General features: G+C 43.0%; 1 protein-coding gene, 5 long non-coding RNA genes and 1 pseudogene across 15 annotated transcripts; 2 read left to right on the forward strand and 5 right to left on the reverse strand.

Annotated features, from left to right (window-relative positions):
* Positions 1-13084: 13084 nt before the first annotated feature.
* Positions 13085-16725, forward strand: LOC110525007. 2 transcript variants are annotated; one of them, XR_002473690.2, is made up of 5 exons: positions 13085-14707; positions 14819-14889; positions 15123-15274; positions 16210-16291; positions 16384-16725. It is a non-coding gene; the product is annotated as an uncharacterized LOC110525007 (long non-coding RNA). The 2 variants fall into 2 exon arrangements; XR_002473691.2 differs by having other exon boundaries at positions 15141-15274.
* An 11409-nt stretch (positions 16726-28134) lies between these two features.
* Positions 28135-79425, forward strand: LOC110525313 (ras GTPase-activating protein 1). Of its 9 annotated transcripts, none has more exons than XM_036979445.1 (29): positions 28137-28530; positions 28768-29374; positions 51794-51946; positions 53760-53895; positions 55634-55704; positions 57163-57280; positions 57574-57605; positions 58804-58856; positions 59086-59236; positions 59507-59585; positions 59711-59834; positions 62536-62692; positions 63014-63101; positions 63197-63277; positions 63653-63810; positions 64008-64084; positions 64231-64403; positions 65120-65279; positions 65474-65616; positions 66297-66412; positions 66622-66726; positions 67116-67199; positions 67386-67453; positions 69001-69089; positions 69408-69485; positions 69611-69745; positions 72741-72820; positions 74721-74760; positions 79249-79425. In XM_036979445.1, exons 2-29 carry the CDS (start codon positions 28845-28847, stop codon positions 79408-79410), a joined length of 3441 nt encoding a protein of 1146 aa, XP_036835340.1. In that variant the 5' UTR covers positions 28137-28530; positions 28768-28844; the 3' UTR covers positions 79411-79425. The 9 variants fall into 9 exon arrangements, with proteins under 9 accessions (XP_036835341.1, XP_036835340.1, XP_036835344.1 ...); XM_036979449.1 differs by having other exon boundaries at positions 28852-29374; XM_036979450.1 differs by having other exon boundaries at positions 28894-29374.
* A 591-nt stretch (positions 79426-80016) lies between these two features.
* On the reverse strand, positions 80017-82819 carry LOC118964844 (annotated as a pseudogene).
* A 243-nt stretch (positions 82820-83062) lies between these two features.
* Positions 83063-85164, reverse strand: LOC118964845. Its single transcript, XR_005052025.1, has 3 exons — positions 84482-85164; positions 84306-84397; positions 83063-84210 (listed from the first exon to the last, which is right to left on the reverse strand). It is a non-coding gene; the product is annotated as an uncharacterized LOC118964845 (long non-coding RNA).
* Positions 85165-94253: 9089 nt separating this feature from the next.
* LOC118965068 lies at positions 94254-96355 on the reverse strand. Its single transcript, XR_005052403.1, has 3 exons — positions 95673-96355; positions 95497-95588; positions 94254-95401 (listed from the first exon to the last, which is right to left on the reverse strand). It is a non-coding gene; the product is annotated as an uncharacterized LOC118965068 (long non-coding RNA).
* A 9089-nt stretch (positions 96356-105444) lies between these two features.
* On the reverse strand, positions 105445-107546 carry LOC110525008. The gene is made up of 3 exons (XR_002473692.2): positions 106864-107546; positions 106688-106779; positions 105445-106592 (listed from the first exon to the last, which is right to left on the reverse strand). It is a non-coding gene; the product is annotated as an uncharacterized LOC110525008 (long non-coding RNA).
* Positions 107547-116635: 9089 nt separating this feature from the next.
* On the reverse strand, positions 116636-118737 carry LOC118965069. The gene is made up of 3 exons (XR_005052404.1): positions 118055-118737; positions 117879-117970; positions 116636-117783 (listed from the first exon to the last, which is right to left on the reverse strand). It is a non-coding gene; the product is annotated as an uncharacterized LOC118965069 (long non-coding RNA).
* Between the last annotated feature and the right edge of the window lie 25442 nt (positions 118738-144179).

The raw sequence follows: 144179 nt of genomic DNA on the forward strand, positions 1-144179 counted from the left end.
GGGGGTGAGACAGCAGGGAGTGAGACAGCAGGGGGTGAGACAGCAGGGGGCTAGACAGCAGGGGGCGAGACAGCATGGGACGAGACAGCAAGGGGCTAGACAGCAGGGGACGAGACAGCAGGGGACGAGACAGCATGGGACGAGACAGCAGCAGGCGAGACGGCAGGAGGCTAGACTGCAGTGGGCTAGACGGTAGGGGGCTAGACGGCTGGGGGCTAGACAGCAGGGGGCGAGACGGCAGGGGGCGAGACAGCAGGGGGATAGACAGCAGGGGGCTAGACGGCAGGGGGCTAGACAGCACTGGGAGAAAGCAGGGGGATAGACAGCAGGGGAATAGACAGACTGGGAGACAGCAGCTAGCTAGAACTGGGAGACAGCAGGGGGCTAGATATCAGGGGGGAGAAATCAGGGGGCTAGAAAACAGGGGGCTAGACAGCAGGGGGCTAGCACTGGGCTAGACAGCAGGAAACGAGACAGCAGGGGGCTAGACAGCAGGGGATGAGACAGCAGGGGACGAGACAGCAGGGGACGAGACAGCAGGGGACGAGATAGCAGGGGACGAGACAGCAGGGGACGAGACAGCAGGGGACGAGACAGCAGGGGACGAGACAGCAGGGGGAAAGACAGCAGGGCGATAGACAGCAAGGGGATAGACAGCAGGGGGCTAGACAGCAGGGGATGAGACAGCAGGGGACGAGACAGCAGGGGACGAGACAGCAGGGGACGAGACAGCAGGGGATTAGACAGCAGGGAGAAAGACAGCAGGGGGATAGACAGCAGGGGGACAAGACTGCAGGGGGTGAGACAGCAGGGGGAAAGACAGCAGGGCAATAGACAGCAAGGGGATAGACAGCAGGGGGCGAGACAGCAGGGGGTGAGACAGCAGGGGACAAGACAGCAGGGGACGAGACAGCAGGAGGATAGACAGCAGGGGGATAGACAGCAGGGGGATAGACAGCAGGGGTCGAGACAGCAGGGGACGAGACAGCAGGGGACGAGGCAGCAGGGGACGAGACAGCAGGGGACGAGACAGCAGGGGACGAGACAGCAGGGGGAAAGACATCAGGGCAATAGACAGCAAGGGGATAGACAGCAGGGGGCTAGACAGCAGGGGATGAGACAGCAGGGGACGAGACAGCAGGAGACGAGACAGCAGGGGACGACACAGCAGGGGGTGAGACAGCAGGGGGTGAGACAGCAGGGGGTGAGACAGCGGGTGGCTAGACAGCGGGTGGCTAGACAGCGGGGGGCGAGACGGCGGGGGGCGAGACGGCAGGGGGCGCGACGGCAGGGGGCTAGAGCGCAGGGGGCTAGAGCGCAGGGGGCTAGACAGCAGGGGGCTAGACAACAGGAAATGAGACAGCAGGGGGTTAGACACAGGGAACGAGACAGCAGTGGACTAGACTGCACGAGGCGAGACAGCAGGGGACGAGACAGCAAGGGGCGAGACAGCAGGGGACAAGACAGCAGGGGACTAGACAACAGGGGACGAGACAGCAGGGGGCGAGACAGCAGGGTGCGAGGCAGCAGGGGGCTAGACAACAGGGTACGATACAGCAGGGTGCGAGACAGCAGGGGGATAGACAACAGGGGGCGAGACAGCAGGGGGCTAGACAGCAGGGGCGAGACAGCAGGGGGCTAGAGAGCAGAGGGCGAGAAAGCAGGGGGCGAGACAGCAGGGGCGAGACGGCAGTGTGCAAGACGGTAGGGGGCGAGTCGACAGTGGTCTAGACGGCAGAGGGCAAGATAGCAGTGGGTGAGGGGGATACAGAAGGGGGCTAGAAATCAGGGGGCTATACAGCAGGGGGATGAACTCAGGGGGCTAGAAAACAGGGGGCTAGATAGCAGGGGGCTAGCACTGGGCTAGACAGCAGGGGGCTAGACAGCAGGGGACGAGACAGCAGGGGGCGAGACAGCAGGGGACTAGACTCCAGGCGACGAGACAGCAGGGGACGAGACAGCAGGGGGCTAGACAGCAGGGGAAGAGACAGCAGGGGACGAGACAGCAGGGGACGAGACAGCAGTGGGTGAGACGGCAGGGGCGAGACAGCAGGGGACGAGACAGCAGAGGACGAGATAGCAGGGGAAGAGACAGCAGGGGAAGAGACAGCAGGGGACGAGACAGCAGGGGGAGAGACAGCAGGGGGCTAGACAGCAGGGGGATAGACAGCAGGGGACTAGACTCCAGGCGACGAGACAGCAGGGGGCTAGACAGCAGGGGAAGAGACAGCAGGGGACGAGACAGCAGGGGACGAGACAGCAGTGGGTGAGACGGCAGGGGCGAGACAGCAGGGGACGAGACAGCAGAGGACGAGATAGCAGGGGAAGAGACAGCAGGGGACGAGACAGCAGGGGGAGAGACAGCAGGGGGCTAGACAGCAGGGGGATAGACAGCAGGGGGGACGACATAGCAGGGGGTGAGACAACAGGGGGTGAGACGGCAGGGGGTGAGACAGTGGGTGGCTAGACAGCAGGGGGCTAGCAGTGGGCTAGACAGCAGGGGGCTAGCAGTGGGCTAGACAGCAGGGGGCTAGCACTGGGCTAGACAGCAGGGGGCTAGACAGCAGGGGGCTAGACACCAGGGGGCGAGACAGCAGGGGACGAGACAGCAGGGGGCGAGACAGCAGGGGACTAGACTCCAGGCGACGAGACAGCAGGGGACGAGACAGCAGGGGGCTAGACAGCAGGGGACTAGACAGCAGGGGGCTAGACAGCAGGGGAAGAGACAGCAGGGGGCTAGACAGCAGGGGCGAGACAGCAGGGGGCTAGAGAGCAGGGGGCGAGACAGCAGGGGCGAGACGGCAGTGTGCAAGACGGTAGGGGGCGAGTCGACAGGGGTCTAGACGGCAGAGGGCAAGATAGCAGTGGGTGAGGGGGATACGGAAGGGGGCTAGAAATCAGGGGGCTATACAGCAGGGGGATGAACTCAGGGGGCTAGAAAACAGGGGGCTAGAGAGCAGGGGGCTAGCACCGGGCTAGACAGCAGGGGGCTAGACAGCAGGGGACGAGACAGCAGGGGACGAGACAGCAGTGGGTGAGACGGCAGGGGCGAGACAGCAGGGGACGAGACAGCAGAGGACGAGATAGCAGGGGAAGAGACAGCAGGGGACGAGACAGCAGGGGGCTAGACAGCAGGGGGATAGACAGCAGGGGGATAGACAGCAGGGGGGACGACATAGCAGGGGGTGAGACAACAGGGGGTGAGACGGCAGGGGGTGAGACAGTGGGTGGCTAGACAGCAGGGGGCTAGCAGTGGGCTAGACAGCAGGGGGCTAGCACTGGGCTAGACAGCAGGGGGCTAGACAGCAGGGGGCTAGACACCAGGGGGCGAGACAGCAGGGGATGAGACAGCAGGGGGCGAGACAGCAGGGGACTAGACTCCAGGCGACGAGACAGCAGGGGACGAGACAGCAGGGGGCTAGACAGCAGGGGACTAGACAGCAGGGGACTAGACAGCAGGGGAAGAGACAGCAGGGGACGAGACAGCAGGGGACGAGACAGCAGGGGACGAGACAGCAGTGGGTGAGACGGCAGGGGCGAGACAGCAGGGGACGAGACAGCAGAGGACGAGATAGCAGGGGAAGAGACAGCAGGGGACGAGACAGCAGGGGGATAGACAGCAGGGGGCTAGACAGCAGGGGGATAGACAGCAGGGTGGACGACATAGCAGGGGTGAGACAACAGGGGGTGAGACGGCAGGGGGTGAGACAGTGGGTGGCTAGACAGCAGGGGGCTAGCAGTGGGCTAGACAGCAGGGAGCTAGCACTGGGCTAGACAGCGGGGGGCTAGACAGCAGGGGGCTAGACACCAGGGGGCGAGACTGCAGGGGACGAGACAGCAGAGGGCGAGACAGCAGGGGACTAGACTCCAGGCGACGAGACAGCAGGGGACGAGACAGCAGGGGGCTAGACAGCAGGGGACTAGACAGCAGGGGGCTAGACAGCAGGGGAAGAGACAGCAGGGGACGAGACAGCAGGGGGAGAGACAGCAGGGGGCTAGACAGCAGGGGGCTAGACAGCAGGGGGCTAGACAGCAGGAAACGAGACAGCAGGGGGCTAGACAGCAGTGGACTAGACAGCAGGGGTTGAGACAGCAGGGGACGAGACAGCAGGGGACGAGACAGCAGCAGGCGAGACGGCAGGAGGCTAGACTGCAGTGGGCTAGACGGTAGGGGGCTAGACGGCTGGGGGCTAGACAGCAGGGGGCGAGACGGCAGGGGGCGAGACAGCAGGGGGATAGACAGCAGGGGGCTAGACGGCAGGGGGCTAGACAGCACTGGGAGAAAGCAGGGGGATAGACAGCAGGGGAATAGACAGACTGGGAGACAGCAGCTAGCTAGAACTGGGAGACAGCAGGGGGCTAGATATCAGGGGGGAGAAATCAGGGGGCTAGAAAACAGGGGGCTAGACAGCAGGGGGCTAGCACTGGGCTAGACAGCAGGAAACGAGACAGCAGGGGGCTAGACAGCAGGGGATGAGACAGCAGGGGACGAGACAGCAGGGGACGAGACAGCAGGGGACGAGATAGCAGGGGACGAGACAGCAGGGGACGAGACAGCAGGGGACGAGACAGCAGGGGACGAGACAGCAGGGGGAAAGACAGCAGGGCGATAGACAGCAAGGGGATAGACAGCAGGGGGCTAGACAGCAGGGGATGAGACAGCAGGGGACGAGACAGCAGGGGACGAGACAGCAGGGGATTAGACAGCAGGGAGAAAGACAGCAGGGGGATAGACAGCAGGGGGACAAGACTGCAGGGGGTGAGACAGCAGGGGGAAAGACAGCAGGGCAATAGACAGCAAGGGGATAGACAGCAGGGGGCGAGACAGCAGGGGGTGAGACAGCAGGGGACAAGACAGCAGGGGACGAGACAGCAGGAGGATAGACAGCAGGGGGATAGACAGCAGGGGGATAGACAGCAGGGGTCAAGACAGCAGGGGACGAGACAGCAGGGGACGAGGCAGCAGGGGACGAGACAGCAGGGGACGAGACAGCAGGGGACGAGACAGCAGGGGGAAAGACATCAGGGCAATAGACAGCAAGGGGATAGACAGCAGGGGGCTAGACAGCAGGGGATGAGACAGCAGGGGACGAGACAGCAGGAGACGAGACAGCAGGGGACGACACAGCAGGGGGTGAGACAGCAGGGGGTGAGACAGCAGGGGGTGAGACAGCGGGTGGCTAGACAGCGGGTGGCTAGACAGCGGGGGGCGAGACGGCGGGGGGCGAGACGGCAGGGGGCGCGACGGCAGGGGGCTAGAGCGCAGGGGGCTAGAGCGCAGGGGGCTAGACAGCAGGGGGCTAGACAACAGGAAATGAGACAGCAGGGGGTTAGACACAGGGAACGAGACAGCAGTGGACTAGACTGCACGGGGCGAGACAGCAGGGGACGAGACAGCAAGGGGCGAGACAGCAGGGGACAAGACAGCAGGGGACTAGACAACAGGGGACGAGACAGCAGGGGGCGAGACAGCAGGGTGCGAGGCAGCAGGGGGCTAGACAACAGGGTACGATACAGCAGGGTGCGAGACAGCAGGGGGATAGACAACAGGGGGCGAGACAGCAGGGGGCTAGACAGCAGGGGCGAGACAGCAGGGGGCTAGAGAGCAGAGGGCGAGAAAGCAGGGGGCGAGACAGCAGGGGCGAGACGGCAGTGTGCAAGACGGTAGGGGGCGAGTCGACAGTGGTCTAGACGGCAGAGGGCAAGATAGCAGTGGGTGAGGGGGATACAGAAGGGGGCTAGAAATCAGGGGGCTATACAGCAGGGGGATGAACTCAGGGGGCTAGAAAACAGGGGGCTAGATAGCAGGGGGCTAGCACTGGGCTAGACAGCAGGGGGCTAGACAGCAGGGGACGAGACAGCAGGGGGCGAGACAGCAGGGGACTAGACTCCAGGCGACGAGACAGCAGGGGACGAGACAGCAGGGGGCTAGACAGCAGGGGAAGAGACAGCAGGGGACGAGACAGCAGGGGACGAGACAGCAGTGGGTGAGACGGCAGGGGCGAGACAGCAGGGGACGAGACAGCAGAGGACGAGATAGCAGGGGAAGAGACAGCAGGGGACGAGACAGCAGGGGGAGAGACAGCAGGGGGCTAGACAGCAGGGGGATAGACAGCAGGGGGGACGACATAGCAGGGGGTGAGACAACAGGGGGTGAGACGGCAGGGGGTGAGACAGTGGGTGGCTAGACAGCAGGGGGCTAGCAGTGGGCTAGACAGCAGGGGGCTAGCAGTGGGCTAGACAGCAGGGGGCTAGCACTGGGCTAGACAGCAGGGGGCTAGACAGCAGGGGGCTAGACACCAGGGGGCGAGACAGCAGGGGACGAGACAGCAGGGGGCGAGACAGCAGGGGACTAGACTCCAGGCGACGAGACAGCAGGGGACGAGACAGCAGGGGGCTAGACAGCAGGGGACTAGACAGCAGGGGGCTAGACAGCAGGGGAAGAGACAGCAGGGGGCTAGACAGCAGGGGCGAGACAGCAGGGGGCTAGAGAGCAGGGGGCGAGACAGCAGGGGGCGAGACAGCAGGGGCGAGACGGCAGTGTGCAAGACGGTAGGGGGCGAGTCGACAGGGGTCTAGACGGCAGAGGGCAAGATAGCAGTGGGTGAGGGGGATACGGAAGGGGGCTAGAAATCAGGGGGCTATACAGCAGGGGGATGAACTCAGGGGGCTAGAAAACAGGGGGCTAGAGAGCAGGGGGCTAGCACCGGGCTAGACAGCAGGGGGCTAGACAGCAGGGGACGAGACAGCAGGGGACGAGACAGCAGTGGGTGAGACGGCAGGGGCGAGACAGCAGGGGACGAGACAGCAGAGGACGAGATAGCAGGGGAAGAGACAGCAGGGGACGAGACAGCAGGGGGCTAGACAGCAGGGGGATAGACAGCAGGGGGATAGACAGCAGGGGGGACGACATAGCAGGGGGTGAGACAACAGGGGGTGAGACGGCAGGGGGTGAGACAGTGGGTGGCTAGACAGCAGGGGGCTAGCAGTGGGCTAGACAGCAGGGGGCTAGCACTGGGCTAGACAGCAGGGGGCTAGACAGCAGGGGGCTAGACACCAGGGGGCGAGACAGCAGGGGATGAGACAGCAGGGGGCGAGACAGCAGGGGACTAGACTCCAGGCGACGAGACAGCAGGGGACGAGACAGCAGGGGGCTAGACAGCAGGGGACTAGACAGCAGGGGACTAGACAGCAGGGGAAGAGACAGCAGGGGACGAGACAGCAGGGGACGAGACAGCAGGGGACGAGACAGCAGTGGGTGAGACGGCAGGGGCGAGACAGCAGGGGACGAGACAGCAGAGGACGAGATAGCAGGGGAAGAGACAGCAGGGGACGAGACAGCAGGGGGATAGACAGCAGGGGGCTAGACAGCAGGGGGATAGACAGCAGGGTGGACGACATAGCAGGGGTGAGACAACAGGGGGTGAGACGGCAGGGGGTGAGACAGTGGGTGGCTAGACAGCAGGGGGCTAGCAGTGGGCTAGACAGCAGGGAGCTAGCACTGGGCTAGACAGCGGGGGGCTAGACAGCAGGGGGCTAGACACCAGGGGGCGAGACTGCAGGGGACGAGACAGCAGAGGGCGAGACAGCAGGGGACTAGACTCCAGGCGACGAGACAGCAGGGGACGAGACAGCAGGGGGCTAGACAGCAGGGGACTAGACAGCAGGGGGCTAGACAGCAGGGGAAGAGACAGCAGGGGACGAGACAGCAGGGGGAGAGACAGCAGGGGGCTAGACAGCAGGGGGCTAGACAGCAGGAAACGAGACAGCAGGGGGCTAGACAGCAGTGGACTAGACAGCAGGGGTTGAGACAGCAGGGGACGAGACAGCAGGGGACGAGACAGCAGGGGGCTAGACAGCAGGGGGCTAGACAGCAGGGGGCGAGACAGCATGGGATGAGACAGCAGGGGACGAGACAGCAGGGGGCTAGACTCCAGGGGATGAGACAGCAGGGGGCGAGACAGCAGGGGGATAGGACAGCAGGGGATGAGACGGCAGGGGGCTAGACAGCAGGGGGTGAGACGGCAGGGGCTAGACAGCAGGGGACGAGACAGCAGGGGGCTAGACAGCAGAGGGCGAGACAGCAGGGGGCTCGACAATAGGGGGTGAGACAGCAGGGGGCTAGACAGCAGGGGCAAGACGGCAGGGGGCAAGACGGTAGGGGGCGAGTCGGCAGGGTTCTAGACGGCAGAGGGCATGATAGCAGTGGGTGAGACAGCAGGTGGTGAGACAGCAGGTGGTGAGACAGCAGGGGGCAAGACAGCTGAGGGCTAGACAGCAGGGGGATAGCACTGGGCTAGACAGCAGGGGGCTATACAGCAGGGGGCTAGACAGCAGGGGACTAGACAGCAGGGGGCTAGACAGCAGGGGACGAGACAATAGGGGGTGAGACAGCAGGGGGCGAGACAGCAGGGGACGAGACAGCAGGGGTGAGATAGCAAGGGGCGAGACAGCGGGGGGCTAGACAGTAGGGGCGAGACGGCAGGGGGCAAGACGGTAGGGGGCGAGTCGGCAGGGGTCTAGACGGCAGAGGGCAAGATAGCAGTGGGTGAGACAGCAGGTGGTGAGACAGCAGGTGGTGAGAAAGCAGGGGGCAAGACAGCTGAGGGCTACACAGCACTAGGATACAGAAGGGGGATAGACAGCAGTTGGCTAGAGATTCAGGGGGCAATACAGCAGGTGGGAGAACTCAGGGGGCTAGAAAACAGGGGGCTAGACAGCAGGGGGCTAGCACTGGGCTAGACAGCAGGGGGATAGCACTGGGCTAGACAGCAGGGGACGAGACAGCAGGGGGAGAGACAGCAGGGGGCTAGACAGCAGGGGGCTAGACAGCAGGGGGCTAGACAGCAGGAAACGAGACAGCAGGGGGCTAGACAGCAGTGGACTAGACAGCAGGGGTTGAGACAGCAGGGGACGAGACAGCAGGGGACGAGACAGCAGGGGGCTAGACAGCAGGGGGCTAGACAGCAGGGGGCGAGACAGCATGGGATGAGACAGCAGGGGACGAGACAGCAGGGGGCTAGACTCCAGGGGATGAGACAGCAGGGGGCGAGACAGCAGGGGGATAGGACAGCAGGGGATGAGACGGCAGGGGGCTAGACAGCAGGGGGTGAGACGGCAGGGGCTAGACAGCAGGGGACGAGACAGCAGGGGGCTAGACAGCAGAGGGCGAGACAGCAGGGGGCTCGACAATAGGGGGTGAGACAGCAGGGGGCTAGACAGCAGGGGCGAGACGGCAGGGGGCAAGACGGTAGGGGGCGAGTCGGCAGGGTTCTAGACGGCAGAGGGCAAGATAGCAGTGGGTGAGACAGCAGGTGGTGAGACAGCAGGTGGTGAGACAGCAGGGGGCAAGACAGCTGAGGGCTAGACAGCAGGGGGATAGCACTGGGCTAGACAGCAGGGGGCTATACAGCAGGGGGCTAGACAGCAGGGGACTAGACAGCAGGGGGCTAGACAGCAGGGGACGAGACAATAGGGGGTGAGACAGCAGGGGGCGAGACAGCAGGGGACGAGACAGCAGGGGTGAGATAGCAAGGGGCGAGACAGCGGGGGGCTAGACAGTAGGGGCGAGACGGCAGGGGGCAAGACGGTAGGGGGCGAGTCGGCAGGGGTCTAGACGGCAGAGGGCAAGATAGCAGTGGGTGAGACAGCAGGTGGTGAGACAGCAGGTGGTGAGAAAGCAGGGGGCAAGACAGCTGAGGGCTACACAGCACTAGGATACAGAAGGGGGATAGACAGCAGTTGGCTAGAGATTCAGGGGGCAATACAGCAGGTGGGAGAACTCAGGGGGCTAGAAAACAGGGGGCTAGACAGCAGGGGCTAGCACTGGGCTAGACAGCAGGGGGATAGACAGCAGGGGGCTAGACAATAGGGGGCGAGACAGCAGGGGACGAGACAGCAGGGGGCGAGACAGCAGGGGGCGAGACAGCAGGGGGCTAGACAGCAGGGGGCTAGACAGCAGGGGACGAGACAGCAGGGGGCTAGACAGCAGGGGACTAGACAATAGGGGGCGAGACAGCAGGGGGCGAGACAGCAGGGGACGAGACAGCAGGGGGCGAGATAGCAAGGGGCGAGACAGCGGGGGGCTAGACAGCAGGAGGCTAGACGGCAGGGGGCTAGACGGCAGGGGGCGAGACAGCGGGGGCTAGACAGCAGGGGGCTAGAGAGCAGGGGACGAGACAGCAGGGGGCTAGACAGCAGGGGCTAGACAGCAGGGGGCGAGACAGCAGAGGACGAGACAGCAGGGGACGAGACAGCAGGGGGCTAGACAGCAGAGGGATAGGACAGCAGGGGACGAGACAGCAGGGGACGAGACAGCAGTGGACTAGACTCCAGGGGACGAGACAGCAGGGGGCGAGACAGCAGGCAGCGAGACAGCAGGGGGCGAGACAGCAGGGGGCTAGACAGCAGGGGGCTAGACTCCAGGGGACGAGACAGCAGGGGGCGAGACAGCGGGGTGCAAGACAGCAGAGGGCTAGACAGCAGGGGGCTAGACGGTAGGGGGCGAGACGGCAGGGGGCGAGACGGCAGGGGGCTAGACAGCAGGGGGCTAGACAGCAGGGGACGAGACAGCAGGGGACGAGACAGCAGGGGGATAGGACAGCAGGGGATGAGACCGCAGGGGGCTAGACAGCAGGGGGCGAGACAGCAGGGGGCTAGACAGCAGGGGGAGAGACAGCAGGGGACGAGACAGCAGCAGGCTAGACAGCAGGGGGCTAGACAGCAGGGGATGAGACAGCAGAGGGCTAGACTGCAGGGGGCAAGATAGCAGGGGGCTAGACAGCAGGGGGCGAGACGGCAGGGAGCTAGACGGCAGGGGGCGAGACGTCAGGGGGCTAGACGGCAGGGGTCGAGACGGCAAGGGTGCGAGACAGCAGGGGTCTAGACGGCAGGGGCGACACGGCAGGGGGCGAGACAGCAGAGGGAGAGAATAGTGGGTGAGACAGCAGGGGGTGAGACAGCAGGAGGCGAAACAGCAGAGGGCTAGATTGCACTGGGATACAGAAGGGGGATAGACAGCAGGGGGCTAGACAGCACTGGGAGAAAGCAGGGCGATAGACAGCAGGGGGCTAGAAATCAGGGGGCTAGAAAACAGGGGGCTAGACAGCAGGGGGCTAGCACTGGGAGACAGCGGGGGGCTAGACAGCAGGAGGCTAGATAGCAGGTGGCTAGAACTGGGAGACAGCAGGGGTATAGACAGAAAGGGGCTAGACAGCACTGGCTAGACTATAATGGAATACAAATCAGGAGACTAGACAGTGGGGGGCTAGCACTGGGAGACAGCAGGAGGCTCGACAGAAGGCCACCACGCACTGGAAACATACAGTTAAAGTCGGAAGTTTACATACACCTTAGCCAAATACATTTAAACTCAGTTTTTCACAATTACTGACATTTACTCCAAGTAAAAATTCCCTGTTTTAGGTCAGTTAGGATCACCACTTTACTTTAAGAATGTGAAATGTCAGAATAATAGTAGAGAGAATTATTTATTTCAGCTTTTATTTATTTCATCACATTCCCAGTAGGTCAGAAGTTTACATACACTCAATTAGTACTTGGTAGCATTGCCTTTAAATTGTTTAACTTGAGTCAAACATTTCAGGTAGCCTTCCACAAGCATCCCACAATACATTTGGGGAATTTTGGCCCATTCCTCCTGACAGAGCTTGTGTAACTGAGTCAGGTTTGTAGGCCTCCTTGCTCGCACACGCTTTTCATTTCTGCCCACAAATGTTCTATAGGATTGACATCAGGTCTTTGTGATGGCCACTCCAATACATTGACTTTGTTGTCTTTAAGCCATTTTACCACAATTTTGGAAGTATGCTTGGAGTCATTGTCCATTTGGAAGACCCATTTGCGAACAAGCTTTAATTTCCTGAATGATGTCTTGAGATGTTGCTTTAATATAGCCACATAATTTTCCATCCTCTTGATGCCGTCTATTTTGTAAAGTGCACCAGTCCCTCCTACAGCAAAGCACCCCCCAACATGATGCTGCCACCCCCGTGCATCAGGGTTGGGATGGTGTTCTTCGGCTTGCAAGCGCCCCCCTTTTTCCTCCAAACATAACGATGGTCATCATGGCCAAACAGTTCTATTTTTGTTTCATCAGACCAAAAGACATTTCTCCAAAAAGTGTCACCCAGTACTTACTCTCTCTCGCTCTGAGGGGGAATGAGAGATGAGAGAACGAGGGATACAGAGAAATTGAGTCAAAGAGAGAGAGAACCTTTAGCAATGAACCTTTAGCAATGAAAAGAGAGAAGTGGTGACACCAAGACATGCTTAATGCTGTATGTGTGTCAGTAGCTCTCAGACAGAGCAGCAACATTGTGGTGGTGGGAAGAAAGGTCATGGTAGACAGAAGCCCAGAGGGCACAACAGGAAGTGGTGAGAGGAGCGCCACAGGAGGCCACCGCCCACTTCTGAAGCCTGTCACTCCGGATAAAAGTTGAAGATTAAAGAACAGCTTACCTACCCAAATCCTATTCTTAACCATTCGGGAGAAAGACACAAAACTGCCCTAAGATCAATGTCTTGAGGCAGCTTCCTCCAACTTAGCATGTGGCCGTCGCACAGTGTATGCCACTAGGCCAATCACATCCCGCCGAGCGGGTGAGAAAGGTATTCGATGTCACCTCACACCTGGCCTGCACTTCCTGTCAAAATTAATCACACTTGGCCTTTTAGCTCCTCCATGCTTCTACAGATCTACGGCACTCTAAAGTTAAATTGATAAAACAGCCTAGTGTCTGAGAAAGTATGGTGGACTAGCCTAGTTGCTGCTGAGGGGTTATTTGAAACAAAACATTGTCTAGATGATGGCAGTAAACATAATCACGTCAGACATTGAGGACTGAAAATGTGGTGTCTGAACCTCAACAGCATAGTTTGTCAAATACATTTTTTAGATAGAGCATGTTTTTGATGCCTAATGTTCAAGCCTATGTAATTAAGTGCATGGCCATAACCTAAACGACATGGTACTCAGACATTTAGCTAATGTGTATTGACATGGTCATTAGAAGGATGACTAGAGGGGGAGTTTGCAGTACTATCAGATCAAAGCACGGGTTAAATGAGATGACACACAGATGCTCAGGCAGCAGCTTCCCGGTTCCCATGACTACATTACATTTATGCTTTGTTAGTCAAATCGGGAAACATCCACTCAGGCATGGTCAAAGAGAATGGGGAAGCTCAAATTGTCAAAAACAATGAAAGAGAAACTCACTAAGATGGCAGCTTTTTTTTAAGGAAAGACGAGGAACACAATATCAATGCAAATTCAAAAAAGAATCCTCAAGCTCAACAGATATTTGTAGTCTACTATTTGTAACACCTGATGACAACAGCCATAAAGCATGATAGCAATGTCACTGATTTTTGTAAAGACCATCATCCCTCATATCACATGAACCATAACCAGCTGGCACATAACATTCTGAGAGCCATATGTTTCTGAGAGCTGGGTGAGAGTGAGTTTGTCCTATGATTATTTTGCATTCAGATGTTAAGAAACGTTCTTCTGTGGGAATGTCAGTACTTCTGCAAAACTTTTTCTACTGGTTTCCTCGTGATTCAATAGATAGTCATGCTCTCAAAATGTTCAGAGAACATTCTTCTGTGGGAATTTCAGAACACTTGAGTAACATTCAGAGAACATTCTAAGAATATTATTTAAAAACATAAATTCCATTCTCAGAAGACAAGAAAACAATAGTAACGTTCAAAGAACGTTCTAAAAAATAATAGGACAGATACATTCCATTCTCAGCTTCAACAAAACTCTCTCTATCCTCTATCTAGGTAAAAATACCATATACCATGCAGATATCACCCTGCCATTTCCAGGTTGCTAAAATTCTAATAGTTTATGTGACAAAACAAGCAGTGATTGTGTAGAGGATCATTGTACCATCTAAACCGCTGTGAAATAGATTTTCCATAACCAAAAATATTGTATTTTTAGCTGTTTGAAGCTGGAGTTCAAAACTGAAAGTAAAAGACTAAAAAACTAAATTTAAGCATGAAATTGCTTACATAGAACAGATCTACCACTTCTAAGACTGGCTTTCAATGACAATGACAGATCACACATTTTTAATACACATTTCTATGCGAATTTGGTCAGGTCGCCCAAAAAGTGATTGTAGCTTTAAGTGTGTTCAGGTGTGATCACACTTAAATTGGCCACATCTGATATTAATGAGTGCTTGTTTCCTTTGAAATGGGGTCTGTTTGAATAGACTAATGAACAGTTTTCTATGGGTATGCTAGCTCCAGCCTGGTGTTGCAGTGGAATAGTTCCATCGATAGACAACAGAAGATCAGAGCCCTGTTTCAGAAAGCAGGTTTAAACCTGAACTCTGGGTTGACTAACTCTGAGCTGTCAAACTCAAGAGTTTTCAGTTTCAGAACAGGTGATAACAATTAGTTCAATCAACTCTGAGTTAAGTTAACCCTGAGTAAAGTACACACATGAGGAGATAAAAAGCCCTGGTCAATAGAACGCAGATAACATGATTCATCATGGAAACAGGAGAGAAAAGGGCTCAAACCTCCTACTTCTCCCCAGTGGAGTTATATATTAATGAATGTGTATGTGGAATATGAGTATATATTTAAGAAAAAACAATACAGTAGCAGCAGAAAAAGAATGTGAGCTGGCGTGGCAGAAAATTCCTGACCGAGTCAATGTGTGAGTGTTCATTGAATTGTTTTTATTTTTTATCTCGAGTGTTCCACTTATTCATCATTTATTGTGTGTGTGTGTGTGTGTGTGTGTGTGTGTGTGTTAACATTTATGCAGGTGCAACCCAACAGGCACAAAATGTACATGGCAGCAACTGAATATGAAATATAAAAATTTCCTTCAAACAGGTAAGGTGTAATTTCATTACAAGCAATTGATGTTTAGCCTACCCTACCAAATTAAACAGCATTCAGAGATTACATTCAACATTTTGATATATTTAAGTAGTTTGACATTTTCTAAGCAAAAAAAGTAAAATTTTCAGCCATCTCAACACCAAGTATTTAATATTGTCTAGTTAAAAGTAACACCTAAAATGCCTTTATACATACAAGTCTCCAAATATGTGCTTACTGGACAGATTTGACCTCCATTATAGCCAATACAAAAAAGGCTGAGGGACAGAAAACCGGTGGGGGCCCTCAATCAAAACAGTGGGTGACCTATTGCTGAAGGCGTCTCTGGAGGAAGCTCATCTGACCCAACCACCCCCCAGAAAGGCCTACATAAAAGGTTAGTTATTCAAATTAACGGTATATGTACATTCATCCTTTTGCCAGTGTTACCTCAGTGACGCTCCCACCCATCTTAGACAACTTGACACACTGAGTTTCTTGTATCGGTACAATTCTTTGTAATTGACTGCTGTTACTTTTTCAGATTCTTAGTTGTCCTTCAGATCATAATCCATTTTAAGGTGACTCAGCGTTATATATTTGGAAAGTTGATGTGGCCTGCACACTGTTGTAAACTAAATTCAAATTAGGTGGGGCACTTCTGGGTAAAGTTATTATTTAACTGTCTAATCTTCTACCAGTTACTGATGGTGTAATGTCTGGTGGAGCCTTCTGCCATAACTGACCTCCATGCAGTTTTAAGTACTCTTAATACTCCCCAGATTTTTCATAATGGGTTAGAGTACTGTCGTGGAAATGTCCTGTATTTACCAAATCATGAGAGCATATTTAAGTCAATATTTAATTATATGAGCTCCATCACAACCCTGTGACTCTCAGATCAATTCAGTGTCTATAAATGAATTCTGAGTCCCTTACACATTGCAACTGAGATCCTTTATAACAGACACATAGCCAGACAGCATTGGCCATAATTTATCGTTCAGCTTTGTCTCCTAAACTATGTTCTTTCCTCAAACTCAGAACCATAAAACAAATCCTCATATCAACAGGCATATATCAAATCCACCCCTCCTTGACAAGATCACAGACACATTGACTGGCACACAGACATTGTGGAGCCAAGAGATACACGCTTGACCTCTCCCCTCTCTGCGGCCCAAGTAACTTAGTCCTGACAGAACAGATGACGGCAAACCCGGCCACAGTATTATACAAAAATAAAAATTCTGATGAAGTAACTTACAAACATATGATAACTATAAAACATCTTGCCTATGTTACCAACTAATTCTGATTATTCCCCAACAGTACAACCCCAAAATGGTTCATTTTCATTACAGGAGGATGACGAAGACACCTTGTCAGCTGCAACAAAGAGGGGGAAAATACAGTGAGGCCTATTGAGGTTTACACCTTAAATAACAGTTAACTGTTGATAGTGTTCTACCATAATTTAACTTGCACCTTATTTTTCTTTAACAGAGCAATTCTGTAAATTACAATGAGGAAGAGGGTCCATCCACCTCCAAAATTCAACAAGATGTTGTTCAGCATTAGCCCATGACTTACAATGAACCCAAGTAGACCTGGCACTGAAACGTACTGTCATTTTTTTGTGTTCCTATAGCTCTTGTGTGAAACCACTGTGCAAGGTGTACTTAGAGAAACAAATTGAAAAATGAAATCTAGAAATTGACCAAGGCTGGAGATGTAAAATATAAAAATAGAAATACAACTGCTAGAACATCAGTTTTGTTTGAGCAACATAAAAAATATTAACTACTGTACTGCATTTGTACTTGTAGAAAATAAAGACTTCATAAAAAGGAATACTGTCTTTATTTGACACTGGGGAGGTGATGGGTCAATCAGAAATGATGGCAGCATATTGTGCCTCTGACTGCTCTTCCATCTCGTGCGTCAGCGGGGTGGTCAGGATCATTCACTGATTGAGTAGGACATTGTTCTCTAATGTTGTGGAGAATCACACATGTCACACACCCTTTTTTAAATGTATTTTATTTCACCTTTATTTAACCAGGTAGGCTAGTTGAGAACAAGTTCTCATTTACAATTGCGACCTGGCCAAGATAAAGCAAAGCAGTTTGACACATACAACAGAGTTACACATGGAATAAAACAAACATACAGTAGAAAAAAATGAGTCTATATACTATGTGAGCAAATGAGGTGAGAAGGGAGGTAAAGGCCATGGTGGCGAAGTAAATACAATATAGTAAGTAAAAAAAAAAACACGAATGGTAGATTTGCAGTGGAAGAATGTGCAAAGTAAAGAGAAATAATGGGGTGCAAAGGAGCTAAATAAATACAGTAGGGGAGAGGTAGTAGTTTGGGCTATGTACAGGTGCTGTGAGCTGCTCTGACAGCTGGTGCTTAAAGCTAGTGAGGGGGATAAATGTTTCCAGTTCGTTCCAGTCATTGGCAGCAGAGAACTGGAAGGTGAGGCGGCCAAAGTAAGAATTGGTTTTGGGGGTGACCAGAGATACCTGCTGGAGCGCGTGCTACTATGGTGACCAGCGAGGTGAGATAAGGGGGGACTTTACCTAGCAGGGTCTTGTAGATGACCTGGAGCCAGTGGGTATGGCGACGAGTATGAAGCGAGGGCCAGCCAACGAGAGCGTACAGGTCGCAGTGGTGGGTAGTATATGGGGCTTTGGTGACAAAACGAATGACACTGATAGACTGCATCCAATTTATTGAGTAGGGTATTTAACTTTGGATTGGAGATGTTTGAGAGTCTGGAAGGAGCGTTTAGTCTAACCAGACACCTAGGTATTTGTAGTTGTCCACATATTCTAAGACAAAACTGTCCAGAGTAGTGATGTTGGACGGGCGGGCAGGTGCAGGCAGCGATCGGTTGAAGAGCATGCATTTAGTTTTACTTGTATTTAAGAGCAATTGGAGGCCACGCAAGGAGAGTTGTATGGCATTGAAGCTCGTCTGGAGGGTTGTTAACAGAGTCCAAAGAAGGGCCAGAAGTATACAGAATGGTGTCGTCTGCGTAGAGGTGGATCAGAGACTCACCAGCAAGAGCAACATCATTGATGTATACAGAGACGAGAGTCGGTCCAAGAATTGAATCCTGTGGCACCCCCAGAGACTGCCAGAGGCCCGGACAACAGGCCCTACGATTTGACACCCTGAACTCTATCAGAGAAATAGTTGGTGAACCAGGCGAGGCAATCATTTGAGAAACCAAGGCTATAGAGTCTGCTGATGAGAATGTGGTGATTGACAGTTGAAAGCAATGGCCAGGTCAATGAATATGGTCGGTAATCTGTTTGTTGACTTGGCTTTCGAAGACCTTAGAAAGGAAGGGTAGGATAGATATAGGTCTGTAGCAGTTTGGGTCAAGAGTGTCCCCCCCCCCCCTTTGAAGAGGGGGATGACCGCAGCTGCTTTCCAATCTTTGGGTATCTCAGACTACACGAAAGAGAGGTTGAACAGGCTAGTGGGGTGACCCTGAGCCTACGAAGGAACTGGAACTGGGCCTTGAGCATCCCAATGGTCATCTCTACCCTGGCTCGTGTCCTGCAGTGAGCCAAGTTATAACGTTGCTGCGGGATGGGCTCAGGATCAGGGTAAGGGGTCAGCAAAAAGGGCTGGCAGGGGTAACCTCTGTCACTGAGCAGGTAACCATCAAACTCTCCTATGATCATACAAGTTTACATTTTCAGTTGCAATAGGCAGAAACAAAATATTGATTATAATAGGATACAGATGTATAACTCACCATGGGCAAATCTAGCGGTCAGTGTACACTCACAAAAATGTGCGAGTCTGTCACGACTTCTGCCGAAGTCGTTGCCTCTCCTTGTTCGGGCGGTGCTCGGCGTTCGACGTCACCGGTCTTCTAGCCATCATTGATCCATTTTTCATTTTCCATTGGTTTTGTCTTGTCTTCCCACACACCTGTTTTCAATCCCATTCATTACCTGTTGTGTTTTTCACCCTCTGTTTCCCCTCATGTCTTTGTCAGAGATTATTTTATTGTCAGTGTTGTTTATTTGTTGTGTTGGTGTGTGACGGGTCCTCGTACCCATGTTTTTTCAGGTCTGTACTTTTTAGTGTTATGGAGCATGTTCTGTGGACATTTATTAAAAGACTCCATTTACACTCCATTTTGACTCTCCTGCGCCTGACTTCCCTGCCACCTATACACACGGCGCTGACAGTCATACACAGACCCAGGCCACTTTGCTTCCACATTGCTGATGAGATAGGCTGCATCACATATGATCTTCACAATGCAGAACACTAATTAGTTGTTGTAGCTGTATTGTGAAGTATATTTCATTTGGAATACTTAAGGCTACTATTGAGGCCTACCTGCACATTAATGATGTGGAAAGACTTCCTATTCACATAATCTCCTTAATTTACTGAAGGAGCTGTGGTAGGAATATGAGTACCATCTATGCAGCCAATCACACAGGGAAACCCTAAAATATATCAAGTTAACTGATTAGTGCTTCAAGTCCCAAAGCTTCATACTAAATAAATTATTGCTTAGACTGATACCTAGAACTCTTTGAGTCTTGTGGGTCTGTGACTTGGGAACACCACAAATGTGTACAGTAAACGCTTCAGTGCAAGAGTCACATTACTCTGCGGAGTATTTGTGCTTCAATATCAACTGGCTCTTCAAGAAAAGGACACGCCATGTCTGACACCTTCTTCAGTCTGTAGGCTTCAGCTAAAGAGGAGGAGAAACTCTGGGTTAGTTGAAGACAACCTGCTTGCTGGCAGGTTAACTTCACAGAGTACGTTGCCACAGTAACACTGACTCGGAGTTCATCTGAATTTGCTTTCTGAAACCGAAACCCCAGAGTTTCCTTCAACTGTGAGTCGACTGAGTTTTCACGAAACCCGTTTTCTGAAACAGGGCCCATAGCTTTTCATCTCACTGACGCTGTGTCACAAAAAAATACGTGTTTGCATACTAATGCCTAAGCAAATAAATTTCCATGTGTCCTATCTGTGCTTCGAGTTCAAAACAGTTATTAAAGCAGTGCATTTAAAAGTCTTATTGAAACATTCAGTGAAAGTTTTAAGGAAGTTACTCAAAAACCTCCAAATAACCTTGAAATTTATGTTAAAACATTCACAAACTCAGATGCCTCCTGTGCCTCGACCTGCTGTTTCGGCCAGTTGTTTCTAAACTTTTTTTTTTCATGTTTGTGTTAACACCTGCTACCAACTACCCAGCAAGGTTGCAATGGAGCCCGCTTCACCTGGAATAGCTAAGAAACACTTCCAGCGCTGTAAAAGATGGATGTATCCCTTCCTTGTCATCTGTCCCTATCCGAATGGCCTGTGCTACCTGGAACTTGTCTGCCAACGAAGTTGTCTCCATCTGCTTCTTCTCCTCCAGCTTGTAGTGTAGTAGATGGAGATCAGCAAGAGGATTGTTCCAATCAGCGCAGGTCCCATGTCACAAGTTGTGGAAACTGAAGGCAGCAGCATGCTGCTCAGCGGATTCAGAGCAGATTGACATAAGGAATAGCTTCGCTGCACTGGTGCCTGATCTACTGTACCTGAGCCTTCATCACTAGGACTGCCTGTGCCTGCGACGGTTGTGCTGACTCCAACTACGCTGACTCCAGCAATGGCGTCATCATTGAGTTCGGCTCCTTTCCCTCTCTGGATCTGACAGGGCATTGCCTGCTGTGCGAGGTCTGGACCTATCACTGGGAGCACAGGGTGTATGCTATCCTACTTCTCGTGGGCCCGTGAAGGATTGAACTAATTGTGTGATGGGTAGGAATGGGTGGATTTCTCCATCCCCTTCTCTGGCCATTGTATTGGGCAGTTCAATGGTGAGAAATGTCTCAGTTCCTGAATAAAAAGTTGAAATATTTTTTTTTTAAAGAACTGATTGGGTCTCTGCTTGACACCAACAAACACCCCATAATATCTGTCCCTGTGCCCTCCCGAAATCTTGGCATTGAACGTTTCAGCAGACTTTTAGTCCTCCATAACTGGCTAGGAGACTTGTGCAGGTCTGCAAAATGAAAAGTCATGTGACTAAACTGAATAAAAAGAAGAAACTTTACTATGAAACAAAGATAAATTATATAAAGAATGATAGTAAAAAGCTTTGCAGAACCTTAAATGAAATGTTGGGTAAAAGGCAAACTCGGCTCCATCATTCATTGAATCATCACAAAACCCACTGATATTGACAATTACTTTTAATTATCGAACTATAACTGATCAAACTATGAAAGACAAGCATTGCAATTTTTTCTTCTGTAAAGTGAATGTGGAAGAAGTGAAAACTTGGATGGAAAATTACTGAGGGTAATAGTGGACGATATTGCCACTACTATTTGCCATATCTTCAATCTAAGCCTACTAGAAAGTGTGCCCTCAGGACTGGAGGGAAGCTAAAGTAATTATGCTACACAATAACAGTAAATACCCCCTTTACTGGCTCAAGTAGCAGACCAATCGGCCTGTTACCAACCCTTAGTAAACTTTTTTTTTAAGTTGTTTGACCAGATACAATGCTATTTTACTGTAAACAAATTGACAACCAGACTTTCAGCATGCTTATAGGGAAGGACATTCAACAAGCATGGCACTTGTTGACTGATGTTTGGCTGAGAAACTGATGATGAAAAGATTGTGGGGGCTGTTTTGTTAGACTTCAGTGCGGCTTTTGACATTATCGATCATAGTCTGCTGTTGGAAAAATGTATGTGTTATGGCTTTACAACCCCTGCTATATTGTGGAAAAAGAGTTACCTGTCTAACAGAACACAGAGGGCATTCTTTAATGGAAGCCTCTTCAGCATAATCCATGTAGTATCAGGAATTCCCCAGGGGAGCTGTCTAGGTACCTTACTTTTTTCAGTCTTTACTAATGACATTCCACTGGCCTTTGAGTAAAGCCTGTGTGTCTGTGTATGCGGATGACTCAACACTATACACATCAGCTACTACAGTGAGTGAAATCACGGCTAGGCTGGCCCTTAAATGCACACGGAGAGCTAATGTTAATAACATGCGTGTACATCTCTCATGGCTCAAAGTGGAGGAGACAATGACTACCCCCAGCGGTTCGCGCAATGCCGTCGGGAGTACGTCAAATAAAAATGTGATTCACTTTTTTATAATACATATAAAACGTTTAAAAAAAAATAATAATAATTCTTCAGATTTTCAAACAGTCCATCTATATTTTCCATCGGGGCTATACATTTGGGTGAGGTTTTATTCTCGCCTGAGTAGCCTCGTTTCACTGCCAAAAATGAAATTAAACCATCTAGTGTTCAGCGAAATAACAACACAATGTCAAATACAGGTAGCCTAGTCAAATAATGAACATCCGATCACATTAACCGTTACTCTCTCGTGGGAATTCAGATTGCTCGAAAACTACCTGCAGTACTACACATGCACCTGTCGACGACACAAGTTGTTCTGCTTCCACGAACACATGCAAAGCTAGCATCAGTAATTCTACATTTGTTGTTAGCCCAGCTAGCATGGACACTGACAGTTGTGAATCTGGTGCAGCCGAAGAGCTACTGCCTGCCCCCTTACCCGGGAAAGCACCGAACAACAGACAGGGACGTTGGACCATCGAAGCGGCGCAAATATGATGAGAACTACATTGATTTGGGGTTCACTTATATTGGGAGTAGTGCCTTTCCTCAGCCACAGTGTGTTATATGTGCAAAAGTACTATCTTGTGCAGACATTTAGAAACAAAACATGCACATTTTAAAAATAAGCCACGGGAGTTTTTGGAGGGAGAATAAAGACGACCTTCGAGTAGTAAGACATGTATAAAAGCAACAGACACCATTAATAAGATGGGCTAGCAGTGTCTTATATGGTGTGCTACCGAGTGGCTAGGACAGGCAAGTCCCATACTATTGTGGAGGACTTCATTCTTCCTGCTGCCGCGGATATGGCTGGGACAATGCTGGGGAAAAAGCAAAAAGAAACAATACAAACAATGCCTTCATCAAACTGTTTCACGTCGCATCAGTGACATGGCAGGAGATGTTTTGAAACAATTACTGCTTCGCATACAAGTCAGTGAATTCTATGCATTACAGCTGGATGAGTCAACAGATCTGGCACAGCTCCTGGTGTATGTCCACTATGTTTATGGGGTCAAGTAAGGAAGACATCCTCTTCTGCAAACCAGGACAAAAGGAAAGGATATTTTTTTAAGTACTGGACAGCTTTGTGACATCAAATGGACTTTGGTGGTCAAGATGTGTTGGTATCTGTACTGATGGCGCAAAAGCCATGGCAGGAAGACGTAGTGGAGTGGTAACGCGCATGCAAGCAGTTGCTCCCGACGCCACTTGGGTACACATGTCTGACATGATGACGAGTTTCTCACATGACTGGCCTATCTGGGTGATGTTTTTTCTCGCCTGAATGATCTGAATCTAGGATTACAGGGACTCTCAGCAACTTTTAGGGATAGGTGTCCCGCTAGCAGTGAAACTGGAGGGAGCGCAATAAATAATCTTAAAATTATGGATATTAAAAATGTAGGTACATATAAGTGTCTTATATCGGTTGAAAGCTTAAGTTATTGTTAATCTAACTGCACTTTCCGATTTACAGTAACTATTACAGCAAAAACATGCCATGCGATTGTTTGAGGACGGCGCCCCACATCAAAATATTTTTCCACTGGCACAAGTTTCATAAATTCACAAATAGCGATTAAATGTTCACTTACTTTTTGAAAATGTTCCTCTGATTTGTCATCCAAAGGGTCCCAGCTAAAACATGAAGTGTATTTTTGTTAGATAAAATCTTTCTTTATATCCCAAAAAGTCTGTTTAGTTGGCGCCATCGAGTAGAGGAATCCACTCGTTCAACATGCAGAGAAAGGAATCCAAAAATCTAACCCTAAACTTTGTTTCCACAAATCAAAATAAGTTTATATTTACTCCACAGATACCCTAAAATGTAATCAAACTATAATATTTCTTAGAGAACGAGGTATGTTCAATAGGAAACCGATTTTAGCAGGTGTGTCCTGTCTTCATGGCGCGCGCAAACACAAATTTCCAAGACTGTGTCCCTGTATTAAAACTGATATTTCTTATTTGTTTTTGAGGTTACAAGCCTGAAACCTTGAACATAGACTGCTGACAACCTGTGGAAGCCATAGGAATTGCATCCAGGGAGCTAATTTTCAATATGACCTTACACTTGACATTCTAAGAAGATGGTCTCTCAACAAAGAAAATCAGGTAGATTTTTTTCTATGGATTTTCTCCTACCATATCTATTTTGTTATATTCTCCTGTGTTATCTGAACATTTATACAAACCTCAAATTGTTTTCTTTCCAGTGGTACCAATTATATATATATCCTGGCTTCAGGGGCTGAGCAACAGGCAATTTACCTTGGGCACGTCATTCAGGCGGAAATTGAGAAAAAATAAGATTTATTCAATGTGCGGGACAAAATTTAGGCTATGATTAAGAAGTTGGAGCTCTTCTCTGTCTGCATTAACAAGGACAACACACAGGTCTATCCATCATTACATTATTTTTTTTTGTGTGCAAATGAACTCAAGCTTACGGACAATGTCAAAGGTGATATAGCAAAGCACCTGAGTGAGTTGGGTGCGCAATTACGCAGGTACTTTCCTGAAACGGATGACACAAACAACTGGATTCGTTATCCCTTTCATGCCCTGCCTCCAGTCCACTTACCGATATCTGAACAAGAGAGCCTCATCGAAATTGCAACAAGCAGTTCAGTAAAATGTAATTTAATCAGAAGCCACTGCCAGATTTCTGGATTGGGCTGCGCTCAGAGTATCCTGCCTTGGCACGCCGCACTGTTAAGACAGGGATGCCCTTTGCAACCACGTACCTATGTAAGAGTGGATTCTCGGCACTCAAATTGGTCCATGCTTTTGTCACTTCTAGGTTGGACTACAGCAATGCTCTACTTTCCGGCTACCTGGATAAAGCACTAAATAAACTTCAGTTAGTGCTAAATACGGCTGCTAGAATCCTGACTAGAACCAAAAAAAATTATCATATTACTCCAGTGCTAGCCTCTCTACACTGGCTTCCTGTCAAAGCAAGGGCTGATTTCAAGGTTTTACTGCTAAACTACAAAGCATTACATGGGCTTGCTCCTACCTATCTCTCTGATTTGGTCCTGCCGTACATACCTACACGTACGCTACGGTCACAAGACGCAGGCCTCCTAATTGTCCCTAGAATTTCTAAGCAAACAGCTGGAGGCAGGGCTTTCTCCTATAGAGCTCCATTTTTATGGAACGGTCTGCCTACCCATGTCAGAGAAGCAAACTCGGTCTCAACCTTTAAGTCTTTACTGAAGACTCATCTCTTCAGTGGGTCATATGATTGAGTGTAGTCTGGCCCAGGAGTGGGAAGGTGAACGGAAAGGCTCTGGAGCAACGAACCGCCCTTGCTGTCTCTGCCTGGCCGGTTCCCCTCTTTCCACTGGGATTCTCTGCCTCTAACCCTATTACAGGGGCTGAGTCACTGGCTTACTGGGGCTCTCTCATGCCGTCCCTGGAGGGGTGCGTCACCTGAGTGGGTTGATTCACTGATGTGGTCATCCTGTCTGGGTTGGCGCCCCCCCCCCCCCAACCCCCTTGGGTTGTGCCGTGGCGGAGGTCTTTGTGGGCTATACTCAGCCTTGTCTCAGGATGGTAAGTTGGTGGTTGAAGATTTCCCTCTAGTGGTGTGGGGGCTGTGCTTTGGCAAAGTGGGTGGGGTTATATCCTTCCTGTTTGGCCCCGTCCGGGGGTGTCCTCGGATGGGGCCACAGTGTCTCCTGACCCCTCCTGTCTCAGCCTCCAGTATTTATGCTGCAGTAGTTTGTGTCGGGGGGCTAGGGTCAGTTTGTTATATCTGGAGTACTTCTCCTGTCCTATTCGGTGTCCTGTGTGAATCTAAGTGTGCGTTCTCTAATTCTCTCCTTCTCTCTTTCTTTCTCTCTCTCGGAGGACCTGAGCCCTAGGACCACCTGACAAGATGACTCCTTGCTGTCCCCAGTCCACCTGGCCGTGCTGCTGCTCCATTCAACTGTTCTGCCTTATTATTATTGGACCATGCTGGTAATTTATGAACATTTGAACATCTTGGCCATGTTCTGTTATAATCTCCACCCGGCACAGCCGGAAGAGGACTGGCCACCCCACATAGCCTGGTTCCTCTCTAGGTTTCTTCCTAGGTTTTGGCCTTTCTAGAGAGTTTTTCCTAGCCACCGTGCTTCTACACCTGCATTGCTTGCTGTTTGGGGTTTTAGGCTGGGTTTCTGTACAGCACTTTGAGATATCAGCTGATGTACGAAGGGCTATATAAATAAATTTTATTTGAAATAAATTTGATTTGAATAGCATGAAAACTAAATACAGGCACAGACTGTGTGTGGAAAATGATTTAAGACTGAGACTCTCTCCAATAAACCCAACATTGCAGAGTTATGTGTATCCTTTCAAGCACACCCTTCTCATTTACCTGAGGTGAGTTTTTCAAAATTTTCGATTAACAAATAAAGTTTTATATGAAAGATGGCCAAATAAATAGCAAAATTATTGATTATTATTTGTGCCCTGGTCCTATAAGAGCTTGTTGTCACCTCCCACAAGCCAGGTTGTGACAAAAACTCACACTCATTATTATGTTCAATAAATGTAGTGTGTGTGTGGCAGGCTTACAATGATGGCAAAAAACAACATTTGAGAGTGCGCTGAACCTGGTGCTAGAAGGGGTACCCAGCTGGAGGTTGAATGTTTGAAGGGGTACGGGACTATACAAAGTTTGGGAACAACAAGATATGCTACCAAAGGTCTCTTCACAATCCTCAAGTCCAGACTATGGGAGGCGCACAGTACTACATAGAGCCATGGCTACAAGGAACTCTATTCCACATCAGGTAACTGATGCAAGCAGTAGAATCAGATGTAAAAAAAACTGAAAAAAATACAACTTATGGAACAGCGGGGACTGTGAAGACACACACACACACACACACACACACATATATGATAAGACACACTCTACACACATGTACACATGGATGTTGTATTGTAAATATGTGATAGTGGAGTGGTGGCCTGAGGGAACAAACTACATGTATTGGGTAAAGGGTTATAAAATGTCATGTGTTGTAATATTTTTAATTGTGTATATAACTTCCTTAATGTTGCTGGACCCCAGGAGGAGTATCTGCTCCCTTGGCAGCAGCTAATGGGGATCGTTAATAAATACAAAAATACAAATACAACATTTAGAGAATGTTCTGAGAATGCTATTTAATTATCTTCAAATAATATGTTAAAACATTATCAGAACGTTAATAAAACTTCCCAGGAAAGAAACCATAGTAAAACGTTCTCAGAAACTCCCTGTAACCTAAAAATGAAAGTTCCCATAAGAGGCTACATTTTTACTTTCGTTCTCAGAACGTTTAAAAAAACATTCTGTTTTATCGATCAGGAAACGTATGGCTTCGTTCCCAGAACCAATGAGAATCCATAAACGTATGTTCCCACAACTTCCAATGAACCAAATGTGCTAGCTTTGTTGTGTTTCAAATCAGAAGGTAATAATAATAATAATAATAAATATAAATATATGAATAATTTCTAGATTTTGAGATATTAATCATTTATAGATTTGGGGGGATACTTCTGACAAAATGTGTCTTATTGAAAAGACTAGGCTTCCCCTCCTCTCCCCTGTAACTATTTCCCAGGTCGATGCTGTAAATGAGAATGTGTTCTCAGTCCATTTACCTGGTGAAATAAGGGTTAAATAAATACAAAAATACCAGTAGGCCTACATTTCATTTATAAACTGGGTGGTTCGTGTCCTGAATGCTGGTTGACTGACAGCCGTGGTATATCAGAGGTATGACAAAACACTTATTTTTACTGCTCTAATTACATTGGTAAACAGTTTATAATAGCGATAAGGCGAAGAACAGCCCTTAGCCGTGGCATATTGGCCATATACCACACCCACTCGGGCTTTATTGCTTAATTATTGCCTATGTTGGTTTGTTTGATATAAGCGTGTGGAAAATAATTTCCTCCTGAAAACAATAAACTATTCTATTCTAGATTAAAACGGAATATAATAGAGTAGAATTGAGTAGAACTACCTCTTTCAGATTTCTTGACCACCGATAGGATACAATGCCAGATATCATGGGTGAAGCTCGTGTCGTGGTTTTACTCGGTACTCGCTTGGCTGGGCCTGCGCGTGAGCTAGCACGCGCCAAGCGAGAAAAGGGAGAGAGAAAGAGAGAGAGGGAGGGAGCGAGCGAACATCGGCGGCAGCAAGCCATCAGCCCCGTAATCGAGAAAGAAAAGAAAAGAGAAGTTACGCAAGAAAGAATTGCTGTAATTTTCTCACCTGCTGGGCTACATTGGGTAAATTAAGTCCACCAGAGGCTCAGGTGACAGAGGAGACCGTTTGCGAACTCCGTAGGAACAAAACAACAAAAGCAAAAATACGGGATTTAACACAGGCAGTGACAATAAAACAACACTCCCTGACAAGTGGGCTGCCGAAGGAGCAGGCAGGACAAGGAAAAAAGGAAATAAATACGACATCTGCTTCTGCCTTAAGGTATTTAAACGTTATTTTCAAAACATCAATTCTCACTGAACTTTAAATTCATGAAACAATGAAGACTTAGCCAGAACTCCTCAAGTGTCTCTGCAGTAGCTAACGTTAGTAGCTAGTGAGTGAGCGGTGTTCGCTAGCTACAGTAGCGTTTTGCTAGCGACTAACGTTAGCTAAGCTAGCTGACTAAACGTGTTGTTTTCCAATAAACTTTGGTGGTGTTTTTAATAACCCGAACAGTGAAGGAGTGCTTCAAGACTAGAGGGGGAGGGCAGGTTCCCTTCTTGACATATTCCCCTCTACACATTTTCCTTAAAATGATAGCTGCGGAGGTCAGTAGTGAGGACACGGGCTCTGTCTCGACAGGGGTGGCAGGCGGCGGAGGCCCCGAGACGGCCCATTTTCCGTTTTATCCCAATCAGACCAGAGTGCGGGTCACTGATTTTGGCCAGCGATCAGCACCAAACTCCCGCTACCAGTCGAACACCTCCCCGGACGCCCTCCCTGATATGAGTATGATTTACCCCGTATCTGGAGGAGATATTACCGGACCAGTCTTGTCCGCTACAGGGAATGGTGGTGGTGGACACGCAATTTGTCAAGGAACAAGCTCAGGGACCATTGGCGGTGTGTGCTACTCCCCCACCTCAGAGGGGCCCGGCAGCCGGATATCACCCACCTCGGCGGGTCCAGACGGGCCCAGTGTCTTCCCCCCACTACCACCACCACCTCTGCTGCCCACAGGCTACGGGGGACTCGGCACTGTGGATGAAAGCGAGATGCAGGATGGACCAGAATACGAGGAAGAGGAGGTGGTCTTCCCGCTCTCAGCGCCGCCCACTAACCAGTAAGGACTTTTCATATTCACTCAAATTGTTATATTGTTCATTGACACCTAGCTAACAATCTAAGAGAGGGTTTTATTGAACCGTCCTGGGTATATTTCCTTCCGGATGCATCCACCACCAGTGCTCTAGTATCTATTCAAATTGACTACTGCAGTTTTATAACATGCCCCAAATGACAGGTAGGCAGTCACATTGAATGAGGGGGTTCAGGCTGTTGATCATCAATCTAGCCATGTAGTGAATAATGCATGAACCTGTCCTGAAAACAATTTCCATATCTCATAATGTAGAGAAATATTTGCATACCTACAGGTTAGATTATTCTCCCAACTCAGCCAGTTTGTTTGTATACAATTATGAATGCAATATATAGTACCAGTCAAAAGTTTGGACACCTACTCATTCAAGGGGTTTTTCTTTAACAAAAAAAACTTTTCTACATTTTAGAATAATAGTGAAGACACCAAAACTATGAAATTACATGCATGGAATCCGGTAGTAACCAAAAAAGTGTTAAACAAATCAAACTATATTTGGGATTCTTCAAAGTAGCGAGCCATGACAGCTTTGCACACGCTTGGCATTCTCTCAACCAGCTTCACCTGGAATGCATTTCAATAAGCAGGTGTGCCTTGTTAATTTGTGGAATTTCTTTCCTTAATGCGTTCGAGTCAGTTGTGTTGTGACAAGCTACGGTAGGGTTGGTATACAGAAGATGGCTCAAATAAGCAAAGAGAAACAACAGTCCATCATTAATGTAAGACATGGAGGTCAGTCAATCTGGAACATTTCAAGAACTTTGACATTTTTTTCAAATGCAGTCGCAAAAACCATCAAGTGCTATGATGAAACTGGCTCTCATGAGGACTGCCACAGGAAAGGAAGACCCAGAGTTACCTTTGCTGCAGAGGATAAGTTCATTAGATACCAGCCTCAGAAATTGCAGCCCAAATAAATGCTTTAGAGTTCAAGCAACAGACATATCTCAACATCAACTGTTCAGAGGAGACTGTGTGACTCAGGCCTTCATGGTCAAATTGCTGCAGAGATACCTCTACTAAAGGACACTCATAAGAAGATGCATACTTGGGCCAATAAACAAGAGTAGTGGACATTAGACAGGGGAAATCTGTCCTTTGGTCGGATGAGTCCAAATTTATCTTTGGGAAACGCAGAGTAGATGAACGGATGATCTCCGCATGTTTGGTTCCCAATGCGAAGCATGGAGGAGGAGGTGTGATGGTGTGGGGGTGCTTTTCTGGTGACAGTCAGTGATTTATTTAGAATTCAAGGCACACTTAACCAGTATGGCTACCACAGCATTCTGCAGTGATACGCCATCCCATCTGGTTTGGGCTTAGTGGGACTATCATTTGTTTTTCAACAGGACAATGACCCAACACACCTCCAGGCTGTGTAAGAGCTATTTGACCAAGGAGAGTGATTGAATGCTGCATCAGATGACCTGGCCTCCACAATCACCCAACCTCAACCCAATTGAGATGGTTTGAGATGAGTTGGACTGTAGAGTGAAGGAAAATGTGGGAACTCCTTCAAGACTGTTGGAAAAGCATTCCAGGTGTAGCCGGTTGAGAGAATGCTAAGAGTGTGCAAAGCTGTCATCAAGGCAAGGGTGGCTACTTTGAATAATCTCAAATAGAAAATATAGTTTGGTTTGTTTAACACTTAAAACAAATATATTACTACATGATTCCATATGTGTTATTTCATAGTTTGATGTCTTCACTTTTCTACAATGTAGAAAATAGTACAAATAAAGAAAAACCCTTGAGTAGGTGTGTCTAAACTTTTGACTGATACTGTAATTCCCAGAATCATTGTAATGCGGCAGGTGTAGCAGATTTGAAATCTATCCAGCACTTGTCAATAAATGTTTTTATATTCATTGTTCTGGCCACAAATTGGGGTTCTCTTTTTTAACCACACAATCATGTGGTCATAACCATATTCAATGGAAATGTTTTCTAATGGAATAATAATTCTTCTCACATCCCGCTCCTGAGTAAGGGTAGCCAATGTCTGCTGCTGCAGGCTTTTGTGTCAAGTGTTGCTGCAGTAGGACTATCCATTGTGGGGGATTAAACATATTGGGTTTCCCTACACAATCATATTAGCCTATATATCTTTGTAGAGTGTGTGTGGCACTCGCTTTTGTCAGTCTCATTAGTGAAGTGCTGAGCTTTATCATTTCTGGCCTCACGCTGTGAGAAATGGAAATAACTGGGTCTGGAGTGTGAAATCACCTCTTATTTTAAAAGGTACATATCTCCCTGTCAGATTGGCCACCTTTTTAGCTGACAAAATAAATGTTTAGCTCAATGAGTCAGTGGATTCTCCTCCTGTTTCCTTCACATCCCTTTCTGCTGGGGCACCAGGCAAGTAGCAAAGATGTAATGAAGGGGACTGATTTTAATTCCCCCCCCCCCCCACCCCCCCGTTTTCCACAATGGCTAGGTTTCCATCCAATTGGTGACAGATTTTCATGCACTTATTCTAAAATCTGCATAAAGAAAACATGCACTTTCCCACCAGTGGTGTGTTTCCACCAAACTGACTTGTTGCGGATATAAAGCATTGCGCGATGATTTAGTGCATAGAAGGTACTTTTGTTGCGTAAGTTATGTCCTGAATAAAAATCAAAAGTTCAATGTATTTCCATTGCATTTTCAACACTATCTATTTTAGTTTTGTCACAAACTGTTGTGTTAAATAGCATATATGCACTCTGGTCTTGGCACATATGTTCTAGCCAACAGCTCTCAAATAGTACCGGTAGGCTAGCCTACATCGGGAATTATTATGATAATTTTGATTTGTCAAATGGCAGCTGATCATCGTGTCACCAAAATAATTTCCTCTATTGGAAAGGAGCATCATGCTCATCACTGTGGACTTTCATCACCCTGTGAAGTGACTCATAACTTATTTCATCTTTAGTGGGAGGACCTGACAACATATCTTCACGTGACTCCAAGTTTACCTTAATATGATGGTTATTATATCAATATTTGAGCATTAAGGCATTCCCAATGCCATTTCTCGCCTAATTAACTAAAAGATCCCACCATGTTGAAGGACAACATTCTGTCGACATTTTATTAAATTGTACTGACATTTCTTGTTTCCATCAGCCCAGTCTTTTTTTAATACGTCAGATATATAGGGCTCTAAAGTGCAACCAATTTTTCTTTTACTAAATATTTTGCTGTGCGACCAGGAGTTTTATTTTGGGTGTACTGTGAGACTAGGAAGGAAAATCTCAGATTTTATAATTGTTGTAATGATGAGGCTTTGCTGTTTCATTATTTTTTCTCCGAGTGCACTAGGAAAAAAAAGTGCAGATTCAATATATTCATAAACCATGTGTGCTGTTCTAAAACTACTTGCGTGTCGTTAACTGTTTGTTTATACTTCAGTAATGTTACCTCATTGGCTGGCTGGCTGGCTGGCTAGCTAACAACCTGGTACATCTACCAGCATATGCAAACATTTGGGGGCACAGAAAGAAAGCAAAAGGTATAGCTTGTTCTTCCGGAGACCAATGATCATAGACATGAATATAAAATGCGTTCCCATCACAAACCTGACATTTACATTTTTTCTATGTAATGTATCTCAATAGGAAAATAGTCATTTTTACATAATATAGAAACCTAATATTCCACAAATGACTTACTAATTTCTGTGACAGGTATTCATATTAACAATTTACCTTTCCTAATAAACTAATGTATTTCAAATCAAAGTTTATTTGTCAGGTGCGCCGAATACAACCTTACAGTGAAATTCTTCCTTACAGGCCCTAACCAACAGTGCAATTTAAGTAAAAAAAATAGGTATTAGGTGAACAATAGATAAGTAAAGAAATAAAAAAACAGTGAAGGATAACAGCGAGGCTATATACCGGCACAGGTTAGTCGGGCTAATTGAGGTAGTATGTACGTGTAGGTATGGTTAAAGTGATAACCATACCTACATACAGTGCCTTGCGAAAGTATTCGGCCCCCTTGAACTTTGCGACCTTTTGCCACATTTCAGGCTTAAAACATAAAGATATAAAACTGTATTTTTTTGTGAAGATTCAACAACAAGTGGGACACAATCATGAAGTGGAACGACATTTATTGGATATTTCAAACTTTTTTAACAAATCAAAAACTGAAAAATTGGGCGTGCAAAATTATTCAGCCCCTTTACTTTCAGTGCAGCAAACTCTCTCCAGAAGTTCAGTGAGGATCTCTGAATGATCCAATGTTGACCTAAATGACTAATGATGATAAATACAATCCACCTGTGTGTAATCAAGTCTCCGTATAAATGAACCTGCACTGTGATAGTCTCAGAGGTCCGTTAACCTTTCTGATCTCCCCATCCCGGATCCGGGTTCGTGAATACAGACTCAAGCTCATTACCATAACGCAACGTTAACTATTCATGAAAATCGCAAATGAAATGAAATAAATATGCTAGCTCTCAAGCTTAGCCTTTTGTTAACAACACTGTCATCTCAGATTTTCAAAATATGCTTCTCAACCATTGCAAAACAAGCATTTGTGTAACAGTATTGATGGCTAACGTAGCATTTAGCATTAGCATTCAGCTGGCAACATTTACACAAAAAAACAAAAGCATTCCAAAAAATAATTTACCTTTGAAGAACTTCAGATGTTTTCAATGAGGAGACTCTCAGATAGCAAATGTTCAGTTTTTCCTGAAAGATTATTTGTTTAGGACAAATCGCTCCGTTTTCTGCGTCACGTTTAGCTATGAAAAAACCCCTGTATCCAGGATTGTGTAAATCTATCAGCAAGCTCATTAGCATAACACAACATTAACTATTTATGAAAATCGCAAATGAAATGAAATAAATATGCCATCTCTCAAGCTTAGCCTTTTGTAAACAACACTGTCATCTCAGATTTTCAAAATATGCTTCTCAACCATAGGAAAACAATAATTTGTGTAAAAGTAGCTAGCTAGAGTTAGCATTTCGCGTTAGCATTTCGCGTTAGCATTAGCGTTAGCATCCAGCACGCAACATTAACAAAAACATAAAAGCCTTCAAATAAAATCATTTACCTTTGAAGAACTTCTGATGTTTTCAATGAGGATACTCTCAGTTAGATAGCAGATGCTCAGTTTTTCCAAAAAGATTCCTTGTGTATTAGAAATAGCTCCGTTTTATACATCACATTTGGCTACCAAAAAAAATCCGAAAATTCAGTCCTCAAAACGCGAACTTTTTTCCAAATTAACTCCATAATATCGACTGAAAACATGGCAAACGTTGTTTAGAATCAATCATCAAGGTGTTTTTCACATATCTCTTCATTGATACATCGTTCTTGGACACATGCTTTCTCCCCTGAATCAAATGGTAAAGTAGAAGCAGCTGGCAATTGCGCACCGAATTCGACGCAGGACACCAGGCGGACACTTGGAAAATGTAGTCTCTTATGGTCAATCTTCCAATGATATGCCTACAAATACATCACAATGCTGCTAAGACCTTGGGCGAACGACAGAAAGTGTAGGCTCATTCGTTGCGCAATCACAGCCATATAAGGAGAGAATGGAAAACAGAGCTTCAGAAATTCTGCTAATTCCTGGGTGATGCATCATCTTGGTTTCGCCTGTAGAATGAGTTCTGGGGCACTTACAGACAAAATCTTTGCAGATTCTGAAACTTCAGAGTGTTTTCTTTCCAAAACTTTCCAAAAATATGCATAGTCGTGACAAAATATCGCGCTTAAAACGGGAACGTTTTTTATCCAAAAATGAAATAGCGCCCCTAGAGCTCTAACAGGTTAAAAGCGCAGAGAGCATCATGAAGAACAAGGAACACACCAGGCAGGTCCGAGATACTGTTGTGAAGAAGTTTAAAGCCGGATTTGGATACAAAAAGATTTCCCAAGCTTTAAACATCCCAAGGAACACTGTGCAAGCGATAATATTGAAATGGAAGGAGTATCAGACCACTGCAAATCTACCAAGACCTGGCCGTCCCTCTAAACTTTCAGCTCATACAAGGAGAAGACTGATCAGCGATGCAGCCAAGAGGCCCATGATCACTCTGGATGAACTGCAGAGATCTACAGCTGAGGTGGGAGACTCTGTCCATAGGACAACAATCAGACGTATATTGCACAAATCTGGCCTTTATGGAAGAGTGGCAAGAAGAAAGCCATTTCTTAAAGATATCCATAAAAAGTGTCGTCTAAAGTTTGCCACAAGCCACCTGGGAGACACACAAACCATGTGGAAGAAGGTGCTCTGGTCAGATGAAACCAAAATTGAACTTTTTGGCAACAATGCAAAACTTTATGTTTGGCGTAAAAGCAACACAGCTGAACACACCATCCCACTGTCAGAGACTGAATTTTTTTCCCATTCCTCCTTGCAAAACAGCTCGAGCTCAGTGAGGTTGGATGGAGAGCATTTGTGAACAGCAGTTTTCAGTTCTTTCCACAGATTCTCGATTGGATTCAGGTCTGGACTTTGACTTGGCCATTCTAACACCTGGATATGTTTATTTTTGAACCATTCCATTGTAGATTTTGCTTTATGTTTTGGATCATTGTCTTGTTGGAAGACAAATCTCCGTCCCAGTCTCAGGTCTTTTGCAGACTCCATCAGGTTTTCTTCCAGAATGGTCCTGTATTTGGCTCCATCCATCTTCCCATCAATTTTAACCATCTTCCCTGTCCCTGCTGAAGAAAAGCAGGCCCAAACCATGATGCTGCCACCACCATGTTTGACAGTGGGATGGTGTGTTCAGCTGTGTTGCTTTTACGCCAAACATAACGTTTTGCATTGTTGCCAAAAAGTTCAATTTTGGTTTCATCTGACCAGAGCACCTTTTTCCACATGTTTGGTGTGTCTCCCAGGTGGCTTGTGGCAAACTTTAAACGACACTTTTTATGGATATCTTTAAGAAATGGCTTTCTTCTTGCCACTCTTACATAAAGGCCAGATTTGTGCAATATACGATTGTTGTCCTATGGACAGAGTCTCCCACCTCAGTTGTAGATCTCTGCAGTTCATCCAGGGTGATCATGGGCCTCTTGGCTGCATCTCTGATCAGTCTTCTCCTTGTATGAGCTGAAAGTTTAGAGGGACGGCCAGGTCTTGGTAGATTTGCAGTGGTCTGATACTCCTTCCATTTCAATATTATTGCTTGCACAGTGCTCCTTGGGATGTTTAAAGCTTGGGAAATCTTTTTGTATCCAAATCCGGCTTTAAACTTCTTCACAACAGTATCTCGGACCTGCCTGGTGTGTTCCTTGTTCTTCATGATGCTCTCTGCGCTTTTAACGGACTTCTGAGACTATCACAGTGCAGGTGCATTTATACGGAGACTTGATTACACACAGGTGGATTGTATTTATCATCATTAGTCATTTAGGTCAACATTGGATCATTCAGAGATCTTCACTTAACTTCTGGAGAGAGTTTGCTGCTCAAAGTAAAGGGGTTGAATAATTTTGCTCGCCCAATTTTTCAGTTTTTGATTTGTTAAAGTTTGAAATATCCAATAAATGTCGTTCCACTTCATGATTGTGTCCCACTTGTTGTTGATTCTTCACAAAAAAATACAGTTTTATATCTTTATGTTTGAAGCCTGAAATGTGGCAAAAGGTCACAAAGTTCAAGGGGGCCGAATACTTTCGCAAGGCACTGTAACTAATTAATATAGGCCCAATAAAGGCTGTATATCAATTAAAAATGATATGTTTTTAAATAGGTCTTTTCTGGTGCTCCTAACTTGTATTTGGAGCCCTAGTCAGGTAATTAATCTGCATGACATGGTTGGATGGAAACCTGGGTAGTGAGGTGTTTAAAAAAATATATATATTAACCAGCCACTCATCAGTCCACTGCACTGACTCAATGTGAGACATTTCACACGACTGGAGTCTGATGCAACACAAGTTCCTCTTCTTTATCTGGTATTGTATATCTTAATATGGTGTGTGTTGGTTGAGCTGCGGTGACCTGGCTGCTGCAAACTAGCATGTGGTGTGAGATGCTGTGCCAGTGGTTACAAATTACCCCACCTCATCTTGTCATATATAACACCAAATACCAGAACAAAACAGTTTCGTATCAAGTCATTTTTCTTATTGAGTGATTTTGGCTTCATTGAAAATAAATATATCAGCACAGATCCACTACAGAGCGAAATATAGCAGTTTCATTGACATATTATAGTTGAGGCCCTAATACATTTTAGCTAATGCTTAAATTCACTAATTGGAATGCACACACCATCTACACACAAGTCCATAGGTGACTCTTTACAATGTCACACTCAGAGCTGCATACCCTTACTTCCCTGGGAGCCTAATGGACCACTCTTTAGGACAGTTTAAATGATGACCCAATTAAGATGCGGGTCTCTTCACAGTGGATCACTGCCACATGTGGACAGAGGGCTGTCGACTGGAGCCTTGGCAGGGTGACTGTCTGAAGCACTGGTGCCGTCCCATGGATGATACGTAGTCTGACTCTAAAGGCAGTCAGTCAAGTACACGGTGCATAGCCCAAGAGTCAGTGAACTTAACACAGTTTTGATGAGGTTAAATCAACCCATTGTGTGGTATCTTAATAAACACATTTGAAAACTCATGTAGGCTAGGCCCAATAGCCTACATTTTTACCAGTATTGCTGGTGATTAGTAAATACAATACCTGGCGTACTTTCTCTGGAGAATGTCTTGCTAAAATGTTATCATAGAAGGCCACTTCTGAGGTGACCTGGTATTTGCAGCATAGGTTCATCAACCCTGGAGACTGTCAGACGCTATAGTCTTTAATTCTCATGTGCATTTAGAGGTGCTTAACTTAGCACTTTGTAGAATGCCATGAAGAGGGAGAGCAACGCAACCAGCAGCAGACTCATTCACGCATCTGTACAACAGAGGCTTATTCATAAACAATGGCGGCAGTGGTGGGATTAATGTTTCACACGAACAACTGCATAACGAAGACGCCAGGAGGCCTAATGTCGCTCTCCCCACCTCGGAGAACGCCAGCCCAGTGCCTGAGCTAAAACAAACAGGGTACCTCGAAACAAGCTGCTGATTTTGTTTCCATGAAGATTAGAGGATTTAGTCATAACCCCCCCCCCCCCCCACAGAAAAACCACCAGATAAGCAGTTGGTCATGAAAATGTCTCTTGCTGAAGTGCTAATTGGGCACCCACGCTTCCTAATTGCCTTTTTTGAAAGTTGGCACTGGTGGAATTCTTAATTGCACGAGGATAATGTTACATACCTATCCCCTTGCTGAGACGCAGCCGCTTATCTTTAGAGCCAAATACTACAGTTCTTTTTTTTATAACAATACACACTTTAATTTTAAAAAAAGTCTCAGTAATTACACAGATTTGCTGAGTGGTGATCCCAACAATTAGAATTAGCTTGGCCCTTTGAGAACCTTATTAATGTAGCCTAATTTCCTTGGCCTAAGCTTTTGAAATTGCTGCAATGCTGAAAAGCCACAAGACACCACTCTAAAACTAAATGCCGGGATGGTGGTTGACAGTCCTCTCGGTTGTAGCTACATTCTTATGTTTTTGTCGTCTTGCAAACTAAATGCATACATCTGTGCAATAATGGTAATGTTCATATTTTGTCAAACACTGCATTGATAAGGCATACAGTTTCCATGCATTTTCTACATGTTATGCAATGTTCTGTCATGTCCCTCCATACCCACACTGGCCTGCCTTTTTATCTCCTGCATCCTGTTTCCAAGACTTCTGAGCTTCTCATTGTGGCCTCCACAGGCTCTTCAGGCATTCTACAATAGTTTGGGATTTTATTTTTTATCATTCCTTTTCAGAACTTTTACTCTCCATTGTCACAGAACAAACACAGTTAGCTACTGAATATTTTACCTAACTATGACTAATCAAACGTATGACTACACTGAAACACTTCCTCTGAGTTTGAGAGCGAGAGAACAACCCTCAGGGTGTTCTTCCCTCATTAGCCCGTTGTCAATTAAATCAGATGGGACATGATTACTAGTCATTTTTGGAGGGGGAGCAAAGCCCTTGGAACTCTAATAGCCCACTGATTTTAAATGGGTCAAAAGCTCTGGGTAGGTTTGTCTTATTCCAGGGAATCTGATTAGCAACCATAAGGTTGTATATTTGTTTCCCGTGTGGTTACTGTGATGGATATGGGGCAACATTCAGACTGGGCTCTAAAGACTTCACCCTCCATCAGTGTCAATTAGTGACAATTATGCCAATGTATGTTGTATGAATTAATGTGAGTAAAAAAACAAATGTCCCTTGCTGGAAATTAAAAGTTGATTGTTGACTATGGGCGGTGTGTTCAAGACTATACTGCTTGATGTGATCTGGATGACTGTGTGATCACCCTCTCTGTAGGCAATGTGAGCAAGACCTTTTAAACAGGTCAACATTCACAAGGTTGCGGGGCCAGACAGATTACCAGGAAGTGTCCTCTGAGCATGCGCGGACCAACTGACATTTTCAACCTCTCCCTGACCAAGTCTGTAAGAACCACATGTTTCAAACAGACCACCATAGTCCCTGTGCCCAATAAAGCAACGATGACATACCTAAATGACGACCGCCCCATAGCACTCATGTCGGTAACCGTGAAGTGCTTTGAAAGGCTGGTCATGACTCGCATCAACACCTTCATCCCGGAAACCCTAGAGCCACTCCAATTCGCATACCGCCCCAACAGATCCAGAGATGACATAATTTCAATCACACTCCACACTGCCCTTTCCCACCTGGACAAAAGGAACACCTATATGAGAATGCTGTTCATTGACTACATCTCAGCGTTCAACACCATAGTGCCCACAAAGATCATCACGAAGCTAAGGACCCTGGGACTAAACACCTCCCTCTGCAACTGGATCCTGTACTACCTGATGGGCCACCCCCAGTTGGTAAGGGTAGGTAACACATCTGCCACACTGATCTTCAACACTGGGGCACCTCAGGGGTACCTCAAAGAGTCAATATTTGCAGTGTTGACCCTTCTTTTTCAAGACCTCTGCAATCTGCCCTGGCATGCTGTCAATTAAAATATCAATGTTTTGTTCCCCGAGCCACTTATCACTTTTGCCTTATGGCAAGGTGGTCCATCATGCTGGAAAAGGCATTGTTCGTCACCAAACTGTTCCTGGATGGTTGGGAGAAGTTGCTCTCGGAAGATGTGTTGGTACCATTCTTTATTCATGGCTGTGTTCTTAGGCAAAACTGTGAGTGAGACCACTCCCTTGGCTGAGAAGCAACCCCACACATGAATGATGTCAGGATGCTTTACTGTTGGCATGACACAGGACTGATGGTAGCGCTCACCTTGTCTTCTCCGGACAAGCTTTTTTCCGGATCCCCAAACAATCGGAAAGGGGATTCATCAGAGAAAATGACTTTACCCCAGTCCTCAGCAGTCCAATCCCTGTACCTTTTGCAGAATATCAGTCTGTCCCTGATGGTTTTCCTAGAGAGAAGTGGTTTCTTTGCTGCCCTTCTTGACAGCAGGCCATAATCAAAGTCTTCGCCTCACTGTGCGTGCAGATGCACTCACACCTGCCTGCTGCCATTCCTGAGCAAGCTCTGTACTGGTGGTGCCCCGATCCCGCAGCTGAATCAACTTTAGGAGACGGTCCTGGCGCTTGCTGGACTTTCTTGGACGCCCTGAAGCCTTCTTCACAACAATTGAACTGCTCTCCTTGAAGTTCTTGATGATCCAATAAACGGTTGATTTAGGTGCAATCTTACTGGCAGCAATATCCTTGTCTGTGAAGCCCTTTTTGTGCAAAGCAATGATGACTGCACGTGTTTCCTTGCAGGTAACCATTGTTGACAGAGGAAGAACAATGATTCCAAGCACCACCCTCCTTTTGAAGCTTCCAGTCTGTTATTCGAACTCAATCAGTATGGAGTGAGCTCCAGCCTTGTCCTCGTCAACAATCACACCTGTGTTAACGAGAGAATCACTGACATGTCAGCTGGTCCTTTTGTGGCAGGGCTGAAATGCAGTGGGGGAAAAAAATTGGATTCAGTTCATTTGCATGGCAAAAAGGGACTTTGCAATGAATTGCAATTCATCTGATCATTCTGGAGTATATGCAAATTGTCATCATGCAGACTTTGAAAATTCATATGTCATTCTCAACTTTTGGCCACGACTGTACATCAATCAAATAAATAATGAAATGAATGTTAGCAGGCAATATTAACTAAATATGCGGATGTAAAAATATATACTTGTGTATTGATTTTAAGAAAGGCATTGATGTTTTATGGTTAGGTACAAATTGGTGCAATGGCAGTGCATTTTTTTCACGAATGCACTTGTTTAATCACCAGTTAGTTGAAGTAGGCTGTGATTCAATGATAATTTAACAGGCAACGCAGGACAAGCTAGTTAACTACACATGGTTGATGATATTACTAGTTTAACTAGTGACTATGTTAAGATTTTTTTACAAGTTTTACAAAGTTATAAGTTTAATGATAGCTAACACTTTACCTTGGCTTCTTGCTGCACTCGCATAACAGGTAGTCAGCCTGCCACGCAGTCTCCGCGTGGAGTGCAATGTAATCGGCAATAATCAGTGTCCAAAAATACCGATTGTTATGAAACTCGAAATCGGCCCTAATTAATCAGCCATTCCGATTAATTGGTTGACCTCTACTACAGAGGGTAGTGCATACAGCCCAGTACATCACTGGAGCCAAATTTCCTGCCATTTAGGACCTACAGTGCCTTGCGAAAGTATTCGGCCCCCTTGAACTTTGCGACCTTTTGCCACATTTCAGGCTTCAAACATAAAGATATAAAACTTTATTTTTTTGTGAAGAATCAACAACAAGTGGGACACAATCATGAAGTGGAACGACATTTATTTGATATTTCAAACTTTTTTTAACAAATCAAAAACTGAAAAATTGGACGTGCAAAATTATTCAGCCCCTTTACTTTCAGTGCAGCAAACTCTCTCCAGAAGTTCAGTGAGGATCTCCGAATGATCCAATGTTGACCTAAATGACTAATGATGATAAATACAATCCACCTGTGTGTAATCAAGTCTCCGTATAAATGCACCTGCACTGTGATAGTCTCAGAGGTCCGTTAAAAGCGCAGAGAGCATTATGAAGAACAAGGAACACACCAGGCAGGTCCGAGATACTGTTGTGAAGAAGTTTAAAGCCGGATTTGGATACAAAAAGATTTCCCAAGCTTTAAACATCCCAAGGAGCACTGTGCAAGCGATAATATTGAAATGGAAGGAGTATCAGACCACTGCAAATCTACCAAGACCTGGCCGTCCCTCTAAACTTTCAGCTCATACAAGGAGAAGACTGATCAGAGATGCAGCCAAGAGGCCCATGATCACTCTGGATGAACTGCAGAGATCTACAGCTGAGGTGGGAGACTCTGTCCATAGGACAACAATCAGTCGTATATAGCACAAATCTGGCCTTTATGGAAGAGTGGCAAGAAGAAAGCCATTTCTTAACGATATCCATAAAAAGTGTTGTTTGAAGTTTGCCACAAGCCACCTGGGAGACACCAAACATGTGGAAGAAGGTGCTCTGGTCAGATGAAACCAAAATTGAACTTTTTGGCAACAATGCAAAACGTTATGTTTGGCGTAAAAGCAACACAGCTGAACACACCATCCCCACTGTCAAACATGGTGGTGGCAGCATCATGGTTTGGGCCTGCTTTTCTTCAGCAGGGACAGGGAAGATGGTTAAAATTGATGGGAAGATGGATGGAGCCAAATACAGGACTGAATGGCACGACAATGGGCCTTAGCTTATGCCTGCCCATACCATAACCCCACCGCCACCATTGGGAACTTTGTTCACAGCCACGACATAAGCAAACCGCTCGCCCACATGACGCCATACACGCTGTCTGCCATCTGCCTGGTACAGTTGAAACTGGGATTAATCTGTGAAGAGCACCCTCTCCAGCGTGCCATTGGCTATCAAAGGTGAGCATTTGCCCTCTGAAGTCTGTTACGATGCCAAACTCCAGGTCAAGACCCTGGTGAGGATGACGAGCACGCAGATGAGCTTCCCTGATACTGTTTCTGACAGTTTATGCAGAAATTCTTTGGTTGTGCAAACCCAGTTTCATCAGGTGTCTGGGTGACTGACGATCCCGCAGGTCAAGAAGCCGGATGTGAAGGTCCTGGGCTGGCGTGGTTACATGTTGTGAGGCCAGTTGGCCGTACTGACAGATTCTCTTAAGCCGCCTTCACCATTGTTTATGGTAGAGAAATCAACATTAAATCCTCTGGCAACAGCTCTGATGGACATTCCTGCAGGCCGCATGCTAATTGCACAATCCCTCAACTTGAGACATCTGTGGCATTGTTGTGTGACACAACTGAACATTTTAGTGGCCTTCTATAGTCTCCAGTACAAGGTCAACTTGTGTAATGATCATGCTGTTTATTCAGCTCCTTGATATGCCACACCTGTCAGGTGGATGAATTCTTGGCAAAGGATAAATGCTCACCTAACAGGGATGTAAATACTTTTTGTGCATATGGAACATTTCTGAAATACTTTATTTCATCTTATGAAACATGGGACCAACGCTTTACATGTTGCGTTTTTATATTTTGTTCTGTTTTCGCTCGTTAGCATTTAACTAACCGAATCTGATATCGCTATTAGTTTGTGCCAATTTTGTTAGAATTCTGGTAATCGAGGCCCGAGGGGCTTTTTTTTGGGGGGCCTTTTTTAGCGCCCCGTGTGTGCGATTACGGTATTACCGAGGACGGTATGACAATATGAAAATCTGGCTATTGTCCAAGCCTAGTGTGCCCCTTTTTTATAAAAATAAATCATGAAATGCATGCTGGTAGCCTACATACGTTTCATACGTGTAGCTGTGTTGTCGGCCAATCAAAACAGCGATATAGTCAGAAGATCCCTGTGTAGCATGGGAAGTGGGAGATTTCTAATAAATACCAAATGGAATTTTAAATTGTAATTAAGTTGGCTAAATGAGGAGTAGGCTGGAGTTGTTGTAGACATTGTTGTCGACATTGGCTGAGGAGTGCAGCAAAATAGCCTTGCTACTTTAGCTAGCTAGTTGATTAATTTAGCTGACTACTGTAGCTTTACTATTTTATTTTTATTTAACCATTATTTAACTAGGCAAGTCAATGATTTGATGCAGTCAAGACGGGCACTCTACTTCCATGCCACACACCGGCCCCTACTCCTCTCTCGCCCCTCCCCCCCACCCTTGTGCTGCATTTTGCTTGTTTCAGCAGATCGGCTCTCGAGTTGCAGGAGCAATTCTCCATTGAAGTTTACCCCCCCGCCCCCCCAGTTTTTCTTCTTCTTTAAAACGCATGTATTTCAATTATCTGAATATATCCCAAAAAAATCACTAATTTCAAATGCCCATCCCTAGTGTGCGTCAAACAAGTCCGTGTGCTGTCACTCTCTCGCTCTGACAGAGGGTAGCAAGCTGTGACATTCCATGTGTGAAGAAAAATAGAGCATTTTCACAGCTGCTCCCTTTTTCCCTACTGGAAAGAAAAAACAAAAAAATTGGTTAGAGACAAGTTGAAGGGTCTGGTTAGTGCATAAATCCATGCAGTGTTTTGAAGCTGTGGCATTTTGTACATTTACCTAAATAATCCCGGGGTTTGTAACCAATACAGAATTTCAGGGTGGGTGTGTTTTGAACCATGCACACCGCTAGCTTCAGGTGTGGTTGTATGTAAGCTGTTCACATAAGCACCCGGAGGTCATGGGATTATGTGTGTTGTTGCCATGCAACCTCACTCGTGTGATACCACTCCTTACCCCCACTGCCCCACTTCTCATTAAACCTATAGGCTGCGTGCTCATGATGCGTGGCTTTATTTTAGGCTCCAGAGGGCGAGGGAAATGGAGAGAGATTCATCCTTTCTGCTTGGCTTGAAGATGCAGACGGACTCAGCCTCCTCATCCTGTATGACAAACCTCTTCCCTCAGTGTTTAGACGATTTAAGGAAACTGGACAACTGATCAGAATATTTTTTTAAATCACTTAGCATCACTTCCAGCATATTATGTGAGGTCCATTCCAGTAGCCATCTTCCTCCTTTGGTTGCTGCTTACTGACCCTAGAGTGCGGAGATGACTTTATCTGGGTGGCAGGTTCATAGCATAGCACAGATGGATTTAGAGTTGTGTTTGCATTGCTTTCCGCACCGGAGCACTCAGACCCTAGTCACTCCAACTCAACGTTTTCCTCGGCAGCAGAACAATCAGCATCAGTGGAGCGGGAACTCCTTGTGAGAGAGCGGGACAGACCAGGAGATGCAGCAGAGAGCAAACTCCACGTAAGTGTGGCACCTAGCCATCCAGCCCTCCTTACTTTCCTAACAGGCTGGTAGGACAGGAGACTGAGGTGCATGATTATACACAATCTCTTTTCTCTCTCTTTGTTATTCATCTCTACCAGACAGAGTAGGGTTCTTGGAATTACCCATACCTTATTCCCCTAAATATAATTTGTAAGGCTTTGCTTTTTGTTTGGGTGAGTTAATGCTATGATTCTATATTTCATTGATCGATTGTTGGAGTCCACATTAATTGGCTCCATTGATGTAGACAAATTGCGATCTATATAATGATGTAGCATATGTTCCCTAGGTTCTCCTCCTGTACTTACAACTTGATGCTCCTTTGAGTTTTTCTAGTCTTCATTCATATTATGACAAGCTACATTATCCCCATCTCATTTGAATAGGGCTCCAAATATCACATTTTTGTTTTTAGAAAATTGCACATGAAAACTTTTAACACTTTTATTTTACATTGGAATAAAGCAAACTCCTAATTCAAATTGATGACCACTAAATAAAACAGTTGATGAAGTTTAATATAAATTGAAATAGGCAATGTTAGAGATTGGATGATAAACCAAATATTATTGACACTGACCATATCAATCACTTATTGCAGGCATTTTGCTCAGCTCTAGGCTATATGTTTGCTAGACCTTGTGGGTACCAGTTAAGGAGGACAATCCCATTCGTGATGGGAAAGCGTGATTGGCTTGTTTCCCCTCATGACCGCTGGCAGCTCAGCTGAGGCACATCGCTGATCTAAAGTGGTGCAGTTTCATTACTTGTTGACGCTGATAAGGAGTGACTTGACATCTTCTGAGATATTTTAGCATGGTGGCATCCATTGTGAGAGGATGAAGGGGGAAAAACAGGAGAGGGAATGCACACGAGAACTAGAGCCAGAGAGAAATGGTAATTCCTCAATCGAACATCAACAAGCTGAGTCTGCCCTCTCAGCCCTAGAGATGTAGCCCTTGGAAATCGAGAGGTCCCTGTCCCTCTCTCCTTCCTGCCCTCCACTCCATCCGTCCAGGGCTAACTAGAGGTCATGTCCTGAATGCTCAAACACAGATGCATTTCTGATTCATCCATTTGATTTGAGGAGCCTGGTGAAAGGGAAAAGACAGTACATGGTATATAGATAGGCTATTGGCTTGTTTCCCTTGGCACAATTTGAGGGTTTAAGCTGTGAAATGCTTTCCCAAAAAATGATTTTGAAACCTCTTCCTTCAAAGTGGCTATTTTGAACTACAAATAATATCATTGTGTAAGTCCATCTGTAGAGGAATCTCACATTGGTCCTGACAAATAATGTTTTCAGTGAGTAGTCTAATGAAATCGGGTAGCCTAAATGCAAGTTTTTTACATGGCCATATTTGATGTGAAAATATAAGCTAGGTCGGTCTATACCTAAAACATTTAGCCAGAGGTGAACCTTGATGTACCTCACTAAAGCTGCATGTGACTAGACACCATCTCAGCAGCTCCGGAGGGAGGTAGTTTTTTTATGAAAAATTACAGTTCTCAGCCTGTAGCCTCCTGTGGCAGAAACCCTTCCACAGGTTCAGTCCAAATGGAACACTCTGAATGGTCTGAAAATTGCTATGGTGAACGTCAGCACCCTGGGAATCTAATGCAATAGTCTGTTTGTTCTATATAGATTTCAGAAATACTTTTGAGAGAATTGCAGGGTTTCAGCTTGTTCATATTTCCCTGAATACTCTTGCACATTGGTTTCATAGGTGAAAACTGTTATTCTTCACTCAGCTAATTGAGGAAAAAACATTTTGTATTGGTTAATCCTCTCAGGATACACTGTAGCGTACTGGCTATATGCGATACACACTGACTCAAACGGAGGATTTTAAATAATTTGCTTGCTATGTTTCCTTCCGAAACTGTCAAGACACGTCATTACAGCAGCCACTAACTCTGCCCGCACTATGCTGTGTGCGAGCTCTCTGTGGTTTTCAGATAGAAGCCTCCCATCTAGTCCTCAACACTAAATCTACCCAACTCTCTTCCTCTTTCTCATGAGCGGTGTGAATTTCTGACTTTGCATTAAATTAGTCTTGCTTTTTCACTTCGTGCCAGCTGCATATGTCACATGCTGGTAATGGAGGCCCTCTTCTATCATGTTGTTGAAGTAAAGGGGCCTCTGTTGCCTGCTGTCATGTGATGTAACTCCCTGTACCTGTGCTTCCTGTGAGAAAGGGGTGCCTAGACTGCGAGGAGAGTGCCTGCTTCCACTGTGTGGGTGGGTGGAGGTTTGTTTTGCTTTTACCTAGCCTATTAGGTGAAGGACAGTCATGTTTGCATGACCAGTCAGTTTTATTGTTGACAAGTTTAGTTTGTTCTTTTAGTTCACAGTATGTAGGATACAGAGCAGCCTTATTTTAGGCTTATTTTTTTTTTTTAATTTTTTTTTAAAGAGTAGTGCTTAAGGGTTAAACTAGTAGCTGCCAGTAGGAACAGCCAGAGCAGAGCTTCATTGTGCTGCTCTTGATTCATGCACTGACACAACGAGGCATTCCTCAGGCTGATAAAACCAGCGTGTCCTATCGCTGCTGTCATGGTTTATGTTCATACCCCATTCATCACAACACCCTGGCTAACCCCGGCCTCCCCCATCCTCCAAAACGCTCTAACTTACACCTATATAAAAAAATAAGCTTGTGCATTAGTGAGGACTGCATTGTCATAGGGTGTAACTACTTAATTTTTATAAAACATTGCTTAGTTTCCATGGTTTTGTTGCTTTGAAAATAACTATGCAGTAGCTTGAGTAACTTCTAGCTGGTTACTGCACATAGGTTGGTGGAATATTTATAGACATTTTTAATTTTAAGTATGGCAAATAGAAAGTGTTTCTACGCGCTCATCTCTCAATGAATTACTTGAGCGGACACGATTTCCTAGTATGAAGTTAACCGAAGTTCCTCCTTGATTAAAAAAAAAAAAAGGTTATTCTATTATTGTTCTAGTCAGTTTCAGACGTGGTGGGAGTGGAACACTTATGACGGGTGTTGCAATGAAAAATATGACAAGCATCGGTCTAACACTATAAAAAGGAACACTGAAATTATTCAATAATAATCTAATATTAGCAAGAGTTGCACTTTTAGAATGTATGCAAGAAAATTAGCCCCAAAAACATTCGCACCTTGGCCCCTAGGCTAATCAGCCATCTTTCTACTCACGCAGCCACCATCGGACACCATCGTGACTATAACAGCTATACAGGCAGTTCTGATCTAAGGCAATTAAATTCTCTCCAGTGCAACTACAATGTAGTTTAGCAAACCTGGACGTCTGTCCAAGCCACAGCTGGCCAGTACAGCTCCGCTCAGGAAGAAAGACACAGTCATGGGGAGTTTCACTGTAGGAACCCACCTGCCTTAGCATTAACACTCCACTCCCTGTGAATCTGCACAGCAGCACTGAGATTACTGTGGACCTTTTTTATAGAGCAATCCTTTGACCCTATCCTCACTGGAAGGTTTAATAAGGAAGTCAATCCATGCACAGCTCTCGCTCTCTGCTTCCTCTGGATGGAACCCCCACTGTCTTCTGGCCTGTAAAATATGATGAGAGGATGCTCTGTGCACATATCTCATGGTGCAGGTAATCCGTGTGTTGGCAAGCCGTGTGTTGTTCCCTTTACAGGCTGAGGGGTTAATAGTTGCTGGATAAATAAATAATGAAAAACAACCGTGACCAACAGTGGAGATGGAGAGGAAAAAAGCCTGGAGCAGCTGCGTCTTTAGTGGAATCACAACCCCGGTTGTGCTGATATTCTTTGACCCCGAGCTACAAAGCAGACTGTGTGCGTAGGCAAACACCAAATGACTCACCTCTGGATCAGACTCTTTCCTCTGCTGTTATTGTGTTGTCGTTGTTTCAGATCGAGACGGCAGGAAATTTGCTCTATGCAAATGTTGGGTGAATAATATGGTTCTCTATACACTAGGAAAGATGCATTTGAAATGAGAATAATCATGAATCAATTTCAGCAGTTCTTTCAGAGTTAGAAATGTACAGTAGGCTTAGGCCTGCTTAGACACTTGATAAACCCATCTTTTCAATATATACACCTTTTTAGTTTAGGCAGATGTGGGAAAGATGCTAAGTGAAGACCTGAACATCCAATTCAACAGCAATACTGTTGGTTCAGGCCAACATGTATCTTCCACCCCACTTTTTGTAGGCATTGTACTATAGTCAGTCTCCATGCTGACTGATATATCCATGCCCCTATATACATGACGGGGTACCAGTACGAGTTAATTGAGATAGATATGTACATAGGTAACGTGACTAGGCAACAGGATAGATAATGAACAGTAGCAGCAGAGTATGTGATGAGTCAAAGGAGTTAGTGCAAAAAGGGTCAATGCAGATGTCAACTATTTAGCAGTCTCTCAATCATACGCTCACTTCTCACATCTGTCTTCCTCAGTCTCTCCATCAAACAAAACCTGCCAGTCTCTTAACCCCCGTCCACAGCACACCTACCCCCACACCAGACTTCATCGCTATCATTTATTCTTTTACAATAGCATACCCCTGCTCCTCTAAACCAGATGGGAGCACTTAAAGTCTTGTTTGAAAATAACTGTGACAACCTATTCACCCCCCCCCCCCTGTTCTGTGGTGTTAGCCCAAAATCTGGGACAATGTGTAAATGTTTCACCCATCTGGCGGGAACGTTAAGTCGGTGACCTGCTGAAACTTTAACCAGTGGTAGAAAAGCTTCTGTTTGACTAAAAAAGCAGCCTGCTTTTAATGGTGCGGCTGAAGCTTAAAAAGCTTTTGTCGTTTACGCTCCGTTCCACTCTCCTCTCGCCTGTTTTAGTGGCTGCTCTATATAGGTAGACTAGAGGGTAAAATCTTGGTGCAGTTTCTTACTAGCTTAATATTTCAGAAGATGTCAATGTAATGTTATGCTCACACTCGCTGTTGACTTGAGAATTGACCCTAGAGTCCTAGACACTCAAACTCAGTGGTGTCTTTTAAATGCATAACGTGAATAGTGGTGATCCCTTCTTGTTTTGGCTAGCATAGTTTGCTGGCATTTTAGTCTTGTCTAGTCTACATAAAACTAGATAAGAGCATTCTATCAAGTCCAAGAGTAAGGCCGTATACTACGATCTCTGCGAGACCAAGAACCCCAAAACAAAGCCTAGTCCCAAGTCAAGACTATAACATAACAGACCCAGCCGAGTACAGGGTTATTTTGAGCAGCAGACTAGGCATATTTATTTGCCTTGAATCAGTCACAAAGAATCCCTGTGTGGTTGTTAGGGTTTTATGAATGAGGATTAGTAAAGAAATGGTCTAATTTATGAAACTCTTGATTCAGACCTTTTTTTTTTAGGAGACATGGATGAATGAGTGTTAACCACTGAAGGATTACTAATGATGGACCAATGAGTAAAATGTTCATTGAATATGTGACTCCATTGAGTCTGTGTGGGAGTGGATGACTGTAACAAACTGAGAATGGTTTGAGATGTTGGGAACTGAAAGCGTTCATGTGACTGAATGGAATAGCCTTAGCTAATGATGGATGGGGTGAACAATGGAGTGGGTGTTTGGATGAATGTGGTAAGTCAATTTATGAATGACACTTCAGCACAGTTAATCATAAATTCAGTGATTTTATTTTATTTATTATTCATAATGTTTTACAAAGTGAACTTGTAGTGAACTTGCACAGCTATTAGGAAGATTATCACAGAAAAGTGTTCCACTTTTGTTTTGAATAAAAAAGTGTTTGAATCACATTCTGGCTAATGTCACGCTGTGCAACAAGCCTACATAAAGACTGTTACTGTGTGTATGTCCCTCCCCGCTCGAGTTCTCTCAGGTGGTATGCTTCATAGAACACAGCCTTAGTGTTGACAATGTCTCTCAGAGAGAAAAAAGTGTAATATTGCGAGCTGAATACAGAGGGCAAAATGGTGTACATGTAGGCCTAGGTATCCAAGGTTGACGATGCCCGTCCGTCCCTTCCTCCGTTTTAGGTGGTACCATGGGAAGCTGGACCGGACCATTGCTGAGGAGCGGTTGCGGCAGGCCAAGACTCCTGGCAGCTACCTCATCAGGGAGAGTGACCGCCGTCCCGGCTCCTTTGTCCTCTCCTTCCTCAGCTTGACCAGCGTGGTCAACCATTTCAGGTCAGTCAAAGCATGCGCACACACACACACACACACACACACAGAGTTAATTAATTCACAATGCATTAGTCATGACGCAGGTCAATCGCACAGACGCAGAAGTATGTCTCCATGACCTGCATATCGTGGGCTACAAACTTTTTTTTGTAGTCCCATGGTTCTTAAACTTTTTCAGCTCGAGACCCAAACAAGAAATGAACCGCTATCCCTTGACCTATCCCTGTGGGTTACAGATACAGACACAATGAATACTGCACAAACCACTGAGTCTAAGTTTATAGCCTTAGCCACCATGTCTCTAACAGCCTGCATCACAGAACAGAAAGTGAGCCAATGCAGATGTTAGACATAACATTCAGGATCCCATTGCTGGCTCCTTTGGGGCAAGTGTGTGGGTGAAGGTGAGACTTGTCTTTACCAGAGGGGTGCATGGGTGGACGGCCCGGCAACCATGCTTCCGATTACCAGCAGGCAGGACATTACCTCCATCCCCTCATTACCTTTTGGGGCTCAGGTAGCCTAGTGGTTAGAGCGTTTGGCCTGTAACCGAAAGGATGCTGGATTTAATTCCCAAGCTGACAAGGTAAAAATCTGTTCTGCCCCTGAACAAGGCAGTTAACCCGCTGTTCCCCGGTAGGCCGTCATTGTAAATAAGAATTTGTTCTTAACGGACTTGCCTAGTTAAATAAAGGTGTTAAAAAAAAAAATCCCCCCCCTTATCTAAGTATTGTGTCTCCATCAGACATTAGCCCCTGACAACACTACCCACTCGCATCTACTGAAATGTGGAGAAGTAATGACTTTTTCACAGCACTCCTGGTGTGTGAAGTTTTCTGGGTGTCTCCAGTGCTTTGGATGGCTGTGAGAGTGATGTTAGTCAGAACATGCATGCAGCCATCCACAAATAGCAGTTCTGTCTGCCCTATCTTTGCTCTGTGTCCACAATACTGTGGGGCCCTTTTGTAGCTCATTTGGTAGAGCATAGCACTTGTAACGCCAGGGTAAGGGGTTCAATTTCCGGGATGACCCATACGTAAAATGTATGCAAGTCGCTTTGGATAAAAGTGTTTGCTAAATGGCATATTTATTAATACCTTCAGGGTGTGTGCACTGTACATTCAACTGTGTTCATTCCAGTTCGATATATCTGTCGATAAGGCCCGGCCTGCATTCATGACATCACCCGCGCCTGTACCAGATCAACACCAAGCATTTCAATAGACGACCGAATAACGTATGGGGAAATGATGACATCTGATTCACAGCATTTCTTTAGAGACATGATAACGTTGATGCTGGAAACCCTTGTGGAATGGTATTAGGAAGGCAAGGTTAAACAATAGCCTAACCATGGGAAGATGTCCTTGAATGGTGTCTAATCTACTGTACATTAGTCAGACAGAGATTTGCTCAACAGATGGGCTGCGACTGAAGGATTATTCTAGGCTCCCCACTGTTAGCTGGCTCGCCAAGACTTTAATCATGCCATTGTCATCATTACTGGAGTAATTTCACACCAGACTATAATCAGTTGAGTCATGATAGTTTAATGCATCTGTTCTCCTTTTTGTTTCACAGATCCCAGGGCAACTGGGCCTAATTTTAGCACTGTGCTGTTCTGCTCTTGTACTTTTTGATGGTTTGAGTAGAATTTGTGGAAAGTGTAGCCTACTTATTTCTGCTGATTTTAATTGTTCAAACTGACACTTAAATTTAGGCCTTTATTTTCATACTTAATATTTTCTGCACACTGCACATTTTGCTTAGCGAATCAATTTGATATTGTGCTCTGTGTATCTGTGCATGTTTACAGGATAATCGCCATGTGTGGAGACTATTACATTGGCGGGCGCCGGTTCTCGTCCCTGTCGGACCTGATTGGTTATTACAGCTATGTGTCTTGCCTGCTGAAAGGTGAAAAGCTGTTATCACCCGTGGCTCCCCCAGAGGTAAGATTCCATTACGCTCAAGAGTAGAAACGGAGGTAAGACTCCCCCCTCCCCCCCCCCCTACATACTCAATGTACAGTGCCTTCAAAGTGTTCACACCCCTTGACTTAACATTTAGTAGTTATAGGCCGGATTTAAAATGTATTAAATTTAGATTTTTTGGGGGGGTCACTGGCCTACACAACACCCAATAATGTCAAAGTAGAATTATGTTTTTAGAAATGTTTACGTAAATGTCTTGGGTCAATCAGTATTCAACCTCTTTGTTATGGCAAGCCTAAATAAGTTCAGGAGTAAACATTTGCATAACTTAAATAAGTTGACTCACTCTGTGTTTAACATTTTATTTTTGACTACCTCATCTCTATACCCCACCCACACAATTATCTGTAAGGTCCCCCAGTCGAGCAAGGAATTTAAAACACAGATCCAACCCCAAAGACCAGGGAGGTTTTTCAATGCCTCGCAAAAAGGGCACCTATTGGTAACACAACATTTGTGGCTACTTCACGTGGTGTATTGTTTTCTATAATTTCTTGCCCTTTGTGCTGTTGTCTGAAACCAATAATGTTTGTACCATGTTTTGTGTTGCTACCATGTTGTGTTGCTACCATGCTGGGTTGTTGTCTTAGGTCTCTCTTTATGTAGTGTTGTCTCTCTTGTGTTTTTGTCTTGTTTAAAAAAAATCCCAGCCCCTGTCCACGCAGGAGACCTTTTGGTAGGCCATCATTGTAAATAAGAATTTGTTCTTAACTCACTAGCCTATTTAAAGGTAAAGATTTGGTAAAGATTTAAAAAGCAGACATTGAATATCCCTTTGAGCATGGTGAAGTTATTAATTACACTTTGGATGGGCTATCAATACACCCAGTCACTACAAAGATACAAGCGTCCTTCCTAACTCAGTTGCCGGAGAGTTATGAAACCGCTCGGGGATTTTACCATGAGGCCAATGGTGACTTTAAAACAGAGTTTAATGGCTGTGATAGAACTGAGGATGGATCAACAATATTGTAGTTACTCCACAATACTAACCTAATTGACAGTGAAAAGGAAGCCTATACAGAATAAAAAGTATTCCAAAATATGCATCCTGTTTGCAACAAAGCACTGAAGTACACTGAAGAACATTTCACTCTGGTAGGCTAGAGACAGGAAAATAACCACATTTATGTGTGGAACCAATTTATACAAATCTTTCCATACAAACATTTTCCTACCAAACTGGGCATGAACTATAAACAGTAGCTTACTGCTAACAAAAGAGCTGTAGAATAATATAGTAGTTCAGTATAATGCTTCTAGAAAGAAATGGCTAAATGCAAAAGTAAAATACAACATTTTAAAATATGGCCAGATTAGACATTGTGCATGTTTGACAAGTGGGCAGAAATCCACATAGTCATAGTGAGAGAGGACAACATCTATTTTATAAAAAAAAAAATTCAGGCTGTAACACAACAAAATGTGGAACAACGCAAGTGGTATGAATACTTTCTGAAGACACTGTATCTGGGAGATATCTGTCCCAACTTCCCCTACACCCCAGGCCATATTTCATAACTATCGAGAGAGTGAGAAGCCAGGAAAATACTAATGAGAGGTGTCTTGGAGGGTGTCTAGTCGAATACTTTCATTTGGATTGCTCAGGGGAGGGTTTGAAGATTTTAGTGGAAGCATTGGTTAATAGTGAAGTTTTTAATAGTGTGCTTGTGTCTGTCTGTGCTTATGTGTGTAGCCTGTAGAGGACAGGAGGCGAGTGAGAGCCATTCTTCCATACACCAAAGTGCCAGAGACCGATGAGATCAGGTAAAACCTACAAAGACACATTTTATGGAATGTGAGTGAGTGCCTTGTTGAAGGAGAGGACTGACAAGCACATCATCTGAATAATACAAAAACAGACCTCTCCCTGTCATTTAGCAAGACCCAGCACACTAACAGGTGAGTCTGGCTATTCTTTGTCAGATCATGAGAAACGTCTTTCTGAATCCAAGCCTTAACACAGAGACACTGCTAGCTCAGTCTTTGCATGGTTCTATCCAGTCAGCTATCTTTCTTTACAGTGGTGTGTAGCTTAAAGGAGACACCTTGTGGTGAATTGGTGCTACTACACCCAAACATTGCTGCAGGGACTTGCTTCCATTCAGCCATGCGCATTAGTGATGTCGGACACTGATATTGTGCGATTAGACCTGGCTCGCAGTCAGCATTCCAATTCATCCCTAAGGTGTTCGATGGGGTTGAGGTCAGGGCTCTGTGTAGGACAGTCAAGTTTTTCCACCGATCTTGACAAACCACTTCTGTGTGGACCTTACTTTGTGCACGGGGGCATAGTCATACTAAAACAGGAAAGAGCCTTCCCTAAACTGTTGCCACACAGTTGGAAGCACAGAAATGTCTAGAATGTCATTGTATGCTGTTGCTTTAAGATTTCCCTTCACTGGAACAAAGAGACCTAGCCCGACCCATGAGAAATAGCCACCAAACTTTATAGTTGGCACCATGTATTTGGGCAGGTAGTTCTCCTGGCATGCGCCAAACCCAGATTTGTCTGTCTACCAGATGGTGGAGCGTGATTCATCACTCCAGAGAACGTGTTTCCACTGCTCCAATGGCGGCAAGCTTTACACCACTCCAGCCGACAGGGTGTGTGCTGGCATTGCGCATGGTGATATTAGGCTTGTGTTCAGCTGCTCGGCCATGGGAACCCAATTCATGAAGCTCTCGACGAACAGTTCTTGTGCTGACGTTGCTTGCAGATGCTTCAGCACTCGCTCTGTGAGCTTGTGTGGCCTATCACTTCGCGGCTGAGCCGTTGTTGCTCCTAGATGTTTCCATTTCACAATAACAGCACCTACAGTTGACTGAGGAAGCTCTAGCAGGGCAGAAAGTTGACAAACTGACTTGTTGGAAAGGTGGGATCTAATGACGGTGCCACGTTGAAAGTCTGAGTTCTTCAGTCATTCTACAGTCAATGTTTGTCTATGGAGATTGCATGGATGTGTGCTCGATTTTTTTTTTTTTTATACACCTGACAGGTGTGACTGAAATAGCCGAATACACAAATTTAAAGGGGTGTCCACATACTCGTTCAGTCGGCGATTAGCTGTAAAGCCTCAAGGAACCCCCACAGCCTTTAGATCTCTTAACTAAATAGACAATCATTATTGAGGAAAACAGTGTTATTTTTTGTGTAAAAGGAGACGCAAGTGTAAGTACATGTGTAGCAAAACATTGACCTGTTCCTCCTCTGCTGTCCGTCAGCTTCCTGAAAGGGGACATGTTTATCGTTCACAATGAACTGGATGACGGCTGGATGTGGGTGACCAACGTGAGGACGGAGGAGCAGGGCCTCATTGTAGAGGATCTAGTGGAGGAGGTGGTGAGTTAAAGATCAGTGCTCTGCACAGGCTTAAGATCAGCCCTAACCAAACACCATTCATTGTGCCCCAAACGGTACACTATGTTGTGCACTACTAAAGTAAATATGGTACCAATTGGGAAACTGTTGTGGTTTGCCATTTGAAAACGCCTTCAACCGTTTTTAAAAAAGTTATATATTTTTTATTTTTAACACAGGTGGCAATGGTAGCCATTTTATAAGTATTTTCTGTCTTTTAAATTTGTCATTACTGCTCCACTGATTGGTTAAACTGACATTGTTCTTGTTTTCAGGGACGGGAGCAGGACCCACATGAGGGCAAAGTGTAAGTTTATTTTTATTCTCCTAGGTGGCCATACTATCCAACCCCCCCCCCCCCCCCCCCCCCCCCCACACACACACACACACACACACACACACACACAACATCAACTCAATAGGAGAGCTTCATTTGTTAAAATGGCTCATAGGCTGTCTAAAAATATCATTGGAAGTTCATTATATCCCCACCTTCTAGCTGCCTCTGCACGCAACCCATGGTTACAATATCTTCTATCCAACATACGTTTTCCTGTTGTGAAGGGGAGTGTGGTGTGTATATATATTTTTGTTGTGCGTCAAGCATTGCGCTGTTTATGACTTCAAGCCTATCAACTCCCGAGATGAGGCTGGTGTAACCGAAGTAAAATAGCTAACTTGTTAGCGCATGGTACAAATGGTATACAAGGAAATAATCCTATAATAACTACAACTTAAAACTTCTTACTTGGGAATATTGAAGACTCATTTTAAAAGGAACCACCAGCTTTCATATGTTCTCATGTTCTGAGCAAGGAACTTAAACGTTAGCTTTCTTACATGGCACATATTGCACTTTTACTTTCCTCTCCAACACTTTGTTTTTGCATTATTTAAACCAAATTGAACACGTTTCATTATTTATTTCAGGCTAAATTGATTTTATTGATGTATTATATGAAGTTAAAATAAGTGTTCATTCAGTATTGTTGTAATTGTCATTATTGCAAATTAAAAATCGTCCGATTTAATCGGTATCGGCTTTTTTGGTCCTCCAATAATCGGTATCAGCGTTGAAAAATCATAATCGGTCGACCTCTAGTGTATACAGCATACGTCGTTAGTGACGTTGACATAGTCCATGTTTGCATCCATGCGACTCAGTGAAGTCTATGACGTAGTTTGTGACTCTGATACAAACACAATCCGGCTGTATATCTAGGTGTGTTTATTTTGTTTGCCAGCCTCCCAAAGACGGACTGTAGAATGTGAAAAATACATTTCACAAATCAAGCATCAATTTATTTATTATTTAATTAATTCAGACTGTTTGCTTTCTGATGTCACAATTGACCAAGTCCAACAGGATCTATCAAGTTGCGATTCATCATCCTAGACTGATCTGACCCTTCTGAAACCCCTCACTGCCCCTTTTTAACCCAGCACATATTGATCTGTTGGTTTTCTTTCCCTTTACACTCCCCAATGGTCCATCCTGTCTTTAGCTGGTATCACGGCAAGATCAGCAAACAGGAGGCCTATAACCTTCTGATGACAGGTACCACTATACTTTACATATTACATGATCCTCACTATAACCTTCTGATGATGGGTTAATACTCTCTCTGCACAGTGGGGGTTACATTCCCATTTCTATGTGTTCTTGTTATCAACAATGTTCTGTTGCCGAGATATATGTTCCGATAATGTATTGGTAGTAAAACATCAATACTAAACATGTTAATGCCAACAACATCAGTGAGTTTCTCTCGCTCTCTTTCATTTAGTTGGTCAAGTGTGCAGCTTCCTGGTCCGGCCGTCAGACAACACACCCGGGGATTACTCACTGTTTTTTCGGACTAATGAGAACATCCAAAGGTTTAAGATATGCCCCACCCCCAACAATCAGTACATGATGGGGGGGAGGTACTATAACAGGTATGTATGACGGGGGCTCATACTGTCTCCCAGTGCAGTAACCATCAACCATTCAATAGAATCAGAAAATAACTGGTTAGGAAAACCCTGTGGCCTTACCTATAATTGTATAAAGATGTTGTGATATCCAGGTTTACAGTCCCACATAGAAATGTAGCTTATACAGAAAGTACTAAATACTATTAAGTCTGAAGCGTTATGATGGTCACTGCTGGTCAGTAGAAATAACTGCTGTGCTCAGTCTCTTCTCTATCTCTCTCTCTTTGACAGTGTTGATGACATTGTGGACCATTATAAGAAGGAGCAGATTGTAGAGGGCTACAACCTGAAAGATGCTGTTTCGGTGCAGGTAAGCCTGAGTTTAGAGACCTCCATAGTTGTGCGACCCCTATCATATCACTTTGAGAAGGCTATAGATTTACATGTATTTCATTTAATTGTGTTGTTTTATTGACATTCATGTTTGTATTTCAGCACCAGGAACAAGTGCTCTCAGAGTTGGTGGACGGCAAGGAGATCTATAACACTATCAGACGGAAAACGAAAGATGCGTTCTACAAAAACATTGTCAAGAAAGGCTACCTCCTATTCAACAAAGGTACAGTTGAAGTCGGAAGTTTACATAGGTTGTAGTCATTAACTTGTTTTTCAACCACTCCACAAATTTCTTCTTAACAAACTATAGTTTTGGCAAGTCGGTTAGGACATCTACTTTGTGCATGACGCAAGTAATTTACAGATTATTTTACTTATAATTCACTGCATCACAATTCCAGTGGGTCAGAAGTTTACATGCACTAAGTCAAATCAAAGTTTATTTGTCACGAATACCGAATACAATATTGAAATGCTTACTTACAGGCTCTAACCAATAGTGCAAAAAACGTATTAGGTGAACAATGGGTAAGTAAAGAAATAAAACAACAGTAAAAAGACAGGCTATATACAGTAGCGAGGCTATAAAAGTAGCAAAGTACATACAGACACCAGTTTGTATGGCTGATTTGAATATGTACATGTAGATATGGTCAAAGTGACTATGCATATGTGATGAACAGAGAGTAGCAGTAGCGTAAAAGCGTGGTTTGGGGGGCAAACATTGCAAATAGTCCGGGTAGCCATTTGATTACCTGTTCAGGAGTCTTATGGCTAGACTTGGCACTCTGGTACTGCTTGCCATGCGGTAGTAGATAGAACAGTCTATGGCTGGGGTCTTTGACCATTTTTAGGGCCTTCCTCTGACACTGCCTGGTGTAGAGGTCCTGGATGGCAGGCAGCTTAGCCCCAGTGATGTACTGGGCCGTACGCACTACCCTCTGTCGTGCCTTGCGGATGGAGGCCGAGCAATTGCCGTACCAGGCATTGATGCAACCAGTCAGGATGCTGTGCCTTTAAACAGCTTGGAAAATGAAGTCCAGAAAATGTCATGGCTTTAGAAGCTTCTGATAGGCTGATTGACGTCAATTACCTGTGGATGTATTTCAAGGCCTACCTTCAAACTCAGTGCCTCTTTGCTTGACATCATGGGAATATCTAAAGAAATCAGCCAAGACCTCAGAAAAACAATTGTAGACCTCCAAGTCTGGTTCATCCTTGGGCAATTTCCAAACACCTCAAGATGACCACGTTCATCTGTGCGTAGTATTGTTTAAACACCATGGGACCACGTAGCCGTCATACCGCTCAGGAAGGAGAGGCGTTCTGTCTCCCAGAGATGAATGTACTTTGGTGCAAAAAGTGCAAATCAATCCCAGAACAACAGCAAAGGACCTTGTGAAGATGCTGGAGGAAACCGTTACAAAATTATCTATATCCACAGTAAAACGAGTCCTGTATCGACATAACCTGAAAGGCCGCTCAGCAAGGAAGAAGCCACTGCTCCAAAACCGCCATAAAAAAGCCAGACTACGGTTTGCAAATGCACATGGGGACAAAGATCGTACTTTTTGGAGAAATGTCCCCTGGTCTGATGAAACAAAAATAGAACTGTTTGGCCATAATGACCATCGTTATGTTTGGAGGAAAAAGGGGGCAACTTGCAAGCCAAAGAACACCATCCCAACCGTGAAGCACAGGGGTGGCAGCATCATGTTGTGGGGGTGTTTTTAATGCTGGAGGGACCGGTGCACTTCACAAAATAGATGGCGTCATGAGGAAGAAAAATTATGTGGATATTATTGAAGCAACATCTCAAGACATCAGTCAGGGAAGTTGAAGCTTGGTCGCAAATGGGTCTTCCAAATGGACAATGACCCCAAGCATACTTCCAGAGTTGTGGCAAAATGGCTTAAGGACAACAAAGTCAAGGTATCGAAGTAGCCATCACAAAGCCCTGACCTCAATCCTATAGAAAACTTGTGGGCAGAACTGAAAAGGCGTGTGTGAGCAAGGAGGCATACGAACCTGACTGAGTCAGGAGGACTGGGCCAAAATTCACCCTTTCCCATTATTGTGGAAAGCTTGTGGAAGGCTACCTGAAGTGTTTGACCCAAGTTAAACAATGTAAAGGCAATGCTACCAAATACTAATTGAGTGCATGTAAACTTCTGACCCACTGAGAATGTGATGAAAGAAATAAAAGCTGAAATTAATCACTCTACTATTATTCTGACATGTCACATTCTTAAAATGAAGTGGTGATACTAAGACGGGGCATTTTTACTTGGATTAAATGTCAGAAATTGTGAAACTGAGTTTAAATGTGTTTGTCTAAGTTGTATGTAAACTTCCGACTTCAACTGTAAGTAGCCTTGTATGAGCCTTTGCTTGCAAACCGTAACGGGTCATAGGACAGGAGCCTGTTTCTAAAACGTGAGGCAGCTTGATGTACAAGTATACCCCCTGGACAATACGCTAGTCTATCGCAGGGCCTTACCCCCAGTCTATCTCCTTTATGCTGAGTGCCAAGTAGAGACTCATCAGGTCCCATTTTTTTTTTTGGTATGACTCGGCTCACAACCTTCCAATCTCAGGGCAGACACTCTAACCGCAAGGCCACTGAGTTGGTAACAAAGGTACCAATATGTTTTTACTCTTCATTTTTCTACAGAGAATGGAACCTCAAATGTCTGCAAATGTAATCTAGACCGTAGCCTGTTTCCATTACTCTTACTTCTCCCTGAAGTGGTCACTGGTATACCACCCCCCCCCCCCCCCCATATTTAAAAGGACTAGTGTGTTAAATATGGTGTAAACTCCTCCATAAACTTGAGGGAGTGAAGAAGTGCAGGCAGATGAGAGAATTTGGAAATTGACCTGACATCTTCTCCTATCCTCCCTAACCCTCTCACCATCTCCAGGTAAAGGTAAGCGGTGGAAGAACCTCTACTTCATCCTGGAGGGGAATGACGCCCAGCTCATCTACTTTGAGAGTGAGAAGAGAGCCACCAAACCCAAAGGTCTGATTGACCTGAGTGTGTGTTCCGTGTACGGTGTGCACGACAGTCTGTTTGGCAGGTGAGACACGCGTTGATCTGAGTGGACATTGACAAGAACAAATCATTGCAAAAAAGCAATAGCTACTTTACGGAGGGAAAATGTACTTACTACAACTGATATTATGTGGTTGTCTCAGCTAGCTATCTTAAGATGACTGCATTAATTGTAATTCACTCTGGATAAGAGCAAACTGTCAAATGTATTTTTTATTTTGTTGCCGTGTTGTGCTGAGTTTTGTACTTAGTTCTCCGCAGTCTGAATTTGATAAATTCTGAGTTTGATCAATTGGATACATTCGGCACGTACTTGTTCAGTAATACCTGGCTGTCCTGTTTGCAGACCAAACTGTTTCCAAGTTGTGGTCCAGCACTTTAGTGAGGAACAGTACATATTCTACTTCGCTGGCGAGACTCCTGAACAGGCACAGGTTTGTACCGATCCCTCTTTGTTGGTCTGTCTGTCTGGATGTTCTGTCCCAATCACACCTTTCTTTAGTATTACAGTGTTCTTTCCTCTCTGTAGGACTGGATGAAATGTCTGCACACGTTCTGCAGTAACCTTAGGAAACCCACCCAGCCCACTCCCAACAAGAGGCTCCGACAGGTACAAACACTGGCAATTCCAGTCAAATGCTGTTTGCATTGTGCATTTCAGAAAATGCATTTGCCACGTATGCATAGTAAATCCAATTCATAACACATTTGTTTGATATGGCAATACAGTATTGAATCTTGAAATGCAAGTTGGGCCTCAACTTCCCAAAGAACAAACCCTATGCATCAATCTTCTTTTTTTTTTTTTTTAAGATTGTTTACCAATATGTTCATTTGATATTATGCCATTATCCAAAGTGGCTTGTATGTGACTCAATGTGAGATTCAAACCCGCTACTGTGGTGTTCCATGCATCTTACTCCAGCCAGCTGAGGCATCAGAAACCCTGACTGTCTGTCGTCCTGGTGTGTGTGTGTCCCATCAGGTGAGCAGCCTGGTCCTGTATGTGGAGGAGGCCCACAAGCTGCCTGTGAAGCACTTCACCAACCCCTACTGCAACATCTACCTGAACAATGTGCAGGTGGCCAAGACCCACCCCCGAGAGGGCCAGAACCCCGTCTTCACAGAAGAGTTCATCTTTGAGTCAGTCCCAATTACAACTCCATTCAATGGCAATTTAGTGTGAAATGGACATTTTGTATTTGGCTTCCATATACTTTAACTTATACCATAACTTCTCACTGCACTTAGTAATATGTCCATAATATTGCATTGATACAATGATTAGCTATCATGTTTGGGTTCCTTACATTGACCGACATTTTTTGTATTCCCCTCAGTGACTTGTCGAGTGAAATCAACAGGTTTGAAATCAGCCTGAGCAATAAGACAAAGAAGAGCAAAGAAAGTGACATCTGTGAGTCACCGTTCTACTTGGACTAGCCATCTCAAACCCTCTCCTTTTATAATCCCATTCCATATCGATATGAGAAATGACTTGCGGCAGTGTGTTAGTGCCCCTGAGTTCCACTCAATCTCCATCTCTCTCGCCCTCTGCCTCAGTGTTCATGCGTTGCCAGCTGAGCCGCCTACAGAAGGGCCAGATGATAGACGAGTGGTTCCCTCTGAGCTCCCACGTGCCTCTGAAGGGCATCGAGCCGGGCTCTCTGAGGGTCCGAGCCCGCTACTCCATGGAGAAAATCATGCCTGAGGAGGAGTACAGTGAGTTCAAAGAGGTCAGACATACCCTACTAATGAAGATAATTCATGATTTCATCAATGTAGGATTAAGTCAAATCAAAGTTTATTGGTCGTGTACACAGTTTTGCAGATGTTATCGCAGGTGCAGCAAAAGGCTTGTTTCCAGCTCCAACAAAGGTATAATGACCAGCACACACTCAGTTAGACATCCAAAACAAGGATTTGCAGTTACCTGGTTACACAACCCTGCACCTTAGAGGCTGCTGCGTTATCTACATAGACTTGGAATCACTGGCCACTTTAATAATGGAACACTAGTCCCTATAATAATGTTTATATACTGCTTTACTCATATCATATGTACTGTATTATATTCTACTTTGTTAGTCAATGCCACTCTGATATTGCTCAAGCTAATAGTTATATATTTCTTAATTCCATTCTTTTACTTAGATTTGTGTGTTTTTTGAATTCTTAGGTACTACTGCACTGTTGGAGCTAGAAACACCAGCATTTCACTACACCTGAAATAACATCTGCTAAATATGTGTATGTGACCAATACAATTTGATTTAATACACATACTCAGTGAGACATCCAAAACAAGGATCAGCAGTTGGTTACATAGTGTATTGTGATGTGCAGAGTACGTGTCCTGGAAAAAGATAAGTGGAAAATGATCGTCCACTTGTTTTTACATCGTGTCACTGACCCTAGTCTGTCCTTCGGTCTGTCTGTCCGTGTCCCTCAGCTGATCCTGCTAAAGGAGTTCCATGTGATCTATGCTCTGGCCCATGTGTGTGGGCAGGACCGCACCCTGCTGGCCAGCATCCTGCTGCGCATCTTCAGACACGAGAAGACAGAGGCCCCTTTACTCAGGACACTCAACGACCGAGAGATCAACATGGAGGGTATTGAGATGAATATTTACAGATATACTATTGTTCTAGCGACATCATTCTATTTTTAGTGACATAGCATTTCCCTTTGGCTGGGTCTTTATCATCCTGAAGTATCTCCATTTGTAGATGCTTGGAGGCAGATTGTGTTATTATGATTTCAACATGAAAGCTATGACAAGTCCCCTCTCTCTGACGTTTCCCAGACGAGGCGACAACCCTGTTCCGAGCGACCACTCTGGCCAGCACGCTGATGGAGCAGTACATGAAGGCCACGGCCACACCCTTCGTCCACCACGCCCTCAAAGATACAATCCTCAAGATCATGGAGAGCAAGCAGTCCTGCGAGGTAAACATACACTTTCTATTTATGCAGAAAGGCTTTTCATACTTAGAGGTAGCCTTGTTTTTGTTTAGCCCAAGCTCTATATACTGTATCTGTTTTGGCTTGTAAAATAGTTTGGGCAACATCTGTAAAGTTATGTTAGTCACAACTCTTTCAGCTGAGAAGTGTGTGGGCGCCAACCCAGCTATTTATTCATGTTATCTCCTGAGTGGAATGGAGCACTCAGCATTGGTAACATCATATTAGTACTTTGGCTACCCAGAAGACAAAACAGTAACTCATGACACAGACTCAACTTTGGTTCCTGCTTGGCATTCCCCAGTTTCTGTTGTGATCCCGCAGGACTCTGAATCTCTCTTCTTCTGGGACAGAGGGCATTACACACTGTGACATTTAACATTGATCTTGTACAGTTGCTTTCAACATCAAATCCTACTCTAGTGAAAGAAAGAGGTCTCATGTAACACCTTCCTAATATTGAGTTGCACTGCCTTTTGCATCAGAACAGCCTCAAACCTTTCCTTCCCTTCATCTACACTGATTTTGAAGTGGATTTAACAAGTGACGTCAGTAAGGGATCATAGCTTTCACCTGGTCAGTCTGTCATAGAAAGAGCAGGTGTTCATAATGTTTTGTACACTCAGTGTATGTCTATGATGAAACATCTTTCTCCCTCCCTCTAGCTGAACCCCTCCAAACTGGAGAAGAACGAGGATGTGCATCTGAACCTGTCCCACCTCCTCCTAATCCTGTCTGAGCTGGTGGAGAAGATCTTCATGGCTGCTGAGATCCTGCCCCCGTAAGCACACACACCACGTCCATGGTGCATATACCAACAAACTAACACGGGAACCATCCACATGTGATATTAGGGTTGGGTGATATACAAACTTTAGTCATATCGTCGATCGTGACTCGTTTATTTGGACTAGCAAAAAGACTAATCAATCCCAGTTGATCATTTGACTAGAATTAAAACATTTCACTGTACTGTTCTGCTTTGTCAAGTGTAAATAGGCTTTCATCTGTCATCGACGATGACGTCCCCATCGATGATGGCTGTCAATCATTGTCGACACCCGATGACATCGTTCATCGGCCCAACCCTAATAAGTAAGGAAGTGTATATTCGACCAGCAGAACACAAACTTAAGTTTAGGCATAGGGGTCGAAATCACTTACGTTAGGTTTTGGAATGAGGGTCAGAATAAGGTTGGGTATAGTTTGAGGTTAGGGAAAAGTAACATTGGGTTAGAGTACCACCACCCACCGCCATTCATTTTCTGCCAGTAAAATATACACTGCCAGTAAGAAACCATTTCCATAGTTTGAACCTTATATCATGATGTTCTTCTGTTGTACAATCAATTTATTATGTCATCGGACAAACCAACAAATTAACTGAAAACATGAAAGTAGATCCATAGGGTAGTTTGACATGTATACAGTATATTTAAGTCATATTCCAGTATTCACATTTTCTCTCTCATTGACCCTTTCAGAACTCTACGATATATCTATGGGTGTCTACAGAAGTCAGTGCAGCAGAAATGGCCCAACACCACTATGAGAACCCGGGTGGTCAGGTAACTAACTATAGACACCATAAATCTACTTTGCGATCTGCAATCCTCATGTATAGGCATCGCATAGAATTGGAATGGTGAAGCCCTTGGTCAAGGGGGAGCTCTATTGGGAACATTTAACAAAGTTCTACATGTGATGAATACAATTTGGATTTGAAGTACTGATTTCTTGTTTGGCTATTCCAGTGGCTTTGTGTTCCTGAGACTGATCTGTCCTGCCATCCTCAACCCAAGAATGTTCAACATCATCACTGGTGAGCTTAACCTGTTATGGCTGCAATCCCGATTCCCGGGATCGATATGACAACTACCAGTGAAAATAGAGGGCTCAAAATTCAAACCACAAAAAACTCATAATTAAAATTCCTAAAACATACATACATGTGTCTTATATCATTTTAAAGCTATTCTCGTTGTTAAACCCACAAGGGTCCGATTTCAAATAGGCTTTTCAGCGAAAGCACTACAAACGATTACCGTATGTTAAGTCTCCACCAAACCACAATAAGCACAGCCATTTTCCAGCAAAATATAGCATTCACAAAAAACAGAAATAAAGATAAAATTAATCACTAACCTTGAATTATCTTCATCAGATGACACTCATAGGACTTCATGTTACACAATACATGCATGTTTTGTTTGAAAAAGTTCATATTTATATAAAAAAATCTTTGAGTTTACATTGGCGTGTTAGATTCACTAGTTCCAAAAACATCAAGTGATTTTGCACAGCCACATCATTCAACAGAAATATTCATCATAAATGTAGATGATAATACAAGTTATACACATGGAATTATAGATATACCTCTCCTTAATGCAACCGCTGTGTCAGATTTCAAAAAAACTTTGCGGAAAAAGAAACGCATACAATAATCTGAGACGCGCTCAAATAAAAACACCACAGCCGCAAAGATGGCGTCAACATAAACAAGAAATTACATGATAAATATTCCCTTACCTTTGATCTACATCAGAAAGCACTCCAGGAATCCCAGGTCCACAATAAATATTTGTTTTGTTCGAAAATGTCCATTATTTATGTCCAAATACCTTTTGTTAGAGCGTTTGGTATACATATCCAAACGCTAATTCTGGTCAGCGTTATATCGGACAAAAACTTCAAAAAGTGATATTACCGGTCGAAGAAACATTTCAAACTAAGTACAGAATCAATCATTAGGATGTTTTTAACATATAGCTTCAATAAAGTTCCAACCGGAGTATTCCTTCTTGTCTTCGTGAGCAATGGAACGCAGGTGACTACCATGAGGAAAAAGCATGATCACAAATTGGCTGCTTGATGGACATCTGACATCTGATATATTCTGCTCTCATTCACTCCCACAACAACATAGAAGCCTCATTATAATTTCTATTGATGGTTGACATCTAGTGGAACCCCTACATCATTCATATCTCAAGGGGATTTCATTGGGGACTCTGTACATACAAGCTCAGATTTCTGACTTCCTGTTGATTTCAACTCAGGATTTTGCCTGCCAGTATGAGTTCTGTTATACTCACAGACATCATTTAAACAGTTTTAGAAACGTCAGTGTTTTCTATCCAATACTAATAATAATAATAATATGCAAATATGAGCTACTATGCCTGAGGAGCAGGCTGTTTGATATGGGCACCTTTCATCCAAGCTACTCAATACTGCCCCTGCAGCCATAAAAAGTTAACCCTTCGATGTATTTCAGAAATTGATTATTGCTTAGCTTGGAATGAACAGTATGATGTCCATACATTACTTAATATCCGTGTGTGTTCAATTGTTTTTTTTGTGTAGACCCTCCCTCTGCAACAGCGGGACGTACCCTCACTCTGGTTGCCAAGTCTGTCCAGAACCTGGCTAACCTGGTGGAGTTTGGTGCTAAGGTAAGACCTCCTTAAAGCTCCTACGCTTTTCAGTGTGGGGACGTTTCTATCCCTGTGTCATCTAAGCACAGGCAAGCCAAAGTGTAATCCTTCACAGCTTTGTGTTGTACCTGGTTCAGGGAACAGTAGTTATAATATTGGGAGAGTTTATTTTGCATGGCATGGGGGCTGGAGTTTGTACATTTCAGACCATTCCATTGGGCTCAAGTGAAATCTCCACCTACCCAGGACATGGGGCCATGCAAAACAGACTCGCCCATTCATAACTCTACCATCTGTATGTCAGAAAGTAATGGAGTGTTCCTCTTTTCAATCCAGGAGCCCTACATGGAGGGAGTGAACCCCTTCATCAAAAACAACAAACATAGGATGATCATGTTTTTGGATGAGTTGGGTGTAGGTTACCTGTTTTCATTTCCTTTAGACATCATTGGAACTCTTAGGTACTTGTAGACGTCATAGCAATTCTCTCCCAATGTCTAGGGACGACATTAATGTGTGTGCATTTGTGTCCTTTCTAGAATGTCCCTGACCTCCCTGAAGCTACAGAGCACTTTAGGACAGACCTGTCCCGTGACCTTGCTGCCCTGCATGAGATCTGTGTCTCACACTCAGACGACCTCCGCACCTTGAGCAACGAGAGGGGAGCACAGCAGGTGTGTAAAGTTTTAATGTCACATGCACTAGAACAGTGAAATGCCTTTCTTGCAAGCTGAAAACCCAACAATGCAATAATCATTATCAAAGTAGCACTAAAAATAGCAGGGTAGAATAAAAACACACGAGAAATAGAAATAAGAACACGAGAAAGGAAGAAGCTATATACAGGGTCAGTTCCAATACCATATTTACAATGTGCAGGGATATTGGAGTGATAGAGGTAGATATGTACACTATATATACAAAAGTATGTGGACACCCCTTCAAATGAGTGGATTTGGCTATTTCAACCACACCTGTTGCTGACAGGTGTATAGAATCGAGCACACAGCCTTGCAATCTCCATAGACATTGGCGGTAGAATGGCCTTACTTTCAAGCTCAGTGACTTTCAATGTGGCACCGCCATAGAATGCCGCCTTTCCAACAAGTCAGTTAGCCAACTGTAAGTGCTGCTGTTGTCAAGTGGAGACGTTTAGGAGCAACAACTTTTCAGCTGCGAAGTGGTAGGCCACACATTCTTACAGAACGGGACTACCGAGTGCATAGCGCATAAGAATTGTCTGTTCTCGGGTGCAACACTCACTACCAAGTTCCAAACTGCCTTTGGAAGCAATGTCAGCAGAAGAACTGTTCGTCGGGAGCTTCGTGAAATGGGTTTCCATGGCCAAGCAGCTGCACACAAGCCTAAGATCACCATGCGCAATACCAAGCTGGAGTGGGGTAAAGTTTGCTGCCATTGGACTCTGGAGCAGTGGAAATGAGTTCTCCGGCATGATGAATCACACTTCACCATCTGGCAGTCCAACAGACTAATCTGGATTTGGCAAATGCCAGGAGCACGCTGCCTGCCTGGTATGTGTAGTGCCAACTGTAAAGTTTGGTGGAGGTGGTCTGGGGCTGCTTTTCATGGTTTGGGCTAGGCCCCTTAGTTCCAGTGAAAGGAAATCTTAACGCAACAGCATACAATGACATTCTAGACGATTATATGCATCTAACAGATGTGTGGAAGAACTTGACTGGCCTGCACAGAGCCCTGACCTCAATCCCATAGAACACCTTTGGGATGAATTGGAACGCCGACTGAGATGAGCCTAATCGCCCAACATCACTGCCCAACCTCACTAATGCTCTTGTGGCTGAATGGAATCAAGTCACAACATCTAGTGGAAAGCCTTCCCAGAAGAGTGCAGGCTATAATAACAGCAAAGTGGGGGCCAACTCCATATTAATGCCCATGATTTTGGAATAGATGTTCGACAGGTGTCCACATACTTTTACTCGTGTAGTGTATTTAACCAGTGATTGAAAGGCTAGAACGGCTATGTTAAAGGGTAAATCTGTTTCACCCATTTTGGGATTTCTCAATTAAATAGATTCTTGAATTTTTTTTTTTATTCTTTTTTTTCCTCTACCTTTTATTAACCAGGTAGGCCAGTTGAGAACAAGTTCTCATTTATAACTGCAACCTGGCCAAGATGAAGCAAAGCAGTGTGACACCAACAACACAGAGTTACACATGGAATAAACAAACGTACAGTCAAAAACAAAATAAAGTCTGTACAGTGTGTGCAAATGGCGTAAGGGGGTAAGGCAATAAATAGGCCATAGTAATTACAATTTAGCAAATTAACACTGGAATGATAGATGTGCAGATGATGATGTGCAAGTAGAAATACTGGTGTGCAAAAAAGTTAATAAAACTATGGGGATGAGGTATGTAGTTGGATGGGCTATATACAGATGGGCTGTGTACAGCTGCAGTGATCGGTAAGCTGCACAGATAGCTGATGCTTAAAGTTAGTGAGGGAGATACAGTGGGGAGAATAAGTGTTTGATACACTCCCGATTTTGCAGGTTTTCCTACTTACAAAGCATGTAGAGGTCTGTAATTTATCATAGGTACACTTCAACTGTGAGAGATGGAATCTAAAACAAAAATCCAGAAAATCACATTGTATGATTTTTAAGTAATTCATTTGCATTTTATTGCATGACATAAGTATTTGATCACCTACCAACCAGTAAGAATTCCGGCTCTCACAGACCTGTTCGTTTTTCTTTAAGAAGCCCTCCTGTTCTCCACTCATTAACTGTATTAACTGCACCTGTTTGAACTTGTCTGGCGAGGGCCAGCCGACGAGAGCATACAGGTCATAGTGGTGGGTAGTATATGTGGCTTTGGTGACAAAACGGATGGCACTGTAATAGGCTGCATCCAGTTTGCTGAGTAGAGTGGAGGCTATTTTGTAAATGAAATTGCCGATGTCGAGGATCGGTAGGATAGTCAGTTTTATGAGGGTATGTTTGGCAACGTGAGTGAAGGAGGCTTTGTTGTGAAATAGGAAGCCGATTCTAGATTTAATTTTGGATTGGAGATGCTTAATGAGTCCGTAAGGGGAGTTTACAGTCTAGCCAGACACCTAGGTATTTGTAGTTGTCCACATATTCTAAGTCAGAACCGTCCAGAGTAGTGATGCTAGTCGGGTGCAGGCAGCGATCGGTTGAAGAGCATGTGGTGTTGTATGGCATTGAAGCTCGTTTGGAGATTTGTTAAGTGTCCAAAGAAGGGCCAGATGTATACAGAATGGTGTATCAAAGAATCACCCTCGGCAAGAGCGGAATCGTAACTTACACATTCCTCATGAACTTAGTTCAACTGTCATACCCCATCAGAACCCAAAACATTTAAGCTTATTTCACTCCAATGTGTGTAAACAAGGCAAATGTAAACAAACACTATATAGCCTCAAATCAACACTATAGTTTTAACCATGTTATCACGGATGGTCATTCCTTGCATCCTTGTCTGAATTTTAGTGGTTACATTTCTCTAGGCTATCCCTCTGCTTTTTAGCAAAACGGGCTGGGTTTACACTTTATTGGTACAACTGCTGATTTCCCCTTTTGATATGACAGTAGTAACAGAAACATGCCATGTCGTCGTGATTGTAAACCATGGCTCTGTCTCGCTTGTTTACTCTCTTTGTAGCACGTGCTGAAAAAGCTGCTGGCCATCACTGAGCTCCTTCAGCAGAAACAAGATCACTATGCCATGTCCAACAGCAACAGGTAGTACAGCACTCCTCCTCTCTCTCTTGCTCTCTCCCTTTGTCTCCCTGCACAGAGACACACAGGGGACCTGACCCAGCATGCTCCAATCATTACCATGGCACCCCTCCATCTCCCATCTTCTCCTACAACAGTCCCACCCACCACATTGCCCATGCCAGGAGAGCTATGCAATGAAAGCAGCAGAAAACCGAACCAACGCAGTACCTAAACAAAAAAAACTCAACTTGCACCAGACTGCTGTATGCGCAGGAAATGTTTTTTTTCTTCTTCTGAAAACAGTGTTCATGATTCTGTGACTTGGGTACATGTATGCGTATCATTCCCATTCATCAAGAGGGTCAAAGATTTGATTTCAAAGTAAAGCTTCACATGCCCAAGACATGTTTTTCCACACAGCACAGGTTGCCAAAGTATATCTATCTCCCTGCTCAATATGAGGAAAGTCAACTGACATGAAGAAGCTACAGTCAACCCTGTAATGCTTTTTACTGTAATGGTTGTGACAATGTCCACAAAGTGCTGAAACTAGCGTTTCTATTTGTCTCCAGTATTTTGGGGTTCTTTCTCTGTATTTTTGTCTGGAGATTCTTGCAGAAAGTATGTTTATTTTATCTATTAAAAAAAAAATCTTGCTGGAATCATGAGTATATATAGTTGAAACTTTTGTTTGTTTTTTTTCCCTTCCAATTGTATCACATTTTGATTGTTTGGTTCACTCTTCCTTAACTTCTCAATGCCAGACAAGATGCAGAATAAATACAAATAAAGTTAATGTTTACAGCAGTAAATCTTTGAATAGTACAGATTGTATCAGACATGCATGCACTTATTAAAGTTGTTTTGTAAAGTAGATAATGGAGTCGTTCTTCCCCAGGTAATTAGTGATTGTTAAAGTGCCTTCAAGGCTGTCTGCTCTGTGTTATGGCCTAGAAACCCAGGTTTGAGATTTAAGAGCAGCCTTGTATCATAACTTTTCAAAAATGGGTATTGAAGTATGGCAAATGAATGTTGGCAAGTTCACTGTGCTCCGAGCCTAGTGATGTTATGCCCATGGAATATACACATTTTACTACATAAGTAATTAAAAACACATTTGCATTTCAAAGTTGACACCCAATAAAACATGTATCTTACAGAAGACGAGACCTTTTTGAAAAAGCATCATTGTATGGCCTCAAAGATAATACAATATCTAAATCTTCTCTCGTTGTTGAATCTTGCACACATTGGGTAGACCTGTGAGACTATTGGCCAGTATTGCTGACAGTCCTTCAATGACAACAGGGGGTTGGGTGAAAAACAAAAATTAAAACATTGTTTGCGTCATTCATAGGTCATCCAGATCTTCATCAGTCCGCTCCTATTAAACAGAGCTATTTAATGACCTGTAAATCATGAGGCACTGGTAGCAAAAATGTGAAGTGGTTTTGACTCACCTCTTCTGTCATCTGGGGCTCTTTCACTACATGATCATCCTCGTATCCTTTCTTTTCCTGTAAAAAAGATTGAAAATATATATTTGTACTTTTTCTGATGTTAGTGCACAATCGGGTGGTATATGTAGTATTGTTGACCTGTGTAAGCTGTAGGCTTTAACTGACTGGACTGAAGCAATGTCAATCATGGAGTTCAGTCTGCTGGAGTATGTTTTTAAGAACCTCTGTTTTCCTTGTTTGCACCTCATGATCATCCCTTCAAGTCATGCACATTCCCCCCCCCCCCCCCTTGTTGTCTAGTGTACATCTGTCATGACAGCTCCATGGTAAACACCGTGTGACGTGACCGTCCAGAGTTCATAGCAGGATGGATGTGGAAAGGGTTATGGTGGCATGGTCAATAAATGGCATTAAGATGTAACTGATGTACTGTCCTCAACAGTGTGCACTTTGTCTTGCAGGACTGAGTGCACCATCATGGCATTGGCTGCCATCATCCAGGTAATGTGATTTTTACCAATGGGACGAGGTCAGTCAGTCAGCCATGTACTGGCATGGAACGCTGGACCGAAAAGCTAGGTGGTTTTGTATTGAGCATGTAGCTTTCTGGACATTATGATCCATTATGGCCGACTGAGTCCTGCAATGGGAACGCGACTGACTGGATCTGGGAATCTCTTGCCAGTCCCAAAGCCCTTGAACAGACCCAGGTGAAATAATGAGTAACTCCTTACCCAATGCTAACCTGAACTATATTCAAGCTTGAGGGCCAAATCAGACAAGAGGACACTTTGAAGACTTTGCCTACATGGCAGAGTTATATAGCTTACAGAGAACTATAAACTGGACTATCTCCTGTATGTTGACTGGCTTGGCCTTTGTCCTGACTTGAACCCTTGAGGTCCCTACACATTTAGCCGCCTTGTCAACAGTGGAACCTTCCTGAAGGACCTTGGGTCAGGGGCTAGCCAAAGCACCGTAGCGATAACAACGACCTTCAGGGAAATCTAATGTAGCACCGATCCAAGAAAGCCTTAACTCCCTTTCTACACACCACTACTTCACTTGATTTTACAACCCAACCTCTTCCTATCTCCACAATGGCCGCTTACAGTCCACACTGGCATATATGCGCGAGCGCACACACAGTACCAGTCAAAAGTTTGGACACCTACTCATTCAAGGGTTTTCTTTGTTTTTACTATTTTCTACATTGTTGAATAGTGAAGACGCCTAAACTATGAACTAACACATGGAATCTTGTAGTAACCAAAAAAGTGTTAAACAAATATTTTCAAAGTAGTCACCCTTTGCCTTTATGACTGCTTTGCACACCTTTGGCATTCTCTCAACCAACTACAACTGGAATGCTTTTCCAACAACCTTGAAGGAGTTCCCACATATGCTGAGCACTTGTTGGCTGCTTTTCCTTCACTCTGCGGTCCAAACCATCTCAATTGGAGGCAAGGTCAGCTGATGCAGCACTCCATCACTCTCCTTGGTCAAATAGCCCTTACACAGCCTGGAGATGTGTTGGGTCATTGTTCTGTTGAAAAACAAATTATAGTCCCACTAAGTGCAAACCAGATGTGATGGCGTATCGCTGCGGAATGCTGTGGTAGCCATGCTGGTTAATTGTGCCTTGAATTCTAAATAAATCACTGACAGCGTCACCAGCAATGCACTCCCACACCACTTCCTCGATGCTTCACGGTGGAAACCACACATGCGGAGATCATCCGTTCACCTACTCTGTGTCTCACAAAGACAGCGGTTGGAACCAAAAATCTCAAATTTGGACACATCCAACCAAAGGACAGATTTCCCCCATCTAATGTCCATTGCTCATGTTTCTTGACCCAAGCAAGTCTCTTCTTATTGGTGTCCTTTAGTAGTGGTTTCTTTTTAGCAATTCGACCATGAATGCCTGATTCACTCAGTCGTCTCCTGCACAGTTCATTTTGAGGTGTGTTTCTGTTACTTGAAATAGTGAAGCATTTATTTGGGCTGCAATCTGAGGTGCAGTTAACTCTAATGAACGTATCCTCTGTAGTCGAGGTAAGTCTGGGTTTTCCTTTCCTGTGGCGATCCTCATGAGAGCCAATTTCATTATAGAGCTTGATGGTTTTTGCGACTGTAGTTGAAACTTTCAAAGTTCTTGACATTTTCCGGATTGACTGACCTTCATGTGTCAAAGTAATGAAGGACTGTCGTTTCTCTTTGCTTATTTGAGATGTTCTTGCCATAATTTGGATTTAGCCCTATTTAGTAAAAGACCATCTTCTGTATACCATCTCTACCTTGTCACAACACAACTGATTGGCTCAAACGCATTAAGAAGGAAAGAAATTCCTTAAATTAACTTTTTACAAAGCACACCTGTTAATTGAAATGCATGCCAGGTGACTAACTCATGAAGCTGGTTGAGAGAATGCCAAGAGTGTGCAAAGCTATCAAGGAAAGGGGTGGCTACTTGGAAGAATAACATATTTTGATTTGTTGAACACTTTTTTTTTTGCTTACTACATGATTCCATTTGTGTTATTTCATGGTTTTAATGTCTTCACTATTATTCTACATTGTAGAAAACAGTAAAAATAAAGAAAAATCCTGGAATGAGTAGGTGTCCAAACTTTTGACTGGTACTGTATGTGTGAATATACACTGCTCAAAAAAATAAAGGGAACACTAAAATAACATCCTAGATCTGAATGAATGAAATATTCTTATTAAATACTTTTTTCTTTACATAGTTGAATGTGCTGACAACAAAATCACAAATTATCAATGGAAATCAAATTTATCAACCAATGGAGGTCTGGATTTGGAGTCACACTCAAAATTAAAGTGGAAAACCACACTACAGGCTGATCCAACTTTGATGTAATGTCCTTAAAACAAGTCAAAATGAGGCTCAGTAGTGTGTGTGGCCTCCACGTGCCTGTATGACCTCCCTACAACGCCTGGGCATGCTCCTGATGAGGTGGCGGATGGTCTCCTGAGGGATCTCCTCCCAGACCTGGACTAAAGCATCCGCCAACTCCTGGACAGTCTGTGGTGCAACGTGGCGTTGGTAGATGGAGCGAGACATGATGTGCTCAATTGGATTCAGGTCTGGGGAACGGGCGGGCCAGTCCATAGCAACAATGCCTTCCTCTTGCAGGAACTGCTGACACCCTCCAGCCACATGAGGTCTAGCATTGTCTTGCATTAGGAGGAACCCAGGGCCAACCGCACCAGCATATGGTCTCACAAGGGGTCTGAGGATCTCATCTCGGTACCTAATGGCAGTCAGGCTACCTCTGGCGAGCACATGGAGGGCTGTGCGGCCCCCCAAAGAAATGCCACCCCACACCATGACTGACCCACCGCCAAACCGGTCATGCTGGAGGATGTTGCAGGCAGCAGAACGTTCTCCACGGCGTCTCCAGACTCTGTCACGTCTGTCACATGTGCTCAGTGTGAACCTGCTTTCATCTGTGAAGAGCACAGGGCGCCAGTGGCGAATTTGCCAATCTTGGTGTTCTCTGGCAAATGCCAAACGTCCTGCACGGTGTTGGGCTGTAACCTGTGGACGTCGGGCCCTCATACCACCCTCATGGAGTCTGTTTCTGACCGTTTGAGCAGACACATGCACATTTATGGCCTGCTGGAGATCATTTTGCAGGGCTCTGGCAGTGCTCCTCCTTGCACAAAGGCGGAGGTAGCGGTCCTGCTGCTGGGTTGTTGCCCTCCTATGGCCTCCTCCACGTCTCCTGATGTACTGGCCTGTCTCCTGGTAGCGCCTCCATGCCCTGGACACTACGCTGACAGACACAGCAAACCTTCTTGCCACAGCTCGCATTGATGTGTCATCCTGGATGAGCTGCACTACCTGAGCCACTTGTGTGGGTTGTATACTCTGTCTCATGCTACCACTAGAGTGAAAGCACTGCCAGCATTCAAAAGTGACCAAAACATCAGCCAGGAAGCATAGGAACTGAGAAGTGGTTTGTGGTCACCACCTGCAGAACCACTCCTTTATTGGGGGTGTCTTGCTAATTGCCTATCATTTCCACCTGTTGTCTATTCCATTTGCACAACAGCATGTGAAATTTATTGTCAATCAGTGTTGCTTCCTAAGTGGGCAGTTTGATTTCACAGAAGTGTGATTGACTTGGAGTTACATTGTGTTGTTTAAGTGTTCCCTTTATTTTTTTGAGCAGTGTATATGTACATATACACATCACTGAAGCTACTAGCTATATATTTTATAAGCTGCTTTACCTGTTGATAGGATACACTTAGGCTTATATGACAAAACCAGTGTTTGTGTATGACTGCTAAATGGAGTTGTACTATAGGTTCATATTTGTATCATAGCTTAACAGTTTGTAGGACCTATTTGTAACCTGTGAATGTGTAGCCCTATGGAAACGAACCTGATGTCTGTTTCTGAGAAAATAAAGGAACAGAAGCTTTCATATAATTGCAATTTCAATGTAACCCTCACTAACCCACCTTCCTTGGCGATACACTAACCAAGATCATACAGAGAACTTCTGTGCAGGCCAAGCCCAGATTCACCACCCTGTCATTTGGATGAGAACTGGTTGATTTTTTTCAACCATCGTCTGCTTTTCCAAACAGCTCAAAGTCAGAGACTTGGAGCCGATAACCTGTAGTTTCTCAGTTTAGATGCACTGAAGATTACACAGACCTGACTCAAGTGTTCATTGACTAGACTATCGATATGGGTGACACAACTCCTCTCTTCAAAATGTACAAATGTAACTGTTCTGCTTCCTCTTCATGTCATATAGTGGATGTGTTCATTTTAGATTTTTCTACCTGATAGACAGAACTGTGAATCTTTTGCATCTTAAATACACTTGTTTGACCTGGCTAAATAAAACTGTTAGTATGTTTGGCAAAAGGTATTGCTTCATTTGTGCAAGACTATTTACTCTGAAGTGGTCTTTAACAGAATATCTTCTCCTTACCTGACAGCCATTCCTATCACACAAAATGAACATGTTACTCAAGTCAGCTGATCATTTCTACCTCCCCAGTTGTGTGGTAGTGCACCCATGTAAGTATACACTCTTTTTGCGCAATGCAACAATTGCATGTGTTTGTAACCGACATTCATTCATTAACTCAATACACTGAGTATAGCAAACATGAGGAACACCTTCCTAATATTGAGTTGCACCCCCTTTTGCCCTCAAAACAGCCTCAATCATCAGGTCATGGACTCTACAAGGTGTCGAAAGCGGTCCATAGGGATGCTGGCCCATGTTGGCTACAATGCTTCCCACAGTTGGCTGGATGTCCTTTGGTTGGTTGGTGGACCATTCTTGATACACACAAGAAACTGTTGAGTGTGGAAAAACCCAGCAGCGTTGTAGTTCTTGACACAAACCGATATGACTGGCACCTACTACTATACCTCCGTTCAAAGGCACTTAAATCTTTTGTCTTGCCAATTCACCCTCCGAATGGCACACATACGCAATCCATGTCTCAAGTCTAACATCTTTATGTTAAATCCTGTCACAATCCTGTCTCCTACCCTTCATCTACACTGATTGAAGTGGATTTAACAAGTGACATCAATAAGAGATCCTAGCTTTCAGTTGGATTCACCTGGTCAGTCTATGTCATGGAAAGAGCTTGTTTTGTATACTCCGTGTTTACGAACATACACGTTGGCGTTTGTGCCAAAGTCAGCATGGGCCCTCTCCAAATCAAACTTTATTTGTCACATGCGCCGAATACAAGTGTAGACCTTACCATGAAATGCTTACTTACCAGCCCTTAAACAACAGTGCAGTTCAAGAAGAGTTAAGAAAATATTTACCAAACTAAGGTAAAAAATAAAATTAAAATAAAGCTTAATTTTGTAAGCGTTCACCTCTTGTTTCAGAAATTCATGCTTCTTCATGAGTTTTTATCCCTGTGTAAAAAGAAAATTGTCTGTGAAACACCATGAATAGCATTTGTATAGTTTTGATTTGCAGTCAACTTTGATCAAGCTTTCCACCTTGTGGTTGGAATTGGAATCATTGCATCGTACATCTTTAAGAGAGTCTCTTTGTCCTCCTTCAGTCCCATACATTCTGTCAGATAGCTATAACAAAGTGGAAAACAAAACTAGTTTGAAACTTAATAGATTACTGCATTGAATGAAAACGTGAGAATACTACCCTGCTTTACAATACACTATGAAAGTATGTTAGTTGCCACTTGCAGTCCTCGAGGCCATGTTGGCTAGGGCCTCATTCCATTTCAGCCCTTATCCCCTGAAACGGGGCCATGCTCTTGTCTAGAACAGAGCCCTGGTGCTGGCCTACCTCTCCATGCTGAGGCCGGCCTGCGACGCACTGTTCAGGATGGCCGTCATGGCGATCTCAGATGGGGGAAACAGCAGGCCAGTGTCCGTCAGGGTGGCCCGAGTCAGGAAGTCATCAGCACTCTTTCTCAGAGACTCTGGGTTCTCCAGAAGAGGGTGTCTTGTCTGAGGTAAAGGTCACCAATACAGGGCTGTTATCTGAAGCCTAACCTGCTTGGTTTTCTATTCATACAGATTTAACACACCTACAAGTCCGCAAAATCGGTCTTTAAATCTCAGCAACACACTTCATTAGGTTATGTTCATCTGCTGTATCTCTACTGAGCTTCAATGACCTGGTAAGTATCTCCATTTCCATCCAACCACCTTGAGGTCTATGAGCAGGCCTTCCATCAGTCTGTAAATGGTGTATACCACCAGGTGGAAGTTGAGCTGCTGAATGAGAAGGAGCACATACTCCAAGATCTACTCCAGAGCCCTCTCCTGTCCGGCCGCACTCTTGCTCAAGATCCCCCACAAACTGGGTGCTGGACACGTTAAAGTCATCCACCTACAGGACAGGTAGGCACAGGTCAGCCTGAAAGAGAAAAAAAGAGGTAAGCCAGGGAAGAGGTGGGATGAAAAGAGTGGGAAGTTAGCAAAACAATAGAGCAGAGGAAGGAAAAGTTGTGAAGAGAGCATGAGGAGGAGAGAGACATGGAGGTTAGTTCAGAAATCAAGTGTATCTGTAGCTACCTGAATAGAAGTAATCAGAGGAGCCTATATACTGTATTTCTTAATATAGGAATATAGGAGTACTAGTCAAAATCAAGCCCTTGACTACTCACTCACATGATTGTTCTGGGGTGGTATTCCATTAGTGAGTTGTTCAGGTAAAATCTCAGGAAATACATGATGGCTGTACCCTGTTGATGATTGCAATGTTAATCTCTTACATAAAACCGGTTAGGTCGGATTTACGGTGTACCCTAATGTCTGTTAACTGAGAACTAAAGTCTCACATAATTGGTCAGCTGCTCAATTAAGTTCTGGGTCCATGTTAAGAGAAGAGATGGAGCTCCACCTTCTCTCTTTGCAAGTTATGGGCATAATGTCTCCTTCTGTTTAAACATTCAAAAGATGCCAACAACTGCGAAATCTTGATTAGTCCAAATAACCAGTGAAGACAAACACCAGAACTACTGCTTCCTTATCCTATGCATCCCATTCAGTCCCTACAGATTCTCTGGGTTTACATGCAGTATATTTCCATGAGTGATTAGGTGTACCTTTACAAAATACATACCACAACAGACTTGGGCATCACAGGCTTGAAGGGCATTACAGAAGTCAAGCAGTCTCTTCTCATAGTGCCTGAAGAGGATGTCCTCCTCATAAGAGTCACTTGCCCTAGGCTTTTTAAAGGAAGGGATAAAGGAAAGGATGAGAGACGACAATGTTGGGAGGTGGCAAATATAATCATAAAGTTGTAGTGCAAAAAAAAACTAGACACTGTGACTCATTATCACATGTAATGTAACATGCTACAAATATTTTTACCTTCCCACTGGTGAGCATTTTGTTGCAATATTTCCCGGTTGGGTTCATATCTCAGTTTCATACTTTCTTCATTGTCGAATGTCCAGAACTTTCTCTGTGAGCTATTGTGCAACATGGTAAAGCTCTGCACATAACAGAACATGTAGGTTGTCAGGATGTCATTGAATCGAAGATACTGACACCAAACATGACATGTTCAAGGTAAGTTACCTAGCAAGCTAGCAAATTCTTTAGCCACCAAAAAAAGCATGGGACAGTACATTGCCTATAAAATTGAAAACGTTATTAGATAGTTCAATGAAGCAAACTGGGCTGGGTCTCCCAAATGCATGGTAGCTCTAAAATAATCTTAATTCACCGAGGTAAAAAAAAAAACAATTTCAAGTAGGATATTTGCGCTTTCAAACCACTTGAGCCACAGACTCCAAATAAGTGTCACGATGTTGGAAAAATAGCGCACAACATTGCACAGGTCTTATTTTCACGATTCTGACATTAATTCGCTTTCCAAAGCTAATAAACATGTGGAAATGTGAGCAGCATGTTGTATTCCTCGTTGAATTAGTTAGGGGGTGTAAACAAAGTACAATTTTTTTTCTACATTCAAATTTCAATAGCTCCTTGGTCATGTGACCTGACTTCAAACCAGGTTCAGAATGTCCACTGACTACCCTTCTATATTGCACACCCTTTAGTTTGTCAATTTTTTATCTCACAAGATTTTACATGAATTTTTCAAATGTAGAATTTCAATAGCTTCTTGGTCATTTGACCTAGTGACTTCAAACATGGTTCAGAATGTCCACTGAGTGGGCCTAAACATTTCATACCCTTTAGTTTGTTTATTTTCATCTCACAGGTTTTACATACATTTTTCAAAATGTTAAATTTCAATAGCTCCTTGGTCATGTGACCTACTGACTTCAAACCAGGTTCAGAATGTCCACTGACTACCCTTCCATATTGCACACCCTTTAGTTTGTCCATTTTCATCTCACAAGATTCAACATGAATTTTTCAAGAATTAAAATAGCTCCTTGATCATGTGACCTAATGACTTCAAACAAGGTTCAGAATGTCCACTGACTATCCTATATTGCGCACTCTTGTTTTTGTACTGTAAAATCACGCGGTGTAACGTACATTTTTCATCATTTCAGATATCAATAGCTACTTGATCATGTCAATTACACACCTAAGAAGCGTGCAGTGGAATTAACCTCTAGTCTTGTATATTCTATATTGTTGTACATTAATATTCGTTTGACAATTAGGGGGTTCAGTGCAGTGTTGTGTTTACCCTTTTCTTTCATATTTATCTATAATAATTGGTTGTTCTAAGTACTTATTTTCCAGCGGTACACAATAAGAGAGAGACAGATAATATCTCCTTTCGTCGTTAATATCAACCATAAAGGAAAAGGGCAAAGTACGAGAGTCATGCTAAGAATTGTCCAAAGCAGGGATGGAGAGTGAGCTGGTGAGGTAGGCTGCAGTGGGTTTGCTGGTCAATACATATACTGAACATGTAACCACAGTAATGGTGGCCAGTAAACCAATGAATAAAAATGTTATATTGACAAATTAAACAGAAATTGTAGACCTTTAATCTTTTCAAACATGTCAGGCACTTAACTTCAAATAAGTATGAAACATTTTGCAGTGTTAACTTTCTCTGTATCCCGGTTTGATGTACATTTCAGAGCCTCTTTAGTGTGGATGGGGTATAGCATACATTTTCAACAACAAAGACAGCACTTCCAGTTTCTGTTCTTTACTCTTTTGAACTCTTTTGTCTTCATTCCTAGGAACAGCACATGGAACCACAGTTGGCATGCAAAACATTAAATCAAAACAAAACAAAGAGTAACACGTTATAAATAATATCAAATATAAATGCAGTTTGATGAATGACGAATTAGCCATCCATTGTGTTACATCATGAATTGTCTTACATGCCGTCACTGTTGTCAAAAGATTATAAACATGTTAAATAAACTTAAACCAGTCAGTCTTTGGGCCACATCCAGGTTCTTTATCAGTGGCACACATGAAGCAGTTGTTGGCTTTGTTGAACTCTGAAATCATAGGCATGAACTGAACATATGGCTGTCCCACACAACTACATAAAAAAATAATTTACATTTACCTTGAATTAAATCTCATTACATACCAGACATTTTTAGTATATCCTCAGCCATTTATTTTCGCAGTTGCTCCATGGGAGGGGATGTTGGGGAAGTTCTGTGCAACTTCCTTGGCCATCTACACCAAAGAATAAAATATAGTTTTTGACCTAATTGTCACATAACAGCCAACCATTCATTATTGAAAATATAACTATCAAACCTGCATTACAAAGACCCCGCAGCTGAAGGTGTCCTGCTGCATGGTGGGAGGTATTTCCCCTCCTTTCCACTGTATGTCCACCCAGTCGTCTTTTTCATGGCAGGATCTTCTCATTTTGAAGTATTCTGTTTTTTTTATGTAAACATAATGGAATTCTGATTAGTTATAGGCAAATGAATACACAGGCCAAATTTGTATGCTGTTTTCCTTATCACTATAATCTAGTAATTTAGTAGTAGTGGCAATTTCCTTTATGCCCCATTCTACAAACAGCCTAAATTATAGGCACTGAACAATTTACAGGACAATAATAAAAGTAGCATAAAGGATCCAAACCTATCACAGAGTGAAAAATTGTAGTGTTGTAGACTTTTAAGAAAAAAAATATTAATTGGCGCTTTCATCAGTACATGCTTAAAGAAAGTCATATCACAAAGATCACAGATGACAGTGCCCACCAAATCTCTGACAATAGAGAATGAATTGTAAGCACCAAAGTGTGTTTGTCAGAATAATATCTGAAAATATCAGTTGTTAAACATAATACTTCTATTTGCAATAGCAATTTATGATATATGCAGTTGAGGAATATTCCATGTACCAACGCTACATGTAGGACAGAAATAAGATATATATATTTCACCTTTATTTAACCAGGGAGGCTAGTTGAGAACAAGCTCTCATTTACAACTGCGACCTGGCCAAGATAAAGCAAAGCAGTTGGACACAAACAACAACACAGAGTTAAACATTGAATAAACTTTTGTTATTGACCAAATACTTATTTTCCACCATCATTTGCAAATTAATTAATAAAAAATCCTACAATGTGATTTTCAGGATTTTTTTTTCTCATTTTGTCTGTCATAGTTGAAGTGTACCTATGATGAAAATTACAGGCCTCTCTCATCTTTTTAAGTGGGAGAACTTGCACAATTGGTGGCTGACTAAATACTTTTTTGCCCCACTGTATATTGGTTCCTAACTTCCCTGAAAAGTTGCATAACGCGGGGGCTATTCGGTGCTAATGCAGTACGACACTGGATGTTTTTGTTCTGCTCAAGGGCAGTCAGGTCTGGAGTGAACCAAGGGCTATATCTGTTCCTGGTTCTACATTTTTTTGAATGGAGCATGCTTATTTAAAATGGTGAGGAAAGCACTGTTAAAGAATAACCAGGCATCCTCTACTGACGGAATGAGGTCAATATCTTTCCAGGATACCCGGGCCAGGTCGATTAGAAAGGCCTGCTCGCTGAAGTGTTTTAGGGAGCGTTTGACTGTGATGAGGGGTGGTCGTTTGACCGCGGACCCATTACGGATGCAGGTAATGAGGCAGTGATCGCTGAGATCCTGGTTGAAGACAGCAGAGGTGTATTTAGAGGACAGGTTGGTCAAGATGATATCTATGAGGGTGCCCGAGTTTACAGATTTGGAGTTGTACCTGGTAGGTTCCATGATAATTTGGGTGAGATGGAGGGCATCTAGCTTAGATTGTAGGACGGCCGGGGTGTTAAGCATACCCCAGTCTAGGTCACCTAACAATACAAACTCTGAAGATAAACGGGGGGCAATTAATTCACATATGGTGTCCAGGGCGCAGCTGGGGGCTGAGGGGGGTCTGTAACAAGCGGCAACAGTGAGGGACTTATTTCTGGAAAGGTGGATTTTTAAAAGTAGAAGCTTGAACTGTTTGGGCACAGACCTGGATAGCATGACAGACCTCTGCAGGCTTTCTCTGCAGTAGATTGCAACTCCACCCCCTCTTTGGCAGTTCTGTCTTGGCGGAAAATGTATACACATACATAGAGGCATTTTTCAGCTATGATTTTACCACTCAGAATCCAGAATGGGTATGACAATGGGGCCAGCACAGGATGTAATACACCCTTACAACAATCTACTTTTTGATCTTCTTGACTTCTTATCTGGTAAACTGCTACTATGTGTCAAGAAAAGAGCCCCAATTAGGGGTTAGTGTACTCCAGTAAAAAAAGGCTGGCTTAGATTAAAAACTATTGCCCAGTGTCCCCATTCATAGGGGCATGAGAGACTAGTCAGTGGTAGAATTGAGTTGGCACTTTATTGGCCCAAACACCCACAGACCCACAAGGTTGAGGTTACTCATGGACAGTTATTAGTATTTTTTGCATTGATGCATTGTGTCTTCTAACTGTCCAAGAATAGGATCCAAAGTGTTAGGAAATATTTGTTCCCATAAATACAAAGGAGGATGTCTCTCCTCATACCTCTGGCACTTCAGTCAGACTGCCAGACTGTGCACCACAGAGCATACAGGTCAAGGATACATACAGGTCAAGGGTGCCAATTGAAAGTCAAGGGGTGTGTCGGTGCCTTTTGGATTACACTCTCTTTACAGAAAACCCCTGTGGTTCTGCTTTCAGTCTGCTCTGCGCATGTCTGAATGTGACAGAGCCAGCAGCCAAGAGTTTTTCACAGTATGCCATAAAAAATTATTACACTTATGAATGTATGTAAAATGCTAATATGTATTAGATCCAGTACGATGGAATAACTAAGACCTGAATTTGAATGCAGCGTGTTCCGATTCCTTCTTCTCTTTCTGTCCAGCAGGGTCAACCAAAAACACTTGGTCTGATGGTTCATGCAGATTCTGGGGAAGCAATATAGAAATGTATTGATCCGTTAAATGATTTTACTATTAAATGACCCATTTCACAACCCTCATACCTCTTCACAAAAATGTACCTAAATCAATTTTGGAAAAAGGATTTCACTCACAAAAGACGTAACAATGTATTTTTCCAGTTAGAAATAGTAGGCCACGCATCAAATAACTATTTTCATCAGAAAAACGAACCCTCAAATGCACTATTGCATTTTGGGGCGGCAGGGTAGCCTAGTGGTTAGAGCGTTGGACTAGTAACCGGAAGGTTGTGAGTTCAAACCCCCGAGCTGACAAGGTACAAATCTGTCGTTCTGCCCCTGAACAGGCAGTTAACCCACTGTTCCCAGGCCGTCATTGAAAATAAGAATTTGTTCTTAACTGACTTGCCTGGTTAAATAAAATAAAAATAAATAAATTTTGTAAGTTGTCTGCAGGTGGCTTGTTGTGAATGTACTCAAATATCAAGTCATTATCAGGTTATGTGAACTGCGTTCAAATACTCAACATAGAAGGATTTATCTTAATGTACAGTATATGAAAGTGATGCTATGAAAAGGATTCTTTCACATTATCAAGCTCACTCTGACTGACAAATCACTGCCTATTACTGTGATTAAAAAGAGCATATGAAACATTGTTTTTCATGAGGCCTACCTGTGCGCCTTCCTTTAATTAAGCACCTCTGTTCGAACACCTCTCCTGTCCTTGACCAATACCATATACAGCCATTTGCAGATCTTTTCAGTGTCCATGTGACAGATAGTTATTGCGAGGATGGAACATTTGTTAACTTCAAAGTGTGTTTTTTTTAACACCCATGTAAAATGAAGGACTGCAAAGCTTACACATTTAAGTGAGATGAAAGTAGACAAACATCAGAGGGTGTGATATGACATTCTGGACATTCTGAACCTTGTTTGAGGTCAGTAGGTCACATGACCAAGGAGCTATTGAAATTCACAATTTTGAAGAATTAATGTAAAATCATGTAAGATGAAAATGGACAAACTACAGGGTGTGCAATATAGAAGGGTATTCAGTGGACTTTCTTTGAAGTCATAAGGTCACATGACCAAGGAGCTATTGACATTTTAAGTGTAGAAAAATGAATGTAAAAACATGTGAGATGAAAATGGACAAACTAAAATGTGTGCATTGTGTATGCCCACTGTTTGGAAATTCTGAAACTTGATTTAAGTCAGTAGGTCACATGACCAAGGAGCTTTTGAAAATGTAAATGTAGAAACATTCATTTAAAAACATGTGAGATGAAAATGGACAAACTAAAGGGTGTGCAATATAGAAGGGTAGTCATTGGACATTCTGAACCTTGATTGAAGTCACTAGGTCATATGTATTTATTTTACTTTAACTGGTCAAGTCAATGACGGCCTAGGAACAGTGGGTTAACTGCCTGTTCAGGGGCAGATGGGGGATTTGAACTTGCAACTTTTTTTGTCTACTAGTCCAACGCTCTAACCACTAGGCTACCCTGCCGCCCCAATGACCAATGAGCTATTGAAATTCAAAAATGTAAATAAATAATTTAGAATAGTGCGAAAAGTGTGTGCAATGTGTGTTTATGCCATTGGGTTAGCTACAACCAGTTTTGAAAGTTTTAGGAGTAATGGTCAAAGAGCTATTGACATTTGAAATGTTTTATTTGTCACTATGTTGACGGTCCCTAACTGCTGTTGGTGAGAGTAAGGAAAACTACAGGCGAATATCCAACCTGAAACTGTCTTTACCTCGGTTCTTAATTCCATTGAAACTAAATGGAAAAAACATGATCTTCGTGCTACGATACTTTTGGGGAAGCCAGACCTGGTTGGTGACATTGTACATTGAAGAAAGATGCTCCAACCTTAATACATTTTAACTTGCTAAGTGTGGCTAGCTAGTAACGTTAGATGGCAGCTAGCAAAGGCAACAGGCTAGTACGAGCTAGCCAGTCGTTAACGTAAACTCACCCCATTCTGTACAAATGTGCGCAACCGCAACATTCAAATGAGGCTACAAAGAAAACGAATGGGACTGTGTTGACGTCAAAATCGGGGGTGTGAACTAGGTTTCTATTCAAGCGTTGATCGACATGGTAATGGCTCAATAGTATTGGAGAAAAGTTGAAAAAACTGACTCTCCAGTTACATCTTGACGTGTCATGTCGTAACGTACAGCACGCATAAAGCAACTATTTCTGTCTTACAATCTCTCTCCACCAGGTGTAGCACTTCTATCATCCTTTGAAAACAAGAAATGGACAGTGACGGAGGTAGTCATTTTTTCGTCATCATTGCATGCGATCATAATTCTCAAAGCCGCTGTTTACTTCTAAGATCACTTTAGCACCGCCCTAAAAACCCGATTCAAATTCGACACAAACCTTCAAATAGGTATGTAATGACACATTATATAAACTTTTTATAGTGTTTTATTTACATTTTAGAGGCGATTAGGTGATAAGTTGGACAGATCGAGTGAAAAAAAGCAATTTTCCCACACAACATCTCTCCTTCTCACTATCACGCATTAATTTCGCTTCCCCTCCCACCATTTTTAAAAAGACCTGACGGGGCTCATTGCCTGCTTGAATTATGCAGAAACGGGCAGCGTTTAGGTCATGTAATTGATTCTGTTGGAAAGGGGAGAAATTTTACAATGGTATTGACATTACAGTTGATCTGGAAGTATTACATTTTTGGGGCGCTAAAATAAGGGCAATTGTACGGACCAAGGCGATGTACGAGTTTACGTGAGTTTACGTTAGCTGGTCGACTGCTAGCTATCTAATCAAACTCCAGATGATCCGTATAAACGTTGTGATTGAACTAACTTGTTAGCTCAATAACTAAACTATACATATTTGCAGGATGTCTTCCTTAAGTATCTATCATAGCAAATAGCTTTCTCACTCATCGTCAACATGTCTATTAATGATGACGTAGTTAGACCGTAATATATGGTAAAGTGCGCAAAAATATATTCGTGCGTGAGACAACATATGCATTTCTCTCCTAATATTAAGAAAACCAAGAAAATATTTTATAATTGGCTGCAAAGGGATCTTTCTGTCCTTTCTTTCTGTGCTTCTGTTCAAGGCAGAGGGACTGTCTTGCTTTTTGTACCCCTCATTATCTTTATTTGTAAATCCCTACCTGTAAAGAGATCAACAACAGCTTTCTTATTAACTTCATCTGGAAGTGTTGGATTTTGGTGACATAAGTAACCCTTTCAAGACCAATTTGTTGAAAAGATGTTTGGTCAATACAGAATCAATTTGGTATGTCATTCCAAACAATGTGTTTAATTTTTATTTATTTTTATTTCACCTTTATTTAACCAGGTAGGCAAGTTGAGAACAAGTTCTCATTTACAATTGCGACCTGGCCAAGATAAAGCAAAGCAGTTCGACACATACAACAACACAGAGTTACACATGGAGTAAAACAAACATACAGTCAATAATACAGTAGAAAAATAAGTCTATATACAATGTGAGTAAATGAGGTGAGATAAGGGAGGTAAAGGCAAAAAAGGGCCATGGTGGCAAAGTAAATACAATATAGCAAGTAAAACACTGGAATGGTTGATTTGCAGTGGAAGAATGTGCAAAGTAGAGATAGAAATAATGGGGTGCATAGGAGCAAAATAAACACAGTAGGGAAAGAGGTAGTTGTTTGGGCTAAATTATAGTTTGGCTATGTACAGGTGCAGTAATCTGTGAGCTGCTCTGACAGCTGGTGCTTAAAGCTAGTGAGGGAGATAAGTGTTTCCAGTGTCAGAGATTTTTGTAGTTTATTCCAGTCATTGGCAGCAGAGAACTGGAAGGAGAGGCGGCCAAAGAAAGAATTGGTTTTGGGGGTGACCAGAGAGATATACCTGCTGGAGCGCGTGCTACAGGTGGGTGCCGCTATGGTGAACAGCGAGCTGAGATAAAGGGGGACTTTACCTAGCAGAGTTTTGTAGATGACCTGGAGCCTTTGGGTTTGGCGACGAGTATGAAGCGAGGGCCAGCCAACGAGAGCGTACAGGTCTCAGTGGTGGGAAGTATATGGGGCTTTGGTGACAAAACGGATGGCACTGTGATAGACTGCATCCAATTTATTGAGTAGGGTATTGGAGGCTATTTTATAAATGACATCGCCAAAGTCGAGGATTGGTAGGATGGTCAGTTTTACAAGGGTATGTTTGGCAGCATGAGTGAAGGATGCTTTGTTGTGAAGGAAGCCAATTCTAGTTTTAATTTTGGATTGGAGATGCTTAATATGAGTCTGGAAGGAGAGTTTACAGTCTAACCAGACACCTAGGTATTTGTAGTTGTCCACATATTCTAAGTCAGAGCCATCCACAGTAGTGATGTTGGACAGGCGGGCAGGTGCAGGCAGCGATCGGTTGAAGAGCATGCATTTAGTTTTACCATCTTGGGAATGAAGTTTCCCATATAAAGCTATTTTTTTAGGAATAATTCAGACATAAGTAATTGTTCTACCCTAGCTGGCATGAGAGGAATATTGACTTTGCTCTTGATGTTTTCGACAGCAGGGGTAATATTCTTGCTTGTGGGTCAATATCACTAAAAGTGTTATTTTTTTGTCCTCAAGATAAATCATATATAAAATATATACACTTGATAACATTTCAAAAGGATCCTAATGTGTGTATGCCTTCATGACAATAGACGCATGATGACATAGACTTCAAACTACATTTTATACATTTTATTTCAGTGGAAGGAAGCAATGTCCCAAGTGCTGCTCAATCAACATCGACGAGAATAATTTGGAAAAAAATATTTACATTTAAAAAAGCATTTCCTAATTTTCAAATTTTCTTCATTAAATGTTATCTTATGTATAGACTTTTGTGTTAAATGCTGCACTTTTTATAAGAATACTGACTATATTCTGTACATCCTCAGTCATTGTCCACCCTGTTACATTGTGGTTACTGGCACTTATATATATTTTATATATTTTGACATTAAAATACAATAGTGGGGCAAAAAAGTATTTAGTCAGCCACCAATTGTGCAAGTTCTCCCACTTAAAAAGATGAGAGAGGCCTGTAATTTTCATCATAGGTACACTTCAACTATGACAGACAACTATGTATACAATTACACTAGATTTATACTAGAATATTTTTTTATTTTAGATATTTTTTGTTATTTTTATTAAAAAAATATTTTTTGTATGCATTTAGTATTGTCACGTTCTGACCTTAGTTCTTTTGTTATGTCTTTGTTTTAGTATGGTCAGGGTGCGAGTTGGGTGGGTTGTCTATGTTAGTTTTTCTATGATTTGCTATTTCTGTGTTTGGCCTGGTATGGTTCTCAATCAGAGGCAGCTGTCAATCGTTGTCCCTGATTGAGAACCATATTTAGGTAGCCTGTTTTCTATTGTGTTTCGTGGGTGATTGTTTTGTGTTTTCTGTTGTGTGTCTGCACCAGCCAGAACTGTTCAGCCGTTCTCTTTCCTAGTTTTGTTATTTCCGTGTTCATTGAATAAACATGGACATATACCACGCTGCACCTCGGTCCTCACCTTCTTCCACCAACAACGACCGTTACAGAATCACCCACCACCAAAGGACCAAGCAGCGTGGTAACAGGCAGCAGCAGCAGAAGCAGCACTGTAAGGAGGAATGGGCATGGGAGGACATTCTGGACGGCAAGGGTTGCTACACATGGGAGGAGATCCTGGCTGGAAGGGATAGCCTCCCATGGGAACAGGTAGAGGCAGCCAGGAGAGCGGAGGCAGTAGGTAAAGGGAGCCAGCGCTTTGAGGGAACACGACTGGCAAGGAAGCCCGAGAGGCAGCCCCAAAAATGTCTTGGGGGGGCACACGGGGAGTGTGGCTAAGTCAGGTAGGAGACCTGAGCCAACTCCCCGTGCTTACCGTGGAGAGAGAGGGACTGGGCAGGCACCGTGTTATGCCGTGAGGCGCACGGTGTCCCCAGTGCGCAGGCATAGCCCGGTGCGATACATAGCAGCGCCTCGTATCGGCCGGGCTAGAGTGGGCATCGAGCCAGGTGCCATGAAACCGGCTCAGCGCATCTGGTCTCCAGTGCGTCGGGGTACATGGCACCAGCCTTACGCATGGTGTCCCCGGTTCGCCAGCACAGCCCAGTGCGGGCTATTCCACCTCGCGGCACTGGCCTGGCTACGGGGAGCATTCAGCCAGGTAGGGTTGGGCAGGCTCAGTGCTCGAGAGTTCCAGTGCGCCTTCACGGTCCGGTCTATCCGGTGCCACCTCCGTCTGCCAGGAGCTGCCGGAGTCTGCCAGGAGCTGCCGGAGTCTCCCAGTCTGCCAGGAGCTGCCGGAGTCTCCCAGTCTGCCAGGAGCTGCCGGAGTCTGCCAGGAGAATGACGCACAGAATGACAGAAGCTGGAAGAAAGGACATCCCTCCCACTGAGCAACCACATTGGAAGATGTGTTCGAATCTCATCACGGACAATTTTCGCAACTTAGCCAATTAGCAACTTAGCAACTACTTAGCATGTTAGCTAACCCTTCCCCTGACCCGTAGCCCTAACACATAGCCTAGCTAATGTTAGCTGCCTAGGTAACATTAGCCACCTTGCTAACGCAAGTGTTAGCCACCTACAGTGGTGTAAAGTACTTAAGTAAAACTACTTTAAAGTACTACTTAAGTAGTTTTTGGGGGTATCTGTACTTTACTATTTATATTTCTTGTCAACTTTTACTTTTACTTCACAACATTCCTAAAGAAAATAATATACTTTTTACTCCATACATTTTCCCTGACACCCAAAAGTACTTGTTATGTTTAGCAGGACAAGAAAATGGTCAAATTCACACACTTATCAAGAGAACATCCCTGGTAATTCCTACTGCCTCTGATCTGGCGTACTCACTAAACACATGCTTCGTTTGTAAATTATGTCTGACAAGATTTTACATGAATTTTTCAAATGTAGAATTTCAATAGCTTCTTGGTCATTTGACCTAGTGACTTCAAACATGGTTCAGAATGTCCACTGAGTGGGCCTAAACATTTCATACCCTTTAGTTTGTTTATTTTCATCTCACAGGTTTTACATACATTTTTCAAAATGTTAAATTTCAATAGCTCCTTGGTCATGTGACCTACTGACTTCAAACCAGGTTCAGAATGTCCACTGACTACCCTTCCATATTGCACACCCTTTAGTTTGTCCATTTTCATCTCACAAGATTCAACATGAATTTTTCAAGAATTAAAATAGCTCCTTGATCATGTGACCTAATGACTTCAAACAAGGTTCAGAATGTCCACTGACTATCCTATATTGCGCACTCTTGTTTTTGTACTGTAAAATCACGCGGTGTAACGTACATTTTTCATCATTTCAGATATCAATAGCTACTTGATCATGTCAATTACACACCTAAGAAGCGTGCAGTGGAATTAACCTCTAGTCTTGTATATTCTATATTGTTGTACATTAATATTCGTTTGACAATTAGGGGGTTCAGTGCAGTGTTGTGTTTACCCTTTTCTTTCATATTTATCTATAATAATTGGTTGTTCTAAGTACTTATTTTCCAGCGGTACACAATAAGAGAGAGACAGATAATATCTCCTTTCGTCGTTAATATCAACCATAAAGGAAAAGGGCAAAGTACGAGAGTCATGCTAAGAATTGTCCAAAGCAGGGATGGAGAGTGAGCTGGTGAGGTAGGCTGCAGTGGGTTTGCTGGTCAATACATATACTGAACATGTAACCACAGTAATGGTGGCCAGTAAACCAATGAATAAAAATGTTATATTGACAAATTAAACAGAAATTGTAGACCTTTAATCTTTTCAAACATGTCAGGCACTTAACTTCAAATAAGTATGAAACATTTTGCAGTGTTAACTTTCTCTGTATCCCGGTTTGATGTACATTTCAGAGCCTCTTTAGTGTGGATGGGGTATAGCATACATTTTCAACAACAAAGACAGCACTTCCAGTTTCTGTTCTTTACTCTTTTGAACTCTTTTGTCTTCATTCCTAGGAACAGCACATGGAACCACAGTTGGCATGCAAAACATTAAATCAAAACAAAACAAAGAGTAACACGTTATAAATAATATCAAATATAAATGCAGTTTGATGAATGACGAATTAGCCATCCATTGTGTTACATCATGAATTGTCTTACATGCCGTCACTGTTGTCAAAAGATTATAAACATGTTAAATAAACTTAAACCAGTCAGTCTTTGGGCCACATCCAGGTTCTTTATCAGTGGCACACATGAAGCAGTTGTTGGCTTTGTTGAACTCTGAAATCATAGGCATGAACTGAACATATGGCTGTCCCACACAACTACATAAAAAAATAATTTACATTTACCTTGAATTAAATCTCATTACATACCAGACATTTTTAGTATATCCTCAGCCATTTATTTTCGCAGTTGCTCCATGGGAGGGGATGTTGGGGAAGTTCTGTGCAACTTCCTTGGCCATCTACACCAAAGAATAAAATATAGTTTTTGACCTAATTGTCACATAACAGCCAACCATTCATTATTGAAAATATAACTATCAAACCTGCATTACAAAGACCCCGCAGCTGAAGGTGTCCTGCTGCATGGTGGGAGGTATTTCCCCTCCTTTCCACTGTATGTCCACCCAGTCGTCTTTTTCATGGCAGGATCTTCTCATTTTGAAGTATTCTGTTTTTTTTATGTAAACATAATGGAATTCTGATTAGTTATAGGCAAATGAATACACAGGCCAAATTTGTATGCTGTTTTCCTTATCACTATAATCTAGTAATTTAGTAGTAGTGGCAATTTCCTTTATGCCCCATTCTACAAACAGCCTAAATTATAGGCACTGAACAATTTACAGGACAATAATAAAAGTAGCATAAAGGATCCAAACCTATCACAGAGTGAAAAATTGTAGTGTTGTAGACTTTTAAGAAAAAAAATATTAATTGGCGCTTTCATCAGTACATGCTTAAAGAAAGTCATATCACAAAGATCACAGATGACAGTGCCCACCAAATCTCTGACAATAGAGAATGAATTGTAAGCACCAAAGTGTGTTTGTCAGAATAATATCTGAAAATATCAGTTGTTAAACATAATACTTCTATTTGCAATAGCAATTTATGATATATGCAGTTGAGGAATATTCCATGTACCAACGCTACATGTAGGACAGAAATAAGATATATATATTTCACCTTTATTTAACCAGGGAGGCTAGTTGAGAACAAGCTCTCATTTACAACTGCGACCTGGCCAAGATAAAGCAAAGCAGTTGGACACAAACAACAACACAGAGTTAAACATTGAATAAACTTTTGTTATTGACCAAATACTTATTTTCCACCATCATTTGCAAATTAATTAATAAAAAATCCTACAATGTGATTTTCAGGATTTTTTTTTCTCATTTTGTCTGTCATAGTTGAAGTGTACCTATGATGAAAATTACAGGCCTCTCTCATCTTTTTAAGTGGGAGAACTTGCACAATTGGTGGCTGACTAAATACTTTTTTGCCCCACTGTATATTGGTTCCTAACTTCCCTGAAAAGTTGCATAACGCGGGGGCTATTCGGTGCTAATGCAGTACGACACTGGATGTTTTTGTTCTGCTCAAGGGCAGTCAGGTCTGGAGTGAACCAAGGGCTATATCTGTTCCTGGTTCTACATTTTTTTGAATGGAGCATGCTTATTTAAAATGGTGAGGAAAGCACTGTTAAAGAATAACCAGGCATCCTCTACTGACGGAATGAGGTCAATATCTTTCCAGGATACCCGGGCCAGGTCGATTAGAAAGGCCTGCTCGCTGAAGTGTTTTAGGGAGCGTTTGACTGTGATGAGGGGTGGTCGTTTGACCGCGGACCCATTACGGATGCAGGTAATGAGGCAGTGATCGCTGAGATCCTGGTTGAAGACAGCAGAGGTGTATTTAGAGGACAGGTTGGTCAAGATGATATCTATGAGGGTGCCCGAGTTTACAGATTTGGAGTTGTACCTGGTAGGTTCCATGATAATTTGGGTGAGATGGAGGGCATCTAGCTTAGATTGTAGGACGGCCGGGGTGTTAAGCATACCCCAGTCTAGGTCACCTAACAATACAAACTCTGAAGATAAACGGGGGGCAATTAATTCACATATGGTGTCCAGGGCGCAGCTGGGGGCTGAGGGGGGTCTGTAACAAGCGGCAACAGTGAGGGACTTATTTCTGGAAAGGTGGATTTTTAAAAGTAGAAGCTTGAACTGTTTGGGCACAGACCTGGATAGCATGACAGACCTCTGCAGGCTTTCTCTGCAGTAGATTGCAACTCCACCCCCTCTTTGGCAGTTCTGTCTTGGCGGAAAATGTATACACATACATAGAGGCATTTTTCAGCTATGATTTTACCACTCAGAATCCAGAATGGGTATGACAATGGGGCCAGCACAGGATGTAATACACCCTTACAACAATCTACTTTTTGATCTTCTTGACTTCTTATCTGGTAAACTGCTACTATGTGTCAAGAAAAGAGCCCCAATTAGGGGTTAGTGTACTCCAGTAAAAAAAGGCTGGCTTAGATTAAAAACTATTGCCCAGTGTCCCCATTCATAGGGGCATGAGAGACTAGTCAGTGGTAGAATTGAGTTGGCACTTTATTGGCCCAAACACCCACAGACCCACAAGGTTGAGGTTACTCATGGACAGTTATTAGTATTTTTTGCATTGATGCATTGTGTCTTCTAACTGTCCAAGAATAGGATCCAAAGTGTTAGGAAATATTTGTTCCCATAAATACAAAGGAGGATGTCTCTCCTCATACCTCTGGCACTTCAGTCAGACTGCCAGACTGTGCACCACAGAGCATACAGGTCAAGGATACATACAGGTCAAGGGTGCCAATTGAAAGTCAAGGGGTGTGTCGGTGCCTTTTGGATTACACTCTCTTTACAGAAAACCCCTGTGGTTCTGCTTTCAGTCTGCTCTGCGCATGTCTGAATGTGACAGAGCCAGCAGCCAAGAGTTTTTCACAGTATGCCATAAAAAATTATTACACTTATGAATGTATGTAAAATGCTAATATGTATTAGATCCAGTACGATGGAATAACTAAGACCTGAATTTGAATGCAGCGTGTTCCGATTCCTTCTTCTCTTTCTGTCCAGCAGGGTCAACCAAAAACACTTGGTCTGATGGTTCATGCAGATTCTGGGGAAGCAATATAGAAATGTATTGATCCGTTAAATGATTTTACTATTAAATGACCCATTTCACAACCCTCATACCTCTTCACAAAAATGTACCTAAATCAATTTTGGAAAAAGGATTTCACTCACAAAAGACGTAACAATGTATTTTTCCAGTTAGAAATAGTAGGCCACGCATCAAATAACTATTTTCATCAGAAAAACGAACCCTCAAATGCACTATTGCATTTTGGGGCGGCAGGGTAGCCTAGTGGTTAGAGCGTTGGACTAGTAACCGGAAGGTTGTGAGTTCAAACCCCCGAGCTGACAAGGTACAAATCTGTCGTTCTGCCCCTGAACAGGCAGTTAACCCACTGTTCCCAGGCCGTCATTGAAAATAAGAATTTGTTCTTAACTGACTTGCCTGGTTAAATAAAATAAAAATAAATAAATTTTGTAAGTTGTCTGCAGGTGGCTTGTTGTGAATGTACTCAAATATCAAGTCATTATCAGGTTATGTGAACTGCGTTCAAATACTCAACATAGAAGGATTTATCTTAATGTACAGTATATGAAAGTGATGCTATGAAAAGGATTCTTTCACATTATCAAGCTCACTCTGACTGACAAATCACTGCCTATTACTGTGATTAAAAAGAGCATATGAAACATTGTTTTTCATGAGGCCTACCTGTGCGCCTTCCTTTAATTAAGCACCTCTGTTCGAACACCTCTCCTGTCCTTGACCAATACCATATACAGCCATTTGCAGATCTTTTCAGTGTCCATGTGACAGATAGTTATTGCGAGGATGGAACATTTGTTAACTTCAAAGTGTGTTTTTTTTAACACCCATGTAAAATGAAGGACTGCAAAGCTTACACATTTAAGTGAGATGAAAGTAGACAAACATCAGAGGGTGTGATATGACATTCTGGACATTCTGAACCTTGTTTGAGGTCAGTAGGTCACATGACCAAGGAGCTATTGAAATTCACAATTTTGAAGAATTAATGTAAAATCATGTAAGATGAAAATGGACAAACTACAGGGTGTGCAATATAGAAGGGTATTCAGTGGACTTTCTTTGAAGTCATAAGGTCACATGACCAAGGAGCTATTGACATTTTAAGTGTAGAAAAATGAATGTAAAAACATGTGAGATGAAAATGGACAAACTAAAATGTGTGCATTGTGTATGCCCACTGTTTGGAAATTCTGAAACTTGATTTAAGTCAGTAGGTCACATGACCAAGGAGCTTTTGAAAATGTAAATGTAGAAACATTCATTTAAAAACATGTGAGATGAAAATGGACAAACTAAAGGGTGTGCAATATAGAAGGGTAGTCATTGGACATTCTGAACCTTGATTGAAGTCACTAGGTCATATGTATTTATTTTACTTTAACTGGTCAAGTCAATGACGGCCTAGGAACAGTGGGTTAACTGCCTGTTCAGGGGCAGATGGGGGATTTGAACTTGCAACTTTTTTTGTCTACTAGTCCAACGCTCTAACCACTAGGCTACCCTGCCGCCCCAATGACCAATGAGCTATTGAAATTCAAAAATGTAAATAAATAATTTAGAATAGTGCGAAAAGTGTGTGCAATGTGTGTTTATGCCATTGGGTTAGCTACAACCAGTTTTGAAAGTTTTAGGAGTAATGGTCAAAGAGCTATTGACATTTGAAATGTTTTATTTGTCACTATGTTGACGGTCCCTAACTGCTGTTGGTGAGAGTAAGGAAAACTACAGGCGAATATCCAACCTGAAACTGTCTTTACCTCGGTTCTTAATTCCATTGAAACTAAATGGAAAAAACATGATCTTCGTGCTACGATACTTTTGGGGAAGCCAGACCTGGTTGGTGACATTGTACATTGAAGAAAGATGCTCCAACCTTAATACATTTTAACTTGCTAAGTGTGGCTAGCTAGTAACGTTAGATGGCAGCTAGCAAAGGCAACAGGCTAGTACGAGCTAGCCAGTCGTTAACGTAAACTCACCCCATTCTGTACAAATGTGCGCAACCGCAACATTCAAATGAGGCTACAAAGAAAACGAATGGGACTGTGTTGACGTCAAAATCGGGGGTGTGAACTAGGTTTCTATTCAAGCGTTGATCGACATGGTAATGGCTCAATAGTATTGGAGAAAAGTTGAAAAAACTGACTCTCCAGTTACATCTTGACGTGTCATGTCGTAACGTACAGCACGCATAAAGCAACTATTTCTGTCTTACAATCTCTCTCCACCAGGTGTAGCACTTCTATCATCCTTTGAAAACAAGAAATGGACAGTGACGGAGGTAGTCATTTTTTCGTCATCATTGCATGCGATCATAATTCTCAAAGCCGCTGTTTACTTCTAAGATCACTTTAGCACCGCCCTAAAAACCCGATTCAAATTCGACACAAACCTTCAAATAGGTATGTAATGACACATTATATAAACTTTTTATAGTGTTTTATTTACATTTTAGAGGCGATTAGGTGATAAGTTGGACAGATCGAGTGAAAAAAAGCAATTTTCCCACACAACATCTCTCCTTCTCACTATCACGCATTAATTTCGCTTCCCCTCCCACCATTTTTAAAAAGACCTGACGGGGCTCATTGCCTGCTTGAATTATGCAGAAACGGGCAGCGTTTAGGTCATGTAATTGATTCTGTTGGAAAGGGGAGAAATTTTACAATGGTATTGACATTACAGTTGATCTGGAAGTATTACATTTTTGGGGCGCTAAAATAAGGGCAATTGTACGGACCAAGGCGATGTACGAGTTTACGTGAGTTTACGTTAGCTGGTCGACTGCTAGCTATCTAATCAAACTCCAGATGATCCGTATAAACGTTGTGATTGAACTAACTTGTTAGCTCAATAACTAAACTATACATATTTGCAGGATGTCTTCCTTAAGTATCTATCATAGCAAATAGCTTTCTCACTCATCGTCAACATGTCTATTAATGATGACGTAGTTAGACCGTAATATATGGTAAAGTGCGCAAAAATATATTCGTGCGTGAGACAACATATGCATTTCTCTCCTAATATTAAGAAAACCAAGAAAATATTTTATAATTGGCTGCAAAGGGATCTTTCTGTCCTTTCTTTCTGTGCTTCTGTTCAAGGCAGAGGGACTGTCTTGCTTTTTGTACCCCTCATTATCTTTATTTGTAAATCCCTACCTGTAAAGAGATCAACAACAGCTTTCTTATTAACTTCATCTGGAAGTGTTGGATTTTGGTGACATAAGTAACCCTTTCAAGACCAATTTGTTGAAAAGATGTTTGGTCAATACAGAATCAATTTGGTATGTCATTCCAAACAATGTGTTTAATTTTTATTTATTTTTATTTCACCTTTATTTAACCAGGTAGGCAAGTTGAGAACAAGTTCTCATTTACAATTGCGACCTGGCCAAGATAAAGCAAAGCAGTTCGACACATACAACAACACAGAGTTACACATGGAGTAAAACAAACATACAGTCAATAATACAGTAGAAAAATAAGTCTATATACAATGTGAGTAAATGAGGTGAGATAAGGGAGGTAAAGGCAAAAAAGGGCCATGGTGGCAAAGTAAATACAATATAGCAAGTAAAACACTGGAATGGTTGATTTGCAGTGGAAGAATGTGCAAAGTAGAGATAGAAATAATGGGGTGCATAGGAGCAAAATAAACACAGTAGGGAAAGAGGTAGTTGTTTGGGCTAAATTATAGTTTGGCTATGTACAGGTGCAGTAATCTGTGAGCTGCTCTGACAGCTGGTGCTTAAAGCTAGTGAGGGAGATAAGTGTTTCCAGTGTCAGAGATTTTTGTAGTTTATTCCAGTCATTGGCAGCAGAGAACTGGAAGGAGAGGCGGCCAAAGAAAGAATTGGTTTTGGGGGTGACCAGAGAGATATACCTGCTGGAGCGCGTGCTACAGGTGGGTGCCGCTATGGTGAACAGCGAGCTGAGATAAAGGGGGACTTTACCTAGCAGAGTTTTGTAGATGACCTGGAGCCTTTGGGTTTGGCGACGAGTATGAAGCGAGGGCCAGCCAACGAGAGCGTACAGGTCTCAGTGGTGGGAAGTATATGGGGCTTTGGTGACAAAACGGATGGCACTGTGATAGACTGCATCCAATTTATTGAGTAGGGTATTGGAGGCTATTTTATAAATGACATCGCCAAAGTCGAGGATTGGTAGGATGGTCAGTTTTACAAGGGTATGTTTGGCAGCATGAGTGAAGGATGCTTTGTTGTGAAGGAAGCCAATTCTAGTTTTAATTTTGGATTGGAGATGCTTAATATGAGTCTGGAAGGAGAGTTTACAGTCTAACCAGACACCTAGGTATTTGTAGTTGTCCACATATTCTAAGTCAGAGCCATCCACAGTAGTGATGTTGGACAGGCGGGCAGGTGCAGGCAGCGATCGGTTGAAGAGCATGCATTTAGTTTTACCATCTTGGGAATGAAGTTTCCCATATAAAGCTATTTTTTTAGGAATAATTCAGACATAAGTAATTGTTCTACCCTAGCTGGCATGAGAGGAATATTGACTTTGCTCTTGATGTTTTCGACAGCAGGGGTAATATTCTTGCTTGTGGGTCAATATCACTAAAAGTGTTATTTTTTTGTCCTCAAGATAAATCATATATAAAATATATACACTTGATAACATTTCAAAAGGATCCTAATGTGTGTATGCCTTCATGACAATAGACGCATGATGACATAGACTTCAAACTACATTTTATACATTTTATTTCAGTGGAAGGAAGCAATGTCCCAAGTGCTGCTCAATCAACATCGACGAGAATAATTTGGAAAAAAATATTTACATTTAAAAAAGCATTTCCTAATTTTCAAATTTTCTTCATTAAATGTTATCTTATGTATAGACTTTTGTGTTAAATGCTGCACTTTTTATAAGAATACTGACTATATTCTGTACATCCTCAGTCATTGTCCACCCTGTTACATTGTGGTTACTGGCACTTATATATATTTTATATATTTTGACATTAAAATACAATAGTGGGGCAAAAAAGTATTTAGTCAGCCACCAATTGTGCAAGTTCTCCCACTTAAAAAGATGAGAGAGGCCTGTAATTTTCATCATAGGTACACTTCAACTATGACAGACAACTATGTATACAATTACACTAGATTTATACTAGAATATTTTTTTATTTTAGATATTTTTTGTTATTTTTATTAAAAAAATATTTTTTGTATGCATTTAGTATTGTCACGTTCTGACCTTAGTTCTTTTGTTATGTCTTTGTTTTAGTATGGTCAGGGTGCGAGTTGGGTGGGTTGTCTATGTTAGTTTTTCTATGATTTGCTATTTCTGTGTTTGGCCTGGTATGGTTCTCAATCAGAGGCAGCTGTCAATCGTTGTCCCTGATTGAGAACCATATTTAGGTAGCCTGTTTTCTATTGTGTTTCGTGGGTGATTGTTTTGTGTTTTCTGTTGTGTGTCTGCACCAGCCAGAACTGTTCAGCCGTTCTCTTTCCTAGTTTTGTTATTTCCGTGTTCATTGAATAAACATGGACATATACCACGCTGCACCTCGGTCCTCACCTTCTTCCACCAACAACGACCGTTACAGAATCACCCACCACCAAAGGACCAAGCAGCGTGGTAACAGGCAGCAGCAGCAGAAGCAGCACTGTAAGGAGGAATGGGCATGGGAGGACATTCTGGACGGCAAGGGTTGCTACACATGGGAGGAGATCCTGGCTGGAAGGGATAGCCTCCCATGGGAACAGGTAGAGGCAGCCAGGAGAGCGGAGGCAGTAGGTAAAGGGAGCCAGCGCTTTGAGGGAACACGACTGGCAAGGAAGCCCGAGAGGCAGCCCCAAAAATGTCTTGGGGGGGCACACGGGGAGTGTGGCTAAGTCAGGTAGGAGACCTGAGCCAACTCCCCGTGCTTACCGTGGAGAGAGAGGGACTGGGCAGGCACCGTGTTATGCCGTGAGGCGCACGGTGTCCCCAGTGCGCAGGCATAGCCCGGTGCGATACATAGCAGCGCCTCGTATCGGCCGGGCTAGAGTGGGCATCGAGCCAGGTGCCATGAAACCGGCTCAGCGCATCTGGTCTCCAGTGCGTCGGGGTACATGGCACCAGCCTTACGCATGGTGTCCCCGGTTCGCCAGCACAGCCCAGTGCGGGCTATTCCACCTCGCGGCACTGGCCTGGCTACGGGGAGCATTCAGCCAGGTAGGGTTGGGCAGGCTCAGTGCTCGAGAGTTCCAGTGCGCCTTCACGGTCCGGTCTATCCGGTGCCACCTCCGTCTGCCAGGAGCTGCCGGAGCCTGCCAGGAGCTGCCGGAGTCTCCCAGTCTGCCAGGAGCTGCCGGAGTCTCCCAGTCTGCCAGGAGCTGCCGGAGTCTGCCAGGAGAATGACGCACAGAATGACAGAAGCTGGAAGAAAGGACATCCCTCCCACTGAGCAACCACATTGGAAGATGTGTTCGAATCTCATCACGGACAATTTTCGCAACTTAGCCAATTAGCAACTTAGCAACTACTTAGCATGTTAGCTAACCCTTCCCCTGACCCGTAGCCCTAACACATAGCCTAGCTAATGTTAGCTGCCTAGGTAACATTAGCCACCTTGCTAACGCAAGTGTTAGCCACCTACAGTGGTGTAAAGTACTTAAGTAAAACTACTTTAAAGTACTACTTAAGTAGTTTTTGGGGGTATCTGTACTTTACTATTTATATTTCTTGTCAACTTTTACTTTTACTTCACAACATTCCTAAAGAAAATAATATACTTTTTACTCCATACATTTTCCCTGACACCCAAAAGTACTTGTTATGTTTAGCAGGACAAGAAAATGGTCAAATTCACACACTTATCAAGAGAACATCCCTGGTAATTCCTACTGCCTCTGATCTGGCGTACTCACTAAACACATGCTTCGTTTGTAAATTATGTCTGACAAGATTTTACATGAATTTTTCAAATGTAGAATTTCAATAGCTTCTTGGTCATTTGACCTAGTGACTTCAAACATGGTTCAGAATGTCCACTGAGTGGGCCTAAACATTTCATACCCTTTAGTTTGTTTATTTTCATCTCACAGGTTTTACATACATTTTTCAAAATGTTAAATTTCAATAGCTCCTTGGTCATGTGACCTACTGACTTCAAACCAGGTTCAGAATGTCCACTGACTACCCTTCCATATTGCACACCCTTTAGTTTGTCCATTTTCATCTCACAAGATTCAACATGAATTTTTCAAGAATTAAAATAGCTCCTTGATCATGTGACCTAATGACTTCAAACAAGGTTCAGAATGTCCACTGACTATCCTATATTGCGCACTCTTGTTTTTGTACTGTAAAATCACGCGGTGTAACGTACATTTTTCATCATTTCAGATATCAATAGCTACTTGATCATGTCAATTACACACCTAAGAAGCGTGCAGTGGAATTAACCTCTAGTCTTGTATATTCTATATTGTTGTACATTAATATTCGTTTGACAATTAGGGGGTTCAGTGCAGTGTTGTGTTTACCCTTTTCTTTCATATTTATCTATAATAATTGGTTGTTCTAAGTACTTATTTTCCAGCGGTACACAATAAGAGAGAGACAGATAATATCTCCTTTCGTCGTTAATATCAACCATAAAGGAAAAGGGCAAAGTACGAGAGTCATGCTAAGAATTGTCCAAAGCAGGGATGGAGAGTGAGCTGGTGAGGTAGGCTGCAGTGGGTTTGCTGGTCAATACATATACTGAACATGTAACCACAGTAATGGTGGCCAGTAAACCAATGAATAAAAATGTTATATTGACAAATTAAACAGAAATTGTAGACCTTTAATCTTTTCAAACATGTCAGGCACTTAACTTCAAATAAGTATGAAACATTTTGCAGTGTTAACTTTCTCTGTATCCCGGTTTGATGTACATTTCAGAGCCTCTTTAGTGTGGATGGGGTATAGCATACATTTTCAACAACAAAGACAGCACTTCCAGTTTCTGTTCTTTACTCTTTTGAACTCTTTTGTCTTCATTCCTAGGAACAGCACATGGAACCACAGTTGGCATGCAAAACATTAAATCAAAACAAAACAAAGAGTAACACGTTATAAATAATATCAAATATAAATGCAGTTTGATGAATGACGAATTAGCCATCCATTGTGTTACATCATGAATTGTCTTACATGCCGTCACTGTTGTCAAAAGATTATAAACATGTTAAATAAACTTAAACCAGTCAGTCTTTGGGCCACATCCAGGTTCTTTATCAGTGGCACACATGAAGCAGTTGTTGGCTTTGTTGAACTCTGAAATCATAGGCATGAACTGAACATATGGCTGTCCCACACAACTACATAAAAAAATAATTTACATTTACCTTGAATTAAATCTCATTACATACCAGACATTTTTAGTATATCCTCAGCCATTTATTTTCGCAGTTGCTCCATGGGAGGGGATGTTGGGGAAGTTCTGTGCAACTTCCTTGGCCATCTACACCAAAGAATAAAATATAGTTTTTGACCTAATTGTCACATAACAGCCAACCATTCATTATTGAAAATATAACTATCAAACCTGCATTACAAAGACCCCGCAGCTGAAGGTGTCCTGCTGCATGGTGGGAGGTATTTCCCCTCCTTTCCACTGTATGTCCACCCAGTCGTCTTTTTCATGGCAGGATCTTCTCATTTTGAAGTATTCTGTTTTTTTTATGTAAACATAATGGAATTCTGATTAGTTATAGGCAAATGAATACACAGGCCAAATTTGTATGCTGTTTTCCTTATCACTATAATCTAGTAATTTAGTAGTAGTGGCAATTTCCTTTATGCCCCATTCTACAAACAGCCTAAATTATAGGCACTGAACAATTTACAGGACAATAATAAAAGTAGCATAAAGGATCCAAACCTATCACAGAGTGAAAAATTGTAGTGTTGTAGACTTTTAAGAAAAAAAATATTAATTGGCGCTTTCATCAGTACATGCTTAAAGAAAGTCATATCACAAAGATCACAGATGACAGTGCCCACCAAATCTCTGACAATAGAGAATGAATTGTAAGCACCAAAGTGTGTTTGTCAGAATAATATCTGAAAATATCAGTTGTTAAACATAATACTTCTATTTGCAATAGCAATTTATGATATATGCAGTTGAGGAATATTCCATGTACCAACGCTACATGTAGGACAGAAATAAGATATATATATTTCACCTTTATTTAACCAGGGAGGCTAGTTGAGAACAAGCTCTCATTTACAACTGCGACCTGGCCAAGATAAAGCAAAGCAGTTGGACACAAACAACAACACAGAGTTAAACATTGAATAAACTTTTGTTATTGACCAAATACTTATTTTCCACCATCATTTGCAAATTAATTAATAAAAAATCCTACAATGTGATTTTCAGGATTTTTTTTTCTCATTTTGTCTGTCATAGTTGAAGTGTACCTATGATGAAAATTACAGGCCTCTCTCATCTTTTTAAGTGGGAGAACTTGCACAATTGGTGGCTGACTAAATACTTTTTTGCCCCACTGTATATTGGTTCCTAACTTCCCTGAAAAGTTGCATAACGCGGGGGCTATTCGGTGCTAATGCAGTACGACACTGGATGTTTTTGTTCTGCTCAAGGGCAGTCAGGTCTGGAGTGAACCAAGGGCTATATCTGTTCCTGGTTCTACATTTTTTTGAATGGAGCATGCTTATTTAAAATGGTGAGGAAAGCACTGTTAAAGAATAACCAGGCATCCTCTACTGACGGAATGAGGTCAATATCTTTCCAGGATACCCGGGCCAGGTCGATTAGAAAGGCCTGCTCGCTGAAGTGTTTTAGGGAGCGTTTGACTGTGATGAGGGGTGGTCGTTTGACCGCGGACCCATTACGGATGCAGGTAATGAGGCAGTGATCGCTGAGATCCTGGTTGAAGACAGCAGAGGTGTATTTAGAGGACAGGTTGGTCAAGATGATATCTATGAGGGTGCCCGAGTTTACAGATTTGGAGTTGTACCTGGTAGGTTCCATGATAATTTGGGTGAGATGGAGGGCATCTAGCTTAGATTGTAGGACGGCCGGGGTGTTAAGCATACCCCAGTCTAGGTCACCTAACAATACAAACTCTGAAGATAAACGGGGGGCAATTAATTCACATATGGTGTCCAGGGCGCAGCTGGGGGCTGAGGGGGGTCTGTAACAAGCGGCAACAGTGAGGGACTTATTTCTGGAAAGGTGGATTTTTAAAAGTAGAAGCTTGAACTGTTTGGGCACAGACCTGGATAGCATGACAGACCTCTGCAGGCTTTCTCTGCAGTAGATTGCAACTCCACCCCCTCTTTGGCAGTTCTGTCTTGGCGGAAAATGTATACACATACATAGAGGCATTTTTCAGCTATGATTTTACCACTCAGAATCCAGAATGGGTATGACAATGGGGCCAGCACAGGATGTAATACACCCTTACAACAATCTACTTTTTGATCTTCTTGACTTCTTATCTGGTAAACTGCTACTATGTGTCAAGAAAAGAGCCCCAATTAGGGGTTAGTGTACTCCAGTAAAAAAAGGCTGGCTTAGATTAAAAACTATTGCCCAGTGTCCCCATTCATAGGGGCATGAGAGACTAGTCAGTGGTAGAATTGAGTTGGCACTTTATTGGCCCAAACACCCACAGACCCACAAGGTTGAGGTTACTCATGGACAGTTATTAGTATTTTTTGCATTGATGCATTGTGTCTTCTAACTGTCCAAGAATAGGATCCAAAGTGTTAGGAAATATTTGTTCCCATAAATACAAAGGAGGATGTCTCTCCTCATACCTCTGGCACTTCAGTCAGACTGCCAGACTGTGCACCACAGAGCATACAGGTCAAGGATACATACAGGTCAAGGGTGCCAATTGAAAGTCAAGGGGTGTGTCGGTGCCTTTTGGATTACACTCTCTTTACAGAAAACCCCTGTGGTTCTGCTTTCAGTCTGCTCTGCGCATGTCTGAATGTGACAGAGCCAGCAGCCAAGAGTTTTTCACAGTATGCCATAAAAAATTATTACACTTATGAATGTATGTAAAATGCTAATATGTATTAGATCCAGTACGATGGAATAACTAAGACCTGAATTTGAATGCAGCGTGTTCCGATTCCTTCTTCTCTTTCTGTCCAGCAGGGTCAACCAAAAACACTTGGTCTGATGGTTCATGCAGATTCTGGGGAAGCAATATAGAAATGTATTGATCCGTTAAATGATTTTACTATTAAATGACCCATTTCACAACCCTCATACCTCTTCACAAAAATGTACCTAAATCAATTTTGGAAAAAGGATTTCACTCACAAAAGACGTAACAATGTATTTTTCCAGTTAGAAATAGTAGGCCACGCATCAAATAACTATTTTCATCAGAAAAACGAACCCTCAAATGCACTATTGCATTTTGGGGCGGCAGGGTAGCCTAGTGGTTAGAGCGTTGGACTAGTAACCGGAAGGTTGTGAGTTCAAACCCCCGAGCTGACAAGGTACAAATCTGTCGTTCTGCCCCTGAACAGGCAGTTAACCCACTGTTCCCAGGCCGTCATTGAAAATAAGAATTTGTTCTTAACTGACTTGCCTGGTTAAATAAAATAAAAATAAATAAATTTTGTAAGTTGTCTGCAGGTGGCTTGTTGTGAATGTACTCAAATATCAAGTCATTATCAGGTTATGTGAACTGCGTTCAAATACTCAACATAGAAGGATTTATCTTAATGTACAGTATATGAAAGTGATGCTATGAAAAGGATTCTTTCACATTATCAAGCTCACTCTGACTGACAAATCACTGCCTATTACTGTGATTAAAAAGAGCATATGAAACATTGTTTTTCATGAGGCCTACCTGTGCGCCTTCCTTTAATTAAGCACCTCTGTTCGAACACCTCTCCTGTCCTTGACCAATACCATATACAGCCATTTGCAGATCTTTTCAGTGTCCATGTGACAGATAGTTATTGCGAGGATGGAACATTTGTTAACTTCAAAGTGTGTTTTTTTTAACACCCATGTAAAATGAAGGACTGCAAAGCTTACACATTTAAGTGAGATGAAAGTAGACAAACATCAGAGGGTGTGATATGACATTCTGGACATTCTGAACCTTGTTTGAGGTCAGTAGGTCACATGACCAAGGAGCTATTGAAATTCACAATTTTGAAGAATTAATGTAAAATCATGTAAGATGAAAATGGACAAACTACAGGGTGTGCAATATAGAAGGGTATTCAGTGGACTTTCTTTGAAGTCATAAGGTCACATGACCAAGGAGCTATTGACATTTTAAGTGTAGAAAAATGAATGTAAAAACATGTGAGATGAAAATGGACAAACTAAAATGTGTGCATTGTGTATGCCCACTGTTTGGAAATTCTGAAACTTGATTTAAGTCAGTAGGTCACATGACCAAGGAGCTTTTGAAAATGTAAATGTAGAAACATTCATTTAAAAACATGTGAGATGAAAATGGACAAACTAAAGGGTGTGCAATATAGAAGGGTAGTCATTGGACATTCTGAACCTTGATTGAAGTCACTAGGTCATATGTATTTATTTTACTTTAACTGGTCAAGTCAATGACGGCCTAGGAACAGTGGGTTAACTGCCTGTTCAGGGGCAGATGGGGGATTTGAACTTGCAACTTTTTTTGTCTACTAGTCCAACGCTCTAACCACTAGGCTACCCTGCCGCCCCAATGACCAATGAGCTATTGAAATTCAAAAATGTAAATAAATAATTTAGAATAGTGCGAAAAGTGTGTGCAATGTGTGTTTATGCCATTGGGTTAGCTACAACCAGTTTTGAAAGTTTTAGGAGTAATGGTCAAAGAGCTATTGACATTTGAAATGTTTTATTTGTCACTATGTTGACGGTCCCTAACTGCTGTTGGTGAGAGTAAGGAAAACTACAGGCGAATATCCAACCTGAAACTGTCTTTACCTCGGTTCTTAATTCCATTGAAACTAAATGGAAAAAACATGATCTTCGTGCTACGATACTTTTGGGGAAGCCAGACCTGGTTGGTGACATTGTACATTGAAGAAAGATGCTCCAACCTTAATACATTTTAACTTGCTAAGTGTGGCTAGCTAGTAACGTTAGATGGCAGCTAGCAAAGGCAACAGGCTAGTACGAGCTAGCCAGTCGTTAACGTAAACTCACCCCATTCTGTACAAATGTGCGCAACCGCAACATTCAAATGAGGCTACAAAGAAAACGAATGGGACTGTGTTGACGTCAAAATCGGGGGTGTGAACTAGGTTTCTATTCAAGCGTTGATCGACATGGTAATGGCTCAATAGTATTGGAGAAAAGTTGAAAAAACTGACTCTCCAGTTACATCTTGACGTGTCATGTCGTAACGTACAGCACGCATAAAGCAACTATTTCTGTCTTACAATCTCTCTCCACCAGGTGTAGCACTTCTATCATCCTTTGAAAACAAGAAATGGACAGTGACGGAGGTAGTCATTTTTTCGTCATCATTGCATGCGATCATAATTCTCAAAGCCGCTGTTTACTTCTAAGATCACTTTAGCACCGCCCTAAAAACCCGATTCAAATTCGACACAAACCTTCAAATAGGTATGTAATGACACATTATATAAACTTTTTATAGTGTTTTATTTACATTTTAGAGGCGATTAGGTGATAAGTTGGACAGATCGAGTGAAAAAAAGCAATTTTCCCACACAACATCTCTCCTTCTCACTATCACGCATTAATTTCGCTTCCCCTCCCACCATTTTTAAAAAGACCTGACGGGGCTCATTGCCTGCTTGAATTATGCAGAAACGGGCAGCGTTTAGGTCATGTAATTGATTCTGTTGGAAAGGGGAGAAATTTTACAATGGTATTGACATTACAGTTGATCTGGAAGTATTACATTTTTGGGGCGCTAAAATAAGGGCAATTGTACGGACCAAGGCGATGTACGAGTTTACGTGAGTTTACGTTAGCTGGTCGACTGCTAGCTATCTAATCAAACTCCAGATGATCCGTATAAACGTTGTGATTGAACTAACTTGTTAGCTCAATAACTAAACTATACATATTTGCAGGATGTCTTCCTTAAGTATCTATCATAGCAAATAGCTTTCTCACTCATCGTCAACATGTCTATTAATGATGACGTAGTTAGACCGTAATATATGGTAAAGTGCGCAAAAATATATTCGTGCGTGAGACAACATATGCATTTCTCTCCTAATATTAAGAAAACCAAGAAAATATTTTATAATTGGCTGCAAAGGGATCTTTCTGTCCTTTCTTTCTGTGCTTCTGTTCAAGGCAGAGGGACTGTCTTGCTTTTTGTACCCCTCATTATCTTTATTTGTAAATCCCTACCTGTAAAGAGATCAACAACAGCTTTCTTATTAACTTCATCTGGAAGTGTTGGATTTTGGTGACATAAGTAACCCTTTCAAGACCAATTTGTTGAAAAGATGTTTGGTCAATACAGAATCAATTTGGTATGTCATTCCAAACAATGTGTTTAATTTTTATTTATTTTTATTTCACCTTTATTTAACCAGGTAGGCAAGTTGAGAACAAGTTCTCATTTACAATTGCGACCTGGCCAAGATAAAGCAAAGCAGTTCGACACATACAACAACACAGAGTTACACATGGAGTAAAACAAACATACAGTCAATAATACAGTAGAAAAATAAGTCTATATACAATGTGAGTAAATGAGGTGAGATAAGGGAGGTAAAGGCAAAAAAGGGCCATGGTGGCAAAGTAAATACAATATAGCAAGTAAAACACTGGAATGGTTGATTTGCAGTGGAAGAATGTGCAAAGTAGAGATAGAAATAATGGGGTGCATAGGAGCAAAATAAACACAGTAGGGAAAGAGGTAGTTGTTTGGGCTAAATTATAGTTTGGCTATGTACAGGTGCAGTAATCTGTGAGCTGCTCTGACAGCTGGTGCTTAAAGCTAGTGAGGGAGATAAGTGTTTCCAGTGTCAGAGATTTTTGTAGTTTATTCCAGTCATTGGCAGCAGAGAACTGGAAGGAGAGGCGGCCAAAGAAAGAATTGGTTTTGGGGGTGACCAGAGAGATATACCTGCTGGAGCGCGTGCTACAGGTGGGTGCCGCTATGGTGAACAGCGAGCTGAGATAAAGGGGGACTTTACCTAGCAGAGTTTTGTAGATGACCTGGAGCCTTTGGGTTTGGCGACGAGTATGAAGCGAGGGCCAGCCAACGAGAGCGTACAGGTCTCAGTGGTGGGAAGTATATGGGGCTTTGGTGACAAAACGGATGGCACTGTGATAGACTGCATCCAATTTATTGAGTAGGGTATTGGAGGCTATTTTATAAATGACATCGCCAAAGTCGAGGATTGGTAGGATGGTCAGTTTTACAAGGGTATGTTTGGCAGCATGAGTGAAGGATGCTTTGTTGTGAAGGAAGCCAATTCTAGTTTTAATTTTGGATTGGAGATGCTTAATATGAGTCTGGAAGGAGAGTTTACAGTCTAACCAGACACCTAGGTATTTGTAGTTGTCCACATATTCTAAGTCAGAGCCATCCACAGTAGTGATGTTGGACAGGCGGGCAGGTGCAGGCAGCGATCGGTTGAAGAGCATGCATTTAGTTTTACCATCTTGGGAATGAAGTTTCCCATATAAAGCTATTTTTTTAGGAATAATTCAGACATAAGTAATTGTTCTACCCTAGCTGGCATGAGAGGAATATTGACTTTGCTCTTGATGTTTTCGACAGCAGGGGTAATATTCTTGCTTGTGGGTCAATATCACTAAAAGTGTTATTTTTTTGTCCTCAAGATAAATCATATATAAAATATATACACTTGATAACATTTCAAAAGGATCCTAATGTGTGTATGCCTTCATGACAATAGACGCATGATGACATAGACTTCAAACTACATTTTATACATTTTATTTCAGTGGAAGGAAGCAATGTCCCAAGTGCTGCTCAATCAACATCGACGAGAATAATTTGGAAAAAAATATTTACATTTAAAAAAGCATTTCCTAATTTTCAAATTTTCTTCATTAAATGTTATCTTATGTATAGACTTTTGTGTTAAATGCTGCACTTTTTATAAGAATACTGACTATATTCTGTACATCCTCAGTCATTGTCCACCCTGTTACATTGTGGTTACTGGCACTTATATATATTTTATATATTTTGACATTAAAATACAATAGTGGGGCAAAAAAGTATTTAGTCAGCCACCAATTGTGCAAGTTCTCCCACTTAAAAAGATGAGAGAGGCCTGTAATTTTCATCATAGGTACACTTCAACTATGACAGACAACTATGTATACAATTACACTAGATTTATACTAGAATATTTTTTTATTTTAGATATTTTTTGTTATTTTTATTAAAAAAATATTTTTTGTATGCATTTAGTATTGTCACGTTCTGACCTTAGTTCTTTTGTTATGTCTTTGTTTTAGTATGGTCAGGGTGCGAGTTGGGTGGGTTGTCTATGTTAGTTTTTCTATGATTTGCTATTTCTGTGTTTGGCCTGGTATGGTTCTCAATCAGAGGCAGCTGTCAATCGTTGTCCCTGATTGAGAACCATATTTAGGTAGCCTGTTTTCTATTGTGTTTCGTGGGTGATTGTTTTGTGTTTTCTGTTGTGTGTCTGCACCAGCCAGAACTGTTCAGCCGTTCTCTTTCCTAGTTTTGTTATTTCCGTGTTCATTGAATAAACATGGACATATACCACGCTGCACCTCGGTCCTCACCTTCTTCCACCAACAACGACCGTTACAGAATCACCCACCACCAAAGGACCAAGCAGCGTGGTAACAGGCAGCAGCAGCAGAAGCAGCACTGTAAGGAGGAATGGGCATGGGAGGACATTCTGGACGGCAAGGGTTGCTACACATGGGAGGAGATCCTGGCTGGAAGGGATAGCCTCCCATGGGAACAGGTAGAGGCAGCCAGGAGAGCGGAGGCAGTAGGTAAAGGGAGCCAGCGCTTTGAGGGAACACGACTGGCAAGGAAGCCCGAGAGGCAGCCCCAAAAATGTCTTGGGGGGGCACACGGGGAGTGTGGCTAAGTCAGGTAGGAGACCTGAGCCAACTCCCCGTGCTTACCGTGGAGAGAGAGGGACTGGGCAGGCACCGTGTTATGCCGTGAGGCGCACGGTGTCCCCAGTGCGCAGGCATAGCCCGGTGCGATACATAGCAGCGCCTCGTATCGGCCGGGCTAGAGTGGGCATCGAGCCAGGTGCCATGAAACCGGCTCAGCGCATCTGGTCTCCAGTGCGTCGGGGTACATGGCACCAGCCTTACGCATGGTGTCCCCGGTTCGCCAGCACAGCCCAGTGCGGGCTATTCCACCTCGCGGCACTGGCCTGGCTACGGGGAGCATTCAGCCAGGTAGGGTTGGGCAGGCTCAGTGCTCGAGAGTTCCAGTGCGCCTTCACGGTCCGGTCTATCCGGTGCCACCTCCGTCTGCCAGGAGCTGCCGGAGTCTGCCAGGAGCTGCCGGAGTCTCCCAGTCTGCCAGGAGCTGCCGGAGTCTCCCAGTCTGCCAGGAGCTGCCGGAGTCTGCCAGGAGAATGACGCACAGAATGACAGAAGCTGGAAGAAAGGACATCCCTCCCACTGAGCAACCACATTGGAAGATGTGTTCGAATCTCATCACGGACAATTTTCGCAACTTAGCCAATTAGCAACTTAGCAACTACTTAGCATGTTAGCTAACCCTTCCCCTGACCCGTAGCCCTAACACATAGCCTAGCTAATGTTAGCTGCCTAGGTAACATTAGCCACCTTGCTAACGCAAGTGTTAGCCACCTACAGTGGTGTAAAGTACTTAAGTAAAACTACTTTAAAGTACTACTTAAGTAGTTTTTGGGGGTATCTGTACTTTACTATTTATATTTCTTGTCAACTTTTACTTTTACTTCACAACATTCCTAAAGAAAATAATATACTTTTTACTCCATACATTTTCCCTGACACCCAAAAGTACTTGTTATGTTTAGCAGGACAAGAAAATGGTCAAATTCACACACTTATCAAGAGAACATCCCTGGTAATTCCTACTGCCTCTGATCTGGCGTACTCACTAAACACATGCTTCGTTTGTAAATTATGTCTGACAAGATTTTACATGAATTTTTCAAATGTAGAATTTCAATAGCTTCTTGGTCATTTGACCTAGTGACTTCAAACATGGTTCAGAATGTCCACTGAGTGGGCCTAAACATTTCATACCCTTTAGTTTGTTTATTTTCATCTCACAGGTTTTACATACATTTTTCAAAATGTTAAATTTCAATAGCTCCTTGGTCATGTGACCTACTGACTTCAAACCAGGTTCAGAATGTCCACTGACTACCCTTCCATATTGCACACCCTTTAGTTTGTCCATTTTCATCTCACAAGATTCAACATGAATTTTTCAAGAATTAAAATAGCTCCTTGATCATGTGACCTAATGACTTCAAACAAGGTTCAGAATGTCCACTGACTATCCTATATTGCGCACTCTTGTTTTTGTACTGTAAAATCACGCGGTGTAACGTACATTTTTCATCATTTCAGATATCAATAGCTACTTGATCATGTCAATTACACACCTAAGAAGCGTGCAGTGGAATTAACCTCTAGTCTTGTATATTCTATATTGTTGTACATTAATATTCGTTTGACAATTAGGGGGTTCAGTGCAGTGTTGTGTTTACCCTTTTCTTTCATATTTATCTATAATAATTGGTTGTTCTAAGTACTTATTTTCCAGCGGTACACAATAAGAGAGAGACAGATAATATCTCCTTTCGTCGTTAATATCAACCATAAAGGAAAAGGGCAAAGTACGAGAGTCATGCTAAGAATTGTCCAAAGCAGGGATGGAGAGTGAGCTGGTGAGGTAGGCTGCAGTGGGTTTGCTGGTCAATACATATACTGAACATGTAACCACAGTAATGGTGGCCAGTAAACCAATGAATAAAAATGTTATATTGACAAATTAAACAGAAATTGTAGACCTTTAATCTTTTCAAACATGTCAGGCACTTAACTTCAAATAAGTATGAAACATTTTGCAGTGTTAACTTTCTCTGTATCCCGGTTTGATGTACATTTCAGAGCCTCTTTAGTGTGGATGGGGTATAGCATACATTTTCAACAACAAAGACAGCACTTCCAGTTTCTGTTCTTTACTCTTTTGAACTCTTTTGTCTTCATTCCTAGGAACAGCACATGGAACCACAGTTGGCATGCAAAACATTAAATCAAAACAAAACAAAGAGTAACACGTTATAAATAATATCAAATATAAATGCAGTTTGATGAATGACGAATTAGCCATCCATTGTGTTACATCATGAATTGTCTTACATGCCGTCACTGTTGTCAAAAGATTATAAACATGTTAAATAAACTTAAACCAGTCAGTCTTTGGGCCACATCCAGGTTCTTTATCAGTGGCACACATGAAGCAGTTGTTGGCTTTGTTGAACTCTGAAATCATAGGCATGAACTGAACATATGGCTGTCCCACACAACTACATAAAAAAATAATTTACATTTACCTTGAATTAAATCTCATTACATACCAGACATTTTTAGTATATCCTCAGCCATTTATTTTCGCAGTTGCTCCATGGGAGGGGATGTTGGGGAAGTTCTGTGCAACTTCCTTGGCCATCTACACCAAAGAATAAAATATAGTTTTTGACCTAATTGTCACATAACAGCCAACCATTCATTATTGAAAATATAACTATCAAACCTGCATTACAAAGACCCCGCAGCTGAAGGTGTCCTGCTGCATGGTGGGAGGTATTTCCCCTCCTTTCCACTGTATGTCCACCCAGTCGTCTTTTTCATGGCAGGATCTTCTCATTTTGAAGTATTCTGTTTTTTTTATGTAAACATAATGGAATTCTGATTAGTTATAGGCAAATGAATACACAGGCCAAATTTGTATGCTGTTTTCCTTATCACTATAATCTAGTAATTTAGTAGTAGTGGCAATTTCCTTTATGCCCCATTCTACAAACAGCCTAAATTATAGGCACTGAACAATTTACAGGACAATAATAAAAGTAGCATAAAGGATCCAAACCTATCACAGAGTGAAAAATTGTAGTGTTGTAGACTTTTAAGAAAAAAAATATTAATTGGCGCTTTCATCAGTACATGCTTAAAGAAAGTCATATCACAAAGATCACAGATGACAGTGCCCACCAAATCTCTGACAATAGAGAATGAATTGTAAGCACCAAAGTGTGTTTGTCAGAATAATATCTGAAAATATCAGTTGTTAAACATAATACTTCTATTTGCAATAGCAATTTATGATATATGCAGTTGAGGAATATTCCATGTACCAACGCTACATGTAGGACAGAAATAAGATATATATATTTCACCTTTATTTAACCAGGGAGGCTAGTTGAGAACAAGCTCTCATTTACAACTGCGACCTGGCCAAGATAAAGCAAAGCAGTTGGACACAAACAACAACACAGAGTTAAACATTGAATAAACTTTTGTTATTGACCAAATACTTATTTTCCACCATCATTTGCAAATTAATTAATAAAAAATCCTACAATGTGATTTTCAGGATTTTTTTTTCTCATTTTGTCTGTCATAGTTGAAGTGTACCTATGATGAAAATTACAGGCCTCTCTCATCTTTTTAAGTGGGAGAACTTGCACAATTGGTGGCTGACTAAATACTTTTTTGCCCCACTGTATATTGGTTCCTAACTTCCCTGAAAAGTTGCATAACGCGGGGGCTATTCGGTGCTAATGCAGTACGACACTGGATGTTTTTGTTCTGCTCAAGGGCAGTCAGGTCTGGAGTGAACCAAGGGCTATATCTGTTCCTGGTTCTACATTTTTTTGAATGGAGCATGCTTATTTAAAATGGTGAGGAAAGCACTGTTAAAGAATAACCAGGCATCCTCTACTGACGGAATGAGGTCAATATCTTTCCAGGATACCCGGGCCAGGTCGATTAGAAAGGCCTGCTCGCTGAAGTGTTTTAGGGAGCGTTTGACTGTGATGAGGGGTGGTCGTTTGACCGCGGACCCATTACGGATGCAGGTAATGAGGCAGTGATCGCTGAGATCCTGGTTGAAGACAGCAGAGGTGTATTTAGAGGACAGGTTGGTCAAGATGATATCTATGAGGGTGCCCGAGTTTACAGATTTGGAGTTGTACCTGGTAGGTTCCATGATAATTTGGGTGAGATGGAGGGCATCTAGCTTAGATTGTAGGACGGCCGGGGTGTTAAGCATACCCCAGTCTAGGTCACCTAACAATACAAACTCTGAAGATAAACGGGGGGCAATTAATTCACATATGGTGTCCAGGGCGCAGCTGGGGGCTGAGGGGGGTCTGTAACAAGCGGCAACAGTGAGGGACTTATTTCTGGAAAGGTGGATTTTTAAAAGTAGAAGCTTGAACTGTTTGGGCACAGACCTGGATAGCATGACAGACCTCTGCAGGCTTTCTCTGCAGTAGATTGCAACTCCACCCCCTCTTTGGCAGTTCTGTCTTGGCGGAAAATGTATACACATACATAGAGGCATTTTTCAGCTATGATTTTACCACTCAGAATCCAGAATGGGTATGACAATGGGGCCAGCACAGGATGTAATACACCCTTACAACAATCTACTTTTTGATCTTCTTGACTTCTTATCTGGTAAACTGCTACTATGTGTCAAGAAAAGAGCCCCAATTAGGGGTTAGTGTACTCCAGTAAAAAAAGGCTGGCTTAGATTAAAAACTATTGCCCAGTGTCCCCATTCATAGGGGCATGAGAGACTAGTCAGTGGTAGAATTGAGTTGGCACTTTATTGGCCCAAACACCCACAGACCCACAAGGTTGAGGTTACTCATGGACAGTTATTAGTATTTTTTGCATTGATGCATTGTGTCTTCTAACTGTCCAAGAATAGGATCCAAAGTGTTAGGAAATATTTGTTCCCATAAATACAAAGGAGGATGTCTCTCCTCATACCTCTGGCACTTCAGTCAGACTGCCAGACTGTGCACCACAGAGCATACAGGTCAAGGATACATACAGGTCAAGGGTGCCAATTGAAAGTCAAGGGGTGTGTCGGTGCCTTTTGGATTACACTCTCTTTACAGAAAACCCCTGTGGTTCTGCTTTCAGTCTGCTCTGCGCATGTCTGAATGTGACAGAGCCAGCAGCCAAGAGTTTTTCACAGTATGCCATAAAAAATTATTACACTTATGAATGTATGTAAAATGCTAATATGTATTAGATCCAGTACGATGGAATAACTAAGACCTGAATTTGAATGCAGCGTGTTCCGATTCCTTCTTCTCTTTCTGTCCAGCAGGGTCAACCAAAAACACTTGGTCTGATGGTTCATGCAGATTCTGGGGAAGCAATATAGAAATGTATTGATCCGTTAAATGATTTTACTATTAAATGACCCATTTCACAACCCTCATACCTCTTCACAAAAATGTACCTAAATCAATTTTGGAAAAAGGATTTCACTCACAAAAGACGTAACAATGTATTTTTCCAGTTAGAAATAGTAGGCCACGCATCAAATAACTATTTTCATCAGAAAAACGAACCCTCAAATGCACTATTGCATTTTGGGGCGGCAGGGTAGCCTAGTGGTTAGAGCGTTGGACTAGTAACCGGAAGGTTGTGAGTTCAAACCCCCGAGCTGACAAGGTACAAATCTGTCGTTCTGCCCCTGAACAGGCAGTTAACCCACTGTTCCCAGGCCGTCATTGAAAATAAGAATTTGTTCTTAACTGACTTGCCTGGTTAAATAAAATAAAAATAAATAAATTTTGTAAGTTGTCTGCAGGTGGCTTGTTGTGAATGTACTCAAATATCAAGTCATTATCAGGTTATGTGAACTGCGTTCAAATACTCAACATAGAAGGATTTATCTTAATGTACAGTATATGAAAGTGATGCTATGAAAAGGATTCTTTCACATTATCAAGCTCACTCTGACTGACAAATCACTGCCTATTACTGTGATTAAAAAGAGCATATGAAACATTGTTTTTCATGAGGCCTACCTGTGCGCCTTCCTTTAATTAAGCACCTCTGTTCGAACACCTCTCCTGTCCTTGACCAATACCATATACAGCCATTTGCAGATCTTTTCAGTGTCCATGTGACAGATAGTTATTGCGAGGATGGAACATTTGTTAACTTCAAAGTGTGTTTTTTTTAACACCCATGTAAAATGAAGGACTGCAAAGCTTACACATTTAAGTGAGATGAAAGTAGACAAACATCAGAGGGTGTGATATGACATTCTGGACATTCTGAACCTTGTTTGAGGTCAGTAGGTCACATGACCAAGGAGCTATTGAAATTCACAATTTTGAAGAATTAATGTAAAATCATGTAAGATGAAAATGGACAAACTACAGGGTGTGCAATATAGAAGGGTATTCAGTGGACTTTCTTTGAAGTCATAAGGTCACATGACCAAGGAGCTATTGACATTTTAAGTGTAGAAAAATGAATGTAAAAACATGTGAGATGAAAATGGACAAACTAAAATGTGTGCATTGTGTATGCCCACTGTTTGGAAATTCTGAAACTTGATTTAAGTCAGTAGGTCACATGACCAAGGAGCTTTTGAAAATGTAAATGTAGAAACATTCATTTAAAAACATGTGAGATGAAAATGGACAAACTAAAGGGTGTGCAATATAGAAGGGTAGTCATTGGACATTCTGAACCTTGATTGAAGTCACTAGGTCATATGTATTTATTTTACTTTAACTGGTCAAGTCAATGACGGCCTAGGAACAGTGGGTTAACTGCCTGTTCAGGGGCAGATGGGGGATTTGAACTTGCAACTTTTTTTGTCTACTAGTCCAACGCTCTAACCACTAGGCTACCCTGCCGCCCCAATGACCAATGAGCTATTGAAATTCAAAAATGTAAATAAATAATTTAGAATAGTGCGAAAAGTGTGTGCAATGTGTGTTTATGCCATTGGGTTAGCTACAACCAGTTTTGAAAGTTTTAGGAGTAATGGTCAAAGAGCTATTGACATTTGAAATGTTTTATTTGTCACTATGTTGACGGTCCCTAACTGCTGTTGGTGAGAGTAAGGAAAACTACAGGCGAATATCCAACCTGAAACTGTCTTTACCTCGGTTCTTAATTCCATTGAAACTAAATGGAAAAAACATGATCTTCGTGCTACGATACTTTTGGGGAAGCCAGACCTGGTTGGTGACATTGTACATTGAAGAAAGATGCTCCAACCTTAATACATTTTAACTTGCTAAGTGTGGCTAGCTAGTAACGTTAGATGGCAGCTAGCAAAGGCAACAGGCTAGTACGAGCTAGCCAGTCGTTAACGTAAACTCACCCCATTCTGTACAAATGTGCGCAACCGCAACATTCAAATGAGGCTACAAAGAAAACGAATGGGACTGTGTTGACGTCAAAATCGGGGGTGTGAACTAGGTTTCTATTCAAGCGTTGATCGACATGGTAATGGCTCAATAGTATTGGAGAAAAGTTGAAAAAACTGACTCTCCAGTTACATCTTGACGTGTCATGTCGTAACGTACAGCACGCATAAAGCAACTATTTCTGTCTTACAATCTCTCTCCACCAGGTGTAGCACTTCTATCATCCTTTGAAAACAAGAAATGGACAGTGACGGAGGTAGTCATTTTTTCGTCATCATTGCATGCGATCATAATTCTCAAAGCCGCTGTTTACTTCTAAGATCACTTTAGCACCGCCCTAAAAACCCGATTCAAATTCGACACAAACCTTCAAATAGGTATGTAATGACACATTATATAAACTTTTTATAGTGTTTTATTTACATTTTAGAGGCGATTAGGTGATAAGTTGGACAGATCGAGTGAAAAAAAGCAATTTTCCCACACAACATCTCTCCTTCTCACTATCACGCATTAATTTCGCTTCCCCTCCCACCATTTTTAAAAAGACCTGACGGGGCTCATTGCCTGCTTGAATTATGCAGAAACGGGCAGCGTTTAGGTCATGTAATTGATTCTGTTGGAAAGGGGAGAAATTTTACAATGGTATTGACATTACAGTTGATCTGGAAGTATTACATTTTTGGGGCGCTAAAATAAGGGCAATTGTACGGACCAAGGCGATGTACGAGTTTACGTGAGTTTACGTTAGCTGGTCGACTGCTAGCTATCTAATCAAACTCCAGATGATCCGTATAAACGTTGTGATTGAACTAACTTGTTAGCTCAATAACTAAACTATACATATTTGCAGGATGTCTTCCTTAAGTATCTATCATAGCAAATAGCTTTCTCACTCATCGTCAACATGTCTATTAATGATGACGTAGTTAGACCGTAATATATGGTAAAGTGCGCAAAAATATATTCGTGCGTGAGACAACATATGCATTTCTCTCCTAATATTAAGAAAACCAAGAAAATATTTTATAATTGGCTGCAAAGGGATCTTTCTGTCCTTTCTTTCTGTGCTTCTGTTCAAGGCAGAGGGACTGTCTTGCTTTTTGTACCCCTCATTATCTTTATTTGTAAATCCCTACCTGTAAAGAGATCAACAACAGCTTTCTTATTAACTTCATCTGGAAGTGTTGGATTTTGGTGACATAAGTAACCCTTTCAAGACCAATTTGTTGAAAAGATGTTTGGTCAATACAGAATCAATTTGGTATGTCATTCCAAACAATGTGTTTAATTTTTATTTATTTTTATTTCACCTTTATTTAACCAGGTAGGCAAGTTGAGAACAAGTTCTCATTTACAATTGCGACCTGGCCAAGATAAAGCAAAGCAGTTCGACACATACAACAACACAGAGTTACACATGGAGTAAAACAAACATACAGTCAATAATACAGTAGAAAAATAAGTCTATATACAATGTGAGTAAATGAGGTGAGATAAGGGAGGTAAAGGCAAAAAAGGGCCATGGTGGCAAAGTAAATACAATATAGCAAGTAAAACACTGGAATGGTTGATTTGCAGTGGAAGAATGTGCAAAGTAGAGATAGAAATAATGGGGTGCATAGGAGCAAAATAAACACAGTAGGGAAAGAGGTAGTTGTTTGGGCTAAATTATAGTTTGGCTATGTACAGGTGCAGTAATCTGTGAGCTGCTCTGACAGCTGGTGCTTAAAGCTAGTGAGGGAGATAAGTGTTTCCAGTGTCAGAGATTTTTGTAGTTTATTCCAGTCATTGGCAGCAGAGAACTGGAAGGAGAGGCGGCCAAAGAAAGAATTGGTTTTGGGGGTGACCAGAGAGATATACCTGCTGGAGCGCGTGCTACAGGTGGGTGCCGCTATGGTGAACAGCGAGCTGAGATAAAGGGGGACTTTACCTAGCAGAGTTTTGTAGATGACCTGGAGCCTTTGGGTTTGGCGACGAGTATGAAGCGAGGGCCAGCCAACGAGAGCGTACAGGTCTCAGTGGTGGGAAGTATATGGGGCTTTGGTGACAAAACGGATGGCACTGTGATAGACTGCATCCAATTTATTGAGTAGGGTATTGGAGGCTATTTTATAAATGACATCGCCAAAGTCGAGGATTGGTAGGATGGTCAGTTTTACAAGGGTATGTTTGGCAGCATGAGTGAAGGATGCTTTGTTGTGAAGGAAGCCAATTCTAGTTTTAATTTTGGATTGGAGATGCTTAATATGAGTCTGGAAGGAGAGTTTACAGTCTAACCAGACACCTAGGTATTTGTAGTTGTCCACATATTCTAAGTCAGAGCCATCCACAGTAGTGATGTTGGACAGGCGGGCAGGTGCAGGCAGCGATCGGTTGAAGAGCATGCATTTAGTTTTACCATCTTGGGAATGAAGTTTCCCATATAAAGCTATTTTTTTAGGAATAATTCAGACATAAGTAATTGTTCTACCCTAGCTGGCATGAGAGGAATATTGACTTTGCTCTTGATGTTTTCGACAGCAGGGGTAATATTCTTGCTTGTGGGTCAATATCACTAAAAGTGTTATTTTTTTGTCCTCAAGATAAATCATATATAAAATATATACACTTGATAACATTTCAAAAGGATCCTAATGTGTGTATGCCTTCATGACAATAGACGCATGATGACATAGACTTCAAACTACATTTTATACATTTTATTTCAGTGGAAGGAAGCAATGTCCCAAGTGCTGCTCAATCAACATCGACGAGAATAATTTGGAAAAAAATATTTACATTTAAAAAAGCATTTCCTAATTTTCAAATTTTCTTCATTAAATGTTATCTTATGTATAGACTTTTGTGTTAAATGCTGCACTTTTTATAAGAATACTGACTATATTCTGTACATCCTCAGTCATTGTCCACCCTGTTACATTGTGGTTACTGGCACTTATATATATTTTATATATTTTGACATTAAAATACAATAGTGGGGCAAAAAAGTATTTAGTCAGCCACCAATTGTGCAAGTTCTCCCACTTAAAAAGATGAGAGAGGCCTGTAATTTTCATCATAGGTACACTTCAACTATGACAGACAACTATGTATACAATTACACTAGATTTATACTAGAATATTTTTTTATTTTAGATATTTTTTGTTATTTTTATTAAAAAAATATTTTTTGTATGCATTTAGTATTGTCACGTTCTGACCTTAGTTCTTTTGTTATGTCTTTGTTTTAGTATGGTCAGGGTGCGAGTTGGGTGGGTTGTCTATGTTAGTTTTTCTATGATTTGCTATTTCTGTGTTTGGCCTGGTATGGTTCTCAATCAGAGGCAGCTGTCAATCGTTGTCCCTGATTGAGAACCATATTTAGGTAGCCTGTTTTCTATTGTGTTTCGTGGGTGATTGTTTTGTGTTTTCTGTTGTGTGTCTGCACCAGCCAGAACTGTTCAGCCGTTCTCTTTCCTAGTTTTGTTATTTCCGTGTTCATTGAATAAACATGGACATATACCACGCTGCACCTCGGTCCTCACCTTCTTCCACCAACAACGACCGTTACAGAATCACCCACCACCAAAGGACCAAGCAGCGTGGTAACAGGCAGCAGCAGCAGAAGCAGCACTGTAAGGAGGAATGGGCATGGGAGGACATTCTGGACGGCAAGGGTTGCTACACATGGGAGGAGATCCTGGCTGGAAGGGATAGCCTCCCATGGGAACAGGTAGAGGCAGCCAGGAGAGCGGAGGCAGTAGGTAAAGGGAGCCAGCGCTTTGAGGGAACACGACTGGCAAGGAAGCCCGAGAGGCAGCCCCAAAAATGTCTTGGGGGGGCACACGGGGAGTGTGGCTAAGTCAGGTAGGAGACCTGAGCCAACTCCCCGTGCTTACCGTGGAGAGAGAGGGACTGGGCAGGCACCGTGTTATGCCGTGAGGTGTCCCCAGTGCGCAGGCATAGCCCGGTGCGATACATAGCAGCGCCTCGTATCGGCCGGGCTAGAGTGGGCATCGAGCCAGGTGCCATGAAACCGGCTCAGCGCATCTGGTCTCCAGTGCGTCGGGGTACATGGCACCAGCCTTACGCATGGTGTCCCCGGTTCGCCAGCACAGCCCAGTGCGGGCTATTCCACCTCGCGGCACTGGCCTGGCTACGGGGAGCATTCAGCCAGGTAGGGTTGGGCAGGCTCAGTGCTCGAGAGTTCCAGTGCGCCTTCACGGTCCGGTCTATCCGGTGCCACCTCCGTCTGCCAGGAGCTGCCGGAGTCTGCCAGGAGCTGCCGGAGTCTCCCAGTCTGCCAGGAGCTGCCGGAGTCTCCCAGTCTGCCAGGAGCTGCCGGAGTCTGCCAGGAGAATGACGCACAGAATGACAGAAGCTGGAAGAAAGGACATCCCTCCCACTGAGCAACCACATTGGAAGATGTGTTCGAATCTCATCACGGACAATTTTCGCAACTTAGCCAATTAGCAACTTAGCAACTACTTAGCATGTTAGCTAACCCTTCCCCTGACCCGTAGCCCTAACACATAGCCTAGCTAATGTTAGCTGCCTAGGTAACATTAGCCACCTTGCTAACGCAAGTGTTAGCCACCTACAGTGGTGTAAAGTACTTAAGTAAAACTACTTTAAAGTACTACTTAAGTAGTTTTTGGGGGTATCTGTACTTTACTATTTATATTTCTTGTCAACTTTTACTTTTACTTCACAACATTCCTAAAGAAAATAATATACTTTTTACTCCATACATTTTCCCTGACACCCAAAAGTACTTGTTATGTTTAGCAGGACAAGAAAATGGTCAAATTCACACACTTATCAAGAGAACATCCCTGGTAATTCCTACTGCCTCTGATCTGGCGTACTCACTAAACACATGCTTCGTTTGTAAATTATGTCTGAGTGTTGCAGTGTGCCCCTGGCTCCCGTATACCTTTGATATTTTAGTGCATTTTTTCAATTACATTTACTTTTGATACTTAAGTATATTTAAAACCAAATACTTGTAGACTTTTACTCAAGTAGTATTTTACTGGGTGTTTTTTACTTGAGTCATTTTCTATTAAGGTATCTTTACTTTCACTCAAGTATGACAGTTGGGCACTTTTTCCACCACTGGCCACCTTGCCCCAGCTAACGTTAGCCACAAAATTTTTCAAATTCTAAACATATCATATGAATTGTAATTCGTAACATATCAAACAAATTGTAATTTGCAACATATCGTACAAAATGGATGATGGACGTCCACAAATGAATACATTCCATACCAAACTTAACATACAGTACCATACTAATTGATGTGTGCCTGATTTACTATGTTACATCTAGAGCAGTCCTCTTAAACCTTACCCTGTCTCTCTCTCTCTCACACACACACACACACACACACACACACACACACACACACACACACACACACACACACACAGTATAATTTTACTGCAGTAATGTAGCTGTGTACCTGCAGTATAACTGCAGTTATTCTGCAATAACTGCGTCCAAAATACCACAGTCGACTACAGTTACTGCACTTTTACTGTAGTTTCAAAACGGCAATCTTTTTTTGTAAAGGACACACACAGAGAGAGAGAGAGAGAGAGAGCGAGAGAAGCCAAGAAGAATGGTAAAAATGTAAAGATTGGTAGGTGTGGATACATACAAAAACTATCTTCTTGGCTAAAGTAGAACTTAACATACCCAGAGGTAGGCTATTCAATTGGGCAAAAACTGAGCATCAGCTAAGAGGATTGGTTAGTTGTTGTTAGGCACTGTCTGTCAGCACATAGTAATTCGTTTTTATTATTCCAATAAATGTTCCATGTTACTTTATTTTCTTTTGAGTATGCCTAGTCTTGCTCTTTTGGAGAACAATTTTATTTGCTTATTTGTCAGATACTTCCCAACTGAAATTATAGGCTATAGACTAAACATAAAAGGGAAATCAATTAGCCTATAGTCAGTCAAAGCAATATATGCAAAATTGGTTCATTTGATTGTATCTGAGAAAGGTATGCATTGAAAGAGGAAAACCAGCAATTTAAATAAAATGTTTACTATAATAGAATGAAAGGTTAACCCAACCCCCACTCTACTCAGTCATTCCGTACACCATCATTTGCATAAACATTAGTAATTTATGAATAATAAATATACTTGCCTTCAGCGAGAGCCAATCATTTGCATATCACCATGGCACTACAGTTGTATATCCTGTGTGCGGTGTTATCATGAAGCCTTAAAGCCTGCATAAACCAAATCAAAGGAAATGCTTTAACAGGTAGGCCGATGTGAAACTCACTTTTCTATCTTTATCACTCTTGCACGCGCTCTCAATCGGCGGTAAATATTCAAACTTTAACGTTTGAGCGTTTTATTTACAGATATGGTTTTAGTATGGCGTGATATGTAGGGAGCTTGTATCTACTACACCCACTGCTCGTTTCCCCCCCTGTGTATTGCATAAACATGAAGTGCAATGCATTATTGATGAGCCCGTAGCAGCGTTTTATAGTCTATTGTGTGTTTGCGCGTATGTCCGTGCATGTGTGTGCGCCCGCGCAAGCGTGTGTCCGTGTTCACTTCTAGGTGGTTGTTCTGTTTTTGATAACATGCAGCTAGCTATGCGTTTAGGTTGCTTTTCCCCTATTCAAGCACGATTCAGCAGTGAGAAATTAGAGGAACATTTGAATTTAATTCTGAGACATTTTAGCAGACTAAACAACAATGATGAGGTTACTCTCTGTTTTGTGTCAAGTCACATAGCATACAGCTATACAATTTCCTATTGCTAACATTGTGATGTAGCCTAGTTTCCCTATTTGTATTATAATTGTGTGTAACTTATTTTTGTGCAACAAAATCATTAATACACACATTGACTGACAGGAGGGTGTGTGTGTGTGTGTGTGTGTGTGTGTGAGCTATCACAGGGATTAATTGACATATTTTTACTAGCATTATACCATAAAACTGTGTGTGTCTGTGTGTGAGAGAGACAGAGAGCTAGCGAGAGTCTTCTACATATTACTGTCTGTGTGACTAAAGGCAGTATCTATGTGTTCTGACAGACTGTGTGGTGGGAAATCACGCAGGGTTGCTTTGGCATCATCACATCAGCCAAATGATCTGAGCAATACCCTGATTGAGTTACTCTCATTTAGTCGGAAATTAACTGCGTTTGCTCTAGCCTGTGCTGCATGATGTAAACATATTTCTCCATATAAAAAGCTTGAGGCAGTGACAGTGCTGGTTCCACAGTCTTACATAGAGAATGAGATAGTATTTTAGCACAAATTTGAGTATCAACTGACGACATAGCAATGATAGTGGGGAATGGGTAGTGCCTTGTTGGCTGTACTTTAGTGTGATGCTGCTTTTTGTGATCTTGTCATCGTGATTTGATTGTAGTGTATATTGCTATCCGAATGATTGATTCACACATATTTTACTAGCATTATATATACCACAAAACTGAATACCAAAGCCTAAAGGATATCTATTTAAAGTGAATATATGTTTTATATGATTGAAATGAGCACGTCAACTACTAGCCTACTGTTTTTTATTCTTTATGCATGGAGAAGCTCTAAGTGTTCTCTAAACAAGCTGCATGTCCTCTGTAAGGTGGTTACCATGTTCAAAGGGTCGACTAGCTATCTATACTCGACCAATCAGCCTCATGTTGAGCCCTAGAGCCCTAGGACCATGCCCCAGGAATACCTGACATGATGACTCCTTGCTGTCCCCAGTCCACCTGACTGTGCTGCTGCTCCAGTTTCAACTGTTCTGCCTTATTATTATTCGACCATGCTGGTCATTTATGAACATTTGAACATCTTGGCCATGTTCTGTTATAATCTCCACCCGGCACAGCCAGAAGAGGACTGGCCACCCCACATAGCCTGGTTCCTCTCTAGGTTTCTTCCTAGGTTTTGGCCTTTCTAGGGAGTTTTTCCTAGCCACCGTGCTTCTACACCTGCATTGCTTGCTGTTTGGGGTTTTAGGCTGGGTTTCTGTACAGCACTGAGATATCAGCTGATGTACGAAGGGCTATATAAATAAATTTGATTTGATTTGTTGTGGACCCAGTCAGTATTAGGGTTATTATGAGGAACATTTTTACAGGAATGATGGTGGTGGTGATGATGATGATGGTGGTGGTAATGATGGTTATGGTGATGGTAACGGTGGTGAGGATGATGATGGTGGTGGTGGAGGTGGTGATGATGGTTGTGGTGAAGATGGTGGTGGTGATGATTGTGGTGGTGGCAGTGATGAATTCTGCATTTATTATGAGGATGAAGACCAGGATTTGAGCAGGTTGATGATGATGATAATGATGATGAGAGTGCAGACGGAAAGGATGAGTTCCTATCTTTGGGTTTGTTGTTGTAGTTTACATGGTTGTCCTTCATTTTCCTCAGAATTATTGGATGCCATTCAATTATTTGCAGTGGTCATTGAGGCAGAATATGATATACCATTTTGTTTGAGATTGGAATGAAATTATGCTTTGTGTATAGTAGGTATCAATTCCTAATCCTTAGACACACTCAGTTAATTCCTTATTTTCCTTATTTAAATTCCCTTCATGTGAATATTAATTATTGCTCCCCATGATACCCACCCCTTTTTAATTTCCACACCCACCATTGATGCAGTAGTCGCCATGGTGACCATGAGTGGCTGTGGTGATGTCAGAAGCTCCCCTAAGGACAGGCGTTGTGTCAGGTGACTATTGGCATACAGCACCCCCAAGAGCAGAACTGACCACCACTAGAGTGTTTGTATGGAATTACACTGGTACAGTGTCAACATTGTGAGTATGCCTGTGTGTGTCTGTGTGTGTGTTTGTGTGTGTATCTGTGTGTTTGTGCGTAATGCATATGTGTATCTCTGTGTCTGAGTGTGTATGTTTCTCCAGCCAGCCAGTTTGGCATTAAACACCCTCTCTCCCCTCCCCCTCAGACAGCCACCGCTCCCCCTCCACCCCTCTCCCTAATTGAGCTTTGTGTCTACCTCCTCTCCATTCAAATCCAGAGACATTTGCATACGCTCTGTGCCAGCTCCCCAGCTGTACAGTAACTAAATGAGGAACACAGGCCGACTTTGTGTGAGGTGCATAGTAAACAGGCAGGAGACCAGCCCTACTCCTCTCCCCTGGAAACACATGCATCCATCCATCCATTCATCCATACCTCCATCCAAAATAGCAGAATTAATAGCTGGCTTTTAATTTCTTCAAATTTATTGCGATACAGAACACGCACACAGGCTGTACACACACACACACACACACACACACACACACACACACACACACACACACACACACACACACACACACACACACACACACACACACACACACAGAGAGTGAAGTCAGAGTCAGGAATTCTGGCTGCAGTAAGTGTTTATACAAGTAAATTGTTACTTTATTACCTAACTGGTCCTAAATTAAATTACAACCTCAATGCACCCCCTAACTATACATGAAATATGCATGCACATCCTTAAAGGGAATGTTAAGAACCCCAAGGCCAGTCTTTTATTTCCACATCCTAAGGGAATGTTAAGAACCCCAAGGCCAGTCTTTTATTTTCACATCCTAAAGGGAATGTTAAGAACCCCAAGGCCAGTCTTTTATTTCCACATCCTTAAAGGGAATGTTAAGAACCCCAAGGCCAGTCTTTTATTTTCACATCGTAAAGGGAATGTTAAGAACCCCAAGGCCAGTCTTTTATTTTCACATCCAAACGGGAATGCTAAGAACCCCAAGGCCAGTCTTTTATTTTCACATCCTAAAGGGAATGTTAAGAACCCCAAGGCCAGTCTTTTATTTTCACATCCTTAAAGGGAATGTTAAGAACCCCAAGGCCAGTCTTTTATTTCCACATCCTTAAAGGGAATGCTAAGAACCCCAAGGCCAGTCTTTTATTTTCACATCCTAAAGGGAATGTTAAGAACCCCAAGGCCAGTCTTTTATTTTCACATCCAAACGGGAATGCTAAGAACCCCAAGGCCAGTCTTTTATTTTCACATCCTAAAGGGAATGTTAAGAACCCCAAGGCCAGTCTTTTATTTTCACATCCTAAAGGGAATGTTAAGAACCTCAAGGCCAGCCTTTTATTTTCATATCCTAAAGGGAATATTAAGAACCCCAAGGCCAGTCTTTTATTTTCACATCCTAAAGGGAATGTTAAGAAGCCCTAAGCCAGCCTTTTCTTGTCAACCTATTGGCAGGATATTTCACACATTTCAACTCATTTCAGGATTCAATCAAAATACTGACTTGAGGGTTTGCTGAAATCACATGGGCCACAGTCTAATAGAAGTCTAATAGAGTCGTCCTTGGTTGACAATGGTTTGGTGTGCACTCAAGAATCCCCTATCAGATATACAAATGGAGAATTTATTGGATGGAATTTTTCAACACATTCACCCTGAAGACTAATTCGCTATGGCAATGTTTCTGCTTTTGTTCTTGAATGGAGCCATAAGTGTGTGAATGTTAGCTGTAGACCTACTAGAAATGTTTGCGTTAGAGACCGTGATTCAAGGTTGTGTGTGTGTGTGTGTGGTGTGTATGTGTGTGTGTGTGTGTGTGTGTGTGTGTGTGTGTGTGTGTGTGTGTGTGTGTGTGTGTGTGTGTGTGTGTGTGTGTGTGTGTGTGTGTGTGTGTGTGTGTGTGTGTGTGTGTGTGTGTGTGTGTGAACACAAGCTGAAGACCCATATTGTGTTCTGTCACTCAGACTGTCTCCATCCCGAGTGAAAAGCGGAGAAAGATGTAATCCAATCCTTCACAGTACACAGCCCCTGCAGTCCAATCCTTCACAGTACACAGCCCCTGCAGTCCAATCCTTCACAGTACACAGCCCCTACAGTCCAATCCTTCACAGTACACAGCCCCTGCAGTCCAATCCTGCACAGTACACAGCCCCTGCAGTCCAATCCTTCACAGTACATAGCCCCTACAGTCCAATCCTTCACAGTGCACAGCCCCTACAGTCCAATCCTTCACAGTACACAGCCCCTACAGTCCAATCCTTCACAGTACACAGCCCCTACAGTCCAATCCTTCACAGTACACAGCCCCTACAGTCCAATCCTTCACAGTACACAGCCCCTACAGTCCAATCCTTCACAGTACACAGCCCCTACAGTCCAATCCTTCACAGTACACAGCCCCTACAGTCCAATCCTTCACAGTAGACAGTCCCTACAGTCCAATCCTTCACAGTGCACAGCCCCTACAGTCCAATCCTTCACAGTACACAGCCCCTACAGTCTCCCAAATGACCCTTTATATCAAAGTGCCATGTCCGCACCTTTCCAAATAGCCAGCCCATTTCACAACATGGATGCATGTAGGCTGTTGCTTGATAGGATTGGGCGGTATCTGCAAGTTAGCAAACCAAATGCATAGCTGAGGCCCTGAGCTGGAGCAAACTTATAGTTTAAAGATATTTAGCTGGCACACATTAGTCGCGAATTTCAAGAGTAACTTAATCATCTCTCCTGTGCTGCTCAACAGTGGATCACCACCATGTTTGCACCATGTGGTCTTTGTAAACATACTCAAAATAATGTTTGTGAACAAATGTAAAGGTGGTATACCGCCCAAGCCTACTGCTTGAGTAATGTACGACCTGCTTGTGCAGTGTTCTTTGTGTGTGTGTGTGTGTGTGTGCGTGTGTGAGATATGGAGAGATGGAGAGGATCCATTGGGAAGAGCCACAAGGTTGACTGAATGAAGATAGAGTATAGGTAGGCTATGCAACCCATGTCATTTTCATTGTGGTTTTGTTTGGAGGTTTTCTTCACTATTTTGATTCAAAATAAATATAGGCATCTTGATTAGGATCCTCTTGTAGATGAGTAGCTAGTACTGGAATGGAGATTGAGTCGGGATATAGGCTACTTGGCGTGAAGACAATAGGAATAGCCAAACCGTGAAGGGCATATCCAAGTGCAGAGAAGTGCAGAGAAAATCTATTCAGAAATATATTATTTGAAAACCTCGGTATGCAAGTGTTCGAATAGAGCAGTTTCTGTGTTAAGAGATTGTTTGGTTGATTAATTACAGTACCTGATTAGCCTATTAATAACGCATAGCGATGATTGATCCCCCACCTATGCCAGGTAGAGTAGGCCTGCTGCAGGCTTATCCTGACATCCTTATCTGCATATCTACACGCATATTAATATAAAGCAAAACCTTTTGTTAGAGCTACATTTTGTTATCCTTATTTGAATTGTCATGAGAATCATTTGTATAGCCTTATTGCTATGACATATCAATACTTCCAATTCCCGGCAATTAACAAGCCATATGTGTTCCATGTGTCTGTAGCAGTGGAGGCTGGTGGGAGGAGCTATAGGAGGATGGCCTCATTGTAATGACTGGAATGTAATTAATGGAACGGAGTCAAACATGTGGTTTCCATGTGTTTGATCTGTTTGATAGCGTTCCATTAATTCCATTCCAGCCATTACAAAGAGCCCGTCCTTCTATGGCTCCTCCCACCAGCCTCCACTGGTCTGTAGTGTAAGGTACTTCTGTCTGATATTGTAATTGCTGTATTCCATGTGGTGAAGCTTAGATTTATTTTTGCAAAAAATAAAAGACTAGTGTTAGGCGTGTCCTAACACTATCAGTTTTAAATAGTTAGGCTAATCTAAGACATGACATACATGCATTTGTTTTCAATATTTAGGTTACAGTATTTTCTAATATTGCATATGGAGGGTATAGACTACCCTGAGTCTCTAGTCACATTTTTTATTCTAGGTTTAGAAGCTGGGTGTTGATTGGCTAAAGTGCTGCACTATAATCACATAATTGTTTTTCACTCACATCTGAAAATAACCTCTCCCTCACATGCGAAAATAACCTCTCCCTCACATCTGAAAATAACTTCTCCCTCACATCTGAAAGCATTAAATGGTCAGTGACGATTCCCCACTGAACACGTATGAAGGCTTCCAGGGACTTCAACAAAAAGAATCAGCCATCAAAGTCACCAGTACCCTGTTTCCCCTGACAAATGCTATGTTTATAGAACACTTGAATTGTTTTAAAAACACTAGAAGTTTGGCAATTTTATTTGATAAATGTTGCAAATGCAAGTCCTAAACTTTTAGTGAACACCTAAAAGATCGGAGTTTGACGTGACTGAGACAAGTTAAACAACAGCATATGATATCCTGGGACCAAGTTAAGCATATGGTCTATTAAACTGGCATATAATACACTGCATATTTTATTAGATCCGTTTTTAATTGAATGCTTCTATCTGAGGTCTGTTGCTCATGCAAGGATTTAGAATTATATTAATTTCCAAAAAGAGCACACTGAAGCATAATTGTCATCATTTTTGTTCCGATCATCTGGGAATGAGGGAATAAATTAATGAATTAATTATTTTAATAAAATAAGGTATGTGCATATGCCATATTATTGTAGGCTTTGCAAGTAGGCCTATCCCTTTCACTAACAACAAAGACAATTTGATTTAACCTATGACACTAATGGGTCCACCAATTCTATAATGTCCTCTTAAAGTCCAATTCAACAATGCTCTGCTTAATTGCTTGATTTGGTTCAAACAATTCCAAGGTATCACAGATTGATTTGACCATATTCAGTTGTTATTGGCCTACTACTACATTTAGAAAAATGTATGTTACACATTATTTCTGCATTTTGTAGGCTACATTGATACATGAAGTTAGGCAGTACTCATTCTCACACCACGTGCACGCTCAATAGCGAAGGCTTTGTGTTTCTGCGTATTGAGGAGAGTTTTTCCCTTAAATGGTATGCTATTTGATTCTGTAAGTAGTGCCCGCCCATTGGGGCATTGCCACACTTGTGATTGGTGAATTGTTTTAAGGCGGTCATACCAAAGACATTTAGCTATTTGATTTAGAATCTTACGACAGACACCATTACGGGATAAAAAATACAAAATAAATGATTTGATGAAATATTGAATTTGGCCTTACTGCTATTAGCCTATAGGAAGTTTGTTTTGAAGTGTGTACTATATCGGAGATATATATAAGAAATATCAGGTAATTATAATTAATTCCAATTAATTCATAATTTTTCCAAATATTGAACACATTATTTTCACACTAAACTATTTCCATATATACCTACATCTTTTTTTAAACTGGTACCAGCTGGTCTTGTGAAGCTTGAGCGAGCGTCCTAGATCAAAACAACCGGCATGTACGTTTTCGCGAGAGTCTCATCTTTCAATATAGTGGTCATACATAGTTTGTAGGCCAAACCGTTCGGACACAACATACTTTCTCGTGAGAACACCGAATTTCGGGAAGTCTCATGGTCTGACATTGGCGGATGCGGTGGATTGAGCAGCCAGAGATTGAGCCCTTACGGATACAGTATTTCTATTTTAAACAGACGATTTCAATGTGGATTTTTTTATTATGCTAATTTGATTTTCTCTGAGGTGGACATCGACACTAGGGGGTTAAAATATATATATATATACAGTACCAATCAAAAGTTTGGACACACCTACTCATTCAAGGGGTTTTCTTTATTTTTACTATTTTCTACATTTTAGAATAACAGTGAAGACATCAAAACTATGAATAACACATGGAATCATGTAGTAACCAAAGAAGTGTTAAACAAATCAAAATGTATGTTATATTTGAGATTCTTCCAAATAGCCACCCTCTCTATCTTGATGACAGCTTTGCACACTCTTGGCATTCTCTCAACCAGCTTCATGAGGTACACACCTGGAATGCATTTCAATTGACAGGTATGTCTTGTTAATTTGTGGAATTTCTTTCCTTCTTAATGTGTTTCAGCCAATCAGTTGTGTTGTGACAAGGGGTGGTATACAGAAGATTGCCCTATTTGGTAAAAGACCAAGTCCATATTATGGCAAGAACAGTGACAGTCAGCAGCAGCAACTCTGCCTCTGTGGGTGCATAGCATATTTTGCGAACATTACTTGGATTGTTTTGCCAGCTATTTGCTATGAGGAGGAACTGCCCCAATGAAATCGCAGGATTTCATAGTATAAATTATAACAGCACAAAGTAAAAGGATCATCCTTGGGTGCTCATTTGTGCGTCCATTCAGTCAGAACTTCTGGGTCTGCTCTAGTCTCCCTCCCAATGAGTGTCTTGCGCCAGACGCCACTTCCGCATGTCAGACTAGATCTGCTCTATTAGGTACAGATGGTGTGAAAGCAAAAACATAATTGTAATTAACTTGTAAATAAATAATCATAACAGTCATGGGAGCCTGGGACCTGATAAACCAGACACAGAACAAAAATATAAATGCAACATGCAACAATTTCAGATTTTACTGAGTTACAGTTCATAAGGAAATCAGTCAATTTAAATAAATTCATTAGGCCCTAATCTATGGATTTCACGACTGGGAATAGCGACATGCATCTGTTGGTCACAGATATGCAGTGTCACTTTAACTATACATTCATGTACATACTACCTCAATTGGGCCTACCAAACAGTGCTCCCGCACATTGGCTAACCGGGCTATCTGCATTGTGTCCCGCCACCCACCACCTGCCAAACCCTCTTTTACGCTACTGCTACTCTCTGTTCATCATATATGCATGGTCACTTTAACCATATCTACATGTAAATACTTCCTCAATCAGCCTGACTAACCGGTGTCTGTATGTAGCCTCGCTACTTTTATAGCCTCGCTACTGTATATAGCCTGTCCTTTTACTCTTGTTTTATTTCTTTACTTACCTATTGTTCACCTAACACCTTTTTTGCACTATTGGTTAGAGCCTGTAAGTAAGCAGTTCACTGTAAAGTCTACACCTGTTGTATTCGGCGCACTTGACAAATAAACTTTGATTTGATTTGGGATACCTTAAAAAAGGTATGGGCATGGATCAGAAAACTGTGACCACCATTTGCCCCATATAGTGCGACACATCTCCTTCGCATAGAGATGATCAGGCTGTTGATTGTGGCCTGTGGAAGGTTGTCCCACTCCTCTTCAATGGCCGTGCGAAGTTGCTGGATATTAGCGGGTACTGGAACACGCTGTCACACACGTTCATCCAGAGCATCCCACACATGCTCAATGGGTGACATGTCTGGTGAGTATGCAGGCCAAGCAAGACCTGGAAAATGTTCAGCTTCTAGGTATTGTTTACAGATCCTTGCAACATTGGGCCGTGCATTATCATGCTGACACATGAGGTGATGATGGCGGATGAATGGATCTCGTCACGGTATCACTGTGCATTCAAATTGCCATCGATAAAATGCAACTGTGTTCGTTTTCTGTAGCTCATGCCTGCCCTTGTCATAACCCTACAACCACCAAGGGGCACTCTGATCACAATGGTGACATCAGCAAACCGCTCGCCCACGCGATGCCATGAACATTGTCTGCCATCTGCCTGGCACAATTGAAATCGGGATTCATCCGTGAAGAGCACACTTCTCCAGCGTGCCATTGGCCATCAAGATGAGCATTTGCCAACTGAAGTCGGTTTTGAAGCCGAACTGCAGTCAGGTCAAGACCCTGGTGAGGACGATGAGCACGTAGATGAGCTTCCCTGAGACGGTTATAACTGTTTGTGGAACAATTCTTCCATTGTGCAAACTCACAGTTTGATTAGCTGTCCAGATGGCTGGTCTCAGATGATCCCGCAGGTGAGGAAGCCAGATGTGGAAGTCCTGGGTTGTCGTGGTTCACGTGGTCTGCGGTTGTGAGGCCGGACGGACATATTGCCAAATTCTCTAAAACAACGTTGAGAAATGGTAGAGAAATTAACATGACATTTTCTGGCAACAGCTCTAATGGACTTTCCTGGAGTCAGCATGCCAATTTTACGCTCCTTCAAGACGTGAGACATCTGTGGCATTGTGTTGTGTGACAAAACTGCACATGTTGGAGTGGCCTTTTATTGTCCCCAGCACAAGGTGCACATGTGTAATGATAATGCTGTTTAATCAGCTTCATGATATGCCACACCTGTCAGGTGGATGGATTATCTTGGCAAATGAGAAATGCTCACTAACTGGAATGTAAACAAATGTGTGTGTAAATGTGAGAGACATAAGCTTTTTGTGCTTATGGAACATTTCTGGAATCTTTTATTTCAGCTCATGAAACATGGGACCAACACTTTACATGTTGCGTTTATATTTTTGTTCAGTATACACCCAACAAGACTCGAAGGACAGAGGGTTACACTAGCTAAAAACTTCTCGGGGAACTGGTAGGACAAAAAAGCATGGCCAATTTTATCATGATCAAATTTACTAGCCAGCTACAGTAATTTTGAGAAACATTGAGAAATAGTTTGGTAGATTTTTTGGTCAAGTGAATCATTTATCCACATTTGATAAGAAACTAGGTATAGCTAGCTGGTAGCTTGCTAGCTAGTTAGCTCCCATGCCAATTTCAAGTCTTTCTAAACTAGTGTCTGACTCAGAAATATGAAGTTATTACAGAATGAAAGTTAACTGGCTTGTGCATCATGCTTTGTGACACTATGTTAGCTAGCTATATACAGTGCTGTGAGAAAGTATTTCCCCCCCTTCCTGATTTATTTTTATTTTTGCACATTTGTCACACTTAAATGTTTCAAATCATCAAACAAATTTTAAAATTACACAAAGATAACCCAAGTAAACACAAAATGCAGTTGTTAAGTGATCATTTTATTTATTAAGGGGAAAAAAGCTATCCGAACCTTCATGGCCCTATGTGACGAAGTAATTGCCCCCCTTGTTAAATGATGAATTTACTGTGGTTAATCACATTTTTTGGAAAGTTGAGTTCAATTTCACTAGCCACACCCAGGCCTGATTACTGCCAGATCTGTTGAATCAAGAAATCACTTAAATAGAACTTGTCTGACAAAGTGAAGTAGGCCAAAAGATCTCAAAAAGCAAGACATCATGCCGCGATCCAAAGAAATTCAGGAACAGATGAGAAACAAAGTAATTGACATCTATCAGTCTGGAAAGGGTTACGAAGCCATTTCTAAAGCTTTGGGACTCCAGCAAACCACGGTGAGAGCCAGTATCCACAAATGAGAAAATTTGGAACAGTGGTGAACCTTCCCAGGAGTGGCCGGCCTACCAACATTACCCCAAGAGCGCAGCAACGACTCATCCAAGAGGTCACAAAAGAACCCACAACAACATCTAAAGAACTGCAGGCCTCACTCGCCTCAGTTAAGGTCAGTGTTCATGACTCAACCTTAAGAAAGAGACTGGGTAAAAATGGCATCCATGGCAGAGTTCCAAGGCAAAAACCACTGCTGACCAAAAAGAACATAAAGGCTTGTCTCACTTTTGGCAAAAAAAACTTCTTCATGATCCCCAAGACTTTTGAGAAAATATTCTGTGGACTGACAAGACAAAAGTTGAACTTTTTGGAAGGTGTGCGCCCCGTTACATCTGGCGTAAAAGTAATACAGCATTTCAGAAAAAGAACATACCAACAGTCAAATATGGTGGTGGTAGTGGGATGGTCTGTGGCTTGTTTGCTGCTTCAGGACCTGGACGACTTGCTGTGATTGATGGAACCATGAATTCTGCTCTCTACCAAAAAATCCTGAAGGAGAATGTCCGGCCATCAGCTCGAAAACCCTCCAATGTGGCTTAATTAAAACAATTCTGCAAAGAATAGTGGGCCAAAATTCTTCCACAGCAATGTGAAAGACTCATTGCCAGTTATCGCAAATGCTTGATTGCAGTTGTTGCTGCTGAGGGTGGCACAACCAGTTATTGGTTTAGGGGGCAATTACTTTTTCACATAGGGCCATGAAGGTTTGGATAGCTTTTTCCCTTAATAAATAAAATGATCACTTAACAACTGCATTTTGTGTTTACTTGGGTTATCTTTGTGTAATATAACATTTTGTTTGATGATCTGAAACATTTAAGTGTGACAAATGTGCAAAAATAATAAGAAATCAGGAAGGGGGCAAATACTTTTTCACAGCACTGAATATAAATTAGATCATGTGTTTTCAAATCTTGCATCTACATACTTGTTGCGTCTCTCAGGTGCACTAGTTCATTCATGACGAATCTGTTCAAAACTGAAATAGGTGTATATATGGTGTTGTTCAAATGCACAGATCGCTTTATATATCTTCTCAAAGAAACTGCCGGTAGTTTGAAAACTTGGCATCATATTTCTGTCATGCTGCTTTGCTGACAACTCCAACCACCTCGTGCCACGGGTATTCAGCCAGTCAGTAATTCATTAAAAGTGTGTGTGTGTTTGTGTCAGTGGAGGATGCTGAGGGGAGGACAGCTCATAATAATGGCTGGAATGGAGCAAACGGAATGACATCAAACAGATGGAAACCATGTGTTTGATGTATTTGATACCATTCCACCACATTCCACTGCGGCCATTACCACAAGCCTGTCCTCCCCAATTAAGGTGCCACCAACCTCCTGTTGTTTGTGTGTGCATGTGTGATAATGCACCTTCACAAAGGCAAATGTCACCCAGCGTTAGTGATAACTACATTACATTTCATAACCACTAGATGGTGTCACAGTACTATTGTGTGGGTGCCTGATGCTTTGGACAATACTCTTTGTAAAGGAATGCAAGGACGCATTTGTCAACTTTTACTGGAACATTTCTCCAGTGTGGGGTGTATATGGTTATGGATAACATAGAAGTTAATAATGACCATGCCGAAATTAGGAAGCTTATAGCTTACATCAATCCATATGTCTGCTATGAATGTCATGAAAACCTACAAATATGTATGTTAAAGAATCACATTATGATAAGAATAGGTTTGACACTTTTGATCAGAAATATGTCTTTCTATTTGTCAATTCACCATTGATCTCGCTCTCACTCCCCCTAGACCCCCCCCCCTCTCTCTCTCTCTCTCTCTCTCTTCCACACATTAGAGTAGCATATCATTAGCTCATAGTTATGTTATGGGCAGCCCTGTTGGTCTTGTCTCAGGTCCTCTGTGGGTCTGAATAGCCATGGGAAAGAGAGAGGGAAGCTTTTATAGATGTACAAACAGCCAGCACTGTGAGCCACTATGGAGATTACAAGGAGCCCTTCATTAAACCACAGTCCCGTCTAACGGACCCTTTTGCCTGTGTCCCTTTCTCTCCGAATAGGGCCCAGCAGGTGAATGTAAAGAAACGCCAGAGGACGGCCCTCCGGCCAGCCTTTCACATGTGGACAATACTCCGGCCCACCTCTTGTACCGCCACATGAAAAACCTGATTAATGCTCTTCCTGTTAGGTATTGATTGAGGGTGAAAACTAAAACCAACAAAAACCCTGTGCCAGAACCACCCAAACAAGAATTACCCCCACCCCCCGCTCAGGAAAAGAGGAATTAAAGATCTTTCTTTTTGATATATATATCTTTTTATTTTTTCATTATTATGTAGATCATTTCTCACAATCCAATGTCACACACAATGTTTCTAAAGACAACGGGGTGTATATAGCCTGAAAAATTAAATAACAAATTCACAGGAAGACTTTAATTTGTCGGTAAATCCATTTAAAAAATGAAAAACTGAATCCGTCGGCTCAGTTAGTATTTTTGTAATCCTGTGTTTTTATGCAACACTCAAATGCACACGTTCATTGTTTGCTGGATACCAAGAGAAAGTGCAAGTTTAGGAAATAGCGATGAATAAGTGAAGCCAAGGGTAAAAGATTGCTGAGCTTTAATTTGATAAGATTTACCATAGGGGTTGTCATTTTTTGCCATATTTACAGGCAAAAATCTAAAAAGTGATTTCACATTTAATTTATACATTTTAATCAGCTTCTGTAATGAATGATTTCTGAAAGTGAGCAGCTCTCCAGTTGGGCTGATACTGTAAAATTAGCAACATTTGCAAATTGTCATTCATCTAACTCAACTGAAGAATGTTCAGGTTCTGGTGTGTTTTTCTCTCTTTGCCACTAAAGGGAATAGAGAAGGATCTGAATCTGAATACATACTGGAGATGATATTCAGTGGCTGCATCCTTTCAATTTAATTTCAGGGAAATGTGTGATTTTTGTATTTGCCTCCATTAGGATCAGAATTAGGATGATCTTAGACACCATATGGTGTTGCTTTGATGAAACTCACGTTATGAGGAGATGACTTTAGAGGACACTTGTCACTGTTATGTAAACAAGCATTTTTACACGTTAATACATTTATGCAGAAAATTTGCATTTAGCATATTTGTGAATATCTGAATCAATATCAAATAACATTTGACTTGTCACATGCAGCGAATACAATAGTAAAACAGTCAAATGCTTATGTAGAAGCTCTTAACCAACCAATAAACATTTGCTAAATAAACTAAAGGAAAAACAAATAGACAATAAAATAACAATAATGTGGCTATTAAGGATGTGTGTGTGTGTGTGTGTGTGTGTGTGTGTGTGTGTGTGTGTGTGTGTGTGTGTGTGTGTGT

The sequence above is a fragment of the Oncorhynchus mykiss genome, chromosome 6 (assembly GCF_013265735.2).
Source record: "Oncorhynchus mykiss isolate Arlee chromosome 6, USDA_OmykA_1.1, whole genome shotgun sequence".
NCBI lineage: Eukaryota > Metazoa > Chordata > Actinopteri > Salmoniformes > Salmonidae > Oncorhynchus > Oncorhynchus mykiss.

What these genes read in the sequence shown, in the direction of transcription:
- LOC110525313 (XM_036979444.1), top strand. Translation starts at nt 28,845, where the DNA reads ATGATAGCTGCGGAGGTCAGTAGTGAGGACACGGGCTCTGTCTCGACA. An exon ending in ATGAGAACCCGGGTGGTCAG is followed by an intron (nt 67,200 to 67,385) that starts GTAACTAACTAT and finishes TGGCTATTCCAG; the next exon opens with TGGCTTTGTGTTCCTGAGAC. An exon ending in CATTGGCTGCCATCATCCAG is followed by an intron (nt 74,761 to 79,248) that starts GTAATGTGATTT and finishes CTTACCTGACAG; the next exon opens with CCATTCCTATCACACAAAAT.